General features: G+C 43.0%; 3 protein-coding genes and 1 long non-coding RNA gene across 8 annotated transcripts; 3 read left to right on the forward strand and 1 right to left on the reverse strand.

The window, feature by feature from the left end:
• Positions 1-20,678: 20,678 nt before the first annotated feature.
• DLX5 (distal-less homeobox 5) lies at positions 20,679-25,078 on the forward strand. 2 transcript variants are annotated; one of them, XM_082692189.1, is made up of 3 exons: positions 20,679-21,242; positions 23,108-23,292; positions 24,394-25,078. In XM_082692189.1, the coding sequence occupies exons 1-3, from the start codon at positions 20,888-20,890 to the stop codon at positions 24,721-24,723; spliced, it is 870 nt and encodes a 289-aa protein (XP_082548315.1). In that variant the 5' UTR covers positions 20,679-20,887; the 3' UTR covers positions 24,724-25,078. The 2 variants fall into 2 exon arrangements, with proteins under 2 accessions (XP_082548315.1, XP_082548316.1); XM_082692190.1 differs by having other exon boundaries at positions 20,688-21,242; positions 23,190-23,292.
• An 8,418-nt stretch (positions 25,079-33,496) lies between these two features.
• LOC309845516 lies at positions 33,497-84,262 on the forward strand. Of its 2 annotated transcripts, none has more exons than XR_014301319.1 (4): positions 33,497-33,701; positions 75,079-75,151; positions 75,474-79,920; positions 80,136-84,262. It is a non-coding gene; the product is annotated as an uncharacterized lncRNA (long non-coding RNA). The 2 variants fall into 2 exon arrangements; XR_014301320.1 differs by lacking the exon at positions 33,497-33,701 and adding an exon at positions 41,099-41,401.
• On the reverse strand, positions 34,493-39,961 carry DLX6 (distal-less homeobox 6). Of its 3 annotated transcripts, none has more exons than XM_082693597.1 (4): positions 39,151-39,961; positions 37,680-37,873; positions 35,558-35,805; positions 34,493-35,112 (listed from the first exon to the last, which is right to left on the reverse strand). In XM_082693597.1, the coding sequence occupies exons 1-4, from the start codon at positions 39,572-39,574 to the stop codon at positions 34,983-34,985; spliced, it is 996 nt and encodes a 331-aa protein (XP_082549723.1). In that variant the 5' UTR covers positions 39,575-39,961; the 3' UTR covers positions 34,493-34,982. The 3 variants fall into 3 exon arrangements, with proteins under 3 accessions (XP_082549723.1, XP_082549724.1, XP_082549725.1); XM_082693599.1 differs by lacking the exon at positions 34,493-35,112 and adding an exon at positions 36,569-36,691 and having other exon boundaries at positions 35,788-35,805; XM_082693598.1 differs by having other exon boundaries at positions 34,493-35,805.
• Positions 39,111-40,786, forward strand: LOC309845515 (uncharacterized protein). Its single transcript, XM_082693600.1, has 2 exons — positions 39,111-39,205; positions 39,969-40,786. The coding sequence occupies exon 2, from the start codon at positions 39,974-39,976 to the stop codon at positions 40,445-40,447; it is 474 nt and encodes a 157-aa protein (XP_082549726.1). The 5' UTR covers positions 39,111-39,205; positions 39,969-39,973; the 3' UTR covers positions 40,448-40,786.
• Positions 84,263-144,179: the final 59,917 nt, after the last annotated feature.

Here is a 144,179-nt window from a genome sequence, read left to right on the forward strand (position 1 = left end):
CAGGCAGAGAGAGAGAGGAGGAAGCAGGCTCCCTGCTGAGCAGAGCAGGGCTCGATCCTAGGACCCTGGGATCATGACCTGAGCCGAAGACAGCGGCTTAACCACTGAGCCACCCAGGCGCCCCGCATTTAAAATATATTTTAAATAGATTAATTTCTATACTCACATCTGTTTATCCTGTCAGGTGTTACTGCTTGAGGCCATGCAGTTAGCTCTCTCCATAAAGACGCCCAGACCAGGGAGCCCAGGGGAGAGACAGCTGCGCGCTGGCCAGAGCTGCGGGACTGAAGGAAGGGCTCCTCGCTCTCATTCACACAAAGGTGCAACAGGGCTCGAGGCTTTCTAATTGGTCTCACTCACTTTAAGAGAAGAGGGAAACCTTGTATGTTTCCTTGTGTTAACAGCTCATTTCCCTTGAAAGTAAGTGAATTAGTTAATAACTGAACAATAGTGAGATTTAGAGAAATTGGTTCATTCCACAGAGAGATTTTCAGGCTCTGTCCTCACCTGGGAATGCAAGAGACTAGCACCAAGGTACTCACGGGGGTGGGGGGATGGGGAGAACTGAGCTTTTTAGGAACTCCGGGGCTGGAGTAGAAGAACTTCTCCATGATGCTGTGCTTAGAATAATCCGAAATACCTGATCAGCCATCCACACCGACTGGCTGCAGACCATCGAGAGATCACACCCTCTTTGGACTAAGGCATACATTCTCCATGGTAGGATCACTCCCAAGCAGGAGAAGAAAGTCTTACTCTTTATGTATGGATACACAGATGTTGCAGAAAAGGATATACTGATTTATCTGTGGTGTTAAAATTTCAGGGGGCAAGGAGATTAGGAAAACATGTTTATAACGGCTCCTAGAGGGAAGAAGGTGTCATGGTGAAAAACAAGTTGAGAAACACTGGATTCGGATATTTTCCTCAAAAAAGCTGTGTCATGATTGTGTTAACAGGAACACCACCAAATCAATGACTGGCCTACAATTACTGAGTAAGAATATACACAGCGTTCTATGTTAGCTATTACAAGAGAACCAAAGAGATACAAAATCTGATTCTTTTTTTTTTTTTTAAGTGTGTACAAATTAGTTGAATGAGACTCTAGCACAGGATAAACAGATGGTGATGTGGACAGAGTTGAACATGTCAAGAACTAGTTAGAACGCTTTTCATAATGAGAAACAGTTTGTGGAAAGGGCTAAGTAACTACAAACAACAAGGTCAAAAAGAGCTCCAAGGGAGATCAGGGAGGATTTCATACAGCAAATGGGATTTTAACTAGACCCCAGGATGGGAGGGGTTTGACTCAACAGAGTAGAGATGGGAAAGGGCCCAAACAAGAAAGTGGCTTTGGGGCTGAGGACTTGCATCTGAGCACAGTAAGACTTTCAAACCCAGAAGGAAAATGAAGTCTCAAGGGATCTAGAAAGAGTTTAGAGACTACGCCAAGTTTAGGCCAGTTTGCAAGTTGTGGTGGGACTTCTAGTGCATGTATAGTGATATCTCATTGTGTGTTTTTTATTTGGTAAAATAGATGAGTCAAAAAATTTGCCATTTTAACCATTTTCAAGTGGACCGTTAAGCGGTATCCACGTGGTCATGCAACCATCACGCTCTCTACCTCCAGAACTTTTCCCCCGCCATGCCGGAACTCTCTACCCATTAGACAATCACTGGCCACCCTCCTCTTTTCCTGACCCTTGAGAACCACTGTTCCCCATTCCATCGTTATGTATCTGATTGTTCTGGGTACCTTCTGTAAGTGGAATTGTACCATCTTTGTTCTTCTGTGTCTGGCTTATTTCATTCAGTATAAAATCTTCAAGGTTCAACCATGTTGTAGCCAGTATCAGAATTTCATTCTTTTTTAAAGCTGAATAATGGTCCACTGTATCCAGTGGTTCCTTCTTGTTCCACCTTTTCTGACAACTGAAGCTGAAAAACGAAAAGTGTAGGCATCCTTTTGAAGGCATTCGAGTACTAGCCATGGGGAGGGCAGATTATTCCAGGTTGAGCTGTCATCACCGAAAGACTCTCCAACCAACAGTGGATAGAAACACTATCAGGAAAACTCCCCTCCAGAGTCGGGACTGGGGGCAGTGATACAGAGCAGAGCACACAGAGGGTGCCGCCCCAGTGACCTGCATCCCTGGCCTCAGCTGGGGCAGCTGCTCCCAGAAGAGCTGCGGGGTGGCAATGACCACAGTGACCCAGGAAGGCTAAGAAGTAATGGGGGCTGTGGTAAGGGGAGGGAATTTTACCCTGAAAATAAAATCAGGGAGGGATTTGGTGTCAAATACTATTGTGATTTTGATCCTCAGGACTTCAGGGTAAAGAAAGAGGCATGCAGGGGCACCTGGGTGGCTCAGTGGGTTAAGCCTCTGCCTTCAACTCAGGTCGTGGTCTCAGGGTCCTGGGATTGAGCCCCACATCCAGCTCTCTGCTCAGCAGGGAGTCTGCTTCCCCCTCTCTCTCTCTGCCTGCCTCTCGGCCTACTTGTGATCTCTCTGTCAAATAAATAAAATCTTAAAAAAAAAATAGAAAGAAAGAAAAAGAGGCATGCAGAGGTTTGATCCAGTTTAGAGGTACAAGATGGTTAGAGAAGGAAAGAGTTGAACAGTATGGCAATAAGGTTATTGTGGCACAGTACCAGAAAGAAAAGAGGCAGGAGGGCATCTTATTTTTCCTCTAGGTGTATCAGTTAGCTACTGCTGCATAACAAATCACTCCAAAATTTAGTGGCTTAAAACAACTGTATTATTTCTTGCAAATCGTTGAGTGGGCTGGAAGATTCTCCTCAGCTGGGACAGGCATGAGTTATTTGTTCTGTCGGCTGGGGCTGGCTGATCTAGGTTGACATCTGAGATTACCTGAGTCTTCCTGTGGTTTTCTTCTCCATAAAGCTAGCCAGGGTTTGTTGTCGTGGTGAAAGCAGAGGTCCAGGAGAGCAAGCAGAAGCTTGAGGCCTAGACTTGAAACCAGCAGGTCATGATTTCTACCATGTTCTTTTGGACAGAGAAAGTTTTAAGCCCAGAATCAAAAAGTATACTCTACTTCTTTTTTTTTTTTTTATTTTAAAGATTTTATTTATTTATTTGACAGACAGAGATCACAAGCAGGCAGACAGGCAGGCAGAGAGAGGGATAGGAGGAAGCAGGCTTCCTGCAGAGCAGAGAGCCCGATACGGGACTCGATCCCAGGACCCTGAGATCATGACCTGAGCCGAAGGCAGTGGCCTAACCCACTGAGCCACCCAGGCACCCTATACTCTACTTCTTATTGGGAGCAGCTCCAGGTTCATGTTGCAAAGGGGGCAGATACAGAGAGGGATAGAGAATTTGAGTGATTTTTGGAAGGTGTCTTTTCACAAGAGATATGTAGCAGAGCTTCATAGTTACAAAGCATGAGAAAAAAAGCAAGAAAAAAATCGTGCTTCTTTATTCTCTATAACCAATCTTATTTTTCTCATGAGACCTCACTGCCATAAGTATGAATCTAAGATCAAGAAAATTTACACTTCAAGTGTCTTGGTCTCCCTACTTTCAGTCACTTTGCAGAAACACAGCCTTTTTTTTTTTTTTAATTATTTATATATTCATTAGGTAATCTCTACCCCCAGTGTGGGGCTCAAACTCACAATTCCAAGATTAAAAGTCACACGTTCTTCAAACTGAGGCAACAGGTGCTCCTGTTTTTGAAAGCTGCTTAATCTTTCAGATTTTTTCTCCCTGTTCCTCCCAAGATGCATCTCAGTGTTAGGAAGAGTCACGTACCATCATGGCAATGAGGGAGAAAAGACTTGGGAGTCAAGATGCGAAAACAACCTAAATGTCCATTGACAGATGAATGGATAAAGACAATATAGTATATATACAGTGGAAGCTTATTTGGTCTTAAAGAAGCATTTTCCTCTTTTTCTCAGTTCAAACTCTTCTGTCACATCTCTTCTACCCCGGGGGGCAGAATTTCACAGCTTACCCAGCCCAGGAGAAAGGTAAATCTTCCTTATACTATGACAAAACCTCTAGGGGTATAAGTTGGCTTAAGCTGGATGTGAAAACTGGGGGATAACAGGAATTGGGATTTGCCAAGAATAAAATTCACCAACTTGATATCCTGCCCCCAGAAATATCATCTCTGTTAAAGATATAAGAAAGAAAGAGTAATCAAGGTTGTTACAAAGTTTTCTACCCTTGGTGACTGGGAGAATTTTGGACTCACTGAAGAAAGAGGAAAATCAGAAGAGCGATGATTAAGTCCATCCTGCCTGAGTTTCAGGTAATTATGGAATCAGTTGAAGTGTCGACTTGCAGATGTATCACTGGAATTCAGAAGAGAGATTTGAAAAAGGGGAAGTAGAATCAAGGCTCATGTGCTGAAAATCTCAGCACCAAATGAGTTATCCCAGGACACTGACAGGCTCCACGTGTGGACAGAAAGATGGATGATTTTTAAAAAAGGGGGAAAAAAGGCAGCAATCAGAAGAGTTAAAGAAGAGATGCCTAGGTGACTCAAGTCAGTTAAGTGTTTGACTCTTGATTTTGGCTCAGGTCTTGATCTCAGGGTCATGAGTTCAAGCTCTGTGTTGGGCTTCAGCTGGGCATGGGGGGTGGGGGGAGGGGAAGAAGAAGGTGGAGGAGGAGGAGAAGGAGAAGATGAAGGAAGAGGAAAGGGAAGAGAAAGAAGAAGAAAAAGAAGAACAACAACAACACCAGCAAGAACCACCACCAGATACTTGAGGGCAGGGGCCATGCCTTTGTCATCTCTGTATCACTAATACGTGTAAGTTCCTACCACTGAAGGAGATGCTCAGTAGTGTATTAAGAAGAAAGACTAAAAGAAAAAAAAGAGGGCAGGCAAGAAACACAGAGGGAAGAGTGGATTAGAATGAGGTAACATCATGGAAGCCACGTGTGACAGACAGAATAACGGCCACCCAAAGGTGACCTTGTCTGACTTAGTCCCTGAAACCTGTAACTATGTTACCTTACATGGCAAAAGGGACTTTGCGGATGTAATTAAGTTTCCAACCCAGAAATGGGACGATTATCCTGGATCATCTGAATATGACCAATCCAATCACACGAGCCTTTTAAAGCAAAAGAGTGGGTCAGAGAGAAGCGGCATGAGGACTCCATTCACTGATGTTGGCTTTGCAGACAAAGCTGAGGAGTGAGCCAAAGAGCCCAGCAGCCTCTAGAAAATGGAATAGCTTTCCACTGATGGCCAGCAAGAAAACTGGGATCTCAGCCCTGCCACTACAAGGAGCTGAGACTGACCAACACCCCTGGAAGCAGAACATGGATTCTCCCCCAGAGCCTCCAGAAAGGAGCACAGTCTGCATATACCTTAATTATAGTCTGGCGAAATGTGTGCCAGACTTCTAACCTACAGAACAGTAAGATAATACATTGTGTTACTTCATGCCACTAGGTTTGTGCTAGTTTGTTATGGCAGCAATAGAAAATGAATACAGCAGGCAAAGGCAAGTAAGGAAAAGTCAATAAGACACAGATTGTGGGAAGCAGGGGCACACAAAGCTCTCAGTTTTAGGTTAATAGCACTATAGAGGTAACGAGTGTGCTGATTAATGAAAAAGCTCTTGAGTATAGGGCAATTCACCGGGGAGGAAACCTTAAGTATCCATAAGACAGTCCCAAGAAGCCAAGGTAAAGAAAAAAACCAGCACTTCAAAACAGGTGTTAAGTTAGATAAATTTCACCTATTTTGCAAATTTTTTTTTTCCTCAAGGATAAACATTGCAAAACAGATCAGTAGCCTCCAATCTTATCCTGGGTACTATTTCTGCTATTTGTGATTACTTCGTGGCAGACAAAACATAGCAAAAAGGGAAAAGACCCAGTAACTAAGGTTATACTTTAAAAGGATAGGGGCACCTGGATGGCTCAGTGGGTTAAAGACTCTGCCTTCCGCTCAGGTCATGATCTCAGGGTCCTGGGATCAAGCCCTGCATTGGGCTCTCTGCTCAGCAGGATGCCTGCTTCCCCCTCTGTCTCTGCCTGCTTCTCTGCCTAGTGATCTCTGTCTGTCAAATAAATAAATAAAATATTTAAAAAACTTTTTAAAGCATAAAAATTGGGAGATGTGATTCATTTATAATTCCACCTTGAAGTGCAATGTTTAATGATCAGATAAAATTCTGTAATTTACCTGTATACTCTTAGAAACTCACTGAATTTCTCTGGGCCTTAGTTCAGTCATTTTTAAACCCAGATAAAATACTTTTTCTACTTACAGACAAAGAGCTTTCCCAGGTTATTTTTTTGAAGCCCTTTCCAGATCAAAAAAATCTATGATTCAGGGACTCCTTACCTCTCCCAACATATCCGCAGTTAACTTCCTACAGGCCATTGTACTGTGAGATTGGGGAACCATCAAGTCAGAATTACAATCCAATAAAATCAAAAGCTGTCCAGATGCCTGCGGCAGAGACACCAAGGATAGCCAACAAGGTTCATCTGAAGCATCATGGTCTATCAGTTGATTGTAGCCGACTTGAGTACTCGGATAAGAAGGACTCCGAGGCCAATGCCAGGCTGAGTAAATCTTGTGCTTTAATCTCACCGTTTAAGTGGGATAACCACCATAGGTGTAAGCAGGCAGGATGTGGCTGTGTGAACCACATATTTACCATTTCTGCAGAGTGCATTAAAGATAATTAGGAAGTGTAAAGGTCTACCAATGACACTGCTTTTTCCAAGAGAAGGAGACCTTTGAGCTAAGCCATGAGATGGGTCAATTTGGGTAGACAAGGAAGAAGGCAGACCCTGGTGGTAGGCCACGTACCTACATGTACATCATCGCCCTAGATACAGGAGGGGGAGCAAGCACAGGTGCAAAAACCATGGCCTGGCTCTCTCAACCTCCATTCACCTTCTTTCTAGTTGCTGTCATGCACACCAGGATTTCTTGCAACTAGGATTCTGGCTACAGTGATAGGCCCTGTGTTACCTGTAGAAACCAGCAGTGAAGGACAGGCCATTTTCATACCACTTCAAGCTCTCTACTGCTAGCCACAGGATGTGAAACGGAGTTTGAGATTTTCTTCCCCCTCTTCCACATGTGAGTGTTTTGTTTTGTTTTTCCCTCAGCTTCTTTGGTTGAGAGGTAATTACAGTGATGGCTGCAGCTTCTGATCGCAGCATCCCTGCCATGTGTTGGCGAATGAACTCTGTCTGGTAGCTGCCTCTGCGGTGCTCCAGGAGTCATCCCTGGACGCCGGGCCAAGACTCTCCCTCCAGCCCTTCGACACTTTTGCAAGCACCCAGCTGCCTCTCTGCGGTCCCTTGCTGCCTGAAACATCTAAAATGACTTCTGCTTTCCACCCTGAGCCTCAACCTAGGGTAGAACGGTCAAAGATGTAGAGGCGAAAAGGTTTATGGTATAACAGGGCATGAGGAGGAAATCAGCTGGACTGAAGAAATGGGATTGTTTTGGGAGCTCGAGGAGGTGGAGGTACATGGGCACAATGGGGTGTGAGCTAGACTCGAGGATTTCATGCCACAATGTGGGGTTCAGACTAGACCTTATAGGAAATGGCTATTATTGGGGAAGCAGAATGGGGTTGGGGGTTGATGGAATAGAACACAGAGAGGGTGTAAGTAGGAAGACCCACCGGAGGCTATTGCCATAGGAGGGTCTAAGATGAGGAGGGCCCAGAATAAAATTAGAGAGCCTGGAGTGAAGAGGGAAAAGTACACTCAAAGGTACAAGGAAAGACTGAGGTTGTGGATAAGACATAAAAGAAGCAAAATTCCTGACCTCAGAAGTACATTTGATTAAAAATACGAATGTGCCACAAAACAGATTTAACTGTAAATAGATCGGCATACATGGACATACATGTATCATCCCAGGAGTTAGGACTTTATTCGATTAAGGTGAAAATATATATTCTTCTCCTTTGGTTTCTTCCTTTTATAGGCGGGTAGAGACAGATTTGGTAAAACAGTATTAGCCAAAGTCAGACAAACTGGTTCTGATCCATCTCCAGGCTCCACTGCTGACATTGCTCCCTTTCACTGCTGAATCACTGCGGAGAGTGTCCAAGGAAAATAATAATCCCTGAGATTCTGGAATGTTGCCCTATCCTGGCAGCGCAAACCTAGCAAGAGAAAGGCCAAGAGTGAAGAAATGTCCCCTGAGAAGTCCTGCTCCCAAGCCACCGAAGTTTCTGCCCTAGTTCCCAGGCTAGTCAAGGTCTCTCAAGTTAGAGCAATTGTTCTTCTTTACTGAGAGCCTACTATGCCCAAGCACGGAGCCAGGAGGTTTATATCTGGCATCTCCTTTCTTTTTAAGATTTTACTTATTCATTTGAGACAGAGAGTGCACGAACAGGGGGAGAGACAGAAGGAGAGGGAGAAGCAGGCTCCCCGCTGAGCAGAAAGCATGACGTGGGGCTTGATCCCAGGACCCCAAGATCATGACCTGAGCTGAAGGCAGAGGCTTAACCATCTCAGTGATCCAGACGCCCCTGACATCTCATTATATCATCACGACAATCTTTTTACATTAATCACTTTCTTCATAACTTCACAAATGAGAAAATGAGGCTCAGAAAGTATATAAAATTTTTGACTAATTCATATAACCAATGTACACCACCACCTTAAAACTGCAAATGAGGGTGAATTATGGAACTTGGGAAAAGATAACTGGCCCAACGTCTCCTACCCAGATAACATATAAACTCTGATATCTGGGATGTCACTGGTAAGGCATTATCATTATTAGATATTTTTATTAAAAAAAATATGAAGGAACTATTGATAATTTTCCATTATCAAGATTTCTATGGCCCTAAAGTTGTTTCTATCACATATAAGAAAAATCACTTAATTTTTAATCACATGATATCCTGATTAGTGATGAAAACCTAAGTGATTTTTCTCAGACCAAATCAATGCCATCTTGTTAAATGAAACTTTTAAATAAGCCCAGATTATATATTGACCAATATTCACCAAAACCTAGAAGAGCTGATGCTCATTAATTGCCATGACCATCATGTAAATGAAAGAGAGGAAAAGTGTAATTCCTAAATGAAATGAAATTTTCTTACATGCCTAGCTTTTCAGACAGTGACTAATTACCAGATATCTTTATGTCCCACTTTTTTACACTTAAAAAAGCCAAAGAAGTTGAGAAAAGTTCAGCCACTGCCTGGTCCTGTATAAACTGACGAATGAAAGTCAGGTTCTTTCATTATCCTACTTGGTTAAAAAAAAAAAAAAAAAAAAAAGAATAGTAAGTTTCATTGGATCCCAGGAGCGTTGGGCAGACTAATTAATAGCTATAAAATGCTTTCAAATGCAGAATACTATATCTGTATTGCTAACTTTTTTTTTTTTCAGCGATCATGTTAATACCCTATTCATTTCACTGGTAATTGTATAGTGCCCTCACCATAATGTAATGATGTGCGCCAGGCAAAAGTCAGGTGAGATGATCTAATGATGTCAAGATGAAATGCTGTCAGTGTAAGTCTCTAAAGATACTGTAACACTGTCAAAAATGAAAGGAAATCATGGCATTGTAAGTTCTACTACCATTAAAAGATGTTAGAAGGAAAGGGTTCCACAATCTGGGGCAATGTCTGTTATGACAGATGTGCTCAAGCAACTTAAAAGACAAACTGGCATTCCTCATCTAATTTTCTTTATCCAAAGAGTTTTTATTAAAATTCTCTGTTAATTTCCTACATGAATATCTTCAAGCCTAGAATAGGACTCTGATTCTCAAAAGCAATTTGTGACTGAAACATCCATTGTTCTTTGGGGCTATGGTCCAACATTAATTGCACCAGATCATCCTATCTTTTGCAAGGGCAGGGAGTACATTTTAAAAGTTTTGTGGAAGGTAACCGTTCTCCAAGTTTCACTTTTTGGAGAGACCTTGGCAGTGAGAGTAATGTCTTTGTTATACATGGCACAACTCACAGAAGAAAAGGAGTACGGCCCCTGGATAAACGGTCAGTTGAGGTACGGCATTTATCCTCTCTATAGACCAGATTTTGAAAAGCCTGAGGAAGGTCCAAGCTGAAAAGAAAACAAAACCTTTCAGTATACTTTTGTGCTTTGGGGAGCCTTGGGTTTCAGTTCTCTGAAGTTTTCTATTATGTGAGGGATTCAGATTAAGTGAATTTAAAAATATAGAGGCGTGACTTCTGCCAAGGCTTTTAAACAGATAATAATCAAAATGCAATAAGGGATTTAGCGTCAACATGTAGGAAAAGTTAGACAAAGGACTGAACTCTGTTGTACTCAGGGATTCCACCAGTCTATGGAGTGAGTTAGAGTCTAGTGAGTTTGTGTGAATTAGAAACAAATGCACTGGGCCCCTGGGTGGCTCAGTGGGTTAACTTGCTGCCTTCGGCTCGGGTCATGATCTCAGGGTCCTGGGATCAAGCCCTGCATCTGGCACTCTACTCAGCAGGGAGCCTGCTTCCTCCTCTCTCTCTGCCTACTTGTGATCTCTGTCTGTCAAATAAATAAATAAAACCCTTTAAAAAAATAATAAATAAGAAATTGAAAATTTTGCCAGAATCATCTATAGGTGGATGTGTGAGATATCTATGTGAATGTGGGGTGGGAGAAAGTAATGAACAGAGACAAATGGTGGAATTGGATCTCTGGCTCAGTTTTATGTGGGTTTGTCATTAGTTAGCTCCAGTCACCAATTGCTCACTGACATTTAACATCAATTATGGAATTAAGCTTTCTACTAGAGCAACTAAACCTGAATTTTCTGGCTCCAGTGTTAAAAATTCCCCCTCAGCCCCAGATATGCCTCATATCTCAATTCGATTTCCTAAGTTACAGATGCTAATATCCAGCAACTGGATCCTAAAGAAAAGTCTGATCCATTAAAGGAAAGGAAATTGTTGACATAAACAAACCATTATGACTAAAAGACTCATTGCCTGTGTCTTTAGAGAAAGAATACAAAGGAAAGTAGAACAGCAACAGAAATGGTATTCTACTAGCTAAAGTCATGATTGCTTGTTTTTATTTTCCATAGAGTGAAGGATTTCTGGTTTTGGAGATTTCCCCATGCAATAAATTTATTAACCGTAGGAACATAAATAAAGGGAGGATAAATTTCTTACCCTCTCTGTCTTACATTCTTCAATACAAATGGGTTAACGATGGTTGTTGTAGAGATGAAATAAAATAATACACGCAAAGCAGTTAGTACAGACGTAATGTCTCATGGTTGTTATTTTTTATATTAAATTAGTAGCAAATTTGCTTCAGACTATGACCACCTGTGCGTGTGTGTGTGTGTGTGTGTGTGTGTGTATACAGATAGCATTTTAAGCATGAGAAATTTTGGCTAGTCTTAGGTAATAGGGCAGTCTTATGTGGTATATGCCAAACACGAAATTAGGAAGTCAGATTCCTCCCGGCCTTACTTTCCTCTCAAGCCTACTATGCAGGTAAATATTAAATTATATGAGAACCCTCTAGTTGTTGTTGTTGTTGTTTTTAAGTTTAAAACTCAAAGCAAATTCAAGTATTATTATTATGAAAGTGGACTCTCTGGGCTTCAGTTTATTAATTTGTCAAATAGATAGTCAAGGAGTACCTTTCATTCAAAATCCATGGATTAATGCAGTGCCTGGGTGGCTCAGTGGGTTAAAACCTCTGCCTTCGGCTCAGGTCACGATCCTAGGATCCTGGGATCAAGCCCCGTGTGTGTCAGGCTCTCTGCTCAGTGGGGAGCCTGTCCCCGGCAACCCACCCCCACCCCGCCTCCTTGTGATCTCTCTCTGTCAAACAAATAAATAAAATCTTAAAACAAAGCAAAACAAAATCCATGGATTCAATAGTGGTTATCTATTCCTAAAGAGAAAACAAATATAACGTCCCTAACCATAGTTCCTGCTGGCGCTCTCTCCCTTTGGCCCAACCACCTGGAGCACAGACAGGTGACAGCTTGTCTTCCACAGGCATGGGAGGTGCCCGTGTTCTGTAGGCCACAGGGACCTACAGAAACTTAGGCAAACTCAATGCCCACAGAAAAAGTAAGGCTTGCAAGGATGGTGGTAAGAGGAAACAGGCCAGGCAGGGAGGGATGGCAGTCCCGCCCGTGCTAGTAATTTGATGCCTGGGTATTCCTAGGCATGGAGTGGCATGAAGGGGACACTCGCTTGGCAGCGTTCACACCAGCCCTCAAAGGCTAGGTCCTTAACTCCCAACAGTAGTGGCTCGCAGGCAGTGCTACCACCTCGTGGCTCACAACTGCCAATGAAGGGGGGTGGGGTAGGGGTGCCAACATTGAATATGAGCACGCTCAAGTTAAATGAAAGGCAAATATATAAAAGTTGAGGACCACCCATAAGAACCTGACAGAACCACTTCTTTAGGCTACTGTGAAATTAAAGTGAATTACATATGACATCCTTTCGGAAAAAAATCATTTAAAGGTCCATCAAATTCACAAGACAAGCCAAATGTTCACCGCCATTAGCACTATGAAGGAGAATGGAGCCCAGCAGTATATTGGAAAAACTTAGAGAACTTTTTTTTCCCTAAAGTGTGGCATTTAGGGCCACATAGGATTTTAATGATCTTACTAAAAGAAAGTCAAAAGAAAAGAATAGTCATTAGCACCTTCTATCTCATATATTCCAATTTCTCTGGGAAGTATTTCCCAAAAGACAAACCCTGGGTGGACACGTGCTTTCTCCTAAATGCCACCCCAGCAATGATTCTATTTCAGAGAGAACAAGGCGCCCAGCTGTTTTGATCTTTTTGCTTTCCATTCTCCCACCTATTTCCCTGCCAATCTTTTACATTGCTCTTATAAGTTAGAGAAATTATACCATCTGATTTTAGTTCCTGAATACTTTTTTCCTCCAGTTTCATGCCTAACTCGTGGGCTTCTGATAAAGATACTCTCACAGAGGGCACCCGGCTGGCTCAGACAGTTAGGCATCTGATGGCTGATTTCGGCTCAGGTGAGGATCTCAGGGTCCTGAAATGGATGCTTCTCTCCCTCCCTCTCTCTCTCTCTCTCCTTCCTTCTGCCCCTCTTATACTCTCTCTCTAACAAATAAATAAAAATCTCTAAAAAAATACTATCACTGTACAAAGATGATTGGTTCACTTCTTTTTGTCAATGCTAAAACTTTCTCTCTATCCTCTCCAAGTTTACTATGTAGGTTACACACCAGAGACCTAGCACAGTGATTCAATGACACAACCCTGAAAGTGTCTGCAACTCTTAAAAGGCAAGTGTGAAAAAGCTGTAAGACAGGACACCCCCGAAGCCAAGAGAGACTCAAATAACAAAGAGGAGAGAGAGAATCGTATATCCACAGGATATCCTCATTTTTCCTACATACGAATGCAGCTACATTCACCTGTATCTGTCCTTTGCTTATTTAATTTGTTGATTTCCATCTTCTCTTGGTTTCCCTAGGAGAGGATTTAATATTCTGTGCACGGCTAGCTGGAGTCCAGAGTTTCATAAACAGAATGATCTTTGCCCTCTACAGTTCCAGGGATTCCTGGAACTTATAAGAAAAAAATCCAGCTATCTCTAAACCCCATTTATTTTATTTTTCCTGTTGAGGTATAATTGCCATACAACACTACATTAGTTTCAAGTGTACAACATAATGAACGGATATTTATATATATTGTGAAATTATCACAGTAAGTCTAGTTGACATCTGTCCTCATATATAGTTATAAAAGTTTCCTTCTTCTTTTTTTTTTTTTTAAAGATTTCATTTATTTATTTGACAGAGATCACAAGTAGGCAGAGAGGCAGGCAGAGAGAGGAAGGAAAGCAGGCTCCCTGCTGAGCAGAGAGCCGGATGTGAGGCTCGATCCCAGGACTCTGGGATCATGACCTGAGCCGAAGGCAGAGGCTTTAACCCACTGAGCCACCCACGTGCCCCGGTTTCCTTCTTTTCATGAGAAGGTAGATCTTAAACCTTCTCATGACATGACATGACATGACATGACATGACATGACATGAAGGTGGCTAAGACCTTCTTAGCGAACTTCAGATATGCAATACAACATGATTAACCACAGCCACCCTGCTAAATATCACATCCCCATGACTTACATATTTTATAACTGTAAGCTTGTACCTTTTGATCCCCTTCACCCATTTGGGCTGCCCCCATCCCATTTTAGACTAACCATAGTGTGTGCAGACACATAGTATGTTGCCCGTAAAAAGTTACCACAGCAACAAGAGTGTTTCCTGACTTCCTAAGGAACCAACTGAAATGCACACATCCGTCGGGGTTAAAACTGTGAGCGTGCACTCAAACCATGGGTGCACACAAAACTAAGCCAAGACGGAGCAATAAATTATCTGATTGTACATGATCATATAATACTTAGCTAAATGCACCATCGGAGAGCCTGCTGAGACCGTGTTGAAACAGTGAAATAAAACTGAAGACTTAGGGTTGTGAAAGCAAAATTTGACTTCAATGCCCATGGGCTAAATAGGTTGACCATAACTGAGGTTCTAGATGGCACAGTAATGTCTCTTTCCTGCCCACAGTTTTAAAAGTGACTCCATTGCTGTGTCAGCTACACTTCCTTTGGAAAGCTATTGACTTTTCCTTTCTGTTGCCTCAATTTTCTTCTGCAGGAGCACAGAGGGATGCAAGTCCAGGTGGGCACCATGCTTTCAACTGATTACCCCGTGAAACACAGCAGGAAAACCTCTTATCTCAGGTTGGAGCTGCCTGTTTAAGAATCTTTTTCTTTATAAAAGGTATAAGGTAGTAAACACAGCTGTAGATAAAGATTTTTGCATTTTCTTGCTGTTTGTTTTAATCTATTGAAATAATATAATTAAGAGAGCACAAAAACGTCTGTAAAATTATACTATCTGCCCATGTGTGTGTATGTTATGCGCCGAGTTTTACCCAGCTCTTGGTGTTTGAATAATCTGAATGGATTTGACTTTAGAAGTGGTTTTTTACATCTTTGCCTACAGTGTTGTCAGATCATAAAAATACAGTGGCTTAGGATCAATGAACTTTAAAATTCTAAATTAATCTTGGAATTAGGATGTTATTAAAGATGACTTAATCTTCACTCTGGCTATTTCCTTGCCAGAGTTGGATCATTGCGCTGAATTCCTGTCTGCCGATTGCTTTTCTTTTAACTCCACGAGGGGTATTTTTTTTAATTGGAATATTTATATATCTTTAAGAAGAATAAAGGTTTTGTAAATAGTATCACAGCCAAACCTTCCTTTCAAGAAGATGAAATCTGAGTTTAGGATGAAGAATATGACTCAATTCAGTTTGCAAAGACATATAATAATATAATCCCATTTACTTCCTACTTAGATGAATTTGAAGTGTTTTCAGCTGTGGTATATTAAATTCGTCTCACAGAGAATAGATTTGAGTGGATACTTAAGGCCTTTTCCGAGCCAGTTATGTTTAAGTTAAATGAATAAACATATTTTTAATGTCTTAATTATAAAAATAAAATGTGCAGAAGTCTATGATCTGCACTATCATTTGGAAATAAACTGGAGAAATCCTATTAGGATGGAATTAAGTGGAGAATAGTTTCCCCCTGTGGGGACTTTTAATTTATTCAGAATATTTCTCTAAGTGTTTGCTAGTGAATCCTTTGAGATTACTTTGGAAGAGACACTCTTGAACTCCAAACACATTTTGCTTGAGGACAAAGGGGTGCTGTAATTAATTTCAGCATGGGAGGAATCTGGCTTTCTACTTATCCTTTCCACCAACTCCCTTCCTGGAAGAGTTCACTGTCAATTTATAAGGGCTTCAGGGATGCCTGGGTGGCTCATTGGGTTAAAGCCTCTGCCTTCCGCTCAGGTCATGATCTCAGGTTCCTGGGACTGAGCCCCACATCAAGCTCTCTGCTCGGCGGGGAGCCTGCTTCCTCCTCTCTCTCTGCCTGCCTCTCTGCCTACTTGTGATCTCTCTCTGTGTCAAATAAATAAATAAAAATATTTTATAAGGGCTTCAGAGCATTTTAGCTTGGGCCTGGTTAGTTCAGCCTCATGAATATATGGGAAGAACTTTAAACTTAAACTTTAAACTTGAAGTTTAAACCGAAGTTCTTTATTTAAAGTTCTTTAATTCCCAGTTAGTTTTGCTAACTCAGATGATGAACTGCTTATGAATGTCTGTCCCAAGCCAGTGTGCCCAGCTCTCTGTTGGGAGACACAAAGGCCATTCAGCTGAGTTGCCAAAACCAATGACCAACAACTTGTGATATTTTTGAAAGCCTTCGCCACTTTTGAAACAATCATTCCTCTCTTTTCACCTCATCCCAGTTCGTAGAAATGTATCTCTTCTAAACAAACATCAAACCGAGTATTTCAGGGCTGTTACCTTAAGTTATGAGATGGACTTAGAGCCCTACCTCAGAGAAAGCTCTGAAGCTCCATTGTAAATAAAGTTAGTCAGATCCATCTCCATGAAATGTATGACATAACTAGCTTCATTTGTGTTTGAGATTCCTGGGATTGGAAAGTACTCTAGATGGATCATGATCAATAAAGACATAATAACAGTGAACTGCTCTGGGAGCATTTTTCACTGGGCAGATAAAGAAAAGTAATGAATAAAGCACTGCAAATACAAAGTAAAATAAACCTCAGCCTAATGGGACTTTTAAAAGACAGGGAGTCTGATAAAAATTCCCTAAAGTCAAAAAGCACTGTCTGATTCAAGTTTGCATGTATCGTGCTGGTATCATATTATGGGGTCCTTTATCTACCTAAATTATGTGCATCTGATTGGTGTGCACCACATTTTAAATAAATGAAAAGATAGTTGCCACGTTAAAAAGACCGAAGTACACAAATTAAAACTTTTTGGATGCAATGACTTGTCTGAGCTTGAGCCCAAATGAAAGGATGTTCTGCTTTTCACATGCCTACGAGTAAACAAATTTCCAGATGGGCTAGGGGGAGAGAACTGAGTTTAATGCGGCTATTAAAATTATCTTTCCCACTCATTTCCAAGGCACTCCTCCCGCAAACTCAGTGGCACTATCTTTCCAGTTCAGTGAGTTGTGAGTGACTCTCCTGCCACCTCTCCAGCCACTCATCTAGTTGGAGGGAGGCTTGCTTCTTCAGAACCGTCCTGGAAATAAGGGTCCCCCTTGACTACTCCCAGTCACTCCAGGTCAGCAGATTGAACACAGCCAGTTACTCCCGCCAAATCTCCAGATTTTCATCCTGAATCCCCGGGAAAATGGTGACCCGGTGAGAGGAGGGGAGAAGAGTATGAATAGAGAAGGAGTCAAAGAAAGGAGAAAAAAGGGCGTAGGGTGGAAAGGAAGATCTGCTGGAAGCAGACAGAAGGACAGCCACGTAGTCCTGTACTCGTGGACTCGAACCCCAAAGACCAGACGCTGTGCAGCCCGTGACTGCGAGCTTCGGAGACGTTTGCTGTTAGCGCGCCTTTCCTTGCGGACACTGGGTGGCGCTCCTGGTAAAGACTTGCGCTTCTCCTGGGGTCCTGCCCGCTCCCCCCCTCTCCCCGCACCCGCCACGCCCGCCCCTTCTCGCCCGGTGCAAATTTCGGCTACCGGGAGATGAAATTACTCACATTCTTCCTACGTGTCGCAGTGGGGAGAGCACTTCTGCATAATTTTGATGCCGTGGGGCTGTTTCTCCACGACTGGGCCTGTCGGTGGGGTTTAAAAGAGGCAACAGCATCCGGCCTGCTGGCCTGAAAATAAAGTTCCAGGCCTTGGTGATAAAACTACCCACAGTAAGGCAAATGTTGCTACCGACCGAGAGCCGAGATTCCCAGAGCGTGCGCACCCAGAATGTGGATCCGAAGCGGGGTGGGGTGGGGGGGGGGCAGGCCCAGATGCCGTGTTCGCTTCGCGCCTAGAGCCACGATGACTATAGGACTGTGAGGGTAAAAGAAATGGGACTAGATTGGGCTCGGACTCCTTTCAACCTAGAGCTCCCGCTCCCTCCCGCTGCCTATAAGGAAAGGGTAGGGGGAAATGGGGTCCAGCTGGAAAAGAGGCAGAACAAAATCAAGAAAGTTGAGGCTTTGGGCCTTCAGAGGCACCCCCAGATCTGAAGATCTCACATACCAGCAGCCTTTCTTTACACAAGTGGCTTTAGTCTGGCCCGAGGACCAACACTTTAGGAACTGAAACAAAGACCTTAAACCCTTCCCTACCACCCCACTCCTTCTTGTCTTGGATAAAATAGAATTTTTTTTTTCAAGGAAAAAGTGAAATTGAACAAAGTCTAAACTAACTTAACATTGTAATACTGAGTTCACAACCAGATCCCTAACTTCTAAACTCTGTCCACATTCGGCCGTTTCCAACCTCACACTCACTGAAATCTGCCTTCCCCACAAGGTCTAAGGACATAACCGCTGTGAGCACAGCTGTATTGACCTTATTTCCCTTCCCGTAGTAACTTTTAAATCTATAACAAATAAAAAGCGGGGCATCGCGGGACCAGCTAAGGCAGCCCTGCTCCCTGTACCACTTGCCTTTGCTAGGAGGTGCTCTGAACCGTCCCTGGCATTGCTCTAAAGAAGCCGTTCCTGTAATTAAATAGCAGGATGTGCGTAAGGTGACTCGATGGGCGCCAAAAACTTCTCCAGAGCAGAGACTGGAAGCCCGATGGGGTTGGCACTGCTTTCCCAACACCCTGTAGTTTTTCACAAATTAAATCTTGGTGGTGAACAGTGGTGTCCAAATCGACAGCATGAGGCGAGGGTGAGTGGACATCCAAGGCTCTGTTTACCTGGGTGACTATCTCAGAGAAGGTCAGGGCTGTGCAGGCCTAAAGCAGGAGTCTTGGGCTGGGATGGGGATGGGGGTGGAAGGAGAAGATGGGGGGGGGGCACTGGGTGGCGGGAGCCTCGCCACACACACCTCCCCTTCCCTGTGCACTCCTGCCCTGAAATTGTCCCCAAAGGGCAGTGCAACAACAGCTGTGGTTTTCCCTGCACCCAGCCCAAAGGGGCAGGCAGTTGGTGGACGGGTGGTACTCCGATTTCCAGTTCTGAGGCTAGGAAGGAACCCTGCTTCGAGTTCCAGATCCCTAGCTCTCCCTCCCAGCCTGTTTTGGGCAGAGTAGCCAAGGTAAGGCTAAACTAGCGCTAGACGTAACTAACATAGATACTTTTCTTTGTTGAGAGTGGGTGCGTGAAGGAATGAGAGGCCGGACCAGCCCACCCTAGTTGTTGGTTGGAAATCCCAGGTTCTGGGGCTCAGATTCCCTGGAGGTAGATGCTGGGAGTGTTCAAATCAGTACTCAGCTCCTGCAGTTGCCTATTTGAGGGGAATGGGGGGGGGTAGTTTGACTTAAGTTAAATTTCTAACGTCCGAGCTGGATCACCACTATAGCAAGAGTGACGTGTCATGAAAAGGAAACCCTGAACCTCAAGTTCCAAGTGTTTGATTATTGAGTCTTTATTCCCTTTGCATATGAGCTAAGGTGTGTTTGCTGCAGGGAAAAAAGGGAAGGAGAATTCAGAAACAGGGACTTGAAAAGTGGAAAGGCAGGCCTTCAGGTGCCACATCCATGGAAGCTAGGAGGGGGCGATTCATGAGCTTCATGCAACTTCCCCAAAGAGTTTTTGTCCCTGTCTACTATCTAGTCTTCTTAGGGTTTCTCCATTCCCACCTGGAGCAATGACAGATCGTAAGTGACCCCTTCACTTCTGCAGGAGTATCTGGCCACTGAACACAGTTATGGACCCTGGAGTCCAAGAGCATCCACACAGCCAAAAATCCTGAACAAAATATGGAGCTGCCTGCTCTTCTTGGGGACCAGCAATTTGGGCACCGTTAAGTTATTTGTGCTGGTGACAATGATATTTTTAAGTGATTGTAGAGGTTTAGGCTTGCAGGAGCTCTCTGCCATTAAAAGCTGGACAGGCAACGTGAATTCTTGAGCATCCTTATCCAGCCCTTGTCTGAGAAGTACTCATCTCCTGCTAAAGAAGTGCTTGCTGAGAATTTGTGTCATTCCCCAAATCACAAATTTTCAATACGGGTAAGTTACAACTTGGCTCCCAGCACCCCACTAAGAATATTGTTCTCAGTTCCTTCTCGCTTTGGGTCCTACACCCCTGCTCCCTCCTCTTACTCCCTGATTTGATTCCTCATTTCAATATCAAATATTCAGCTCCACACACACAATCCCCCCCCACCAACCCCCCACCCCTACCCCCACCCCCGCAAGCCCCTGGGGTGGGAAGGTGCAGAACAAGGAAGACCCACGCCCACCTCACCCCCAAATATGTACTTTCCAAAGCTGCTGATTGGAACACACTGTCTCCAGATATTACTGAGCTGGGTATTGGGGCTTCTGCGTTGTCTTTGGTATTCACTGAAAACAGATTGCCTGAGACCCCCTCCCCCACCAGGCAACAACTACACACATGCGTGCGCGCGCAGAGGCGCGCGCGCGCACACACACACACACACACACACACTCGCCCCCCCTCCTTTTTTTTTTTTTTTTTTTTTTCTTTCTCTCTCTCTCTTTTTTAAGCAATGCTTTGTTGTGCTAAAACTAGTTGGACGAGTTAGGGTGTTGCTGCTGCTCCCGAGGCCCTGGCCAATGGAACCCGATCCACCCCGCTGTGCGTAAGCGCGCAATTAAGGATTTAACCAAGGCTGTGCTGCGCCTCAGCCATCAGTCAGCCTGCCGGAGACAGAGCCTCCACGACTCCCAGCCTCCTCCTCGCCGCCGCCGCCGCCTCCTCCTTCTCTCCTCCTCCTCCTCTTCCTCCTCCTCCCTCGCTCCCACAGCCATGTCTGCTTAGACCAGAACAGCCCCACAGCCAACTCGGGCAGCAGCCGCCGCCACAGCAGCAAGGACAGCCGCCGCCGGTGAGCGATGACAGGAGTGTTTGACAGAAGGGTCCCCAGCATCCGATCCGGCGACTTCCAAGCTCCGTTCCAGACGTCCGCAGCCATGCACCATCCGTCTCAGGAATCGCCAACTTTGCCCGAGTCGTCGGCCACCGATTCCGACTACTACAGTCCCACGGGGGGAGCCCCACACGGCTACTGCTCTCCTACCTCGGCTTCCTATGGCAAAGCGCTCAACCCCTACCAGTACCAGTACCATGGCGTGAATGGCTCGGCCGGCAGCTACCCCGCCAAAGCTTACGCCGACTACAGCTACGCCAGCCCCTACCACCAGTACGGCGGCGCCTACAACCGCGTCCCGAGCGCCGCCAGCCAGCCAGGTAAGGCGGGGGGCGGGGGCCAGATGCAGGGGGAGCCCGGATTCTGGAGGGGCGAGGTGGGGTGGGAGATTGGGGACCCGCGCCAGCCACTACAGTGGGGGCGCACCCGGCAGAAGGGAGGGGGGCCTGGACTCTGCAACCGAGAGACGTTCTCTACGGCCAGCATTTTAGAGACTCTTGGAAGAATTCTCCCCTCGGGCACCTGGGGGGTGGGGGGCTCTCGAGTCTCTGGATTCCCTAGTTGCCTGGTCTGAAAGGCAACTAATCTGAAATGGGGGTAGGGATGGAAAGACTCAGGCAGTCTGAGTGGCGTTTGCGTAATAAAGGGGAGGTTAGTTGCTGGAATTTTTCGTGAGCGTGCTCCGCTGGTGCGAGTAGGAGTGGAAGGCTGCCTCAAAGACGCTGTCGGGATTAGTCTAAGAGCAGCCACGAGCCAGGGTGGTGTTCCTGTCCCGGGAGCCTGAGGCGGGGATGGAGGGCTGGGGGGCTGGAGCCCACCAGAGAAAGAAGCCTCGAAGAGCCTTGTGGTTTATCCAGGGCATTTCCAGAAACAAACAGCCATTTAAGGGTGCAGGAGGGCTGCCGAGGGGTGCCCAAAATTTGTCTTCTTCTTCTCCACCTCCTCTCTTTTCGCCCTCCTTGAAACTTAGTTGGAGAGTTTAAGAGTAGGCTAGTGAGCTTGGGCGGTAAGAGAGCGGCATGAGGTCTCCTTGGAGAGGTTTTGCTGGTCAGGTTTGATCTCTTCCCACTAGCACATTAATAATCCTGCTAATATTAGCATCCCCTTCTTTGGCAGAATAGAGACCACAGCCCTCGTTCTCCACCCTTCCTCTCCCAGGAGCTCGCCACACGCGAGCGCGTGTGCACACACACACACACACACCACTCTACCCCTTCCAGAGATGGGTAGTTTTGATAAGGTGGTACTTTACTGAAAGGGGACTTATGGCTCCAGGGTATGTTTGTAAAGCCAGTGTTCAGAAAGTTCTTTTCCTTGTCTATATTCACAACTTGGAGAAATTCGTCCTGATCTGCCGCCCCTTTCCTACGAAAACACCCTACCAATGAATCCTTTTCAATGTGTGACTCTTGCTAAATTTTAAAAAGAGAACCTAGGGGGTGGTATGTCTTCATTCCTTTCAGTGTCTCTGTATTTCGTGCGTAAGTCAAAGATTTTTTTTTTTCTTTTGGCCAAGAACTTATTAAGTCTATTTGTAAAAGAAACCAGACACATCTGTGCCCTCGCAGATCTGCAGGGAGATTATGGGGGCTGCATAATCGGCCCTCTGTCTGCCGCGGCCTGGACCTCTTGCTGCTGAATTGAAGGAACATAGTTTGCTTGTGGGTCTTTGAACTTTGGAGACCTCGGTTAGCGTCTTCCCTGCCCCAGCGTCTGGTCTCTGCGGGCGCCCGAACAGACACCGACAGTGGGGGCTGGAGGGGGTTGTCACGGCCCAGAGTCACCCCCATTGAAGACCTAGGAGGGGCTGGCCAAGCTCGCCCCAGAAACGGGGGTGAGCGCAGGGTGGGCGTAAAAACAAGTCAGGGTGAAGCAGAAACCGCTCCTTGCAAGGGCTAAATCCCAGACGCCCAGAAGGGAGCCGTGCTGTACAAAGAACCTTGCACAAACCTCCAAGAACCTGAATGAACTGAGCAGGGAATTAATCAAACTACCTGGCTTTTCCATGACTTGGGGGAGGGGCGTATTTCTCTGGGTCTTGCTAAGCCAAGGAGGTGATATGGGGGAAGAGACTGAAGACTGTGTGGTAAAACAAAACAAAGCAAAACTCAAGGACTGTATTTGAGGGTTCTGCAAAAGAAACATCTGCGGACAAACTCTAACCGGGTCTATTTTGATTATTTAGAGAAAGAAGTGGCCGAGCCCGAGGTGAGGATGGTGAATGGCAAACCAAAGAAAGTTCGTAAACCCAGGACTATTTATTCCAGCTTTCAGCTGGCCGCGTTGCAGAGAAGGTTTCAGAAGACTCAGTACCTCGCCCTGCCCGAACGCGCCGAACTAGCCGCCTCGCTGGGACTGACGCAAACACAGGTAAATCCCGCAGCGGTGGGGCCCGAGCCCCGCCTCGGCTGCAAGGCTGGCTGGGCCGCGGGGTTCCGTCCCGACCCGCGGCAACTCACAGACAGAAAGCCGCGGACCTCGCGCCCTTACCTCCATGACTCCATGAGTCAGGCTGGGTGTTGCCGCCTTGTGACGGTGGGGTTAAGGGATGGAGACGCCGTTTATCCTCCCGCTTCGGGCCTCCAGGGGCGAGGGGCCAATTTCCTAGATTGGAAACAAGGGGAGGGCCATTTCGAGGACACTCTCGAAGCCTGGAGAAGTTGGTTCTCTGAACAATGCAGAGCCTTTCGGGGAGAGCAGGGCCTGGCGGCCTCGCGGTGGTCTCGGGCGCGAAGGTCGCCTCCGGCTGGAAGGTTGAAGGGTCACGCCCTGCTCCAGCGGAGCTCTAGGCCGTGGCAACCTGAGGGTCGCAAAGTGGGGGGCGCTGTTGTGCGGGGAAATCATCCTGGGTCATCCCATTCCCTTCACTCCCTCTTCAGACCTGCTGGGGCCCATTTAAAACAAAAAACAAAAAACAAAAACAAAAAACAAAAACAAAAAAACAAAAACAAAAAAAACACCACAATAATAATGTTCGAATCTCCACCCAGAGCTGCAGGCGCCTTCTGACCTTTGGAAGCTGAGGAGGGAGTGGGGGGAGTTGGGCGGGGGATTGGGACACCGCTCCTTTCCCCCACACTGGCGTGAGCACAGCCAGCCCCAAGCCCTCGCGCGCGGCTCTCGGGCCATTGTTTTGGGGACGCTTGCTGCGCCGCGTTGAGTGCGCGCTGCGCAGGCTCACACGTGGGCGCACGCCGACCGGGACACTTGCGGCCCCCTCCCCCAGCCCAAACAGAAACTAAAGCCTCGGAGTCCTGCCCTCACAGGGAACGGTGAGCATCTGGCCGGTCAGGTTGTCCTCCGGGATCCCAGATCCAGGCTTGGCCTCAGGCCGGGCCCGCTGACCTTAGGCCGCAAGCTGCGGGGAGAGGCCAGGTCCGCGCCACCTGGGGGCCCAAGATGCTTCCACCAGGCAAGGCGCGGGCGGCCTCTGAGTGACCCGGTAACGTGTGCCTTTGTTCCCCCACCCAGGTGAAAATCTGGTTTCAGAACAAAAGATCCAAGATCAAGAAGATCATGAAAAACGGGGAGATGCCCCCGGAGCACAGTCCCAGCTCCAGCGACCCTATGGCGTGTAACTCGCCGCAGTCTCCGGCGGTGTGGGAGCCCCAGGGCTCGTCCCGCTCGCTCAGCCACCACCCACATGCCCACCCTCCGACCTCCAACCAGTCCCCCGCGTCCAGCTACCTGGAGAACTCGGCTTCCTGGTACCCGAGCGCAGCCAGCTCAATCAATTCCCACCTGCCGCCGCCTGGCTCCTTACAGCACCCGCTGGCGCTGGCCTCCGGGACACTCTATTAGACAGGCGGCTTTCTCTTGCTCTCTTTTTTGGGACTGCTGTGTTTTGCTGTTCTAGAAAATCATAAAGAAAGGAATTCATTTGGGGAAGTTTGGAAAACGGAAACAAAAAAGATTCATGTGTAAAGCTTTTTTTTTTTGCATGTAAGTTATTGCATTTCAGAGGACCCTCGTTCCCCCTTTTTTTACAGACGAACTTTTTTTGCGCAACTGTGGACACTATCAATGGTGCCTTGAAATCTATGACCTCAACTTTTCAAAAGACTTTTTTTCAATGTTATTTTAACCATGTAAATAAGTGTAGATAGAGGAATTAAACTGTATATTCTGGATAAATAAAATTATTTCGACCATGAAAGCCAAATGTTTCTTAAAAATACTCCTTTTGCCCTCCTTATAATGGGCTAGTGACGTTTTATGCAGGCAATTAAAGGAAGACATGCTCTGCAGAGATCCAATAAGGCAAAAAGGAAAACAGAAATTGGGGCTGCATGGAGGCAAAACTGTACCCGTGTGTCAGATGCTGTACTTTATGTGTCTATATACATATGTGGCCTGTTTATAGTACTGCCATAAAATATATATAGGGTTTTTTTTTCCCCTAACCACAAAAACATTTAGATAATTTTAAGTTTAACCCCGAGATTGTTTCAGGTAGAAAGTAATGCTTGAATCTAAAGCTGGTCCTCCCACCCCGTGTGAGAGTAAAAAAGCTGCAGAAATCCATCAATAACCACTCAAAATTCTGAGCTCAAAGCAATTATCATGCACAACCCCCCCCCCCCAACAACAACCTCTGTGTATTGGCAGAGCAATTAGACAAATTACACTCCCTTCAAATGGGCGCTTCCAGAGATGAGGAAAAGAAGAGGAAGAAGAGGAAGAAGAAGAAAATTTTCCTTCCTATTACATTTTTTAAAAAACCTGAAATGTTTGCAGCATGGCAAATGGTAGTGTCTCAGACTCCTTGGTAAAGGATTATAAATTTTATTTGGGCTCTTTTCTGAGAAAGGGAAGGATCACAGGACCTGAGAAGGATGATAAACATAAATCAGTAGGGCAAGCAGAGCATGATGGGTAGGGGGCATTCCTTCTCCTGCCAAGAGAAGGAATTGTGGGGTGAAAGACAGGAATGACAGCGTCTGGGCTCGGTTTTTATTTCATCTTGTGTGAGATAATATTGTATATTTTTCCCCCCTCCATCCTCTTTACCACTGCGGTTTTTTCAGGAAGGAGGTCATTCTGCATTGCTTTTACCTAAAACAGTGGCATAGTGGTCCCAAAGGATGGGAAATTGAATATTTGTAGGGATTTCTCCTTTGTGAAGCAGTCTTTGGGGCAGAGAGGAAGGACTTGCGGCAACCTTGGCCTATGTCTCATCCTTCTTGGGCCTCTGTACATAGATATCAACACTGTGACCACGGCTACAGCCTGGTCAGGGCTTGCTCTCTGGCCTGGCTTGTGGGCATCTCTTGTTTAGTGTGCCTGACTTTGTTTCCTTGGGACACCAAGGGAAATCCTATGTTGGAAATTACAAGATGCGTGAGATATATTTTACAGCTAGGAAGTCGGCAGCAATAAATGTGACAAGTGTCTTTTTAAGTGTGGGGGGGGGGGTTAGAGATTAGCACATAAAAAATTACATCCTGTCATCTGAGGATTTCTGAGAAGGTTCTTCCAGGGTTGGGAAACTAGACCTGAAAAGGCACGCTGCGTGCCCGGAGGGGAATTTACCACTGTGTTCGCTCTTTCCCCCCTCTCTCTTACCCTCCTCCCCATTTCCCCAATTCCCTCCCTTTCTAGCCTGCCGTTTCGATAAGGGCTAGGGCCTAGGGGTAGGAGTTCTCTGGTCCCAGGCTCCCCCGGCCAGGCCCCGGGGCAGCACGCGGCAGGACCTGGGCTGTGGACTCCTTCTCCTCCCCCACCCCAAAGCCCAAGCGGCCGCTTCTCTGGTAGCAGCTTTCCTCCTGTCGGTTCTCCTCCAGCTCCTCCTTTCTCCCAAGAAATTCCGGAGGGCGACTCGCTCCGGTACAGGCCGTGCGAACCCCCACTTTGTTTTCCGCACTGGCAGAGAATGGGAGGACCGCAGGGAAGAAGTGGAGGGATCTACTTTCTGCTTTTTTCTTCGCTTGTAAAGATTTGGGGAGTTTCCTTTACACCGAAGCGAGCGCTTCATATCCGGGGAATCCAGCTTTGAGAAAGCCTGCGCGGGCGGTTTGGGAGCTCCACCTTTCCCGTGCGCCCCCGGGTGCGCGTTTGGAGAGGCCGGCGGGGGGCACACCCACTGCACACCTCTAACATTTCCCATCCACTGGCCGCCTGAGAGTGGCAGGAATGTGCTTGGAACATGCTCTTTACCTTTCTGCACAGGAAGAGGGCAGATATTTTTTCCAGCCGTCCTTCTCATCTCCGCCCTCCCTTCCTGGCTTATGAAAAGGGGACCCCTTCTCTGCCATCCCCAGTCACCGAACTCGGCCCAAGCTGAAGGACGGGCGACTTCGAATTGTTTGTGGGGAAAGAATGGAAACTCTTCATTCCTGACCACCCTTCCTGATCACCCAGCCTTGACGCTGCCTGGTGTTAAGGACACTAGTCTTGCAACGCCGGCGGGCATCACGCCGCGCAGACAGACTCGGTTTCAGGATTCCTTTGCTTGTGCTAACCTCACTTCTTCCACTCGCAATGGTCTCTTCTCTCGCGGGTTTTTTTTTTTTTTTTTAAGTTGGTCTGAGAGCCATGGACAAAAATATTCTGGCAAACCATTCTGCAGCGGGTTTTCCCTGGCACCATGGGGATTCTCCCAGGAGAATTTAACTCCCTGCAGTCCTGCGCCCAAGGATGTAAAAATAACAGATCTCCAGCGAAGTCTAAAAATATCTGTGTGATGTTTCTCTCCCTTGCCCTTCCTCCCACCTTCCCTCTTTCTCTCCATTGTTTATTCTTGTATCTAATAGAAACGTACTATTCCCCTAGCATAGCTGCAGTCTGTCTGACACCACTCTCCTGGGGTCTCCGTGTATCCTTTCCGGTCCCGACTTGCCTAGCTTTCAATCTAGGTCTCCCAAGATGTTAAGCTCAACCCAAAATTTAATTTTCTTTACCGTGGGCCTCTTCACCATCCCCACCATACTCCCAAGCCTCTACCCCTATTTTCAGACCTCCTCACAAAGCCCAGGAGGTCCGGGGCTTGCCGGCAGGGCCAACGTGATTCCTTGGTGCCCTGCCCGCCTCCTGGGCCCTCCGGTAAAAGATCTGATAAATTGGTCTTTGTTTGAAGCTCGTGTTGGGTTAGGCGGATTTCTGCCCCCCCCCCCTTTTCCTGGCGGCCACCTCCTTGTGGAATAGGGGGCGGCCTGGGGAGCCGAGAGAAGCCGCATTCCTGTGGGTGCCAGGCGGCTCCAGTGCTGAGCCACAGGGCCTGAGACACACACACAGAGGAACCCGCAGACCTCGCTGTCCTTGATCTCTCGCTCTCACTCTCTCCCTCTTTCTCTCCCTCCCGTTGGGGAACCCACCGGGAGGCTGTCAACCCACACACAGATCCACCCAGGTCTCGGCCTCGGGCAGGAGCGTGTTGACCCGCACAGCAAACATACGCACACACCCCCTCCTGGGGACATCGGCCAGGCCAGGATCTCCCCGCCCATGCCAATCCTTTCTCTCCCGCCCCTTATCCCACAATCCCAGACGCGCCGGCTGGCCTCCTTTGGCTCCTTTGATCCCACCGGACGCCCCACGGCTCGCGGCGTCCTGGCCGCGCCAGCCCGGGAGTCGCCCACAGCGCGCCAAGGCCTGGCGGTGCTCGCCTCCTCCCGGCGCGCCCAACTGCTTACTCCGGCCTGACACCACTGGGTCTCCAGAGCTCCCCCGCCCAGAGCGCAAGGGATGCCTCCTGGAGCACTGCCCCCTGACCCCCCGCCCTCCGTCAGCGCTTCCTTTTATTCGAGGAGAGGACCTTTAGGGCTACCCAACCACCACCCTCCCCGCCTTATCCCCGCAAGCCCTTGGATCGCGCGCCTCCCACTGGTCGCTGGGATCTCGCCAACCCCGAGCGCTCCAGCCCTCTCCAGAGGCACGCCCTGAGGACAGAGGCCCTCCGGCACCTCTGGGAAGCGCGCCACGACGGCGGATCCGCCTGCGGTCACCCCTCTCCTCCACCCTCCAGCGCCCCCTCCCACAGAGGCTGGGTGGAGGCTTCCGCCTCGCGTGAGGTTGGGGAGGGGGCGCTGCGGCTCGCTCCCGCCCTCCGCTCGCGTTCCCAGGTGGCCTGCGGTCCTTGCATATTGTACTCGGTTTTTTCGGAGTCACAGCGAAACTCTGGGCCTCGAAAACAGCCCAAATAGCGGTAGCACGTGTGGGATTGGCTAAATATTTTTCTACGTAGCCTTGCCGCCCCCCCCCCGCCCCATCCGCGTTTTCTTTTGCATCTGACCAGCTTTCGGTTCCCCTGTTGTACAGGGCAGAAAGTATACATCGCATCTACTGCGGAGGGGCGGGAGGCGGGGGGAGCCTTCCCCTTCAATCATCCAAGGCTGCCAGCGGAAATGCAATAACCTGTTTTATAGGTCGAGCTCTAACAGTGAAGATAGGAACCAGGGGAATTTACGTGCATCTGTCTTTAAAGGGGATGAGAGTCTTGTTTTGCAGCAATTAATGTTTCTGTTCTTTTGTTCGTTGGGACTTCGTATTTACTTCTGATTTATGGGGGTCTGTAGGAGTCTTTGCCAAAAGTGCATGAATTATTAAGTCTGTCCCACATCCTTAAACCAAGATTTATATAAAACCGTGAAATACCACACGTTACGACCTTTCCCACAGGAAGGGAAAAAATGGCTTCATAACACCATTCTACACACGCGCGCGCGCGCACACACACGCACACACACACACACACACACACACACACCTCCTCCAAGTTTCAGTAGTGATTCTATCTCCACCATACACAGTCTAGTGTGTGTGTGTTGTTGTTGTTGTTGTTTGAAGAAGTGGGTGGGGGTGAAGGGCGATAAACAGTTCCCAAGCTATGATTTAAAAAAAAAAAAAAAAAAACTTTTTTTTTTTTTTTCTTGCAAAGGTGAGAAGACAGAAATCTGCCACTGGAAACTTATTGTCATCCAAGGACTATTTCTGCCACTTACCACTTGCAAGGTGGGATATAGTGTTAGGGGAGGAGGCAGGATATGGACTCAACTTTCATCTATAAGTAGGGGTCACTAAACAGGGAACATTTCATTATTGCCTTTAAATTCATAGGACCCAGGAAGCCTGCTTGTCACCTTGGGGGCTGGCCCTGGTTGGGCAGCTCCCAGGTCTGTGAGGTGTTGGGAGGAGGAAGAATAATCACGTATGTTCCAGAGCCTGGCAAAGATGAACAGGAAATTCTCTGTAGTCAAGGTGGAAAATTGAGGTCCTAGTGATATAAGGACATCCTCCCCATCCCCACCCCCCAACCAGGAACAAGAACTAGGCTCCAGAAGTTTCAGCCAGGGCAGGGCTTAGCCTCTTTGTAAGCAACAGCTAGAACCCAGGGTTCACCTCAGTCTGGGACAGCCAGAGTACCCTAGTCTCCCTCCAGACACTCTTGCTCTAACTCTGACTCCCTCTCTCTAGGGTCCCTCCTGTTTTAAGAGACTGATCTTGCTTTTTTACAACCATGTCTGGGAGCAGGAACAATCCTTTATCAAAAATATTCGACTTTCTGGAATCTAGAAAAAACCACATCAGTGACTTAGAGCAATAGAAGCTAGTTTATATGCGGGGTGTTAATTAATAAAAGTTAATGATAGGATTAAAACCAATAGTCAGCCTAGCCAAGTGGAGGAGACAGCTTCCCAGCCGGCTTTATTTAATTAGCAGCAATTAATACGTTTTCTGCTAATATCCTTTAGGACTCTCAATGACTTGTTCTCTGTGAAAGAGAATGGAGATGGAGCTCAGGAACACTTACAAGCACACAAGGCATTTTGCTCTGATGACAAGAGAGATTGCAAATTCATTTAAGCAAATGTTCATAAACAAGTGACAGGCACACTCTGAGGCAGCCTTGGTGGAAACAATCGTGAAACTGACAAATGTTCTTTGCTTGGGGGAAGGGCTTTTTTCTTTTTTAAGCAAGGAAATGCTTTAGCAGAGAGGGAAAACAAAGACAGGAGGCAGAGAAAGGTAAGAAAGAAAGGAAAAAAGAAAGAGAAAAATTATTCCAGACTCCAGGCAGAAGCACATGCAGCAGCCCTTGCAAACACATATTGAAGATTTGTACAAGTAATGCTTCAGACCACTGATTTGCTATTTTCTTAATTCCCGCTCTTCTTTTTCCATATGAATCAAACAGTCTTTTGTCCTTCAGGGTTTGATTTGATCGCTACCGTTCACATTTCACTTTTGTATTTTCCTCTTCCTATACCATTACTCATTGAGTGCCCTGTGAAATTACAATCGTACATTTTCAACTCAGCAACCCATTTGCAGTGCAAAAATAGGGTCTAAATAATGGCTGAATTAGCCCTACTGGACAGTTTCAGATGTAACACTCTGTAATAATTATATTGCAGGCTGGATTAGGATGCTATTATCATAATCTGGACGTTTACAATTATCTGTAATTTGCAAAGATGCGCCAGGTCTTGATTACAGCAGTTTTTTTTTTTTTTTTTTTGTATCACGCTAACCATCACTAAACAGTGACAGTAATAACAGCTAATTTTGCTGGCAATATAAGAGGTGCTGGGGTGTGCAAACAATTTCACACCTGGATGTGCTCACTCAACCAAGAATATAGAGAAAGAGCTTCTGCCCTGAGACTCAGACAAATATTCTCCTCTGCTTCTGTTCAGTATAGATTTCTAGACCCTGATCATTGCTTAAGAGATTTTCACTGGTGGTAAGTTTTTATTTCTTCCATACTTGAAGGCACCGTTCATGTTTCTCGTCTCACACTTTCCAAGCTCTATGTGTTGCTGTTGTGATTTATTATAGACTGCAACTTTGCTTTATGGATTTTTCAGTTCTGACCTTTTACCCCCCTTTAACAGTGAAAGGGTTGCTCTGGTGTGGAAAAGGGTTCGGGTGAGATTGGGATCCTTAAGAACTCAGTATGTCTTTTTTGCTTTCTGTGCTATTTATTGATGTATGTGGTGCAGCTTGTGCCTGGAGACTGCGAAAAAGACCAGGTTTCTGTAAGGTGTGAAGGGAGCCCGCTGGAGATTCCAAGCTAAAATCTATTTGGAAATTGTTACTCAAAGCTAGCCCTAGGCGAATTTAAGATCTTTACCTGTGCCGGTGATTTTAAGTTTGGGGGCATCGAGAGAGCCAACGGCGCTCGCCACAATGCTCCTTCAGTATCACAGGTACGCGGACTTTTGCAAAGGCAGGTGTCGTCTGCGTCTCTCGACCGCAGAGCCCCTTCGACATTTCCCTCCACTTGGGAGAAAGTTTCCGGAATAACTGGCCCCTGAAACCCTTCAGGGCTCTTTTGCAAGGCCTGTGCCTCCAGCCGATGAAGGTGGGGGGGGGGGGGCGGGGGAGGGGCGGGATACGGTTCGTACAGCTATAGCCCGCGGGGCCCTAACGCTGCGACCTTGGGGTTGGAGGGGAATGATTGGCTGAGACACAGAACCGAGCTGTGGAGCCCAGGAACCAGTCGGATGTAGGAACGCACCGAGGAAGACTCTCGCAAGAAGCGGTGCTGTTCTATCTATAGATGACGCTGTTTCCTGACCCTGTAGACACTGGAAGCAGCTAGAGATGTTAAGTGCAGGATCCTGAGAAGTCTTTGGCTCCCTCACCCCTGTATAGAAAGGCCTTTCTCTGGCAGCGGGAATCTTTGGACTAAATTGTGTCAAAAGATAATGAGATGCTTACTGGCGCCGAGAAGAAATTTCCCCCCTTCCCCTCACCCCCGCAGCCATTGTTCTCTCGTTCTTTTTTTACCTGGAAAATATGGTCAGAACGAGGCTCTAGAACGCCAACTCCGGGGAAGTTCGAACGTGGGGAGGCGTTGTAGGCACCGCAACTGGGCGATGCCTTTTACCCACGCCCCTCCTACCGGTCTGGTCTCTGTCCTCTCTCGATTTCTCTCTCTCTCTCTCTCATCAGTTTACTATGGGGTCAATACTTTCTAAAGAGCAAAAGTATTAACCCTTTACGTTCAGAGGACCCGGAGGAAGCCCAGTCCCAAGGATAGTTCTTGGGAGGACTCCTCGCAGAATTTCTTAATTAAACTCAAGTTGAGAGATAGATCGTTACAGGCGTATCATGACAGCACCTCCAATGTGTTAAAATGCATTTGCTGGGTTTCAGAATTCCATGCACTCACAGTGGTTTGGCATACGTCTGGTAGATTTTTTTTTTTTTTTAAGAAAAATTAGTGTTGGTTTCGATGTATGGTAGCTTTTTCTCTAACGTAATTTGAATAATTCAGCAAAGCCCCACTACCAGCTGTACTTCTGCAGCCTCTTCCATTCTTTTCAGCATTATAATTTTGGTTAATTTTCAATTTTAGGTCCTACGTCTCTGCAATTTGTGTATGAATAACAGAATAATTTCCCTCTTTTGTTTCGCCTTTCCTGTTCCTGAATCTAAATAAAGATGGCTTTTTAGTATTAAAAGTGGAAGAAAATTACAGGTAATTATCTTTGACGGTAAAAACGCTGTAATCAGCGGGCTACATGAAAAATTACTCTAATTATGGCTGCATTTAAGAGAATGGAAAAAAACCTTCTTGTGGATAAAAACCTTAAATTGTCCCCAATGTCTGCTTCAAATTGGATGGCACTGCAGCTGGAGGCTTTGTTCAGAATTGATCCTGGGGAGCTACGAACCCAAAGTTTCACAGTAGGAAGGGGGAAAAAAGAAAAGAAAACATTTTTCCTAATGTAACAATGCGAATGCTAGAAAATGACAAGACTGATCGGTTTTAAACCATTCTGAGACTGACTGAGCGTGGAAGTTGCTCAACAAAAAAAGGAACGGGTATATTGGTAAGTAGTCTTTGCTTTGTGTCTAATTATAGTGACTGTCCTTTTGCACGACTGTATGTCGCTGTCATTATATGGAGCACTCTGAGTATCTCTATTGACTTCTGATAAATGGCTCAGTGGTTTCAAGGTTCATAATTTGAAGGATGCCCAGGTCTGTAGCCATTAATTCTCGCAGTATGGGGCTTCCTGCTTGTATGACGAAAGGGCTTTTCATTTTCATTATTTCTGTGCTTTCCACAAGATCGGAAGGATGTATTTCATCCAGGATCATGCATTTTCCTACCTAGCTAGCTTGCAAAGGGTGTAAACATGAAGTAGTTATAATTGTGCGTTTACTTTTTTTTTCTTGTATTCTTTGCTCTTGTTTAAAAAAAAAAAAAACTGCTTCCAAACAAAGACAAGTACAGCTATATTATTTTGGCCAAGGGAAGGAAAAGGAGAGTATTCGGTTTCTGTACTGGGAACTACTGGATGTCTAGAAGTTAACCTGGGAGAGATCATTCCAGTATTGTTGTTGTTGTTGTTTTTAAATAAATAAATGTGTAGAAATTACAATAAAAATATAATATATAGAGGAAGCTGAGAAAACATCCACGTTTAATGTTAAAGTACTTAAGGCAAAGGCTAGTGCTGCAAACTGACATCTTTGCAGGCACTTGATGTTTATATATAGGGCTTCCCATATTAGGAAATAGGAATTCTTTTAAGAGTGATAGAAAATATACGGGGAGGGTAGGAGGAGGGGGTGGTGAGATAGAGACACACAGAGAGAAATATACAGGACACTCCCAGCGTTTTGTGGCTTTTACTCCATATATGAAAGAAGACAAAACCATACAAAGTATATGTACAACTAAAATTCAACAATATATACAGAAATGTTTCTCAATATAAACGTCCCTATTAGCTTAGTGAATGCCACCAATTCATCTAGTAAAGGTATCAAAGCAATAGAATGGTGATTTTGGTTGTTTCTTCTGTCTTTCCTGATTCCAGTTCAGGGTTGGGGGGGGTGGGGAAAGAGTGGTTCTGTTTTGTTGTTGCTCTTGTTTTTCAACATCATCATTCTTGCTCATTGCATTCTGATAAAACATGCAGCGTTTCCTTTGTGGCAATGTTCTAATCTTACAGCTGATTTTTCCTTTTTCTTTAGAGAAGGGCTGTTATGTGAGGGTTTTTTCTTTTGCTTGCTTTCTCTTTTCTTTTTCTTGTTTTTTTTTTCTTTTCCTTCCTTCCTTCCTTCCTTCTTTTCTTTCTTTCTTTTTTTTTTTTTTTTTTTTGTCAGTCTGGGATTGGTAAATAAAAATGCAGGAGCCTGAAATGCTTCTTTTTCATCATGTAATGTCTTAAGCTCATTAAACAAGTAAAAACGCTGCCATGTTTGCGCAGATTCTTCTGGTGGGGGAAATGTCTGTAAAAAAAAAGTCGTTTTGATGGATACTCCCAAAGAGAAGAGGAGGCTCAGAGCCTGGATCCCAAAGGGTAAGGGAAAATGTCCTTGCAGTGAAGGATTTCAGGAGCACTGGCATAGAAACCAGTCTCTCCCCCTCTCTCTCTCTCCCTCTCTCTCCCTAAAATGCAAGATCAGTTACTGAGGCTGCTCAAAGGAAAAAGCAGGTGAGGAAAGGAAAGGGAAAAAAAAAGAAAAGAAAAGAAAGAGAGGAGAGAAGAGAAACAGAGAGAAGAGAGAAAGAGAGAGCAAGAGAGCAAGCAAGCGCCCAAACTGTCTTGCTACACAGAAGAGTTCTCCCGAGCCTGCTCCTTTGGCTGGGTTTGGCAGATGCAAGCAGGTCCTGGATCCTCCTTGCCTTGTTCAGACGTTTCCCTAGGGTATCAATTTCCCTCAGACAACTCACATCATCTGTGGTCTCTGCATCGTGTCCTGGTGTGGAGAGGAGTACCAGTGCGAGTAGCCGGGCATGTAGCTGTTGGCGGGCATACTGACGCCCTTGGCTGAGGCAGAAACGTCCCACACCGGAGGCAGCGCCGGCGAGCGCGGCGACAGGGCCGCTGAGCCTGGGAGAGGGTCGCTCTCATGCGGGTTACTGCCCTGCTTCAGCAGTTTCTTAAACTTGGAGCGTTTGTTCTGAAACCATATCTTCACCTGGAACGAAATGCGGTAGTGATCATTAGGCACGGAAAAACATCAAACCGGTGCCTCCATTCAAGGCTTTGGAAGCAATATCCAAAAAACAAAACAAACAAAACCGCAAATGCCAAGTCCCCGCCTTCCTCCACCTCTTTCTAGCCGTCTCTCCCCCATCCCGCCCCAATTTACCAGGTATCTTGTCTGGATACCTAAAGTCATTGTAACTCTTTCTTCAGCTGGATGCAAGCCCAGGTTTAAAACAGCAGCATAAATAAGAACGAAGGTGAATAAGATAGTCAGGTTTAAAGTCTAAAGGTGGCTTTTTAAATGGAGAACTCTTCAGATGAAAGCCAGTTGAACACACTTCCTCTGGTAGTCTGTTTTTGAATTTACTAACCTCCCAAACCTGGCATCTCCATGCATGGACAGTGAGCAAATGACTGAACAGAGAAATGCCTGTACATTTATAACCAAATGCCTCGAATATACCCTGCATACACTGCACATGACATGCATGGAGCAGCTTTCTCCTGAAGTAAATATATCCTCATAATCCTGTAGGGAATAGGGATGGTACCTCCCTAGTTCCCTACTTTGTATGTTGCTCAGTCAGCTTGTGGTCAATAATCATGACATGATTTTCAGTGCAGTCGCTAAAAGTCAAAGGCCCCCTGCAAACTAAATGTGAATCAGGACTCTGGGATGGTAGCATATCTAAGCCAACACCCCAGATCTACTTTATTTGAAGAAGGAAATTCTCTGGGGCTGCTTATTTTACCTTTAAAATTCCTTAGCCACAGGAATCGGCTTTTCCAAGAAGAATACAAGTTACTGAGTAGCAGGAATCCGTCCACATCAAACCCCAAATATTTCCAGTGGCAATATGGCAAGAGAAAGCAGGCTGAATTGAAAAGAAAAGCTTAAGGGGCATCAGTTCTGAGACACCACACACAATCACTTACCAGCCAGAGTCCCATAAACCCTGGAGTCCCCATGCTGAAGATCGCCCACCTCACATGAGGCCTACCAATCCATGCAGCTAAGTTAATTGACAAGGACAAAAACCACAGGTGATTGCAGCCTGGCTTTATGACCAGGGTCCTAATATACCTACTTAAGCCCCTTCCTGTGAAGTCTAAAATGCCCCATATGTCTTTCAAATTAGTAGGACAGGAGAACTTCAGCAACTGTACTTAAGTGGGGCTTCACCTGCTGTAATTTGGTGAGCATTCCTCTTTGATCTCCAACTCTGCCATTGCTCCCAAGTCCTGTGCTCCAGGGAGGTACCCCAGCCTGCACCAGCCAGTCACCCAGGGTGATTTAAAACTCTGAGCTCAGGGCAATCTTCAGAAAAACCCACCTCACCTATCCTCTGATGGATAGTTTGTGCCTTGGTCCTTTCACTAAGTCTTCTTGGAGCCTATACCCATCTGGTCCCCTACCCCCTGCCAGTTTCATTTCATCATTCTATGTCCATGAGTTGAAATCCTTATTAAGTCCCAGGACCCACAAATGGATCCTTAAGAAACATAGGTCTTATTCTTCCTCCTGGCCTGAACATCTTTTCCTCCTACATGTTCGTTCTCTTTCTTGTTGTTCTGCTCTGGAATAGGCCTCAATTAATTTATATGTTTGGTCACCAAAGGACACTAGGCTGGGGTGGGGTCGCCGAGGGTTGGGAGGACGTGCAAATCCAATCCAGCATTGAATACCAGGTCATTTATTCCAAACTGTGTTGTCCCGGAAAGTGCGTAATGGAGCAAAGGCATTTGTCATTAAGCTCCTTCCATCCTTAGTTGACTAGGCCCAGAATTCCTCCTGATGCGCTCCCTGCCCGATCTGTAAGCAGGGTCAGCACTTCAGGGACACCTGGGCTTCTCGGGAATTACCTGTGTTTGTGTCAGTCCTAAGGAAGCTGCCAGTTCAGCTCTCTCGGGCAGGGCCAGGTACTGAGTTTGCTGAAAGCGATGGTTTAAAGCCTGGAGCTGCAGGCTGGAATAAATGGTCCGAGGCTTCCGAATCTTTTTCCCTTTTCCATTGAACCGGATTTCCCCGTTTTCAATCACTGTGGTTTTTTGTTGATCTGCAAGCAAAAAATACAGAGGAGCGATCACCCGTGAGGCCACGGCTACAGCCTCCCTGAGCTTGGCCCGGCCTGGCCTGTGCCAGGTCTCCCCAAAGCCCAGAAAGGATTTCTTCAAAGCGTCCCCACGCCACCCTAACCTCTCGGGGTTCGCAGTGCCCAGGGGCTTCCTGAGGGTGCGAAAGCTTCTTCCCGACCCTAACTCCGGCCCTAATAATGTGCGTGGACTGGACCGCGGGAGCGCCCTCGACCCTGGGGCAAAGAGCCTCGCTCTGCCGCAGCGGAGGCGGCGCCGGCAGTTCTCGGTGGAGTGCGACGCCGCAGGGCGGCTGCTCTCGCCACGGAACAGGGGGCCCCCCCCGGCCTGGCATTACTGGAGCCACCCTGATGTTTTTGCGGCCAGTTAACTTTATGTCACTAGCTCCAAGCCCGGTGCATCAAGACCCTCGGCGTGTTCGAAACGATGCTGCTGAGAGGGACCGAAACCCCGAACAAAACTCAACCAGCCGCTCAGACCAGCTCCGGAACCGGCTGAGCATTGCCCGGCAACTTTGAACCCCTCGGGGCCTGAGAACCGTCCGCCCGAGGCCCTCTGCTTAGCCTCTCGGAACAAAGGCGCAGCCAACATTGTATCGAAAACCCAGAGGGAGGGGGGCCTGGGCAGGCGTTGGCGGGGGGGAGAGTGGGGGGACATCTAAAAGCCCGCAGCAAAGAGCCCAGTTGTCGCCAGCTTAACCAGAGCTAGAGGCAACGTCAGCTTCCCTTCGGGTCACCGAAGCGCACCGGGCGCCACCCGCAAAGTAGGCCACTGACTGCCCAAATTGCATTCGGGAGCAAAACACGCTCCTCAGTTCCGGCCCAGAAATGTCCCCAGTCCTGCCAAACGCCGGTCACAGCCCGGAGGGGAGGAGGGAGGCAAAGGGCGCACAGACCCAGCGAGCTGGAGCGCGCCGCGCGGACCAACTCGTAGAGCGAAGCCAGCGCGGAGTCGGAGGCGCGCGGCTCGAGCCGCGCGCGGGAGACCAGGGAGCAAGGCGGGCGGCGCCGCGAGAAAGCGGAGGGTCCGCGGCGGCGAGCAGGGGCCCGGCTGGGCGGAGGCCGGCAGGCAGGCGCCAGGCGAGCGGGCGCGCACGAGGCCTGGCCGGGGGCGCGCCGGGCCGCCTGGGGGAGGGGGCCGGCGGAGGCCCGGGCGTTGAGGAAGTGAGCGGGGCGGGCGGGGTGGGGGGCAGCCGGGAGGCGGGAGGCGGGAGAAGCGAGCTGCCCCGGCGGCCTCTCACCTGTGTCGTCCCCTCGCGTCTGGGCGGCCGCGCTGCTGTTGTGGTAGGACTGGAGGTAAGGGCTGTGCTGCGAGTGGCTCATGTAGGGGTAGGCGGCGAGCGAGCGGTGGTTGTAGGAGTTGCCGCCGCCCGACGCGTAGGGCGAGCCGTGGTGGTGGTGCTGGTGGTGGTGGTGGTGCGAGCCGGCCGCCGCCGCCGCCGCCGCCGCCGAGTGCAGGCAGTGCAGAGGGTAATGCGCGCCTGCCATGGCCGGGGAGCTCTGCTGCGAGTGCGGCTGTGGCGGCGGCGGCGGCGGCGGCGGCTGTTGCTGCTGCTGCTGCTGCTGCTGCTGTTGCTGCTGCTGTTGCTGCCCGAACTCCATGAAGGCGGATTTGGACGAGTCCTGGCCTTCCAAGCCGTCAGCCATCGTAGTCATGGTCATCATCAAAACTTTGGGGGCTGGAGAAAGCCTTCTCCCGGGTTTCCTCCACCCTCCCCCCACTTGGCTCTCGCCGCTCTCCCCTCTGCAGCCACCTTAGCTCTTGGGATTCTTGCAAAAAAAATAAAAAAATAAAAAAATTTAAAAAGAGGGGGTGGAGGTGGTTCTCCCTCTCCCTCGCTCTTCTCTAATATATATATATTTTAATATAAAGAGATATAGTGAGCAGGGCCTTGTTAACTCAAAGGGAGGAGGAAGGGGGAGGGATGGGAGAGGAGAGGGGGGAGGGGGGAATCTGCTCTCCCCCCCTTCTTTCCCCCCTTGGATTTTTTGGGGGCTGGTGCAGTTTAAGGCAGAGATTTTAAGGTGGATTCTGCGAAAGTTGCGCGTCTGCTTTCAGACTTGATGCAGACGCCACGAGTCGAATGGTTTGTCTCCAAAGGGCAGCGCCTCCCCATTGGTCAGTCGCCCCCTGACGTCACAGGCGCACAGCTTCTACTGGTGTCTGCGCCGCTCGCCGAGTTCTTCGCCTACCTTCGGCAACTCCAATCCCAGCCTGGAGCTGCAGCCGGGGGCCGCGCGGCTCCGCGCGCAGGGCTGCCGGGGAGGGAGGTACCTCCGCCCGGCGGGCCGCCGACGCCTCCCGCCGCAGCTTGCGCCCCCAAACCCGGAGCCTCAGTTCCCAGTACCGCAGCCCTGGAGCAGCCGGGCCGGAGGCCGCTCTCTCAGTCCCCTCGCACCCCAGCTGGCTGCCTGTTTTCAGAAGCAGTGCCCTCTGCATTTAAAGCGAGGCCCCCTCCCTTGACCTCCTCTCCACACACCACCCCCCAGTCCCACCGTAGTCCCGCGGGAGGGCCCTGTCACCATGTATTTCTCTAGACGTACTTTATTGAAACCACAGAGGGAAGAAGACCCCAACACCTGGGCCCCATCCCTTGGTTTGGGGGTGGTAGAAAAAAAGAAAAATCAGACCCTGTTTTGGCGAGGTTCCTGCCGTTTCAGGCCGTAGTTCCTATATATTGGACAAGAAAGGGGGAGAATATTTTTCCCCCAGAACGCAACAGCCTGTTCTGAAAGCGAATCGTTGGAGGAATGACAGTAATGCATTTTTTCCTATTGAAAACAGAAGCTACTGTAATGCTTTCAAATATATGCAAATGATACATGCGGTTAGTGGTTTGGCAAATCTTGATTACAATATAAACTACCCAAGTAAAAGTGCCTTCGTCCTAAATTTGTCTCTCGATTACAATTCCAATTGATTTTATTTTATTGTCAACATTGTTAATGATAAAAATAGAGTCGTTTTACAGTTATTTTTACTTTCTGGAAGGAGGCAATTAGAGTTCTAATCAGGAATACACAAAAATCTCCCATGATTAACTGCAGTACTTTGTTCAAATTGCTGCTATAAAATTCAGAACAATTTGCCTGTAATGATTATGGACTGGGTTTATTTTGGGAGGTGGAATAAAAGTGGATATAGCATAAATTATCCTCTAATTATACACCAGTGTCGCCTCAATTATCCTCTTATCAAAATGGTTGTCTAACTGCCGCATTTAGTTTCAATTCTCTCCTTTTTTTCTATAAAAAGAACTTCATACCTTGTTATTATTAATCCATTTATTATTTGCAAGGGGATTTATATCCGCACATCCAGGTGGTAGAACCACTTCTCTTTCAAAGATGGACTGGGGAAAGACATTAAGTTCAGAGCAGCCCCGGACTGCGGATCTAGCCTTTCTCCCTCTAGTCTCCAGACCCACTCAGCTCCAGGCAGCGGAGCAGAGACATTGGAGTCCCGGAGCGCCGCTCAGGCCGGGCCACCAGGTAGGAGAGCCGGACCAGGGACCAGGCGCTGAAGAGGGCAGGCCGGGGACGCGCCAGGATTCTGGTCCTGGGACTGCGGGGAGCAGCAGGAAGTCTGCACTGTCAGTGGGTCGGGACTGGGTGGGCACGACAAACAGACCCCCAGAGGCTCCGCGCCAGCGTTCAGTCCGCGACTAGACCCAAGCCGCGAGCCTTTGACCACACGGAGAAAGGTGTAATCTAACATCTCCAGGTCAACGTGTCTCGAGGTTCGAGGGACGAGTCTGTTCTTTCTTTGGGAAAACTACTGGGGCTTATATGCACCCTATACGCTTGGACTCCATAAGTTATGCGACCTAAGGAACCCGAGAAATTGACAATTTATTGATTCCGCTCGCCCTGTAACTCCAGGAAAGGTGGCTGCAGAAGTAGCAGCTTGGACCCTATTTACATACCGTGCGTAGCTCTGCAGCAGCGGCTTATGCTAATTGATTTACTCAGCTCCCAGCCCGGGGTCTCCAGGCGTCGCCAGGCTAGTTTGCCTTTTTCTTTTTCTTTCCTTTCTCCCTTCCTCCATTTTATCACATAACCTGAAGCTCGCTGCCCGTGGGTTTTCTCCAGGGTTCTCAGGGCAGCAGCGTTTACTCTCCTCTGCCCTCCCTTCCCAGCCAGCCGCGCTTAACTTCTTGAGCCTCGGGAGCCGGTTCAGTAACTCTGAATTCATTTTTAAGTGGCGTGCCTTGTTCCCCTTCTTTTAACAAGAGGTGCACTTTAACACGCGAACCAGTAACCCGATCCACGCGTTTACAAATCGTCAGTGAATTAAAACAACAACAAAAAAAGCTTCAAGGAAAATGAAAGGTGGGCTGGATAAGGGGGAGATATGTGTAGGGTATGTGTATGGGGGGCCGGGGGGGAGGTCAGAAAAAGAAAAGCCCCCCCTCCCCGTTCCCCGGCGGGCTCTCGGTGCACCCGGGCTTCGCGCGGAGCTTGTTTGTAATGTCCTCAAAGCTAGCAGGTAGATGTGGCAGTTTTATTGCTTTATACCCTGCAGCTTGCTGTTAACACGGTGAAGGCGTTTCTCTCCCCCCGCCCCCCAATCCCGTGCATGTCTCTGTTTCTCTCTTTATGCTCGCAGGTGCACCGCTTTCCTTGCTGGCTTCCCCAACTCTAGCCGCTCCCGGAGCGGGTCGAGTCATGGCGGGACTGAAGAAGGTCCCCGCACTGAACACCAGATCCAGGGCTCAGCAGCCCCTATTTGCAATGGGCTTTTTCTCCCCCTTGTTAATTCCCAAGGAAGCCTGAAGGGCTGAACTTGTCGGCGTTGTAGCTGCAGGACTGTCATCCCACTCCCGTTAGAGGATAGACCCCGGCACTGTGTTCCAGAGGAACAAGTGTGCAGCTACACCGAAGTAGCTGTTGTCGCCGATGGGAAAGGTCCTGCTGAGCACCAGATTGAGCTCAGTCAGTCGGACTGGGGAGCGGAACGGGTCAGGGGTCCTTCCCGCCTCGGCTGAGGTGAGGTCTCAGTGCAAGGGGCTGGATAGAATACCCCACTGCTTGAGCGTCCAGCTTTCCGGCCTGTCCCGGCAACAGCTGGCTAGAGAGCGAGTCCAACCCCTCACAGTGTGCCAAGGTGGCGCGCAGCTAGTGACTGCCACGTGTGGCCTCTGCCACCAGCGTCCGCTCGAGGAGTTCGGTGCACAGTGGCTGCAGGGGCCGCTCCCCTCACGCGTTTCTACCCTAGGGCACCCTGCATTTCGGCTGCCTAGTCCTTCGCCCCGTGTCGTGGGCAGCGGTCGTGAGCCAAGGCGAGTCACCCCTAGTCTTCTCTAGTCCAGCGCGCACCTCCGGCCCTTCGGAGAAACCAGAACTCTCGGATTCTTCAGGGCCTCTCAGCGAAGCGCTCGCTTCAGGGGCTCCAACCGCCTGCCGGGCCCTGGCTTCTACCTCTTTGTCTTTCCGGCTGGGGATTCCCGGCCAGCCCTTGGGGGGTGGGAGGAGGTGAGCGAGCGAGTCCTGCGAGGTCTTTATCATTCAAAAGAGAGGTAAAGCAGGCAATCTGGAAGAGTAGAAGGCCAAAGGCTCTTTTAGATCCTGTAATAGGTGAGGGTCCTATTCACTAAGAAGTTTTAAAGAAGGCAGTCTTTGAGGCCTAAGCTGCTTTTTGCTTTTAAGGGTGTCCAGGTCTGGGGGCTTGTATTCTAGGTGTCAGTGTTATTTAGAGAAAAATAACGACTGTCAATATAAGACCGCATGGGTCAAGGAGCCCAAGGCCACTGTGGGAGGGCTGGGATCTCTGTGCTGGAAATTTCCCTGCTGTTTTAGCTCTGGAGAGGTGTTAGCCCGCTCCCTTTGGCTAGGGAATGGATTGGGTGCTGCGGAGGGTTCGCAGCCTCTGCGCCCTGCAGAGGTGCATTCAACCCGGGCAGGGCCCGGTTGGGTTTGGTTGCTAAGTTGGGCTCAGTTATCACGTTAATTCTAAGGAAATTAGACCTCAATAAATAGCCTTTGAATTCAAAGAAATAACTCGGTATTGATTTACATAGCCATGCTAAGAACCCCCTTCTCAAGCGGAGACATTGGTGGAAAAAAATTCCTGCTAGTCTTTTCCCCATTCAATGTAAAATTCTGTTTGTGTACTTGTGTAGGGAAAGGGTGCTTGATATCCTGGAAACCCAGGCACTCTTTTCCCCTCCCCCACCGCACACACCTGGGAAAGCTTGGGAGTGGAACAAGAGAGCTGCCTCTTTCCCTTTCTTAGCCCAAGTCAGTGATGTTATGTTCAGGAATAGGTAAAAGTATCAGAGGGTGCAAGAAAGCACTAAGAGTGTGGCATTATTTTCTCCAGTTACAAAACATAATGCCCATATTAACACCCTCCCCTGCCAGGCTCCCCAAAATCCAGCTAAAAAGTGGGACCTGTTTACTCCACACCCAGAAAGAAGCTCATCAAAGTCTGGAAATAGCATCTCCCTCATCTCTCCAGTCCAGAGTCCCAAGAACAGGTAGCTCGGAGGCTCCAACATGGATGGCACTGGTCCACCAAGGTCAGTCAGTGATGCCCACTGGGAGCTTCACAGACTTTTTCTAGACTGTTCAATTTGGAGAATATTAATTAAGCGTGTCCTAGCCTAGAGGCTCCTGTTCCAGTTCTTTTCAAACCTGGGGTCCAGGGAAGTTATAAAAGCAAAGCCAACCAGGTCCTCCAATTCAGCACCTTTGCCTCTCCCTGACCCCGTTCCCAGATTGTGCTCTCATAATCCACATAGAGAGCTTTCGTAAGGGAGGGAGCCAATATGCTGGGCCTACAACATATTCAAGAGGGAAAACAACGTTTCTAGCACCCCCAGTTTGGGGATTGTATACAGAAGTCTCCCCACCATCCCTCTCTTTCCCCTCCCTTCTTTCCTCCCCTCCTTCCCTCCCCACTCTCTCCTCCTCCCTCTCTCTTTCTTTCTCTTTTATCAAGCATAGGACCCCACTCCCTAATACACAGATACACAGGGGAGGGGAAAAAAAAAAAAGAACTCAATAATGTTTAAACATTTAGATGAACACAAAAATAAGTAGTGTTATTTATCTTTTTAACCTGTTGGATAAACCAAGGCCGAGCCCCCCCCCCCCCCCATATTTGCCCTGCTGGGAAATGCAGCAGGGCAAAAGGGGAAGGGATAGGGTGTTAGAAGTCAGCTTTAATCAAGCCAGTCTTTGGAAACTAGGACCTCCTGACCATTGGAGGATCAGTGCAGCCCTGGAGCAGCAGGGAAGAGAAGCAACAGGAAATGGGAGACTATTTTTAGGATAATAAGGAGTTAATATAGCTGGCCAAGCCTCTTCCTAAATGCCTCGAAGCCTCTCTGTTTTAATTTCTTCATCCCTTCATCAGCAGTAACATAACAAAGTCACAGCAAACGCCTCAACATGAAGGGGGAGCCAGGCTTAAAACAGCTCTTGAGGAAAACCTGGGGTGGAAAACATCCTCTTGCTATCATGTGAACTCGTAGATGCTTCTCTTGTTACAACAGAAAAAAAATCAAAGCATTAGAGAGAGGGAGTTGTACCTGAACTACCCTTGTGATAGAAATGCTCTGGTGATTTTCATAGTCATGCCTATTTATAGCCCCTTTATTTCATAACATCCTAATAAAGGGAAAGGTAATTTATTAGATTTTTAGCAAAACTTTCCTTAGGGGACAACCTATTGCAAAGCTGAGAGGGTTGTTTGTTTGTTTGAACACATTCTCTTACCTGTGCCCTTTCTCTTTTCTTTTGTTCAGAGCAAATCCATTCTTAGACAACTCTAGGAGAAAGAAAGCCCCCTTTCCATCCTACCCAGGGGAGTGAAATAGTATTCTTCTTTAGGTTTCAGTACTTTTGTGCAGAGAGTCCCCCCTACCCCACAGAGCTGAAAGCCTTTGCTTCTTTAAATACTCACTGAGAGTTGGGTCCATTTGGGTACGTGTTTGGGTTCATAGCTGAGTGCCATTTTTCTTCCCACGTGCTTTGTGGAGGGGGACACAGAGAGAATAGAGAAGTAGGGAATCTACAAAGGGAGTTGAAGAGAGATACAAGAGAGTGAACAAGAGAGAATGAGTGTGAATCTGCTTCATTTGGAGAGTATCATTCTTGTCATCTTCTCCATCAGATTCTTTAGAGACCGCTGTCCCACAATGTTAGTTGCACAGCTAATAAACCCAAGTCTGACACAAGCAGCCTGCTTTGCTGTGGGGGCTGGGGGATAGCTAGACTCAAATCCCTAGTGCCCACCCTTAGTGTTCTCTGCCAGACTTTTCTCCCCATCTCCTCCCCACCCCTTAGCGTGCTTTTCCCTCAAACACCTAGCGCTTCCCGCTGCTCCCTCTAACAGCTGCAAAGTCGAGGGGGAGGACCCTTTAAAAATTACAAAGGAGGTCACCCTCCCGCGACAAATGAACCCTTTTAAGAACGAGCCTCTGGAGGCTCAAAGGTCTTGGGCCCAAGAGTTAAAAAGCAAGCGTAGTGTTTCAGGATTTCGGTGCAGCAGTCCCAAACAGACAGGCAGGCGTCCAGGGCTCTCTTTGGGGCTGGGGTGAAAGAAAGGACGGGGGAGGGCAGGAGCCGGGAGGGCGGGCAGAAACAGAGGGCGACAGGAACGCCTGCGTCCGCAGCTGGCTCCCACGCGCCTCTGTCTGCGGGGAATGGGGGGCCGGATAATGGAATTCAGGAGCAGAGATCCTCCAAGAGCCAGCCACTGTCTTGTACAGATTTGTAGAGAAACCCTCACTGTAATTAAAACCGTACAGTCAGATTAATTCAATGTGTTGCTCGGGAGCGTTTTTAATAGTAAAAATCCGCTTTAAAATTGAATTAGGGTCGAAGAAAATTTCTGCGAGACTCGCTGGATTTGCCAGCTTTCATTGAAGCCAGCCGGAGCTGGACTTTGGCGGGGGCTGCACAGTGTCGCCCCCTCCCCCTTCCGAAGCCCGAGATTGGGGTGGGATGGGGGCGGGGAGGTGGAGGGGGGCGGGGGGGGCGCTGATCAACAAGGGGTACCAGTTTGGACTGGATTCCGGGAGGCCCGAGCCAGGCCCAGACGGAGCTCAGGGCCTGCAGTTATTTCTCTGAGGCTCCGCAGACTTTTTGACACCCAGGACTCCTCCCCACCCTTTCGCTATGTTCGGGGCTCAGATAGGGTCCCGGGAAAGAAGAGAGCCCTGCTGTATCTTGAAACAATTTCCCACTGTGGGTTCCCGCGTGTGGCAGAGGTTGGAGCCCTCCCTGTTTGGATGCTGGAGTGACAGGAGAAAGTTGTGGTTCTTTCCACTCACCCCCATCCCCCTTTCACTTCTTGAAAGTCTTCCAAAAATTAAGAGTAATATTTCAAGCGCGCTGTCAAAATGTCTCCCAAGCTTTGATAGGGCTTGCCGCCCCCCCCTTTTCTCCCCTCCCACCCCTTATCCTTTGCGTCTGGGTGGTTGTGAAATGCACATTAGTATTATTAAGCTTTTCCCCTTTAAGGTTAGACACCTCAGAGTTGAAAACTTGCTCCAAAGTTCCTAGAAGAGGTGGCGGCGGAGTGCTAATCGAAAGGCTCTCACGTCAGACCTGCTGCAGTGCGGGTGGGGGGATGGGGAGGTGGGAGGGTGGAGGTGGAAGGGCGGAGGGGGCTGGACCCCGCACTTTCCCGGGAACAACCCCGTTTTTAGGGGCGCAGAAATGGTCCCAGTTTCCTCCTTCCCTCAAGGACTTGCCATAGCGCGCGCGCGCGCGCGCGTGTACACACACACACACACACACACACACACAACCTGGGACAAAAATTCCCTAACGAGTTCGTCACATCATCAGGCCTGAGAAAACAAAAACCGCTGTGGGTCCCTGCTCCTCCGGCAGCATGCGCAGACGCTTTAATTGCCGCAAATTGTCACTCTGTCCCCTTTTCATTTTCTCGCTCCTTCGTTTATTTTTAGTACACTTCAAATGCCTACACACATCGCTAGTAAGGAGAGAGCGGAGCAATTATTGCCTTTGCCTTCGGGGCCTGCTTTGCCAATCATTGAATGGGGATGGAGTAAACAGGGCGAAAAGCGAGGCGCGTTATTGGTCTTGCTTATTTCAGGTGGAGGGCGGTAAATAACTCTCGCAACCGCGCCACCCCCTCCTCGTTTCTTGGGTCCCAATTATCTAGAAGAAAGGAGATGCGGCTCCCTCCCTCCTCCTCCCCATTACACCCCACCCCATGTGAGCCAACTTTTACTAGAATCCTGCAAATCCCGCCAGAATTGGCGGGTTCCTCGGAGAGCAGTTAGGGAAAGAGAATTCCGCAGGGACGTAGCTCTTAATTCTGTATTGAATAGAAAGACGCAGCGTGCGCAGGCACCCCCCCCCCCCCCACACACACACACACGCACTCCATGCAGGGAAACAGGGTCCTTTTTTCTCTGATGGCTACGCCAGTGATAGATGTCCCCAGGTAGGTTATAGAGAACCCTCTGGGGGTCCTTCCCAACTAGAGAGGCTTTGAGGTTGGGTTGGAGCAGTTTTGGACAGTCTGTTAGGGTGGCTATCGATCGACATTGCTGTTGTTCTAAATATTAGCCAGGAATTCTTAGAGATGAACTTTAAATTTAGAGATGAAGTGTCGGTGTTGAACGCTGGTAAGGCCACTCTACACCCAGAACCTCTTCACTGTCTTTCCCAGGACCGGCATAGCGGCCCGGGGTGGGGAGGGAGGCAGGTGTCTGTAGCAGCAGCCGAAGGGGGGGTTATCTGGCGTCCTGCAGAGGGATCCGAAACAAATCAGTGCGGGATTAACTCGTCTGTCTGCTGAATTGTCTCCAACTGCAAAAGCTGCGCGGGCCGCGCCTGCCCGGGCGGGTTCGGGTTACTTGCCCGTCAGGGGCGCGCTGTCTCCTCGGTGTCCCGGCCGGGGCTGGCAAGCCGTCCGGGGACCTGTCGGGCGCCTGGCCGGCTTGGCAGGACGTTTTAAAAGAACGCAGCGAGTATGATCTTCTCCATTCTCACACACACCCCCTTCCTATTTCTTTTTTATGAAAACATTTACAAGAAATCTAATTTCAGATTGTGGAAGTAAATTTCATGCTAGGATATATTTTACAAAACATGTAATCTTTCGGGCCGAAGACGTTTAATTAAAACCATACTTTGACAAGTTGAGTTTCAAAGCGAATTCACGCTAGCGCAGAAGGCTAATTCATATTCAAGATGCAACCTGTAATCCTGTTGTTTGAAAACGCCAGCCAGGGCAACACGCGCTGGATCTGCTCGCTACCTGCCCAAGGGCCCCCAGGACTCGAGAGTCCCGCGCTTGGTCTGAAGCCTCCCACGCTAAGACGCTCTCCTGCGGACCGACTTGGTCTGGCTGCCAGGTCTTGAGGAGAGAGAGGAAAGCTTCCTGGGGGCACTTTTAGTGTCCTTAAAATAACTCCTGCGGGATGGTGGGGGTGGAGGTTGTGGGGTGGGAGTGGTCGGAGACCCCGCACACTAATCCGAAAGAAGGCAGGGAAGACCTGGAATCCGGGCACCGCAAGAAGTCTCAGTGGGATTGAGAGTTGCAAGCCCCCAGGCTCCTTCTTGCTCCCTGACTGACCTGCTAGAGAAAAGGGATCCAACCCCCTTCCAAAACAGCCAAATCTCCATTTCTGGTGACCCAAAAAGGGTGGGTTTTCCTGCTCCAGCTGACCTATGGGACATCTCAAGACCCTCAGAGTTCTCGTGGAAGAGGTAGTGTTGGCTCCTGAAGTATTCACAGTGTCAGTTGTATTTTTGTAGTTTCAATAATCTTCCTCCTTACCCTCCTTTGCCATTTCCCTATAAATTGACCTGCCCCAGCTTAATTAAGAGTGGTACTGCCCCACATGGGAAGGACATGCTCCCAGTTCAGCTGGTTTACCAGCAAGCCCTACTGGCTAACAGCCAACTATATCTGTTGGGAGGGTGGTAGCCAGTAGGTACCCTAAGGTGCACACTGATGGGAGAGAAAGTTGCTATAAGATAGTCTGGGTTAGAGTTGAGGATGCCTGTAAACTGCAACTCCAGAGGCTGAAGCTGTGGCCCAGGCAGGGTTCCAGGTCATTATCTTGGGTCTACAACTCCGTGTTCCCCTCCTGACTTCCAGCCTGCTGGTCTTTTCTTCTGTTAGAGGTAACTGTGAGTTGTCATTAAAGTTAGACTCATGGCTGATCTGAAACCTGCCTCAAAAAAGAAGCTGAGACATGAATTTGAGACTTATGTTGGTTCAATTTTACTCAACATGTTCAAAAGAAAAACCTTTTATAGCAGCCACTCCCAAGGCAGGGAAGGAGGATTTTGCTTCAACTGGGGACAGTGAAAATTATTGATTGGCTGATGGACTTTCTTTTAGGCCTATAGTTCCTTTCAGATGCACCCTTATTTTCCATAAAGCACAAAGATAAGTCAATTATAAGAAAAAGCCTAAAATCTGATGCTCAAGATGGACTTGAAACTAAACATGGCTATCCCGTCTTGAAACTTCTTTGTTTTATGGGGTCAGCTTAGGAGAAAGCTTCATTTTTGCAAAGACAACCCCCACACACAATTGTGGTAAAGTTTTTTTTTTGTTTTTTTTTTGTTTTTTTTTTTTTTTGCTTTTTACAGAGACTGCCAACTGGCATTTCTGATTTCAGTGAGTACCTCAGAAAATAGACATGGATGCTGGCAGCTAAATGCTTAACAGTATGCTAATTTAATACTTACTGGTCAAATAATATTGATCTTAGGTGAACAAGTAAGACCTTGAAGTCACTCTAGTGCCTTGCATTTGGGAGTGTTGGCTGGGGTGGGACTCTGGTTCACACTCTTAAAAAAAAAAAAAAAAAAAAAGTTATGTGATGATTGTAGGCCTGGATGGTGAGAAAGAAAGACCTAAGAGACAAACAGAGGCACTGCTGGAATGGTTTTATCATTGTTTGAGCTGAGCACTAAAAAGTATGTATCTGACCAAGTGCATTTGAAGCCTAATCCCATGTTGGAGACTTGTGAATTACACAAAAGGGGAGAGGAACTGCACATAATAATCCCCACCTGTTTTATTTCAGTGATAGGAACAAGCAGTTTTCCTGTCACAGAAAGGAGCGCTCTCAGGGGTGTTGGAGGCCCATTTGTGGGCAGTAATTCTGGCAGGGATATAAGGTGGGAAGACTACGGTGTGGTTGGTAACTGTCAGGAAGGTGCTGCAAAGAGGGCAGGCAGCAGTGTTGGTGTGCAGAAGGGGCAAGATAGGTAATATTTCCCAGCTGGCCCACCCCTTCTGCAGCCCCAGAGAATCAACCTCAGCATTTCCAGCCTCAGAGCTTGGGTAGAGGTGAAAGAGGCCCATACAGGCAGGAGATTCATGTCACTTCTTTACCTTTCTAGTTCCTTCTGCCCTTCTATAATTAGCCCCACTTCGTAGATGTGCTAGCTAACACATGGACCTCAGGGCGTAGACCCCTTTGGTGTCTGGGAAAGGGAGAAGGATGGAATATAGGTGTTCTAGCTTCCCATCTCCCAGACAACTGTGGGGGCTGGTCATGGGAGTGGAGAAAGAGTTGGGTTTGGGGTTGTTTTCCCAAGCCAGGCTTGTACAGGGTAATGTCTCTATTTCTGAGGCTCCTTTGGTCAATGAAGTAGGTGGGATTTTCATGTGACTTGAGAAGGTTTGAGAGATTCAACATTGGGCAAAATCTCAGGACTCTGAAGGCAGCAGTCCCAGGATTTCTTCACTTCCTGCCCCTGTTCTTTGAACAGACTCCTTTCTCCTGTCTTCTTTCTCTTAAATTCTGAATACGTTAACCCTTGCTTGTAGTAAATGTATTTGTACTTCTAAAATGTGTCTTTTTCCCACAGAAATCTAGCGTGCCAAGGCGAGAATCGATACCAAAATACCCTTTTTATTTTTAAAGTGGGTGTTAAAGGCCTATTGTGGGGGAACCAAGATGTCAATGTGACCCGGAGACGCAGTTGAGATCGGGATTCTATTGGCTGCCACGGCAGGGCCCAGGCTCTGCACAGTTGGCTCACGTGTGAGCCTCATCATGCAAAGCCAAAGGCTGAGGCATGCGCACTGCGTGGGGGTGGTGGTGGCCGGGAGTACCGCCTTCTTCTCTTAGGACCAAGACTTCCAGATGCGCAATAATTAGGTTTCCTCATTAAACAAAGGTTTCCCCACCATTCCCCTCCTCCCACCGTTCTCTGCCGGGAGAGCTCCTTACAAACCAAGTTGGTTATCCACCCCCCACGCACCCCCCCCACCCCGCCCCGCCCGCCCCAATCTCTGATATCCAGACTACAGCTTTTACTTCTTAGGGTCTCCCCGCATTTTAGGGTCCTTTACATACCTCTCTATTATTCTTTTTCTTTGCCAAGGCCAACTTTAAAGGATATTAAGATGTGATTCTCTCTTCATTTGAGGTCCCTTCCTTCATCTCTCCCTCTCAACGAGATAAAAAAATTCCCTAGCGGTTGGTCTGACAGGAAGAGTGTCAACATCGCTGCTCCCCGTTCCTTTCCGCTTCCACCGCCTCCCCACCCTATCCCCGGACCCCCCCCCCCCAAGTGGGTTTCAGTCCAAAGTGCAGGAGCCTGGATGGACCAAGAACTTGATGGGCACTACAGCCAGGCACCAGTCAAGCTGGACCTCACACCCCCAGGTACCAGAGCCGGCGGCTAAGAAGCTCAAGGCCAGCACCTGCGAGCCGGCCTGAGCGCCTGTGGGCTGCTGCTCTGCGACTCGGAGCCCCCACCTCTCGCGAGAAGCGCGTGACTCGGGAAACGCCTGCAGCGGAGTCCTCTAAACCTCTCCAAGACCCCCTATGCGGACACGGGGACCCCAGGGATCCATCTCCTTGGAACAGAATGGCCTTTTCTGGAAAGGGATCTCAGTGGGCGAGAAATAGCCACCATTACGTTCAAAGCCTCCCGCGGGAAAGCCCCGTGTCTCTGCTCAGAGCTCTGGCAGACCCGCGTGCGGCGTCGCGTGGAGGACCGCGCCCACACGCGCTCCCGGAATCGCAGTCAGCTCATTCTCCCTGGCAGAAACCCGCATCGCTCCTCTGGCTTTCAATTACTCTTAGCTTACCTGCAGGGCGAACAGATTTGTATTTTTCCACCAAAAAAAAAAACCCTCTTGCCCTGGCTTCCCCCAGATTTCCCCTTCCCCCTCATCCGACCTCAGCCCAAAGAAGGGCGAGGTAGCAGTTTGATTCTTTGATATGACACAAATAATTGTTGCATCATGTAACTTCCTGCATCTTGGTTTTAATTTGCAGTGAACCAAACAAAGATATTTGCAATTTTAAAATAAGCACTCGATTTAATAAATGGGAACATTGTGCAGGGAAGACTATGCCCCCCCCCCCACCCCCTTCAGAAGACGTTATTAGCTCTGACAGCATGCCGCTCAGGTTTGCGGAGAGGATTTTGTAAAGGGATGACAGACAGGAAGGCCAGCAATCATGGGCTCCTTGGGCTGAAGCTTTTTTTCTTTCTTTCTTTCTTTCTTTTTTTTTTTTTTTTTTTATCAGAATGTTCTGTTCGATGCCATTTATCCTTGATGATAGAAAATTGCGCTGTTGCCAGGACGCTGCTGCTTGCCGCTGAAATAGAGGGCAGGAGCCACATTTCCATTTTCCGGCTTGAAAGCTATTCAAATGAATTTGTGGGGGGGGGGCGTCTAGCATAAACAAATGAGAATAAATCGAGTTCCCCTTTCCATTCTTTCCTTTAAATGGGTAGCTGTTCATTTCTGAGATAAAGATTTTTGTTCATCAGTGTTTGGGAATACCTGGGAGATAGTGTAAGCCAACGTACAATTTATTTTGATGTTCTTAAAGTGACTAACCACATAAACATTTAAAAAGAATCCATGTCTAAACATATATAAAGTATAAGAATTATATATACATAGATCCCGTACATACATACCTTCAGACAATTCCAAAATACAGTGGGAGATACACTCTTTCAGCAGAGTTTCAAGCGAATGTAATTTGCAAGCAATGCTGGCTGTTGGTAGTTTTGGCCTTCTTACTCGTGTAGATAAAGGAATTGTTAGATGGGTAATTTTTTAAAGCCATCCCCCATGTTATATATTTAAGACTGCTATACAGTGTAATTGCCCCTGTCGATCTTAACTGATTTAAACACCCTCCCCTCCCCCAAAAGTGATAAAAGTCACCCTTTGTTACCGGTTTCTTTCAAGTTAATTTTCCAAATTTACCTTTAAAGTTATCTAAGCAAATAGAAGTCAGAAGAGTGGGTGCACCGGACTTCTAACTGATGTGAAGAGGCTGGAGCCTGCACTTCTCTTCCTTAGAATTTTGATTTTCTGTTAGCTTAAAAAGATCACATATTAATAGGAACTTAAGGAATCATGTACAAAATATAAAATTCTTAAAATGAGAATTTAAAAAAATACAGTCCATGAGAATATGTATATTAACATTAGCAGTGTCTTGGCTGAAACTGTAAAACTTGTAGGGTTCCCACTGCATCTTAATAACTGGATAATAACTTTTACTGAATCTTAACTCCGTTTTGTTTCGAAGTCAGATACCAGCGGTTAGAAAATTTTCAGCAATATATAGTCTTGTACTTGGCCAGCTGGTATTTTAAGCTTGGGGGGGGTGAACCTAGCAATATTTTAAAACTTAAAGTTTTTAAAATGAATCCTGGGTCTCTAACTACTGTCCTTTTAGCTACAGGATGGTTTCCGAGTGCTAGACCACCGCTGTGCAAACCAGGGCTGCAGAGAGAGTAATACTGTAAAAACAGAGTGAGAGGCAGAGGGTGAGTTGATACTGATGTTCTGAACTTTTCCAATAGAATTTTCGGACAACTTCCTCAGCCAGCCAGGGTTCCTAGTTACCGATTCCTGAACAATCCTTACTCAACTGAAAATTTCCTTGATAACAAATAAGCATGATAATGAGAAACAATTATCAACGCCGTCAGATCTAGCTAAATAAAGCAAGGAAACGACCTAGGAAAGTCCAATTTGCTAGTGTTTGTTGTGATTAAAACAACTGGAGGTGAGTGTGGCGTGTTTAGGCACTGAAGAAGAGTCCTCCCCTTCCTTATCTTGGTCCTGGGAATTGTGTTCTGGACAAAAAGCTTCACCAGCAGGCTGCTTTTCCAGTTGAGGCAATTCACCAGGTTCCTCATTGAATTCCCACTCCAGGTAGGCGCTTGGGGGCGGGCAGCGGGAGTCCGGCGCCGCCAGGACGGAGAGGCGAAGGCTGGAGCGCTCGGGCGGGGCTACGGCAACTGCGGCAGAGGGGACCTCCCAGCCCCGCACCCCTGGCCCTGGAAGGAGCCTGACTTCAAGCCCCCCCACCGTGCGGCACCGCACGGGCGCGTAATGGATGTTACGCAAAAGGAGGTGGAACCTCGTTGGGTGTCAGCGCGGGGATACACACGCGGGAAGGACCCCCTTCCCCAGCGTCGGGTCCTACCTAGACCTTTATCCGGCTCTATTCTGCCGAATCTTCTTTTCCAACCAGTTCCTGGGCTTTGGCCACGTAGCGTGCCTGGGTTTGGAGGGTGAAAGGGAAGTGGTGAAAGGAAAAAAAAAAAAAAAAAAGTCTTCCGAGCGCTGACCTAATGGAACTTGGAAGAGCGAACAAGACTAAGGTGCGCTTAGGAAAAAGCAGGGCTCAGCTGGGTGAATGGGCGTCGGGATCGAGACTTCTTGTGTGGGTGTCTCTGTGTGGCTAGGCGTGCAGAGTTGCGGAAAGGGTGAGTTTGGGGTAGAATTGTGTAAACCAAGAGTGCAGACCGTGGGATCACAGACGGGGTGGAGAGAACGTCCGCCCCCCTCCCCCTCCCCCCCCCGCAGTTCGTTCTCCCTGGCAGTTCCGAGTCCCTAAAGCAGGTTGAGCTACACTCTGGCGCGCCCTCTTCTAGGTAATGTAGCCGAAATCACAGTCAAGTTTGGCGGAGGGGAGCTTTTTCTACCCCTCCAAGAGGTGTATACACTAAGCCTTAAAAATAGAAGTGATTTTTTCCATCACATTCTGAGATCCTAGGAATATACGACTTGCTTTTTTTCCTCAACAAAAGAACAAGCACCTCTGAGAGGCTGCAGAAACACTCACTCTTTAGGGGTTCCAGCATCCAGGAATGTCACACGCGGTGAAAATACAAAAGCTCAACATTTTGATATTTTAGAAGATTTTTTCTTCTTTTAAATCCTCCGCGTAAATGCCTGGTTGTAACGTGAAAGTGCTTTCGTGTAAAAACATGCTGCAGGGTTCCCCCCTTCCTTTTCTTTATGTGTATTAGCAGCTGCAAAACATTCCAAATGAGCTAGAAGGTCATTGTGGAGACTTATTAATATGGCATTCAGTGCCGGCCTCATCAACAGCCAAAAGCCTCACCCCAGAAAATTAGAAAAGAGAAAGCCAAGGTGCTTAAAAATACCAGGTACTTTAAATTCTGCATTGCCTCCCAAATCCCAAATAACTTTTCATAGTTAGCCTTTGAACTGTTAACCCATCACATTCATATTCCATTTCCCCTGTGTCCCAGGGCTGCATTTGTAGCTACTTCTTACATCTCCGGACCTTTGAGATGCGCAGTGCAAACAGTAAAGAATCACATTAATCCTGCTTTGATCTCCAAAGGGAGATCATAGCACAAATCAGGTCACCACACAGATAGATGCTGCTGTGAGAAGGAGCCACCTCCCCTTCTTTTCTTTCTTTCTTTTTCTTTTTTTTTTTTTTTTTTTTTTGCTTTTCTCTGTGTGTGTGTGTATGTGTATGTGTGTTTCTTCAAGATATCTTTCTTGGCTTCAGGATATTCGTTGCCAGTTGGCAAACTGGAAAATGTCGGTATGAACTATAACTTTTTATTTAAAAGCTGGAGGATGAAATATCTTAGATGAAGTCCCCCCCCCCCCTTTTTTTGGTCTTACAGATGTAGATACTGGGGCTTATGTCCTCATCTTTCTACCTGGTTATTTGCATAAATACATTGGAACATTTTCCAAATACATGCCCCAAACACAACCTCCACAGGAACTTAATTGCCTGGAGAAAAGTTTTATTTCCTCTGTCTTGCTTTACTCCTTCGTCCTGTAGGCATAGGATAATAGCAGTTAATCTGCTTAGATAATTTAAGACTTAAAGATTAGAAGGCCTATATTGACAATTTCAAAATTCAAGTCTGAGTGCTTTGGCTAAGCAAAGCTTAGGAGATGACAGATGTGATAAAAGAACTGCCAAAAACTAGACTTTATTAAAACTAAAAAGTGTGATGTTTTTGTGGTTTTGAAAGAAATGATTGTTATATGCTCACTCAATCCAAATGTGTCCCTAAACAAACAACTGTAGAGTATTTTATTTTATACTACCTGATATTTATACACACAATACAGTATTTCACTCTGCTTGCATACACACACACAGATTCTACAGTGCTTTTCAAGACACCCCCTATATACATAAATACAGTTAATCAGGTAGTGTAGTTAGTATAGTTGAGCTACAAACTACACACAAGTGATGTGTACATGATCATAAACATTTGCGCTATGTACACATCCTTCCCCTCATTTCTCAATTTTCTGCCAGTGCATCAACATTATATTGCAAGAAACTCCTTATGAAGCTGTAGCTGCTACCAGCTTGTTTCAGAACTTGTTGAATGGGAGGAATACAAGCAGATATCTGAATTTGTTTAAAAAAAAAAATGCTCTTCTGCTTCACTTCATCCCTATCAAAGTTGATTTTCATTTAATCTCAGTGGGCCAGCCTCCATGACAGCCCAATTCACACTGACACCGAGGCTACCCAAATGTTTCTACATGTTGGATAAAGTACATTAAGCTGCTTCGGACCAAACATATCCTTTTAAAGTGATTTTAGATGCATTTGGGAGCACAGCCTAGAAGGCAGACTACCATGGAAAGAGAGCATCAGGAAGGAAGGGAGCAAAGAGAGAAAGCAGGTGAAGGGAGAAAACCCTGTGTGTGAGAACTTAGGCAGAGAGATCTTTCGTGGCCATAGATCCTATCCTGTGAATCTCTGAAGTTATTTTCAGACTCAGTGTCTGTTCTTACCTTAGTGGTCTCCTTTTTCCCCGATCCATTCCTCTAAATATGCTACCATTAAAATCTTCTTCTGGAGACTTTATAGAGGAAGCTGCCAAAATATTTCTTTATAGGCTGTTGTGGATATTTTAATGGATTAAGATACATAAAGCATTGCATTAAGCCTCTTAGAAATGCCCGTTTTGGGGATATTTAACTGAAAAACGTTATTGTCACATCCATATGAGCTGATTTGTGTGTTGTCTTACTTGTGACTTAACCTGCTTCTACAGTTCATTTTATAAGCTGACTTTAAACTTATTTAAACTTATTGTAAAAAAAAAAAAATCTCTCTAGAAAAGCAACAAATGGGGGATCTGGGTGGCACAGCGGGTTAAAGCCTCTGCCTTCAGCTCAGGTCATGATCCCAGGGTCCTGGGATGGAGCCCCACATCAGGCACTCTGCTCAGTGGGGAGCCTGCTTCCCCACCCCGCACCTGCCTCTCTGCCTACTTGTGATCTCCTTCTGTCAAGTAAATAAATAAAATCTTTAAAAAGAAAAAAAGAAAAGCAACAAATGTTGGATACTTGTTGGTCCTTGACGATGGAAATAAGCATCACATCGTAATTAGCTTTAGAGTTTTGCTAAAAATTCTAATCTCTTCAATCTGCTCTTTTCCTTTTGCCAGGATCCCAAGAGCCTGGTATGTCGCATGTGTATAAGGAGAGAGAATAGGCGTCCTTGTCTTTTTAATTAAAGTTTATGCAGCCTGTAGAAAGTAGTAATTTTCTAGAAAATTAGATCATTTTAGATCACTATAGTTCCATTCTACTATCTTAACCATGGTTCTAAGCAAATCTTGCCCTTTCAAAACCATCAATTATAAAGCAAAGAATACCAAAAAAGTATTCTGAATTTAAAGTATTCAGATTTCACAATATGACTCTGTCTCCATGAGAGTAAGTATAAATGAAGGATTCTACCATATATGCATGGTGTGACAATCCACATTGGTTTCTTTATGGCTTATCAGAGTGACAGAAGTTCCTATCTCTGCTTGTCCTGATTCTAGGGGTTATGATTCACATGCTCAAAGGGGCTTCTTAAGTCACTGCTCTTTTTCTCAAGTTGGAAATCAAATTTAACCAGAAAATAATCAAGGTCTTGGTCCAAAGGATTAAAAAAAAAAAAAAAGTTAGCCTTTCTTTAAGGGGACTCACCTCTCAAGTTTTTAGAGGCTCTGCACTGCCTGTAGAACAAAGATAAGCTCCACAGTTTGGCATACCTGGGGAGGCTTAGAGCTTAGTGGGGAAGACCTTCGGTTCTCGAGTCAGACTGCTGCAGAATCTTGAACAAATTATTCTTCTTTTCTGTGTCTCAGTTGTCTTTTTGGACAACTGGAATGACGATCTGAAATGACCTATTTGGTAATGGTGACTTGAATGAGATAAATGCCTGTAAAAGGTTTATAGTAAGGAGTTTTGTGAAGAATAGTGTTGAAAAAATGCTAGCCAATGCTTGCCTATAACATTAATAGAATGCCTAACAAGGCCTTTTAGTTTCTTCTTCTGCATATGTGTCCTCTTATTCTAGAAAGCACTCCCTGGCTCATAGCCAGCCTGGCTAACTTCTTACCTCTCCAGCTCTGCTCAAGTAATACCACCTTGAGAAGTCTTCTCTGATGCTTGAAATTAGGTATCTGTCCTTATGATTCCACAGAACCCACTGTTTATTGCTTTTATGGTATTTTGTAGGTTTTTTTTTTTTCTTGTCATTGTTATCTGTCTCCCTACTTAAACAATAAACTGTCCTAAGTGACATGTAATATTTATTTTTATTTCTTGGAACTTACAAATACTCAATATATATATGCTAGATAGATAAATATTTGGTGTGTCTGTTTTATTTACACTTATAAATAAGTTGTAATTACATGGATTCTTCTACATTTAGTTTTCTCTACTTACTATGCCTCAAAGAGAGTACTCAAAGGTACCTATCCGCCCCATAAGCAATGCTATGAAGAGTTTTGATTGTGGGCTCTGTAAGGAATTGTTGGTATTTTCAGGACAAAATATCTTCAGTGAGTTTCCCAATTTAATTGAAGAATTCATGAACAAGGTTCATGATTTGACATGACAGGGTTACCTGTCAAATCTGTAGATATTTGGCCATACTATTCAACATATGGCTTATGCATATTCCTTGGATAGTGATTTAGATTATCTACACGAATGTTAATAGGTAGGTTTCAAGGACGCCTGGGTGGCTCAGTAGGTTAGATAGCTGCTTTCAGCTCGGGTCACAATCCCAGAGTCCTGGGATCGTGGATCCCCTGCATCGGGCTCCTTCCTCAGTGGGGAGCCTGCTTCTCCCTCTCCCTCTGCCTACCTCTCTGCCTCCTTGTTCTAGCTGTCTGTCAAATAAATAAATAAAATCTTTTTAAAAATTAGTTAGGTTTCAACTATTCCAGTGTGCTGGCCAGGTGGATTGCCAACTAATCCAATTGTGCCCCTGGTTTAAAGGACATATGTATATGAAAAAGTCATTAACAGAGATTGCATGGATCCCAAGTATCTTCAAGACCAGTTAGGCTTGTTTCACTGGCTTCTTGGATTCATACAACTCTGGAACAGAAATACAGGGAAACCTTCATAGGGCTGGCTAATTTGAGGGAAGAACAATATAAACCAAGATATGTCAGAATTATAGAATATTGTATGTAACCTGCCATATAGAAAATATTTACATAAACCAGGGACCAATACTCTGTGGCCAAGACCTCATAACAGGGTCTCCTTTAATGAGTAGACCAGGATGCTCTGCAATCGTTTCATTAATTGTCAGAAACAGTCATTACTGGAGTGTTTGAAAGCAGTTTGTTTTCTTAAGATTAATCACCCCCTGCAAAGCTCACTTAATTAGATTTGTAAACTCTCACTTCACTAAAGGAAAAGTTAAACCAGTTCTCCATTTTGGAATTATCAAATGTTTCAAAGGTACAAGGTCCAAATCAACTATATTTTCCTGGAACAACTTAATAAATATATGAGTTAAGGGATAATAACAATGATTCCTACTGCTCTGCTCCTGTAAACCATAACTGATTTTATAATCTTTTCTCTAGTCCCCTTGAAAATTAAACAGAGCTATACAAAATTAAAAAAAAATTCCACTTCATTGTGGGAACAATAGAATTTCCATTGATGATGGAGAAATACTATGTTCTTTGACCTAAAGAATGAAGTGAATATTTCGATTTGCTTGCAAGTCCAGAGAACGGGCCTCACAGAAGCTGCAGGACGATCTTGGGAAAGGTCACGCAGTCCCTTTTCTTGTACCTAGGCAGAGCACTTCCGTGCTATCACAGGATCGACATTATTCAAAGCTCAGTACAGCTCTAACCCAGCACTTACATGCTCCCGAGAAGCATTTCATTGCTCCACTAAGACAAAGGAGGTCAAGGAAAGGGAAGGAATGGAGAGATAGGAATTTGTATTTTGCAACTGGCATAAGACAATATGGAGTGAGTATGGGATCCAAAGATTAGGAAACGGTAAATATCTAGTAAGGGAAGTGGTAAAGTTTGCTGTGCAAATGGGTTTTTCCATTTCTGCCACTACTTTTGTGGCTCTTCCTATTCATGTACGCCCCACATCTTTCCATGAAGGCTTTGAAGTGGCATTAATATCGGACATGTAAAACAAAATGAATTCTTTTACTTCTCTTACTCTCACTCCAGACCCCAGCTATAGAATTGCTCACAGCAAGAAATTTCTGGCAGTGGAACTAATCTTTTACTAGTTTTAACACACATAAAAATCCCTTGCTTTCTTTTTCCTATGTAGATAATATTGGTCCAGAAAAAGACAGCCCTTTTTCCCTCTCTCCAAATATCAAAATCAGTTTTTGCCACATAAATACAGCCTAACTGATCTACCTATCAACCATATTTAAACGATATTCAAACATGAGTCTACAACTTCTCTTGGAAGCCTATTCCTTGTGGTTGCTGAAAGGATAGTGTGAAAACTTTTTATTGTTTTAGATCGGACCTCCCAAGCCTGACTGTGAATTTTTATGCCTAAGTACCTAAAATATTCCAAGAAAAACATAGCTCAAACCACCACATTTTGCTTGCTTTCAGGTTCAAACCCTATAAAACCACCACATTTTGTATGGTTTCCACCCCAAACCATAAGTTGGCATGGGATTCCACTAGATGCTCTGTTCAGGTCTAATTGAGATGTTTACCAACTTTGACAACATTTTTGGCTAACTTGTCACTAATTTGGAATGCAGGTGAAGCAAGCTGAGTTCTCAGCAATCATTTCTTCATATGGATCCCTTTCCTTGACAACCTCTCCTGCCCCCACCACCCAGCTGGGGGCCCAGAGCTATAGCATTGTCCTGGATCAGTCATTGTTACTTCCTCTGTGACGTTCTACTCATGTTTGCCTTGCCTCAGACCTTACTCTTCCCTTCAGAACTTATTTCTGTGTATTATTCCCTCAGGTTGTGCACTTCGCAGCTAATTGGCTAAATACATTTTTGCGAAGGTGTTCATAGATTGAAAAATTCTTAGGGAATGCATACAGCACTAGGTTGTAAGGTCCTTCTGGGCAGGCATGGTCTCTTGCTGACTGTTTAGAGTTGCCAGATCACATACAAGATTTTAATTTGCTAAATCTGGCAACCCTATGACTCTTGTATTTCCATCTTCTAGAAACCCCCACACAGCAGATGCTCAATAAATAATGGTTGACTGAATGACTGAATGAAAGTAGTTTGGGGTATATATCTTGGGATATTTTGATTTGCTCTAAATTATATCGCATAGGAAGTTGGCTTACCATGTAGGCCTGGAGCTGTTTTCTATGATCTCAGACCTCTGTGTTTTTGATGGGGATTGAGGTAGGCCAATTCTGCATTTTGTGTGACCATTTTCTTAGAAGGACATCCTTCTTTCTTGGAAGAGCTGGTGGGATATAAGGGGGTGAGGAGGGACACCTGGGTGGTCCAGATGGTTAAAGTGTCTGCCTTTGGCTCAGGTTATGATCTCCGAGGTCCTGGGATTGACCCAATGTCAGGCTCCCAGCTCAGTGGGGAGTCTGCTTCTTCCTCTCCCTCTGCCTCTCCCCATGCTTGTGCACTCTCCGTAATTCTCTCTCAAATGAATAAATCTTTTAAAGGGGGGTGGTGGTGAGGAAAAGAATACCTGCTGTTAGCTCCTAGTTCACTATGAAAGGGCAATCTCAAACAATTGAGTTGGAAAGCCTTGAGGGAGTGGGGAATCTTATTGCTGTCATTCTTTCCTTACCAGAAGTGGGATCTCCCTTGATAACCACAAATATACAAATAGGAGCCTCCTGGGAGTTCACAGGTACTGGGAGGAGAAGTAATAATAGCAGTTTGGACTGACTAGAATCTTTTATAAATAGTCGTAGGGCTCCCAGAATCATCATCATGAGAATTCTTAAGGGAAGGGGAAATACTATCTCAACATATTTATTTTATAATTATGTTAAATTATCAATTACATTTGTTGCTGAAACTACTGTAAAATCAAAAGGGTGCTCTTTAAGAGTGAGGGGTCACTGGATATAAAGGCAGTGTTGACATTTTTTCTTCCTTTATTACATCTACTCTTCCTTTAGGAAGTTTCTAGAACATTCCCAGCACTTTATTAAGCTTCTCCTTGTATTGGTCAGTCAGTATCTCTCTGAAAAATGTGGCTTGGAAGGTTAAGAAATTGTGAGTAAAGTGCTTGCTCTAAGGTTCCTGAATCCATCAGGTATTAGCAATGTTGCCTGTTAATATAGAGTTGTGACTAAAGCTCATGGCAGATGTGTCTTTCTGTATTAGCCGTTGCCAAAAGACAACGGAAATACTTTAACTTTGAGACAAATCAACTCTGAGCCAGACTGAGCCCAGAATTCACATTTCCACCCACATTTTCTTCTGTTTTGTGAGTGAATTATCTCTAATGCTCATTTATCTGATTTCTAGAATCTACTACTGTCCTCAGGCACATTGTCAGATAGAGGAAAACTATGTGCTGTCTGGCTACTGAAATCCGTTCCTCTAACAAAACAAGGTCAAAATGACTTAAAAGTCTCATCTAAGAAGAATGCTCTTAAAGGTGTAGAATTTTGGTTTTCTATGCCTGATGGTTAAAAATGTGGGTTTTGCAAATGAATAAACGAACAAACAGCAGCAGAAACAGACCCATAAATAACAGAGAACAAACTGGATAGGACAAAATGGGTGAAGGGGAGTGGGAGGTATAGACTTCCAGTTCCGGAGTAAGTCAGGGGGATAAAAGGCATAGGGAATATTAGGGTTGTATGGTGACAAATGGTAATTACACTGGTGGTAGGCATAGTATAGCGCCTAGAATTGTGGACTAACTATGTTTTGTACACCTGAAAGTAATGTAACATTATGTGTCAACTATAGTTCAACAACAACAACAAAAAGGAAAAACAAGGAAAAGAAAATGATGGGATGTTTTTTTAAATGTGGGCTTTGGAGTCCAAGCGACCTCAGATGGAATCCTGGATCTGTCTCTTCAGTAGCTTGAATCAAGTTGCTCTACTCTTCTAAATTCTCATTTCCTAGTATGGAAAAGGAAGATAATTATAGTATCTACTGCATAAGATGATTAGAATTAAATGATCTATTACACAGAGAGTTAGCCCGTACATAGTAAGCGCTCAACAAATGACAGCCATTATTATTCGAAGTCTGGAATAGAAGATTTTCTTTTTAAATAGACTCTCAGAATGTTGCTGTTCAACAAACACACCCATGTGGCCTGGATTCTGCTTGTGGGCCCTGATGGAAACTGTGGCAGTAATGTCCCCACACCTGGCCGGCCACATTCCTATCTCTTCCCCTGAATGTCCAGCTTCTGGTTTAACTGGAAGTTAGGACACAGGGTCAGGATATGCTTGCACCCTCTTTCATAGCCAAGACTAGAGCCCAGCAGAAGGGTGGGTGATCCCTGTTGCCAATCCCAGGCTTCTGAAATTCCTGGCTGCTTCTCTTTACCTGTCTTTCAGAGGGTGGGTGTTTTGGGGACAGTACATTCCCAGCACTGTAGAGGCAGTAGCTGAGCCCACTGCCTGGGGCTGTGCTGGGTTTCAGCCCTGCCCCCAAACTTCCAGTGCTCTTCTGGCTCACCCAGAAGTTCAGGTGTGGGGTGGCGGGTGGTGTGTGTTGGCCTGGGAGAGTGGGTGGGGTGCAGTGGAAAATACTTGAGCAATGAGTCTAGAGGCCCTGGGGAATTTTTTTTTTTCTTTTTTGGTTTTGTTTTTGGGTTTTGGTTTTTACATGGAATTTTACTTTATGCCATTTTTCCCTTCTACCTCTTCGGAGTTTCCCAAGGGTTCCATCCCACCAGGCTTGTGAAGGTCCCCGCAGGGGACTTGTGAAGAGATTAGAAGAAGGGAGAAGTTGAGATGAGTCAGTCCTCCCTTCAGCAGCCTCTCTTCTAGCATCTCTCTGATGTTCTCTCTCTTCCTAGTATTTTTGCCCTTTTGACTCTTTTCATTTCTAGCTATCTACAGAAACAGAACCTGAGGTTAAAAAGCTGAGGGAACCTCAAAATTCTTGTGTTTTTTTTTTTAATCTCTGTTCACGCTTCTAGTCCTGTCTTCCATTCTCTATGCTATTCTTCTTTTTTAGAACATAGGACAAGGGATTTTTTCAGAAGACGATCAGAAAAAACAGAGGGAAATCAGGCAGTAAAGTAAGGAATATAGAGAGGAGAAGGAAGGGGGCGGTGAGTCCCTCGATCCCAAGTTAACAGGAAATGGTCCTGAGTTAATATGGAGCTGGCAGTTATTTAAACTAGAGAAAGGAATTTGCTGAAATTTGATAAAATTGGAAAGAAAAATCCAAGAGGGGACCTCCCCACACAAGACTGGTGTTGATATTAAACCACTCAGCATGTTGAGGAAGTCTGGCCATATGGCTGCAGATGACCTATCCAGATGGACTCAAGGGATTAAAATTATCTCCTGATATTGGTGTGTGTGTGTGTGTGGTGAGAGCTATGTGTATTTTATATATAAGGTAGGAAATATGAAAAAGCCAACCTTAATCATAATGAGTATGGGGGAAATACAGAAAGGTAATAAAAGGGTATAAACGTCCAGCAATAAGACTAGTAGGTTCTGAGGATTTAATGTATAACATGGCGACTACAGTTGATAACACTGTGTTGTATAATTAAACCTAAATTCTGAGCAAAAAAAAAAAAAAAAAAGATGAATATGTGAGGTGATGGATGTGTTAGTTAAGTAGACGGGGATCCTTTCATCATGTACATGTATAGCAAATCACCGTGGTGTACACTTTAACTGTCTTACAATTTTATTTTGTAAATTATACCTCAATATATTATTGAGCTAAAAAAATTATTAAGAAGAATAAATGTGGGACACCAGGGTGGATCAGTGGGTTCAACCTCTGCCTTCAGCTGAGGTCATATCAGGGTCTTGGAATCAAGCTCCACATCGGGCGCTCTGCTCAGCGGGGAGCCTTCTTCCCCCTCTCTCTTTGTCTGCCTCTTGGCCTACTTGTGATCTCTCTCTCCCTGTCAAATAAATAAAATCTTTAAAATAGAAGAGTAAATGTTTTCTTTTCACAGGATTGATTCTATATATATATACATATATATATATGAAAGATTTTATTTATTTATTTATTTGACGGAGAGAGGGAGAGAGAACAAGCAGGGGGAGCGGCAGGCAGAGGGAGAGGGAGAAGCAGGCTTCCCACTGAGCAGGGAGCCCATGTGGAGCTCAATCCCAGGACCCTGAATCATGACCTGAGTCATGCAGATGCTTAACTGACTGAGCCACCCAGACATCCCTGAAGGGGAAGTTCTAAGGAAAAGTTATTTGCTTATTTTAGCATCCTTATTGTCTTGGTGGCGATCTGATTTAGAAATCCACTCCCACTTTTCTCTTGAAACTAAACTCCCAGAATATTCTAATTAAGACGATTCTTTTGGTCCCCATTTACTGAGCACTTCTGGTCAGGCTTTTAGCTATGCCGGGGCTCAGTACTTGTCACAGGTGATACCACTTAATGCTTACACAGCCCAGAGACGTGGGACCCTGACTGTTGTGTACAGCAGCCTGCGCATTGCCAGGACTCGTACATCTTCAACAACAGCAGCAACAGCTGCGAGAGGAATCCAAGGACCAATTTGTTGGAATAAAGCAGAACAGGGCTGTCCCATATGGCAGATAGATCTCAGATGGCTTTATTAGATGTAGGATGATTTTTCTTGTAGCCTAAGGGCTTTCTGGAGAGAATCTGAAATCTTTTCACTATGCCCACATCATTGCCAGATGTGGATCCTAGGGAAATAGAACTTCTCCGTGTGTGTGTGTGTGTGTGTGTATGTGCACATGCGTGCACATGTGTGTGTAAAAGTGGCAAATCCTGGTTCCCATAACAAGTTTCAGTTCATGTCACTTTCACTTTCTTAGGAAAAAATTTCTTCTTGAGCCTTTCAAGTATGTTATGGGTCAGATCATGTTCACCAAAATGTAAAACCAGTGGCAGTAAAATAATGATAAAACATGGTAATTTCATAAAGGGCCTGTTAGTCTTGTGTTCTAATAGTAGGATGTAATGGAGTGCTCCACCGAAACTTAAAAATTCATAATGATTACTGATACCATTAATCAGAATGCCATGCGAACAGCTCAGGGATCTGTTGTATTAAGCTGTCATGTGGTTGCAATCATACCTTTTTAACCGCCATCAGAGGTAACTGTCAGCAACACCATGTCTTCTCCGCAGTCTATTGCAGCGTCAGGTCCCCAGGGTTCCATCCTGAGTCCAAGGTGATTTGTACGGTACGCTAATGACCTGCTGATTGTCTGCACAAAAGCGTACTCGTACACTGTTCAGGCAACACTGTGATTCCACACAAAAGCAAAGGACTGTCTGGTGTCAAAATAGTACCATAGTCTAACTTTGATAAAGGTTTTTTAACTGACTACAAGGCACTATTTGGTGCTAACGCATGTGGCAGAAATAATGTTTATTCAAATAACTAACAAGTTGGCAGCAGGGGAAATTTCAGGAATGTGTGTGTGTGTGTGTGTGTGTGAAAAGGATGCTATTTGATAGCTGTTTCTGGCTCAACTTTTGGTTCTAATTTTGAAAGGCATAGAAACTAGCAAATATCTTTGTTTCAGTTAGATATTTATTCATGTTGGTAATTACTAATGCACATTTTAAGTAATGTCACTGAAGGATTTTCTTCCTAGGGAGCGAAAATATGTGGTGAATATTATATTGATCTATTTTCCTATTATCTTTTGACCTACCTCTCCGGGCTGTTTCAGGGAGCAAGTTTGGGGCTGTAGAGAGCCAGGCGCAGCCATCTCAATACCCTTTCATGGGCCTAACTCTCCCAGGGTATCTCCCCTCTAAACCTGAGGACAGAGAAGAGAAGTGATGGAACAGAGTCCAGGGACGGAAAAATGGAAAACCACTGAAAGTCATAGCCTGCTCCTCTCTTTGCCTGCTCCCCTGCTCTGCTGGCTGCAGTCTGGCCAATACATGTGGCTTGCTCCTTCCTATGGGGACTTGTCACCAAGTCATTTATCTGTTTAGTGATGGAGGAGAATTCCTGCTGAGACTTTGACCCGAATTCCAAAGCTAGATTCCAAGACTTGACTTGTTTGTTTGTTTCTTCATTAATTTGTTTCTGCTTTCACCCATTTAGTGACTGTTTTAAACCTGTCGTTATATACCAGGCACTATGCTAACCATCAGGATGATAATGATGAGTAAGATTTGGCTTCAGCTCTCACGCCCCTTGTCCTGTAGGAGTCAACTGGCCATAACCAAATGCTAAGAGACTGTCAAGGAGCCCTTGTCAGCTCTGTTCTGAGAGAGATTAAAGAGAATGTGAGTTGCAAGTGTTGACAAAATGAAAGCTCTTCCACTAGACTGTAAGCTTGTTTAGGGCAAGAAGCAAGTCTCGTCCTTGGAATTATTTATAGCTCTGAGTTCAGGAAGGACACAGAGCCTATGTTCTATAAAACGTTGTTGAACTTTTTGGAATTTTGGAATTGGAATTGAATTTTGGAATCTGGAAAAGAATCTTCAGCAATGGACAGTAAGTTGCAGATGCCAAGAGTAGAGGCTTTGGGGTCAGCTAGGTGTTTGGTTTCTACTCAGTAACCAGTAATGGCTCTCACTCCATCGAATTTATTTGTCCATTTCAAAACATATGTGTTTAACCCCTGCGATGTGTCAGTGCAGATGCTCGGTGTTGTGGATTCAAGAGTGAAGAAAACAGAAATAGGATCTTTCCTCATATAGCTCGTGGTAGAAGGGATATGGGGATCTCAGAACAGATAAAAGAGATTTCCAATAAGGCATGTTAATTTTTGTGAGAAAGGAGTCCTACTGTTGCCCAGGAGTCATTCTTGGTGACTGCCAAGGGTAGGGGTTCGATGGTCAGGGAGATGAGTGCTCAAGCCCATATGGATAGTGTGTCAAGCCCTGGAGATGAAAATGATCATGGCGCATTCCAAGGACTTAACTATATATTCAGTCATTGAATTGTCACCTACAAAGAGAGGAGCTTGAGATGAAGCTGGGGAGGTGAGTGGGTCCAGACCCTGAATAGCCTTGTGGTCTGGATGCCACTGAAGACTAAAGGGAATTTATTGAAGGGATTGAAACGGGCAGTGCCACAATGAAATTTGCATTTTGGATCTACTTCTTGGGCTACGTAGCAGCTGGAGGATGGTGGAGGTGAGAGACGTGCTAGTTAGGAAGACTTCTGCAGAAATCCAGGTGGAAGATGGTCCATAGTGACTTAGGTATTATGGAAAATGCTTAAGCTTGAGAATCCAGTAAGACTTGGCTCTAAAATTTAACTATCTTTGTGACTATTTACTAAGTAATTATTTTACATAAGTCCCACACTTTCTTCTGCAAAATGGAATAATTTTGCCTATCTGTTGAGGAACTTAAGTGGGATACTGTAACTAAGTTGCCAGATATTCCATGACACACACTTCTTGTCCTGTAATAGTCCTCCTTCCTCTTCACTTGTATTTCTTCTCCTTAATGTCCAACTGGGTGCTTTTATTTTTTTAATTTTTTCAAGATTTTATTTTTAAGAACTCTCTACGCCCAATGTGGGGCTTGAACTCACAATCCCCAAGATCAAGCATTGCAAGCGCCACTGACTGACCCAGCCAGGCTCTCCCAACTTTGTCCTTTTAAATAGGATCTTTTGTTGCTGTTTTTGGTCCTTTTTGTTCCTGGACCATGTGTATGGAGAAAGGCACTCCCTTTCCTTCTGCCTTTGTGAATATTGTAGTTCTCCCAGAGTGTTCTGGGCCATCACAAGGTTACCTCTGAAGTTGCTTCTGTGGAACACTTCATTCTGGTCTGTGTGTTGTTACAACCAATGAAAACCAAGCTTGGTAAAGATGAAAATCTTTGCTCCCTTCCCTTCTGGAACTTTATGGTAACTGCATTTTCCTCCTCATACCCTCGGAATGCAGCTTTGGTATTATCTTTGGCTGTCCTCGGGGCTGCTTCTTAAGCACTTGTGGAGAGAAAACTTTGTATTTTTTTCACAGAATAGACCTTATTTTCACTTGGAGGATATTCCAAAATCCTGTCATATTTTCCCTTCTGACATCTCTAAAACTCATCTTTTCCCACTGGTCTCCAGTAGCTAAAATCCTTTCCCATATTTTGGACCTCTTTTTCTTCTTCTCCTTATAAATACCTCCATTGTGGTCTCTATTCTTAAGTTCTGTCTCTGTTAAAGCAATCTCTTTGGTGCCTTCATTACAACGTCTTTTTAAAATGCTCTTTTCAGTTTCTCTCATCTGCATTAAATCTGGACTTTAGGGAAGCGCACTGCTCTTCCTTGCCTGATTTTTCCCCTTCCTGGTTTTTATATTTCTTCTTAATTTCTTTCTTTCTTTTAAAATATTATTTATTTATTTATTTATTTGACAGACAGAGATCACAAGTAGGCAGAGAGGCAGGAAGAGAGAGAGAGAGAGAGAGAGAGAGAGAGGAGGAAGAAGGCTCCCCGCTGAGCAGAGAGCCCGATGTGGGGCTCCATCCCAGGACCCTGGGATCATGATCTGAGCCAAAGGCAGAGGCTTTAACCCACTGAGCCACCCAGGTGTCCCTCTTCTTAATTTCTTAATACCTGACCTCCTTATATGTGTTTTATTTTTCTCATTCACTTTTTTGTTTTCTTAGGCAGCTTTCAAGGTGTGTCCTCCCTAGCCAAGGACATTTTCTTTTCCTTTTTACATGCCAAACCCAGCCTCAAACAAGTTGTATCCCCAAACTCCTCTCTTGTTCTTTTCATAGATTTCTTCCTCATTTGTTAATGTCTCCCCCTTCATGATGTTGGCCTTTTCTTTATCAAGTGATGTCATTGCTACATAATTGAGTATATATATGCTCTTTTCATATAAGCAGATCTATCACTTTCTAAGGACAGTCTATGCTATTAATTGACTTAGGTCTATTCTCTCACTTCTAATGCGACTACCTTGAAGTTGACAGCTACCTGCCATTTTGTCTCACCGCCTCAGCTCACTCTCCCAGCTATTCTGCCCTTAACATCATTCTCAGGATGTCTTTCTGATCCGATGTCTTTCTTTTCTTAAACAAAACAGAACAAAACAACAAAGCTCCTGGCTTTCCCTGGCCTGCAGAATGAGATTTACTTTCCTTAGGTGTGCATCAAGAATCTTCATACCTTGGTCCCTCCTCACCATTCCACATTCTGCCAGTCACTTTTTGCCCCAAATCCTAAATTCCAGTCACATGGAACAACTTGAGGAAGCAATTTACTATATACATAGGTTGAGCATGAACTGTGACAGACCAAATTCAGATTCAGAATTCTTTCCGATTTTTAAAAAAAAATAATCGAGTGGGACTAATAATAGCTACCTTTAAAAAAAATTCTCCTTTTTTCTCTCAAAGAATTTATTTATTCATTTATTTGAAAGAGAGAGAGAGAGAGAGAATGCATGGCGGTGGGGGGAGGGGCAACGGGAGAGGGAGAAGCAGACAATTCCAAGCAGCCTCTGAGCGCAGTTAAACATGGGACCTGATCCTGAGACCACGACCCTGAACTGAAAACAAGAGTCAGACACCCAACTGACTAAGTCACCCAGGTGCCCCATTTTGCCTTTTTTTTTTTTTCTTTTTACACCAAAAGATTTCATGTAAAAATCTTTCTTTCTGGTTTCTTTCAGAAACTATGGCAATACTGCATCATATTCCCACTTGGCAGCAGAGGGTTGGAGTTGAATGGTGGCTGCCCTTTTAGATGAAAAAAGGCTTTTCTCTAATTTGCGAGTTTCTGTCACTCTGTTTTGTGTCAACATTGAGGCAAAGTGTCATTTATCATTGCTCTTGTGTTTTGTTTGCCTTATAGTATTACGAGAGAATTGTACCACATCTCTACAGATAAGTAAGAGATGGGCAGATGCTATTTTGTATTTCAAGAAACACATGGGGCCTACTTTACTCTTTCGTCCTCCTGGTCCCAGCAGACAATCTGAATTTGGCTCTCTATCAAACTGGCTTAGCTGTAGGGCCTGTGTTCAAATCCTCGTTCCATTGCTTGTTAGCTGTGTGGCTTTGGACATGTTACATAAGCATTCTCTGCCTAACCTTCCACCACGGTCATATGTACCTCACAGAGTTTTTGTGAAGATTATGTGAGATAATCTATGTAGAGAGTTTAGCAGAAAAATTAGAACATGGAAAGAATAAGTCTTAGCTATGTTTTTATTATGTCATTATTATTATTATTCTGTTTTCCCAAAATCTAATAATGGGACTACCAGAATCATGAAGGACTGATAATTTGATTTGGGGTAGATTCTTTTGGTGCCTACTTGGCCATGTCTTTCTAGCTATTACTTTTGTCACTTACTGGCTATGGGCCTGGTCAAGTTGTTTAACCTCACTATAGCTCCATTTTGTCATCTGTAAAATGTTAACAAGAACAGTGTGATAATGGTATCCACATCATTGGTTATGATGTATCATTTGAGATAAACATGTGCTGTGTATGGCAGGCGTCTGCCACATAAGAAGTATGCAGCAAATGGTAGCCATTATTGTCATTGGCTTCCCTGGCCACATTTTGCCTCTGTTGCCCAAGGGAAGTGGTCTGGTAGTGGTGAGGACGCAGGGAGCCTGGTGATCCACCTGCGTGTGATATGTGGTACCCACACATCTATATGGGCTGCTCAAGAATTGAAGTAGAATTTGCATATCATAAAATTCACTCTCTTAGGGGCACCTGGGTGGCTCAGTGGGTTAAGCCGCTGCCTTTGGCTCAGGTCATGATCTCAGAGTCCTGGGATCGAGCCCCGCATCAGGCTGTCTGCTCAGCAGGGAGTCTGCTTCCTCCTCTCTCTGCCTGCCTCTCTGCCTGCTTGTGATCTCCGTCTGTCAAATAAATAAATAAAATCTTAAAAAAAAAATTCACTCTCTTAAAATGCATAATCAAGGTTGCTTTAGGTTGTATAATCATCACAACTAATTCCAGAATGTTTTCATCAACCCGATAACCATTAGCTATCATCCCTCAAGCCTTGCCCCTAGCCCTTGGCAATCACTAAAACACTTTCTGTTTCCATGGATTTGCTGGTGTCTGTCTTCAGGATTCTGACTTGCGCCCTAATTGTCAAGAGCCCTTTGATATCTGAGCTTGCAAGCATGTCCTAAGAGCAGCCTTTCAGGGGGACCTTCCAGCAGGTTCCATGGTGCTAATATTCAGAGGGGTGATAAACACAGCAGAGGGGTGGTTCCAGCCCCCAACAAAGCAGGCTCCCCCGGGGAACCACTTAACATTCCTGTGCCTCCCTTGGACTTACTGAGCCAGACTTTTCCCCAGGAAGGGGAAATTACTACTCAGGTATTTCCCAAATACTTCTTTAGAGTTTGAAGAACACAATACTCCTGTCTAGAACAAAGACAATGTGTTGTGCTAACAAAGCTTTACTTGGGCTGGGCTGCGAACTGGGACTTAAGCTCAGTCTCATCCCTGCCTTCAGTCAGTCTCTTAGTGACACTAGTAAGCCACTCATCTTTTAGTTTGCTTCTTTGTCAAGTGAGGGGTTTGGAGGAGGGCAGATACCTGGAATGCAGACATGATCATTGGTATCTGGAAGAGGTTTCTCTATAGGCATAAACATCAGTTCTGAAGAATCCTCTTCATGTGTTCTGAGTAAAACCGCTTACTCATTCTGGGCTTAGCAGCTGTCCACCGCGTTTGGCAAGGAGGCGAAGTTGCTGAAGCCCACTGTTTGGAGTTTTGGTGGTCAGTGTGCAGTCGTGTTGAGATTAAACCAGAAGTATGGGAAGCCCCTCCTCTTTCCTTGCTCACCTTCCCTTCTCTCTTCTTCCCATATTCCAGTAATTAAGATTGCAAGTATTTTTAAATTGCAAACAGCCCATGGGAATGTTAAAGCCACCAGGTATTCATACTCTGGTATGAAATACTCAGATCTAACAATTGAAGACCTTAGGTTTAAGCTAGTCTCTGTCATATTAAGGACATTTGGGTTCCTGGAGCCTGAGGAAGGGGACAGAGTGGTACATCAAAGGAGAATGTTAGTCGGGGCGCGTGGGTGGCTCAGTGGGTTAAAACCTCTGCCTTCAGCTCAGGTCATAATCCCAGGGTCCTGGGATTGAGCCCCCTGTCGGGCTCTCTGCTCAGCAGGGAGCCTGCTTCCCTGCCTCTCTCTCTCTGCCTACCTCTCTGCCTACTTGTGATCTCTGTCTGTCAAATTTAAAAAAAAAAAAAAAAAAAACTTTAAAAAGGAGAATGTTAGTCAAAGACAATTCCTGATGTGAGTTTTTCTCAGTACCTGGGCAGTGGCACTCTAATACATCTCCTGTGATGCTTTTAGTGGAGATGCCCTAAGTTAGTGCTGCTTCATCTAGACTGTCTTTGTGTTAGGTTCTTATCATTCTGTCTTATTTTGTTAATGACTCAGAATCAGTCATTTTGGATGCCAGGAACTGAGTAAAGCTTGGGTGACTGTACTTCTAATTTTTCATAGGGTCTTAAATCTTTTGTCACCAAATATCATTTATTCATCTCTCTCTTAGGTCACAGAATCACAACTCCATTCAGGTCAGCTCCGCGAAGTGCTGTGAAGAAGCAGCAGCGTTCTTGGATTCTGTGAGCTCTCTTTCCTTTTTCCCTCATATGTCCCTCCCAAGCCCACTCATTCTACATGCTTTCTGCAAGCAGATTCACTCGTATTTAACTGCAATTACATTTTTTCCCACCTTCTTTGTTAAAGCAAAATAAATGAAGAAATAGAGACTCCTTAGGCATACTTTGTGTGTCCCTGTAGTCTCTGCCTCATTGTTTGGAAAACCACAGACTTCATCTAGATGCCAATGCATCCGTCATCGGGGTTTGGTTAAGTGGTGTATTTGCCAAGATCTTCACTTGAGCAGTGGCTTAACTTTTTAATCTTTGATTTATAATTTTACAGTTGCTGAGACAGAAGGAAACGCATTTCTTTGGAGGAGCATGACATTTTCTACGTCGCTTCCTATCCCTGTCACTGAACTTCCTGAGTCCTGGCCCCAGACACCATCAAGAGGACCTTCTGGATAGCCTACCTATCCCCTGAGAGAGGAGGAACATCAACTGTGGTTTCTAACTAGACTGCCTTCTTCATTTCAAGTAATGGCTGCCATCAGGGTCAGATTAAAGACAGACCAGTTGGACCACTGCTTGGAGGACTAACCTATAAGGGCACCAAAATGACCACAGAGTGCTAAAACGTCCACAGAAATATACAGAGAGGAAAACAATACTAGCACTTATTTTAGGGAGAATTCTGTGTGGAATTGGAAGGAATGGTTTGATAAATTCCTTAGGGGTAGAAAGTAAGGCATAATCAAATATAGAGGAGCATGGGGTTGTTTTACTACAGGGCTTCTATTTGTCCTATTCAGATATATAATTTGGGTGCCCCATCTGGATTGTTTGTGACCATGGAGGGTAGGCAGACACCCTCACTGGTCCTCTGGCTTGGTTCTTCCCCACGCAGAGCTCAGCTTGTCCTTGAATAAAGATTTGGCAAGTAGTGGTTTTAAGGAAACACCAATTTATTTATTAGCCTACATGTCTCGACATTCTAGGGCTTGAAAATAAAAACATAATCAGACTATCTTCCAGTTCTAGGATGTTAGCCCTTAGTATGTCTTCATTCATTTGAGGGCAAAGATGAACCAACACAGTAGATCAAGTCAAATGGAGCCTGAATTCCCTGCGTATGGGCTGGGTGATCAGCCTCTGTGTCAAGTTAATTTGATCAGTGGAGACACTAGATAGAGCTGAGATCTTTAAAAATATTTGGCTGAAGGGTGATATTATTGATTATTTGTAGATGAAGATATCAAGGAACATTCATAGAATCATGAAATATGGAACTGTGGGTCACATTAAAAAATTCAACAAGTAGTTAAGTATCTACTGGACACTGGTAAGATAGATATGGTTCCAGGGCATCTGGGTGGCTCAGTTGGTTTAGCATCCAACTCTTGATTTTGGCTCAGGTCATGATCTCAAGATTGTGAAATTGAACCCCGCATCGGGCTGCACTGAGCTTGGAGCCTGCTTGGGATTCTCTCTCTTCCTCTCCCTCTGCCCCTACGTGGCTCTCTAAATGAATGAATGAATGAATGAATGAGATAAACATGTTTCTTACATCCTAGCTTTCTCTTGGATGTGAAGAGCAGTGGCCACAGCAAACAAATGGACACAATGATATTCCCGAGTCAAGGATTACAGTTGTTATAGCAATTCTTATTGCCTTAATCCAGCCTAGTGAGCACCCATTTGTAAGACCTGTAAGTCTGCATTCTGTAATTGCTCTGTGAACCTGCCTAGACTGTTTCTCTAGCAAGCTGTATAAAATCCCATGGTACCAGAGGAAGGGGCTAGGTTTAGTTAGGGCTTCTGGGGGAGAGAGCTATCAAGTGATATGGGTCAGAAAATATGAAGGGATAGAATTTGGGAAGCAGCTATTGCTTCTGTCTGATGTGGAGAAATTGCATGATGAAAAATGTTAGGCTGGGAACTCTGAGACCCAGATCTTTATTTTAATACTAATGAGCCATGTGACTGTGGGCAAGTCATATCTAATTCCATTTGGAGGCCTCTTAGGTGATCCAAGACCCCTTCCAGCTCTAAAAATGCTAACATCAGGTCCCAGTCTACTGGACAACTGCCCAGTTTCTAACTCAACTTTTCTTAAGTTGATAGGTCAAGTAAATCTGCAATACTCACTTGACTGAGTTTTTGTTTTTGTTTTTGTTTTTTGGAGGAGTATTTATCAACCTTATAGAATACAATGAATCTGGGGCACCTGGGTGGCTCAGATGGCTGGGTGGCTCATCTACCTTTGGCTCAGGTCATGATCTCCGGGTCCTGGGATAGAGCCCCACATCTGGCTCCCTGCTCCCAGGGGCCTGCTTCCCACCTCCACCTCTCCCCCTGCTTGAACTCTCTGTCCCTCTCTCTCTCTCTCTCAGATGAGTATATAAAATCTTAAAAAAAAGAAAAATGAATCCAATGGGTCTGCTTAGGAGTTGAGTAGGTCCTAGAAACATTCCCTGTAGAGCTCACAGAGGATTTACCCTCCTCTACTCTTTCTCCCATCTGTGCCTTTCTCCCTCTCTTTTCCTTGATCACACTTCCACTGAGCATATACCATGTGGAACATACCAGGTGTGTGCTAGGTTTGGAGATACAAGCTAACCCTGACAGTTTCCCCCACTCCAGAAGTGTTCATAGGAGAGGGTACAAAACCCTCCTTCCTTTCATCTGCTGGCTTTTCTTTTGGTGAGGATCACCCATGTCTTAAGGGACTGGAAGTCCCACCAGGGTAACCAGTTACAGGCAGATGACCCATGCTTCTCAGGCAATTCTGAGGTGCCTTGACATCCACCTCTATGTAATCACTTAGGCCCAGGGTTACCATGAAAAGATCTATGTTCAGACATAAGGAAGAGACAATCATTTACTTCTTGGAATAAATCTGTAGAGGGACAGCCCTCCATACGGTGATGGCCACTGTCTGCAACCATCTCTGCTCAGATGGGGAGAATCCAGGTGACTATGTACTAAACGTTAAAAAAACTTCTTTCAATAAATAGACATCTTTCATGTATACTGTGCTTCATATATTCATTATAGCTGGTGACCTCTTTAAATACATATAGTTTCTCTCTTTCAAGATCAGAGGGCTGATAGGACTTTGAAGAGGAACAAAGGGCTCGGTAACCCACATAAGTGGAAAGTTGACCCTGCAATAATTGACAGCATATTCAAATATTTCAGTGAGCGTTACTCCCATTAAGCAAAAGCAGTATCAGTAAATTTACATGACTCTAAACATTCTAATGAAAAAGGCACATTCTTTTTCTTCCTTATGTGCTAAAGAAACTGTAGTAGAAAAGGAAATATTCTGTGGGCCATCTCAGATTTCTAAATATGTGGTTACTGGTCCTTATGAAGGACAAAAACTACATATGATGGGATGGTCTTTCCAACTCCGATTTGCATAACCTGAAGTCTTATAGCTCCAGGCACTGAACTCAAAGCCATTTGTTTTCTTTATCCCTTTGGAAGAAAATAAAAATCTTATTTTTCCAAGCAATTAAAACCCTTCTGCTTCAGCTAGGATGAAAGAATTAGGAGTTCTGTCTCCTTGTACATAATTGCATGTTTCATCTTTGTTGTTTAATGATTGACAGAAAACTGATAAACTGAGACATCTCTGAATCAGGGTTGAATGTACTGTCTTGGTGAGCTCCATTGCTAATTTGTTTGACTATTTTTTAGCATTTCTTACTGTGTAATAGAAAGGTTTATTAAATATGAGGGGTGCAAAGCTTTCTGAATACTAATGAACTTATTTGCCAAAACTTAAGTGTTCCTTCTTTTCAGTGAATGCCTGTCTCATTTAACAGGATCCAAATTGAATAATGAAGAAAATTAAACTATACTGTACCCTCCAGAGACACTGTGTGTGAACTGTGAATGAATAGTGAGGGAAGAAAGAGGTCATATTTAGAAAAAAAAAAAAAAAAGAGTAGATGATTTGGATCCTCTAAGAAAGGATTAACTCAGAGAAATCCACTTGTTTTCAAAGAAATATACTCATAGTAATTTAATGAGCAGGATTTCCCACTGCACAAGTGGGTACCTTGTTCCTTACCTTTGTCGAACTTAAAATGAGAGTGAAGTCATAATCATATGGCAATGCATGCTAGGTTTCAATGGTTACAATTTACTAACTTTATCCCAGTGTAAGGCACCCCATACCTGTGATGGAATGAACACAGATCTCTAGAGGAGTATAATAGGGAGATGGAGTTTGAGAAATTGCCCCAATGCTTCCTTTTAGAGCAATGCAATGAGGCTATCCCTTGATTGATATCTTTACTTCCATTGCCTTTGTGTTATTAATAAAGTTGATCAGGATCCCCTTCTCTTGCCAGCATGTGAAGGGCACTGCAGGAGCAAGATGGCTGCCCTCTAGGCAAGGGACACAGGCTGGGAGAACTTCAGCAGCCACACAAACGGTTAAATATGGTCAGGAACAGACTGTATGGATAAATTAAAGTGATCGAGGGAAAGTGAACGAGAATATGAAGATGAGACTGTGGAAAACCAGGAATTCATTCCTGTCAGAATTTGAATAGGAAGATATCCACTGGAAAAGAAGGAGGTAAGGAGGGACCCTAAGGTAGAGAAAATAAAGAGGAGAATGGATGTTTCCAGAGCTTGTTAAAATTAATTATCCTGAGGTTTCAGGAGGAAGAAAGGAAGATCAAGGAAAAGAGAAGTCTCTGAAGCCTGTGAAGTTTCAAAAACAAAACACATTTTTTTTTTTTAACTAAAATCATACTCTTCTTAGAAAAGAGGCTGAGCAGGGGTGCCTGGGTGGCTCAGTGGATTAAGCCACTGCCTTCGGCTCAGGTCATGATCTCAGTGTCCTGGGATTGAGCCCCACATCGGGCTCTCTGCTCAGCAGGGAGCCTGTTTCCCCCTCTGTCTCTGCCTGCCTCTCTGCCTACTTGTGATCTCTCTCTCTGTCAAATAAAATAAATAAAATCTTAAAAAAAAAAAAAGAAAAGAGGCTGAGCATTAACAGAAAGTTTGATGACAGTGGGTTTGTAGTTAGGAATTTACTTTTAATCTCCAAGAGAAGTGTTATGTGACAAAGATTCAAAAGACAATGTGTTTTTTTGGCTATCATTCAGGGCATCAGTAGAAAGGGGAAAAAAGAATGGTCAATGCATCTCAGATAAATACCAACAAACTGTGCAATATTTCATTTGAGATTTGTATTATCCCCAATTAAGTTTGGAAAAAAGAGAGAGAGAGAGAGGAGGGGAGGGGGCAGAGAGACGTAGTGTATTTGATTGCCTCTGTGGGAAGACTTGAGAATTACAAACTTGAATGTTTGTAATTCAACATTCCTTACTCCCTTGAAGTGAAAATTCGCTATTAAAAATTAAGTAAATAGAGAGTCTGGGGACATTAAGATTCTTCGCCATCATTTCAAATCATGATCTGCTCCCTCGGAAAAAAAAGAAGCTGGGACTCGGAAAGTAGGGAGGCGAGGGGAAAGGGACTGATGCAGGAAGGGGAATGAATACTGCAAACCCAGTAAGACTATACAGTTCGTGGGAAAATGAAATGAACAACAGAGTTTGAAGGATAAGCAGATAATGAGGAATGTGAGATAAGACGACATTTATAGGTTTACTTATTTATTTGAGAAAGAGAGAGCGAGCGAGCTCGAGCGGGACAGGTGGGCAGAGGGGAAGGGAGGGAGAGAATCCCAAGCAGACTCTTGCTGAGTGCAGAGCCTGAGGTGGGGGCAGGGGCTGCTCCATGCGGGTTCCATGCCAGGATCCATCCCACAACCCCAAGATCATGACCTGAGCCGAAATCAAGAGGTGGGTGCTTAACTATCTGAGCCACCCAGGTGCCCCAAGAGATAAAAAGACATTTCAACATTGGGAAATTACTAAGGAAAGTGAGAAAGAATGAGGAATTAATGTGGAAATATGAGGAAAGGAGGAAGTAACTGGAATGAGAAACAAAATGTGACTAATGGCTGTAAAGGACAAGTTTGGACTCTCAATGGCATGTTCCTTAACCTTTGGAGAGCACACACGACCTAGAAATAAAAGAGGAAAAGATGGAAAGAGTTCACGGTTAACACGAAATCATGAGGACAATAAAGGAAGCAATGTGCATCATCAATCCTCAAGAACAAAAGCATTTCTAGACTGTATGAGTCTATGTTCTCCGTTCTTCTATGAGCGCAATCCTGTTCATCTTTTACAAAAGGTTGATTTATGAAATGAGTGCTATTAAAGAAAATAAAAGATAAGCTTTATTAGGAGAAGTTGAAGAAAAGATTGCACCTAAAACAACTGAAGTGGGGACTCAGCAAGCAAAAAAATGTGAAATGTGGCCACTCCAGGAGAGAACTGAAGATAACGGATTCAAATAGCAATGCGGGCAGCGACAAGGAAGGAAGTTGTAACTGTTGTAAATATTTTAGAATATATTTTTCCACAACAGTTTTTTTTTCTTCTTAGAATGACTGAGATTAAGCTAAAAGCTTCTGGGTATTGCTTTAAACACTGGATGAGAGGATTTATAGCAATTCAAGTATTCCCAATAGTAGAAATAACATTAATTTTTCAAGACGACTAATATCTGGAACAGATCTAAATGCCTGTGATTATCCTTTGCTTTCTTGTGTTTGTGCAGGGGATTCCTTTCAGCCAGACAGTACCAGACCCCCTTCGGAGGGAAGCTGATAAAGTAATTTAGGTGGAAAGGCCTAATGAGATAATGATGCTAAGGCCAGTTAACACCTAATAAGAACATAACCACCAGGGATGATATTGTTGCTTATTAATTATAATGATGATGTGGAGGAAAGAGACAAGGTGGCACTCATTTAGCAGAGAGCACTCAGGAGTAAAGCTGTTTTCCCAAAGGGCAAGATGCAGTCAGTTAGAGTTAGAAGTAGGGCAACATTTAGCAGAGTTGGAAATTTATGGCCATTGGGTTATCCTGGTGACCGCAGAACTGGAGGCCAAGTAGGAGGCAACAGACGCCTTCCTGAGGTGACCCTGGGCCGGAGTGGAGATTGCTGTGGTTGGGGGTCAGGCCAGGCACGGAGGCAGAGACTCCAGGCTGATTTTTGGGGGCAGTCTGCTTGCCTTAGATTCCACAGTGGTCATTCGTGGGCAGACGGGCTGGTGTCCAGAACTAGACTGGGCGGCCTTTCCCTTTCCACTCCGCTCAGACCTGTGAATCAGACCCCATGATGCAACTCTTCAGTCAGGGCTGGAGCCTTGTACTATCGGGAGAGTCCAGAAGATCCTCTGGTCCTGTATCTAGAGGCGCAGATCTAATTTAAGGTTGCTTGGTGTTCATCTGCCTCTGCTCTGTTTCCTAAATTCTCTGTGGGTCTGGGCACCTGTGTGTTCACCCAGGACAGGGGAATTGTAGGATCAGTTCACTGCAGATATACCATCTGTATTAATCACATGGCAGGAGTCAAGAATGTGAGGAAGAAACGGCCATGTGAAAAAACATGGAGCTTTTGGAAATCTTGTGAGTCCTTAAGGGAGGCGAAGAAACTGGAAATTCAGGACCAGGTGGGGGGGAGCAGATTTGCGACCCAGGAACGACCCTGAACCTCCCCTTCCTATTCACATCTTTCCCCTCACCACCTGGGTCTTGATCTGGATCTGGATCCTACACCCTATGCCATCATCACTCACTTCTCTCTGGGTCTGGGGACACCACATCTGCAATGATGGGGGTGGTTTTCCACACCTTTCTTTATTAGCTGCACGAATGCCATTTCACAGGATTTTACTTGTTCTGTCATAGAAAGGAAATAACATTCTCATCATTAATTTGTTAAAGCAAGTATATTTAATTTTTATTAAATGTGTGGTTTGTGAATGGCAAGAAGTGAAAAGAGATGAACTGGAAGACAGAAAGTGTACCTCTAGTCCTGGCCCTTATCCATATCAGCCCTGTAACCCTGGGTAAATCTCTTGCTTTTATGAGCTTCAGCTTCCTTGTACATAAAGCGAAGGGTTGGTAAGGGTAATCTTTAGGGTTTTACAGCCATTTCCAGCCTTCAAATTCTATACTTATGTATGTATGTTCATAAGAATCCTTCTATTGTATCTTTATGAGAAAAGCAATTGGTAAACTCCTAGGGTGATAAATATTGCCTTAAATCTGTAATTCAGAGTGAACAATAAAGGTTGAGGTTACCAATGAGCGGCAGAACTATTTTTTGAGCACTAACTATGTGGCAGCCACATGCCAACCTTAAAGGCAGGTAAGTAAGGCTTTACAGGTGAGCAAACAAAGGCTTCAGTAATTGAAATAGGATCATTCAAGATCATTTAGTTAATAAGGGGGTGGAGCCAACATTCCAACCCAGGTTTCCCTGAAATGGAAACCTTTGACCTGGATCCTCACTGTGTGTATCCTCCTCAATTTAGAACCCAATACTGGGTTGTCCCATACCTGATGGCACCGAAGTTTTCTTCAGTCACAGTTGTTCTTAATAGTGGATGGAAGGAAGAGCAAGGTAGGGAACGGTCTGAAAAATGTCCCCAGTTGATTCTCATACGCACATCTTTGTGCCTCCGCATGCCCTTTGAGACCTCACCCAGGCAGAGTCATACCAACATAATTACAGAAACGATGCCTTCCTGGGAAACCTGCTGCCCCGTGCAGTTCTCATTTCTATTTCTCTCAACATGGCTTTGAGGTAGGCAAGGGAATCGGACACAATTATTTCTCCTGTCTTCCACGTGGGAAACTGAAAAAAAGAGGATTGATCAATGCAACTTCATGCACCCAGTGGTCACAGAACTGACATGAGGGCTCACACCTTAAACTCCAGCCACCGCAAGACACTGTCTTTTAGCCAATTCTATTAATAATGTATTTTACATAAAGGAAATATGTCATTTTGTTCCCCCTTGGAGTTTCCAAGTAGATGTATCATTCTGGTGACATTGTTTTATTTGGAATATCTGTGAAATCAGCGAGCATCTCTGAATAGCACCAGCTGAAGAGCCATTGACAAAAACCAAATGGAGGAGAAGGGTTTCTTAGCCAGGAATTTCTATGAACAAAAAAGTGACTTTCTAAACTTTTGCTGACTGGTCCCAGAAAAGTGCCTCATCAAGGTCATTAAGAATGTCTAGGGGGGTGCCTGGGTGGCTCAGTGGGTTAAAGCCTCTGCCTTTGGCTCAGGTCATGATCCCAGGGTCCTGGGATCGAGCCCCACATCAGGCTCTCTGCTAGGCGGGGAGCCTGCTTCCCTTCCTCTCTCTCTCTCTCTCTGCCTGCCTCTCTGCCTACTTGTGATCTCTGTCTGTCAAATAAATAAATAAAATCTTAAAAAAAAAAAAAAAAGAATGTCTAGGTACCCAGAATAGAGAGAGGCTCTTCATTGTTCATATTCTTTTAAAGTAATACAACAAATTTGTTGTTGTTGTTGTAAATAAGAATTGCTGGCATCTAGAATTCTAATTGCTTTTCAAGAATTTATTTTAAAGATTTATTTATTTATTTATTTATTTGACACAGAGAGAGAGAGAGAGAGAGAGATCACAAGTAGGCAGAGAGGCAGGCAGAGAGAGAGGAAGGGAAGCAGGCTCCCTGCTGAGCAGAGAGCCCGATGTGGGATTCGATCCCAGGACCCTGAGATCATGACCTGAGCCGAAGGCAGCGGCTCAACCCACTGAGCCACCCAGGAGCCCCTCAAGAATTTATTTTAATGCCACACACACAAGCCCTAGGCTTAGTCTTAATTCACGATTCTTTACAATTTAAAATGCATTTGGTCTTCTTTCTTTCTTTGGCTTCTTTTTACTTTTGCTAAATAAATTCTAAATTCTTGCTCCATATGGTTGCATTTAGCTACTTGTGAAAAATTAGAAATATACAGCTATAGGATTTGATTAAATAAAGATACAATAGAATATAACATTATCAGAAGAATCAGACAGCCCTATATGAAATGATTTCTAAGATATATAGTTAAAATTTAAAAAGGAAGATATAGAACAGCATGTATGGTAAGCTTCCATCTATATAAATACAAATGTATCTGTTTATATACATTCCTTAGCTGTGGAAGGACATTTAAGGAACTGGTAATAGTAGTTGCCTCTGGGGAGAAAGTGACTGCTGGGAGAATGGAAGGAGATTCTATATATATGCTGTTGTCCCTTTTACATAGTATAGCATGTTCATTACTACCTATTCATTTTTTTTTATAAAGAAGGAGGTAGAGCTATTTTTACTTAGATGGAAAAATACAAAAGACATATTGTTAGGTACAAAAAGCAAGTTGCAGAATAGTATGAATAGTATATGATTTTATTTTTATAAAGTAATTGTACATATATATGTGTGTATACACATACACACATACACATCTGTAAGGATTTGCACCAAACTGTTAACAGTGCTTCCCCCTGGGGAGTAAATATGAGAACAGTGTGTGTGTACATGTGCATGAATTTTTAATATCCTTTGTACTCTTACATTGTCTGATTTTTTTAATGAAAAGCACACACTAATTCACAATAAATTAACTCATAAAACCCAAACTCAACCAAAGGATTGCACTTGACTTCAACACACCTATAAACAAAATTTCCCAGATCAGCTTTTCTGGTCAGCCATGTTTTGTATTTTATATCCCACATATTCACTTCACATATCCTTAACCTCTTTTCTGAAGCTTCCTGAACTTTCTGTTCATTTGTCTTTGCTCTCCTGCAACCCCCTTTATCATAAGGCCCAGCCAAGATCATGACCAAGGAATCATGGTAATCCTATTGATAGTTCCACACTCAACTTCTTTCCCTTCAATCAATCCAGAATTATGCAACTAAAATCCTCATTCCTACTTTAGAGACTTCAGCCAGGGTTAAATCTGTCTACCTCTTTCAATACAATTTCTATTTTTTCCGGATCATTCTTATCAGCATAGTTCCAATCTGGTTTGTTAAGTTTAGTGGTGAAAACTCCACCCAACCACTCTGAACTCCACATCCCTCCAAATAACACCCCACTTCTCTGAACTTTACAGCAATTTTCCTCAAGAAAGTTGGCCTTTCTTTTGTAAAGACACTTCCTCTTCCCTCCCCCATTCATTTCTTCGAAATTTGAGAGAGTGAGCATGAGCTGGGGGGAGGAGCAGAGGGATTCCATTCTGAGTGGGGAGCCTGACATGGGGCTCGATCTCAGGACCCTGAGATCATGACTTGAGCTGAAGGCACATGCAACCGACTGAGCCTCCCAGGCACCCCATCCCCCATTCATTTTGAAAACCACTTCTCTTTCAGCCCTACCACTTTCTGCCTTATTAAGATGACTTAGGGTATTTACTTGCCCAATCCAGTGGTAATTTTCAGTCTTCATCTTCTTTACCTCTTAACTCATTTGTTGCAGCTGACCTCTTTCTCTGTCTTGAAACTCTCAGCCTTCTGGACACCACTCTTTAAGATCTCCTTCTACCTCAAAATCTACTTCTTAGTTTCTTCTATATCCTCTTCACTTTGAAATATCAGCACTGTTCAATGCTTAGTTCTTGAGCCACCTGCCTTCTCTATTTAAATTCCTTCCCCGAGCAATTTCATCTAGCCCCTTGATTTTGAATCCCATTTCCATGCTGATGTCTTTCAAGTTCACGTCCAAACCCTAACCTGGCCCTAAATTACAAACCCCTTGTCTTCTTGACACCACTATTTAGCTTTTAATCAGGCATCTTAAATGTAGCGTATATGAAATAGATAGACCTAACATCCCCCACCATTCTTTCCATATCAGTAAATGGCAACTCAATTGAAACCCTACTTTCAAGATAAGTCCTGAATCTGACTCCTTTCGCTACTGCCATCATTAAAGCCCCAGTCCAAGCCTCAGTATCACTCACTTGTATTAGCTCAATAATGTTTTGGATGATTATGTGTCAATGTAGGTTCTTCAGCTGTAACAAATGTACCACTTTGGTGAGGGATATTGATAATGGGTGAGGCTGTGCATGTGCAGTGTGGGCAGAGGGTAAATGAAAAACTTCCATAACTTCCCCTTTTCTGTGAACCTAAAGCTTCTCTAAAAAGAAAGAAAGAAAGAAAACATTTTAAAAACCTTAAAAAATATATAAATGAGATTACGTCATTGCTCAAAACCCTACAATGGCTCTCATCTCACTCTTAGTGAAATCCAAAATCTTTACCATGGACTTCAAGGCCAATGAAGTTCTCTGTACTAACTCTACGTCTCTGGTTTCATCCTCTATCACTGTCCCTTCACTGTTCTCATGCTAGATTGAACTCCTTTCTGTTTTTATTAACATACCAAGAATGCTCCCACCTTAGGGACTTTGCATTTGCTGTATGTAGTATCTGTCTGGAATGTTCTTTTCTCCTTATATCCACATGGCTCAGTTCTCTCCCTTCAATCTGTCCAAATGTCACCTTATCAGAGAGCTTCTCTTGAACACCTTTAGAACAGCATTTTTCTCAGTTATTCTTATTTCTTCTGAGGAATTACCATCATCTGAAGCATTGTGTATCTACTGACCCTTATTTTCTTATTATATATAATAAGCACTGGGGATTTAAGCTCCATTAGAACAGGAACTTTGGGGAACCCTCCTACACTGTTGGTGGGAATGCAAGGTGGTGCAACCACTCTGGAAACAGCATGGAGTTTCCTCAAAAAGTTGAAAATAGAGCTACCCTATGACCCAGGAATTGCACTACTGGGTATTTACTCTAAAGATACAAACATAGTGATCCGAAGGGGCACGTGCACCTGAATGTTTATAGCAGCAAGGTCTACAATAGTCAAACTATGGAAAGAACCTACATGTCCATCAACAGATGAATGGATAAAGAAGATGTGGTATATATATAAATATATATATAATGGAATACTATGCAGCCATCAAAAGAAATGAAATCTTGCCCTTTGTGACCACGTGGATGGAACTAGAGGGTATTATGCTTAGCGAAATAAGTCAATCAGAGAAAGACAACTATCATATGGTCTCCCTGATATGAGGAAGTAGAGATGCAACGTGGGGGGTTTGAGGGTAGGAAAAGAATAAATGAAACAAGATGGGATAGGGAGGAGACAAACCATAAGAGACTCTTAATCTCACAAAACAAACTGAGGGTTGCTGGGGGGAGGGGAGTTGGGAGAGGCGGGTGGGGTTATGGACATTAGGGAGAGTATGTGCTACGGTGAGTGCTGTGAAGTGTGTAAACCTGGCGATTCACAGACCTGTACCCCTGGGGATAAAAATACGTTATATGTTTATAAAAAAATAAAATAAAATAAAATAAAAATATTTAAAAAAGAACAGGAACTTTGTCTTGTTAACCACAACCTCCTCAACACTTAGAAGAATTAGTGTTATGGAGAAGAACGATCAAAAAACATTCACTGAAAAGAATGTTGAGAGGTTCACTATACATCCTCTAGCATATTCAAATTACATGGAATGTGTCTTAAGATATTTATTTCTCCATCTCAACTTTCTCATTTCTTTTTCCGTTCAAAAATTTGCTTTATTTTGAAATAATTATAGGCATAAGTATTTGCAAGTACAGTACACAGAAATTCCATATATTCCTTATCCACCCTCCTCCAAAGATTACATTTTACAAAACTATCCTTTTATAAAAAAAGTATTCCTTTTGTTTCCTTTACTCAAGTTTCTCTTACTTTCTTCCATAAATCTTTCTAAACAGGCCTTCAGAACTTTTCCATCCCTTATTTCATAGTCAAGCCATTGATAAACTTTAACACTAACATCAAATCCCTTCTCAAAGATGACTCTCTCTCAAGGGAGAGAGAAAATACTTCAATTAAGTGGGGAAAATGTTTTATCTTATTTTTAAAAGATTAAGTATTTATTAGAGAGAGAGAGAGAGAGAAAACACAAGCAGGGGGAGGGAGCAAAGGAAGGGGAGAAGCTGACTCCTTGTTGAACAGGGAGCCTGATCTCAGGACCTGGAGATCATGACCTGTGCTGAAAACAGATGCTTAGCTGGCTGAGCCACACAGGCTCCCTGTTTTATTTTTAAAACTAATAATCCAGAAGAGAAAAGCCTTTTCATATCTCAAGTTTGCAGGTCCTATGGAAAGATGCTGTCTCTCCTGTAAGTTCTGAATGGCAACTTGTTTGCTGTGATTTCTAAAGATAAGTGAAATGATAATTTGTTGACTCTGTGTGTACTCATTTACCTCTTGTATGCAACTGTTTAGGAAGAGTTGAATAAAAAAAAAACTATGTGATTTCCTATATATGTTCATATTTTTAAAGAAATTTTTCTGCAGAGAACCTGTCATTCATTTATTCAACAAATATTTATTGCATACCTACTATGTGCCAAAGCTCCATGCCAACAATGGTATTTTATCTCTCAAGATGATCTAGGAGGAACATCACCTTTAAGACACTAAAAGTACTACAAGATAGATTGAAAACTCCTCCTGTCTTCCAGATAAATAGGTTACTCTCCACAGAACGGGCATGCATATTCAGGAGACAAGGGCATTCAATGTTTACAGCAGCAATGTCCACACAAGCCAAACTGTGGAAAGAGCCCAGATGTCCATTGACAGATGAACTGGTCAAGAAGATGTGGTGTGTGTGTGTGTATACACACACATACACATATATGTATATATATATGTATGTATATATACACACACACACACATACATATATGGACACAATGGAGTATTATTCAACCATCAGAAAGGATGAATACATACCATTTACCATTTACATCGACGTGGATGGAACTGGAGGGTATTATGATGAGTGAAATAAGTCAATCAGAGAAAGAAAATTATCGTATGGTTTCACTCATATGTGGAATATAAGAAACAGCGCAGAGGATCATAGGGGAAGGGAGGGAAAAATAAATTGAACGTAATCAGAGAGGGAGACAAACCATGAGAGACTCTTAACTATAGGAAACAAACTGAGGGCTGCTGGAGGGCAGGGGAGTGGAGGGATGGGGTAATTGGGTGATAGGCATTACAGAGGGCATGTGACGTGATGAACACTGGGTGTTATATACAACTGATGTATTAGTGAACTCTACACTTGAAACTAATAATGTTGGCTAATTGAATATAAATTTAAAAAGGAGACAAGGACATTATTATGCTTTAATAATTGGTTTCCAGAGTTAAAAAAAAATCAGTGTCACTTTCAATATGCTTGAAATATATAAAATAACCTACCAATTGAGAAGGTAAGATGCACTGATTTAGTGATCAGTAAAAAGAGGACATAACTGGGATATCACTATGCTCTATGGTTAAAATGAGCATGTACTAAATACCTTATAAACGCCCTCTTCAAGTTGAGTATTAATTAGAAACCTTCTCCACATCAGTCTTCTTCCATAATCAAATCTCCCTCCCAGTATTAGCAGGGTGATCATTCACCTTGTTTGTCTGAAATGTCCTAGTTCACACCTGTTGTTCCAGCATAATTGCACCTCCTTTCACTCTGTAAAGAATCTTGGTTTGGACGATAAATTACATGGTCAGTCTAAGCATTAGGGTCTCTGGGATAAATGATCAAGGCGCCATTCCTATTTATTGGTATTACCTTGTCACAAGCTGTAAAAACAGTTTTCTTTTTGATTGTTTCTTCCTGAGTTGTCACAAAGACCTTCACATAAAATCACTCTGTCCCATTAAAGCAATTATTGAAACCCCCTTCAGTAATGACCACTTGTTTTAGTTTTCCTCTTCAGATTCCAAAGACCAAACGCAGACATTGCCTTTCTGGGTCAGCATCATAATTGTTCAGAGGCATACCCTTGCACAGGGAAAATTTTGTCTATCTAATCAACAGGAATCTTAAAGATACATTTTCTTTGGTAACCTTATCTGGTAGAAAGAGTCTGTAAATGACTACCAATTTGAGCCCAGAGAATGGAAAGGCTGAAATACTTAATTTCAATGGAGCATATGTATTTCTGGACCAAGATACCTACCTAATGTCTCTAGAGTGCTACGAGGGAATAAGTAGTTGAAAGGTGAATTTGGGTGGCCTCCTTAGATATAATCTCTGTTAAAGCTATTTAATCTGGGTGGTTCACAAGGAAAAACTTTCTTGAGTTGAGGACTGGAATGAAATTTCTTCAATTACATGTTTCTACAATTATATTTTTGGCCAAATCTAGTAGCAGCACCTTCATTGATTCATTAATAGTAGAAAACCAATCGCTTGTTCTTCTCATCAAGGGCCATCCTCACCACACCGAAGCACCCAATCAATTCGAGGTTTTAAAAAGTCACTTCTAAAACTGTGGGATTATTAAAACAATAGTGAGAAAACTGAATTGTTTTCACCTAATTGTTTGGCTGTTTCTTAACCTGTCTGTAAATGGTGGCTCTGCTTTTTGCCCTCCTGATGATTGCTAGGAGAGTAAATGACATACTTAGTAAAACATTATGAATATTTGGGATAACAGACACAATGATTTTATCATTCATGTTTGTAGTTTGCTTGAAAAATTAAGTTGAATGAGACAAAGTGGCTGAAATGTATTTTTTCTTTCCTTTTTGTCCTTTTTATTTAAAATGAAAGCATATTTTAAAAAAATTACTGAGATAGTCAGCTTTATTGTAGGAAACTGATAGACCCTGAAATATCAACTACACTCCTCTGCTTTTTTTTAAATCCCAGGCTTTTATCAAAATTAAGAATTCTATCAGATTTTATCAAAATTAAAGATAACACAGGGCTCCTAAATTCCACCTTAATACAAGGGGCTAGATTGAAAGCCAAAGAAACATTTTCTTGATAATTATTCCTCTTCCTGTTTCAGGCATCAACTCTACCTCCTTCACCCTACCTCTTCTGTCCCTCTAGGAAACCAACTGCAAAACCTGGAGAGCCTCCTTTCTTAGGAGTCAAAGACAACTCTTTTCCCAGCAATTCCCTGGCCTGTTTGTAAAATGTGGCCTTGGCAATTGCTCCAAGAGTCCCTCAGTCTTGAGTAAATGGGGAAGTTCCATGATTGGGAAGTAGTGGCATCAGGTGGCTTGGAGGAGTTGGGGTGATAAACCAGGCTTTCTGTCTTCCAGATAATCAATTCCACTGGGATTATCTTAATAGGTCATAGTATATATTATAAAGGATAAAGGACCTGCAAAAAGAAGGTAAAGGGTTGATATGATAGGAAAAAATACATATTTAACATATATATTTTTCTGAATAATAATGACTTATTCCTAATTATGGGAAAGGAACTATCCAGAAAATACCATATCGTCTTTTGGCAAGGTTATGCTGAGGAGCCTGTACACATCTCTGCACTTCTCAAGATTTGCCTGCTATCTTTCAACCAACAGTATGACAAGAATTTACTGATGTGCCAAGATGAGAGCTTGGGTGTCAGAATTGGGAAATCTGAGACAGGATCATTTGGTTGAAGAACTCTTGAGTTCCCTGTACATTATTTTCCATGGGTGGTTCACAAAAAATCCTTAGATGTTACCATAGCAACTATAAGTTTCCTAAATGGGAAACTGGGGCAGGGGGGGCAGCACTGGGGTGGGGTATCTGTTTGTGGTGTAAGGGTGACACTTTTCACAATGTATTTTGCTGGAAGGTCTATACTTCAGCAGGACCAACTTTAGGAAATACTGGTAAGTGGTTCTTTAGCAATACTTGCTTATATTGGAACTACTCTTCCTCTCTACTTCCCCTGCCTAGAGGTGTAATTTTGCAATCTGGTTACCCGAGTTGCCCTCACTGTGGCCCTCACCTGAGCTGACATGTTCTGGACCTTGTCCGCTCATGTTGACCCAACTTCTATCAAATTCTATCTAATGTCCCACTCCCCCTGGATATTTATTTCTGCTTTCCAAGAGAGAAAGAGGGTTATCTGATAATCTAATTAGAATGAGAGTCAAAAGGGTAAAAGCCGTTTAATACGCTGTCCCTTGTATGATTGGAAGTAGCATGTTGGAGTTTATACATCCATGGGTAGAAGCAGTATTTTCACTTAAAGATACGAATTTTCAGCGCTGAAGTTTAAGAAGCTATGTTTTAAATGAGTGGGAGTAATATTCTGGGGACATGGACACACTTTTTAGCCCCCTTAAAATTGTATACAAACACCTACCCTGAGCATAAGGAAGGCCCGGTCAGCCCTTGAGCTTGTGAGAATCAGAGTATCTGTTTTTGGGGAGCCAGATTTCATCACTGTTGAGGGAGGAGGTGCTGGTAGGGAGTGAGGCCACCAAAGAACGTGTCTAACTGCTCTGTCAACAGGAAGACAAAGGTACATACCTTCCTGGGAGTGGGGGAGGGGCTGGTTGGCACGGAGAGAGGGTGCTTGGCACCCTTCCCATCAGCACATGCACCCTCACCCAGGCACTCCCGGCCTCACCCCGTGGTTTGCCTACAGGCTGATTCCTAAAAGATCAGAAAGACAAATGATTCAGAAGCGCCTGCAGCTGATTCCTACTTAGAATATGTAATCTCACAATCCGTGCCTGTTTTCTTTTGAATGCTTATACACCTCTGATCAAACCTTCACTTAGGCTCTAACTGTCCCTTTGAAAACACCAGCACTGCTTTATTTCTGATTACATAAACGATTTCAGCCAAATAACCTTTAAAAAAAAAATGCCCAGAGCAGTTTTTATTTGACACTGTTTATGTTTCATTTTTGCTCTCCTAATCCAAGATGTTCTGAGTATCTTCGTAGCTTAGCCAGGACACATTCGCTGAGTGACTGACTGGGCAGGGCTCTGATTTAAGCTCTTTAGAAAAACTTCCTATGTGACTTGGAGTGATTTGCAGTGGGAACCAAGAGCACCATTGTTGATTCCTAATAACTAAGGTTTCTATATGTAAAGGTAGGTGTTTCACACGCATAAATGCATCTAGGACATAGGATTTACAGCGCTGGCTCAAGTGCACACATGCCCATGCACACAAACACACAGGCACACATACACACATGCACACCATGAGTCTCTGCTCTTCATTTACCACCTGTTCTCTAAATTGAAGTAACTTTTCCACCACCAATCCTATCGCTATTAAATAATAACAATTTCAGAAAGATGCCTGAGCAAATCAACCTAAAGTTATAATTGTTCAGTTTTTAAAAAGAATGGCATTACAACTCAACATACACAGCTCAGTAGGGATTTTTCTGGGAAAGTGATGAGGTAAATATATTTTATTTTATTATTTATTTATTTTTAAAAATTTTATTTATTTCTTTAGAGAGAGAAAGCATGAGCAGGGGCAGGGACAGAGCGGGAGACTCCCAGGCAGACTACATGCCCAGCAGTCTGACACGGAGCTTGATCTCAGTATCCTGTGATTGTGACCTGAACTGAAATCAAGAGTCGGATGCTTAACCAACTGAGCCTCCCAGTCACCCTATTTATTATTTTTAAAAAGATTTTACTTCTACGTAAACTCTACACCCAACGTGGGGCTCAAACTCACAAACGGAGATCAAGAGCTGCACGCTCTACCAACTGAGCCAGCCAGGGGCCTCAAGGTAAATACATTTTAGAACTTATAATAAATAGCATCTGTTTTATTAGCAAAAGAATAAATAGGGAGTTTTATCATGGCGATAAAGCATGAAGAAGTGCGGTTCAGAAGGGTTTTCTTTCCAAATGCAATGCAGATCTGTGTGCATGAGCCCATGTCATTCTTGCTGTTTCATTCTATTAAAGCCATAATATTAAGTCTGTCAAGAGATTATTACAGTGATGTGCAAAGCTGCAATGAGGCCAAATTTATAGGGTTCTCAAAAAAACTGAGTGGTGGTGAGGACAGATAAGAGAAATAAACAAAAAGGACTGACATAATTTTAAATTATGTTCAAGGCTACCCCCTTCTAGAGAGGAAGCTATTGGTTATCATTATTGTACCATATTTTAAAAATTCCCACATCATGTAAGTTGCTAAATAATAACAGCACATAACAATTTCTGAGTATTGACTCTGTTCCATGAGCCACGCTTAGCACTTTACTTGCTCTGTTCTCATTTGAGCCTCACACTTTCCTCTGGATGAAACTATCGTTATGCCCACCTTAATAGACGTGTGTGCATTTTGGAGACATGTAGGTGAACAGCCCATACGCAGAACATGTGAACTTGAAATTCCCCCGAAGAGATCTAAGTGACTTACATGGGAGCTGTGTCGGGATAGGTAGAGAGGGTAATTTTTTTTTCTTCAAGTCACTCTTGATGTGCTCCATAACATCATGACATTTCCAAGCGTGTGCACATGTGCGGCACACATTTCAGTTTTTGTCACCACTTTTCCCCCCCTTTTCTATTCCCTTCAGTTTATGATGGGCAAATCTCACTTTGAAGTCTCTTGCTGTGGAATCACTTTTCCAGTAAAATTTCATGGTAGTTTATGTTTCTCAGGAAGTCACCTTTAGAACTTTCGGAGGGATATTAACTTTTAAAAACACAAACACACAAAAAGTGTTACACTCACCATGAGAGAAACGTTATGTCTCCTAGTGCCATCTTCCCAGTGACAGCCCAGGCCATGAAGGCTAATGTCATTGTAGCCAGGGCCCCACCCTGTTCCTTCTCGGTCTTTCTTGTGGCTTGGGGTCTCTCAGCTCTCGCATCTCTTTGCCTGGCTCAGAGATCAGACTCCCTGACACTGTACTTCTGTGCTGCTTGGAGAGGCAACTTAAAATATACAATCTCCAGACGGGAATGATTTAGCAAAATTAAAAACAGACAGGGGGCAGAGAAGGCGGGAGGTGTCAAATGTTCCCTCTACCCCACTATCAGTTTGATGTGGTGGCCTTGTTCCTACCTAGTCCCCCTCCATGCTGTCCACTGCCCACAGTTAAAAATGCCTGAAATGTTAACACAATACACATGGATAGAGATCTGTATACCCTTCCTTCTGCCTCCTTGCCCAACACACGGAGTTTTAATTGTGGCTTATTTCAACTTAATTTTGCTTCACCCTTAAGATGAAAGAGACTTGTTTCAATAAGTCTTAAAAGGTATTATAAAACATATAAGTACTTAAAAAATCTGCTTAGCTATCTCAAAAGAAAATCATCACTTTGGGTGGATACTGAGCATTTGCTTTTGGAGTGAGCTTCCCTCCTCTTTCCAAGCACAAACACGGTCATATTGATAAGTTGATATCAAAGTTACTGAATGTATAATCCACATTCTTATTCATTATTAATGCACATGAGTAAATAAAATCTCTGCTCTGCTTAGAAACAAGTGTAATAGAAAACAGGCAAAAGAGGTATGGATAGAGAAGCAATATCATGTAACACATCCTTTCCTCGGTCCCCCAGTCCCTGCCTGGGGCAAGATATGGAATCTGGCAGCTTAGTAGTGCTGGAGGTTTTATGACAAATGGAGAATTTTCCAGTTATCACAGATCTTAAAATACCCATGGTTCGATGTGATCCATTGAGGCATCACTGGGCTCAAGGGGAAGACACACACGAATATGGGATGGGCATCTCTGAATGCAGAAATAGTTATTAAGAAGCCCATGAGAACTACAGTTTTCTTCGTAGCACTGCTCCACTGTTTTCAGGTCTTATGTCCTCCCTTCCTCCCTTCCCTCCTTCCTTCTCTTTCTCCTTCCCTCCCTCACCGTTTCCTTCCTGTCTCCCTCCCTCTCTTTCTCTCACTCTTTCTTTTTTTTTTTTCCCGAAGCTCTACGCCCAATGTCGGGCTCAAACTCAGATCCCTGAGATCAAGAATTGCATGTTCTACCACCCCATAGATCTCATATTCATTTTAAAATCCATACCAGGCAAAAGATGGCTATGGGCGAGGCTGCATCTAGTCTCTAGCATGCCTCCTGCACAGAGCCATCGTACGTACTTCTACTCTCTAGTTGCATTAAGTTGTGCCCAACTTTCAAGTGGTTTTAAGCACAATTTCTGAGTTCTAGTGAGGATGAAAGCCCTTGTATCCTGCTCTTGGTTTTTGTTTTGTTTTGCTTTGTTAGTACCTTGCATGACTTTCTGTAAGATATGACCCATGGAATCCTGTGGCACAAAAACGATAAGATGTTCAGTATCTTTCATTTTCTGCAAATAGTCTGTATTTACAATACTACTCTAGTGGTTTCTGACTACCGCTCAGGGTGATTTTGCTTAGCCTAGCGGAATGTCCTGGAAACTACTGGCAGTGATTTAGCCTCCCAAATTGGAATGCATTAGTAGAGACAGAAAGCCTATGAACAAATAGTGGGCATGAGCCAGAGTAAATAAGTGTGGTTCATGAGCTGTGGTTAGAAATGTCTCTCTTTCAGTATGCAGGGCAAAACTTTTGCCAGAATTTGCCATAAAGTCATCACACAAAGCAGTTTTTCCTCTCAGTAAGACAGACTCAATGAAAGAGGGCTTCTAATCTCACAATCAACTGTCGGGGCTGCAGGCATGGGTCATGCCAAAGTAGACCTGAGCTGAGGGGTCCTTTTCTCCAGAGAGCCTTTCTTACCCTGCCTACTGCCAAGCCTCGGCGAAAAAGCATGAAATCCACAAGGGAGTGAGGAGGAGGTTGGATGGTTGGAAGAGGAAAGACTCTTTGTAACGCTGAAAGCTCCTCCCAGGATCTCCTAACAAACCACAGAGTCAGTTTGCTTCCTCTCTTCCAAATCCAAACTTGGCCGTTACTGTATAACTCCTTCGAAGCACTGGGTGAGGCGATCATTACTGGGTGAAGCATTAAGACACCCTCCTCTGAGGAGATCTGTCGGAGGCTCGGGCTGAAGGAGACAGACATACATGGTTTTCACTTTACGCTGCTTGCATTTCCCTTTAGAACTTAACTCCTTGACCACACATTACAGAAGGATTTAGTGCATTTGGATTGGAATAGCATAATTTCTGGTGCAGTGTGCAAGCGCACCCTCTGAGCTTGGAGTCTGGTTTCATGCAGTTTTCTTATTCCTGTGAGGACCGTGCAGTCTTAGCAACCGCTGAAACCCAAGAAGAAACTTTTTTTCTTTTTAAACTGAAGAAGCCATTAATCAATACTCCATAAGACTCACTCACTCTGGGGTTATTATTGTAGGGGCATGTAAGTTTACCTTTAAACAAGGAAGATGATGAGAGACGTCATTTTACAAAGCCTTCTTATGATCACCATTGTCATCATATCATAAAAGAGGAAAATATGGATAAATATTTTAGAAAAGCCCCAGGCACGACATCTTAAAAAAAATCTGAAATGTTATTTCTGCACTAATTAATAAATTTTCTAATTCATTCCAATAATTATGGATCCTATATTTAAATTCAACTAATATTCATTGGACACCAATGAATATGTGCCAGGTATTATGCTAGGTACCAAGAATACAAAGATGAGGAACAGAGAATCTATTCAGATGTTGACAACTGTCAGTTCTGAATGGTGGAACTTAATTTACACTCTGTTCAATTTAGAAAATTAAATGAAATGTCTTTTTCCCCAAAAAGAAGGAAAGAAAAAGGACAGTCTCTCCAAGAGCTCACAGTTGATGGATATGGAAATGAGTGATCCAATGATTTAAATACCGAGTGATAAGCAGAATAGTAGTGGGATGCTCAGAGAAGGCACAGCTTCCTTAGAGCAGCAATGCTCTGAGTAGGATATGAATCCAGTATTTCACCCTGGAGGTAGAACTGGTTTAGATGAGAACTGGTTTAAGAGAAAAGTCAAGCTCAGGGCGCTTGGGTGGCTCAGTGGGTTAAGCCGCTGCCTTCGGCTCAGGTCATGATCTCAGGGTCCTGAGATCGAGCACTTCATCAGGCTCTCTGCTCAGCAGGGAGCCTGCTTCCTCCTCTCTCTCTGCCTGTCTCTCTGCCTACTTGTGATCTCTCTCTGTCAAATAAATAAATAAAATCTTTAAGAAAAAAAAAAGGAGAGAGAAAAGTCAAGCTCTGTTTTAGACTCCGGTGTCTTGCTTATGCACATGATTATAAACTGCTTAATCTCTCTAACTTATAGCTTCTTCCCCTGTTACAGGGGAAAATACTCTTTGTCCTACTTGGTTTTAGAATCGTTGAAAGGATTAAATGTGAAAATATATATTAAGGGGCCAAAAGAGGCACCCGAGTGGCTCAGTCAGTTAAGTGCCTTTGGTTCAGCTCTTGATCTCAGAGTCCTGGATTTGAGCCCAGCATCAGGCTCCCTGCTCAGTGGGGAGTCTGCTTCTCCCTCTCCCTCTATCCCTGCCCCCTCCCCTCTATGCTTGCGCACATGCTCTCTCTCTCTAATAAATAAAATCTTTTTTTTTAAAAGGCCAAAAGAACTGTGCACATAATATAAATATAGGATGTTATTTTTATATTGGTCTCAGAGCCTTAAGCCTTACTTGCTGAAAAACCTGCATAGCCAACAGTACTTTGTCATATATATCAAATACATATTTGACTATAGAAAGTTATGCTTCATTTTTCCTTCATCTGAATACCTCCAAACCTTTTCCCCAAAGTCCCATAGCCATTGACTTTAGAGATGAAACAACTGGGCTCACCTTGAATAGGTTCAGTCAGTTGAATCAATAGGCTTTTGCCTCAGGTGAAGTTCGAAGGCAGAATAAACTCTTGGAATCAACATGGGCTTTGGAATAAATGGACCTGTGGTATCTTAACATCACTGCTTCTCAAGTTTTTCTTCCTCAAGGTTTTGTGAGGATTAAATACCTACCTCAAGGTTTTGTGAGGATTAAATAACTATATGAAATAGTTGGAACACAGTAGCCACTCAATAAATGCAGCCCTTTCTGAAAAACTAGTTACACTGATCCATGGTGATCTCAAATTTTATTTCACAGTGCTCAAGTCCTCTTCTTACAAGAACTGATGCTAAGAAGTAAAACAACCCAAGTAGATTTTTTTAAAAAAGATTTTATCTATTTATTTGATAGACAGAGATCACAAGTAGGCAGAGAGGCAGGCAGAGGGAGAGGGAGAAGCAGGCTCCCTGCTGGCAGAGAGCCTAATGCGTGACTCAATCCTAGGACCCTAAGATCATGACCTGAGCCGAAGGCAGAGGCTTTAACCCACTGAGCCACCCAGGTACCCCCCTAGTAGACATTTTGATATGAAAACTGAAGTAGCAATGAATGTGAAAGGAAGAATAGAAAAAGGAAAATGGAAGGAAATTTGCATTCACCACATAAAGTTAACTGATGTGGGGGCTCTGGGTTTGCCTAAGTATAAGGGAATGGGCAGTAAGTGGGAACTTGCAGGAGGTGACAAGGGTTTGCTTAAACTTAAAAGGCAGTCCAATCTTGTTTTGGTGGTTGCCCTTTTTTTTTTTTTTTTAAGATTTTATTTATTTATTTGACACAGAGAGAGAGATCACAAGTAGGCAGAGAGGCAGGCAGAGAAAGAGAGGAGGAAGCAGGCTCCCTGCTGAGCTGAGAGCCCAATGTGGGGCTCAATCCCAGGACCCTGAGATCATGACCTGAGCCAAAGGCAGAGGCTTTAACCCACGGAGACACCCAGGTGCCCCATTTTGGTGGGTTTTTGTTTTGTTTTGTTTTTTGCTCCCAACTCATTCCCCCAAATTTCACTCCAACCAAAGGCAAAGATCATTCCTTTACAGTGTCCCAATCCCTTTAAAGTGTACACTTACGGTCCTTTTGTGCTGGCTCCAGCTGATGTAGTAATAATTTTGTTGGCCAAACTTCTACAAGGAGTCCTGAAGTCATATGGCTTCTTCACCTGCTTTCCCCCTGTCAGTCACAAAAAAAACCCAGGATAACATTTATTCAAAATGCACAGGTAAAACAAACAAACAAATTAACAACCAATTACTGAAGGGACAAAAAGGTTTCCTGGTGTATGTGTCATTTCTATCCAAGGTTCTGAAAATTCTGCTACATTGTCATTGCTCTATTGCCCCCTAAGGCACCATCCTCCCCAGCTGGGGATGACAACCTAGTTTAAGAATGGAAAGATGCATTCCACATGACAAATACTCAATTCTCTTCAAAGTGGTTTACATTTTAAAAATCTTACTCAAGTTAGTGATTTTTTAAAAAGATTTTATTTATTTATTTGACAGACAGAGATTACAAGTAGGCAGAGAGACAGGCGGAGAGAGAGGAGGAAGCAGGCTCCCTATTGAGCAGAGAGCCCAATGCGGGGCTCGATCCCAGGACCCTGAGATCATGACCTGAGCCGAAGGCAGAGGCTTTAACCCACTGAGCCACCCTGGCACCCCAGTGATTGATATTTTTTTTACCAGTAGAAATACTTTTTTCTCATCCCACCAACTGTTTTCTAAGAATTTCACTTCAGATTACGCATTAGTTAAGAACTGTAAGATCTGATGAAGCATGGCAGAATCAAAACCTAGCCATCATTACTTTGAAAATCTCACCTATATCGTATGAGCACATTTAAAAAATAGATTTGATGAGTCTTTACATCCTTTAAGATCCCCTAATGGTATTGGGGGTGGGGGGAAGATGGCGATATAGAACCTGGTAAAAACAGAGCACCAGATTAAATTAGAACAGGCTAAATAACAGGCTGCTGGTTTGGTCAAACTGGAGTAAGCAAATAAGATGGTTTTGGCAAAGGAGAATTCACACACACACTCACACACACATCTACAGACTAAGTCTCTTTACCTGTATTTATTTCCTCTATCTCTCCTGTCCTTGCCTGACCCTGCATACTTCCAGCATTTAGAATATCTGACTCTCTATTTATTTTGGTAAAAAACTATTAGGTTATTTCAAAGGCACAAGAGAAACACAATTGAGAAATGGTGTAAATCAAACGGATCCACCTTTCTGACTTGCAATGTGGGCAGGGTGTCTGGACACTGTCAGAGCATTGTAACCCATATCTCAAAGTGACTTTGCTATATGAAAGGAGTTAAATTTTTTTCCTCTTTGTAACCTTGTGAAATTTCCACATTAAAAAGTAATCACATCTTTCAAACTGGAAGTGATTGTGTTTGGCACTACGGCCTCTGGTGTAATGGGTTGAGCTTTTTTTCACTAAAATGAAATCAGCTTTGAAAATAAATCATCTGTAACAACATTCTACTCCCCAAATTCATATAATCCTATTAACAAAGGAGTTTTTTTGTTGTTGTTGTCTGTTTATGTTTTTGTTTTTCATTGTCATTGGACTGACAAGACTGACCAAGTTTCAACCCAGAGATACAGAAAGCTTTGGATGATCTGGCCAACACAAGGAGCGCTACCCAGCTCTTGCCTTGCCAGGGCTTAACGAGCCTTTGAATATAATCGCCTCTGTTTCACCCCCACCTAACGTGTTTCATGGGCAACCCAGTTATCTGGTCACTCAGCAATTCAAGCCACTCAACAAACAGTCCAGTTGGGACAACCAAAGGACAGTGGCTTACCATGGCTATTCCACTGAATAAGACCTTTATCAAAATGACATAAAACAGTGCCAGTGTGCTGAATGAAAATGTATCCCAAGTGGCTGCTTTGCCAAAAGTGTAAATTATGTGGCAGTATCTAAAAGAGCATGTTATAATTTCAGATTTCTCAGGAAAGAATATTTTTCTTTGGGGGTACAAAAAAGAAAAAGAAACATCTTATAATAACCAGTAGATTTGTTTTCTTCTGCCAGCAGGAAGAAAGAACTAGAAAATGTTTAGGGAATTCCCAGACAAAACGCACTGTTCAGTTTGGTCTTTGCATTTACTCTTGCAAACAGTATGAGACAACATTTGCATTTGGGTTTTTCAGTCAGGGAACTGACAGTCTGTGAGCAAATGCTCTTATTAAAATAACCTAGCTGAAGCAGCTGGAAGCTGTGGTCAATTTATAACTTTCCACGGTAAGTGACAGATTTCCAATGTTATTAGCCCCAACCAGGTTCTATCCTGGATAGGCTACTCCATTTTGGGCTGAAATTTGCACACAGTATTATTTCTCTGGCGAATTCCCCTTCAAGTCAGTTCTTGGGGAAAGCTTTTTCTGCAAGCCAATATCTTCTGGTACAACATTTACAAGGTTTCAGAGTAATTCTGTTCTTCAGGGTAAATGCAAACTTGGTGATGGTGTGATCTCGTCTTTCAGAAAACTTTCCCCAGGACAGAGGCTCACTCACACGAGACTCCTGGGTTTTCAGCTTCTTTCTCTATTGCAGAATGGCTGACTCTGACTCTAGAATCAGTCCTGGGTTTGGATTCTGCCTCAGCTGCTTGTTAGCCTAATAAACTTGGCCAAGGCACTGAACCTTGTTAAGTCTCAGCTTTACATCTATTAAAAAGATATAATAATATTGCCTGGCTTAAAGAATTATTGTGGGGATCAAATACTAACTGAAAATTACCTACTCCTTAGAAAAATTGAGACCACTTTGCATAAAATTAATTCACTACATGAATGAACAACAGCAAATAGTGGAAATAAACAATTTTATAATTTCAAGTCTCTGAAAGCATTTTTATCAAACTTTTATTATAATAAAAAGGGCAATTAGATGCAAATGGAGGGTTCTAGATGTTCATCATTTGCCTCCTGTGAATTCCCTAGAGATAGAGTGGTTTTCTTACATTACAGATTAAACAGTAAGAGTTGATTGATTTCCTAGACCACAAAAAAGAAAAAAAAAAAAAAGAAAAAGAAAAAAGCAGTTTTCTATGGGAAGTTGCTTTTAGGTCTGAACTAGTTTTAGATAAACTGGCAAGGATCACAGACATTGAATGAATGATAATTGGCTTTTCTAAGGTCTCCCACTGTTTAAAATTTTATGGTCATTATTTTAAACCAGTGAAAATGGAAGTTACATTAGAGAGAGAAGGTTATTTCTCTTTTGGCAAAAAGTTTAGGAGTGATGCTGAAGTGGCTGACATTTTTTCCCCTCCATGTAAGTAAGGCCTCTAGCTGTAAGGAAAATGGGTCACACAGCTTATGGAGATTTTAATTAAAAAAAAATTATCTTCCAATAAGGGAAATGTAATTTTATCAGAATATAAGCAATCATATTTAAAGGGATGGTTGAAACATTCTTTCTATCATCATTTGTGAAGTTATTCTTATTTTCATTCTTTTCCAATGACTGAAATACTTGTCTCTATGCAGTCTACATCTAAAACATATTTTGATTTTTAAAAGCATTCTTCATGTATTTGGAGATATGAGCAAACAAATATTTAGTTTGATTTAGAAATGGTTAATTGTACATAAACAGATCAGATTTTGACAATTTCTTTGAAGATTTTTATTTGTTTATTTGACAAAGATCGCAAGTAGACAGAGGCAGGCTGAGGGGCGGGAGTAGCGAGCCTGATTCGGGGCTCGATCCCAGGACCCTGAGATCATAACCTGAGCTGAAGGCAGAGGCTTAACCCATTGAGCCACCCAGGCGCCCCTAGATTTTGACAATTTCTCATAGAAAAACTGGAGTTCTCAGGGACCACATTCATGGCGTATTTTTCATGAAAAAATACGGGCATAAAGTTAATTCAAACTAGTTGTCAAAAGATCTGAAATATCTGAAAATATTAGGTTGCTTGTTTAATTATCGTTTATTTAATAATATTTGCTGTTCATTATAAGCATAATTATAAGCGTTTATTGGGACATATTTTACATACTGTAAAATTCTCCTCTTGTAAGTGTACAATTATATACTCTTAGAGTAAGGTTACAGAGAGTCATGCAACCATCATAACAATCCAATTTTATATTGGATTGACCAATTACTGATCCTGCATTTTAGATTGTTTAGACAGAACCTCAAGAGTGTGCAGTCAAAATGGAAAGGTCCTCAAATGAGTTCACTATTCTAGGCTTGCATTACTAACTTTTTACATAGAGTGATGAAATCATTTGTATACATGTTTCTGCCCCTGAGCAGCCTGTGAGCTTCCAGGATGACAATCTGATCTGGCACAAAGATATACTTTAATGCATCTCCTTAGGATATCAGAATTTGGAAATGTAATCTCTGTGGATGGTAGATTCGGTACCAATGACAGCCATAGTGTCTGAGGCACAAAGATCCAGCCTCAGGCCCCCTCTCCTGCTTCCTCAGCTTCTCTAACTTTGCGTTTACTTTTCTTCAGTGTGAGCATACCTAATACTGAAAGTGTTTGTGCTGAGTGTAAAATAGGTGAAGACCTCCCACAACTTTGGGATGATGACTTGGGTTTTTAAACTACAGTGAACAAGAAGTTTGTTTCACCAGCAAACAACAAGGCAGTGATCTGAGAAGATGGACACGGGCCATTTCTAAATCCCAGGGCAGAGAGCAATCTGTTGGTGCACCTGCTTCTCTAGAGCTGCTTCTGTCAAGGACTTATCCTGGAGCTCCACTGTTATCTTAGTCAGTATATTCACAGAGCAAAGGATATATAAATATCAACAAAAGTCATAGTTGAACACTGTTACTTGCACACAATAATCATTTTGCTCTCAAGCTACCAGATGCTGACTATGGCACTGTAGCCACCGAAGCTGGCATCCTACACTCTGACAACAATAGCATTCAACGGGGGACAGACAGTCTGACCTTCTCCTTCAGGCAATCAGTTCGCTGCCTTGATACCTGCTGGATTCCCTCTCATGTCCACCCCATAGATGAGGCTCATTTGTCTAGCTTTTCTTACAGAATTGGCAGTCATTGTGGCAGCTTGTTAGGAGAGCCTCAGTGAAAAATACTGTGGAGCACTTGCTGGCCTCATGCTGCAGTGGTCCCAGGTAAAGCAGAGTTACAGCAGGACAGGTGTTCTCAGAACACAGGGCCTGACAGATTTCTCTAAACAAAGTAAAAAAAAAAGGCTGTCCTCAAAGATTCTTACCTCTATGGGTCTCTTTTCAGAGGGGTGTCTTAGAAAGGGGAATGTTTGCAGACTACTGAAAAGAGGGATAAATACTCCATTAAATGTCAAATCCTCCAGGTCCCTGCAGAACATTAAATTCTGACTCTTACAGACAAAAGACAGAACCTATACTCAAGAGTTTACAAAGTTAATTTAGCTCTGAGCTGGAGTAAGCAAGGCCATTACCCCATTAACCTTGGACAGACAACTGGGCTTATATCATGGTTTGGAATATTGCCCTTAAAATCCACAATTGCTATATATTACATGATCTCTTGCCTGCTAACAATTACTCCATGTGATTGAATGGCATTCCATCCCCCATCATAATAGTATGCCAATTTCCCTGGAGCACAGGTGTCATCCAAAGAAGGTCCTATCTTCTACAAATTCTCTAAATAATTACCCTTAAGTTTTTCTGGCCCAAGTATGAATATATAAAAGAAAAACATTGGACTCTTAATACTGTGGTACAGTGACTGGATCAAGGTCAGAAATCATATAATTAAGACCTCGCATTTACAAGAACAACATGCATTTTTGGAGAATTCAAGATGGCAGCCTCTTAATTTGAGCATCTAAAATTTCCAAATCATAAGAAAGATCCACAGTGTTATGCTTGCTGGCCATGTTCAAATAAAACAAAGGCAATCTTAAAAGTCTCAGGCTAAATTTGCAGCATAGATGGCAAACACAGAACATTTCTCCTTAGCTCCTATCCCATAATGGCAAGATTTCATGGGGTTTTTTGATGGCTGCATAGTATTCCATTATGTATATCTTCTTTATCTATTCTTCTGTTGATGGACATCTAGGTTCTTTCCATAGTTTAGCTATTGTGAACATTGCTTCTATAAACATTTGGGTACACGTGCCCCTTTGGATCACTACATTTGTATCTTTAGAGTAAATACCCAGTGAGATTGCTGGGTTGTAAGGTAGCTCTACTTTCAGTTTTTTGAGGAACCTTCATACTGTTCTCCAGAGTGGCTGCACCAGCTTGCATCCCCACCAACAATGTAGGAGCATTCCCCTTTCTCCACATCCTCGCCAACACTATCGTTTCCTGACTTGTTAATTTTAGTTATTCTGATTGGTGTGAGGTGATATCTCACTGTGGTTTTGATTTGTATTTCCCTGATGCCGAGTGATGTTGAGCACTTTTTCATGTGTCTGTTGGCCATTTGGGTGTCTTCTTTGCAGAAATGTCTGTTCATGTCTTCTGCCCATTTCTTGATTGGATTATTTGTTCTTCGGGTGTTGAGTTTGAGAAGTTCTTTATAGATTTTGGATACTAGCCCTTAATCTGATATGTCCTTTGCAAGTGTCTTCTTCTATTCTGTTGGTTGTCTTTTGGTTTATCGACTGTTTCCTTTGCTGTGCAAAAGCTTTTGATCTTGATGAAATCCCAATAGTTCATTTTTGCTCTTGCTTCCCTTGCCTTTGGCAATATTAAGGTAACTGAATTTTATGTTACATGACTTCCCCTGGATTTGTGTTTAATAGGTACATTAAAAGCCTGATTGTGTTTATTTTGTATGTTACTATACTTTTTATCTTGAGGAGCTCAGAGAGGTATGTCAGGTATCATTTTATTCATCTTCACTACATTTCAATAGAGTGGCAATAGTCTGATGCTGATTGTGGATTTTATGAATTAAAGGCAAAGAGGAATTAGATTATTTGTCATAGGTCAACACAGGCAAGGCATTCTTTCATTCAAAATTCAATAAGTATTCTTGAAACATGCCCAATCAGACTAGAAAGAGAAAACAGAAAAAGTGATTAATTCCTGTGCTGTCTTCTCTGTAGTAATACTCATGTGCCAAATATTTATGGCTTGTACTAGTTAGAATAATCCTAGCAGTAATAACCAGCAGGTGCTAGAATTTGTAAGGGCTCATATACAATAGAAGTTTATTTCTTGCCCAGAAAATGTCCCACATTATTTAAGGCAAATGGGGAGTGGGGAGGAGGGACTGTTCCCAGTCATTCAGGGACCCAGGTTAATGGAGGATCTTCAGTTTTCAGCATTTAGCTTCCAAGGTCATTGTGGTGGTTTTCTGCATCCTGGGGCTGGAAAAGAATAGTACCATGGGGAAAGTTTGGGAAGTTTTACCAGTGGACCCTGGAAATGGCACATGTCACCTCCTTTCATGCCCCATCAGCCAGAATTCAGGCATATGGCATGTTAAGATGCAAAGCAGGCTTAGAAATTACATTGCTGACTGCACAACCTATTTTGCCTCAACCCCGCACTGTGAAGGGGAAATGCACGTTTAGGGGAACAGTTAACTGTCACTGTCACATGATATAAGTCATTGATGGGTTTTTCTAACCTTCTCCTTTAAAGGTTTTCACCAGTCTGTCTTCTCCCACCAGGTCACCAGTGTGATAATTTCATGTCTGGGCGGTGTGTGCTCTGATAAACAACAGCAGCCATACTAAGGGTCATGGTTTGCCTGTGTTTGCTACTTGACCAATTTCTGTTATCTAAGCCTGGGGTTTCTCAGGCCTTTGGCTGGTGCTAATTTAATGCCTGGTTCTATGTAATCAGGATTGCACTTCACTTTAGTGACTTTGTGTGATGTTTCCTAAAGGCATCCCATCAACTTCAGACTGACTTGCACCCCTGTTTGTGCTGTGCTGGTGAACCCAATGATGTTTGTTGTGCGTCGTTTAAGCTCTTTTATAAATAGCTGGCTAGTATGCAAATCATCTCCTACTTTTTGCTGTTTATTGTTGGCAAGTCTCTTGGGAGCCAGAAAATAACAGTTCTTCATTTTGAAAAAAAAAAATGATTTTTTTTTCTATTTCTTGCTCTGTTTTCTTCCCCCTTCATATTATATCATCTGAGGGCTTGAAGGTACCTTGAATGTGTCTACAGGGTCTGTTTTGATTATACCCATGAACCCAAAAAGAAGGAGTTTGCCTGGATGCTGAATGGCTAAATAAGTAAATTGTGAAAGAAAAACCAACCTGACTCAAACATCACTATGCCTAACATTTACTGAACCTGTATTACTCTCCAGACCAATGCTGAGCTCCCTATAAACATCATTCCACTTACTTTTCATAATGACTTCTGGAAGTAGATATATATATTTTTTCATTTTACACACACTGAAAATGAGGTAGAGAAGGTCACACTAGTATTGAGTGGCAATCTCTAAATGGAGACAAATTTGTGTAAAGCCAAGTCTGAGTTTATCACCATTCTGATGTTCTATGAATATATTGCATTCCCAAAGTTCCTATTTTCCATGGGTCCCCCATATAAAAAAACTACATATCCTGCTAATGTTCTTGGAAAATAAATGGCACACCAATTAAAAATAGATAGATATTTCAAGACATTTTTCTTGATTGTCTTATTCTTCCCATTAAATTATATGCACTAAGGAAGGAACAGCCTTCTTAGAATCCAGAACACATTTCCCACCAGGATGAGTCAAGATTTGCAGCTCTAACTGTGGTACTTGACAGCGCCGCTTAATAAAAAGACTTAAATCCACCTACCATTTTATGCTCAATAACAGATCACGGCATCTCCTAAAGGCAAAACAGTGTGAGAAAAATGATAATGTAACTGTTCCCTGGTGGGTATTGATTAAATGTGAGCATTATGAGCTCATTACATTGGTTAATTTAGACTGAGTTATTAACTTAAGTTCAACTTGGTAGTACTGACAAAAATCCCGGAATGTAAACAGAAGGAATACATGACACATAGAAGCCATTATAAAGTCCACTTTAAGCCTTGATTTATCAGAAATATATTTATTTTCATTTACTTATTCTAGTATCTATCTGGAGTCAGAAAGTTCTGACACTATGTATGACTTTGGGTGGGGAAGTTATACAGCCTTTCTATGCCTCAGTTCACTCATAATCAGAGTGGGGATAATAACAGTGCCTACCCCACAGGGTTAGCATGAAGATTAGATGAAGTAAAGCATACAGAGCACTTGGTAGTCACCAAGCAAAATTAAGTGCAGTCTTAGAGTACCTGGGTAGCCCCATAGAATACCACAGACTGGGGGGCTTAAATAACAGAAATTAATTTTCTCACACTTCTATAGGCTACAAGTCTAAAATCAAGGCACTGTCAGGGGTGGATTTTGGGGAGACCTCTCTTCCTGTATCTTAGAGGGCCACCTGCTTGCTGAGTCTTCACTTGGCCTCTCCTCTGTGCATGAGTACAGAGAAGAGAATTGTCTGGTGTCCCTTCTCCTAAGAACACCAGTTCTTTTCTTTTTTTTTTTTTTTAAGATTTTATTTATTTATTTGACAGAGAGAGATCACAAGCAGGCAGAGAGGCAGGCGGAGAGAGAAGGGGGAAGCAGGCTCCCTGCTGAGCAGAGTCCAATGCAGGACTTGATCCCACGACCCTGAGATCATGACCTGAGCCAAAGGCAGTGGCTTAACCCACTGAGTCACCCAGGCGCTCTAGAACGCCAGTTCTTATAAAGAAACTAGTCTTAAGGCATTAAGGGCCAACCTTTAGGGCCTTACTTAACTTCAATAACCGCTTTTAGGCCCTAACTCCAAATACAGTCACACTAGCAGCTAGGGCTTCAACATATGAATTTGGGATACAAGTCAGTCTATAGCAGTGCTCGAAATAGTACAATTGTTATTTTCTTCATTATTTCATTTTTATTGTGTATCCACCTGGTACACGGGCTTATCTTATATGGATATGAGACCTGGCAAATGTTTTCAAAGTGAAGCCTGACTCTGATTCCTTGAGAGAATCGCCACAGCACTAGTAGTTCAGGAATTAATTGGAGTTACTGGTTGAGCGAGATACTACCTTGGCCCTGGGGGCCGTGTGGCAGTAGTGGTACGTGTGCATGTGCGTATGTGTGTGATGCTAGCTGGAGAGCACCTCACCAATAAAATCCTGAAAACATGGCTCACTAGAACTGAAATTTCAGGACACCTTGCATGATTTTCTGGTGGAAAACCGATGTTTCTTTCCTTTCCTTTCACCATTTTTCCTCTAGTTAAAATTGGGCCAGGACCATGAGCTCCCATTTTGTCTGAATTGGAAATCTGGAGCTGATGCTCAGCTAAATGATTTTTTTTTTCCTTTTTGCATTCTGTACACCGCTGTCTTCTTCCTGCCTCATCCCATTTCAAGCATTTGACAGGTGGTAAGACTCTGAATCTTGAAGAATCAAGCATATATTCTAAAGTTCAGTGCCTGAATTATTCATTTGGATTCTGACATTTGGGGGTCATTTTGTTGACCACTTAAGATTGACAACATAGAGCAAATGTTAGCAAGACGACAGGCTTTGGCTTCTTAGTCAAAGCAATTTTGAAAGCAAGTCCCAATCTTAAAAGAGCTCTTTCCAGGGCTTAGAAGTGACAGGCTGCCTGGGGGGAAATCTGCTCTGCTGGGCAGAGCCACCTGCATTTCCCTGCAGAATAATTTTAAAAGGATTTTTTTTTTCCTTCCTCTTTTGGCAGAACATTAGTCATCAAAATAAAGATCTGGTATTTACCAGATCCTTTTAAACAAATAATCTGGAAGCAACAGGAGGAAATCTGCAATAACTTACAATCAGCTCCTAATTTAGAATTGTTTAGATTTCTCACAGTACGCCTGAAATGAGCAATGTTTATACGAAGTTCAAGACTTCCACAAGCAAACCTCCTTTGCTGACGGTGACAGCTTGCTCCAGACACTCGGAAACTAAGGCCTGGGGTTTCATGTCATGTCCTTAGAGTAGTATCTGAGCAGCCGGTCTAAAGTTCTTGAGAGGTGTTAAGAGGGTCAGGGGCTGGGGAGACTCTTCTCCCCAGAGTTAACTTTTTTGTTACTTCAAGACAAGTGAATCCAGATCTGTGCTGGGGGTTTGGGAAAAGGGAAGAATAGGCAATCTTATCCCTGATCCCATTAGCGCATGAATGAGGTAAGATGGCAGGACTGTAGAACTATCAAGACCCTATAATGAAGTGCTGTACGATATAAACACAGAACACACTTTAAGAGCTTTACGGAGCCATAGGAAGGGAAGATCACTGTGGACTGAAGTGGAGAAGCCTTTTCATTCACTCAGCAAATATCTATGGAATACCTTCTATGATGTGCTGGTCAGTGAACTGAGTGGAGAATGGTGATAAAGAAGATAAGGCCCCTGGTCCAAAAGAACTTATATTCAAATAGGAGAGGGAGATCTTAAAGGCCTAGGAAAGAATTACAGGCCTAGGAAAGAATTAGAAAATAGATAATGAGAAAAATACACAGGGGACTTACAGAATAAAAAAGAGAGGATTAATACTTCCGACAGTGTGGTCAGGGAGGTTCTCTCTCGGAGGTGACATTTTAGCTCCTGTTGGATGATAGGAAAAAAGGAGCCATTAGAACATGCAGGGGAGGAGCACTGGATAGAAGACCACCCATCTGAAGTGTGAGGGTGATGACGCTGGGGATGCCTGGGCCTGACCAGGAGTTATGGGAGATAACGCAGAACTGCTGATGCTGGGTGTGGGAAGAGGGATGATTTTAAGGAAGAAATTGACTAGCTTAGAGTTCTACTTCATCCTTCCACCTGGGCCCCTTTCTGATATGCTTTCCCTGCAGAAGTATGCCAAAGAACATGTCCAGAAGTCCCTGAAGCACAACAAATACAGTGAAAACTGAAAGCTGACTATTCCATCAATTGATCATTCACAGACCACCTTCATATCTGGAAGACCCGGTCTCTAACTCTCCTGCGTTCCTTTTAGAGAGCCTTCGTCTTTCCCACTTCTGTGAGGAGAGGAGATGATGTAATGTTACAATATTTGCTTATCATAAAAATGTGAAATGTGTCTTCCTAAAGACAACGATGGGCATATATGTGCACACGTGTGCGCATGTGTGTAATAGCCTTGCATCTCTGAAGTCTGGCTTGGGGTGGGCCCCAGCTTCCTTCTCTTGCCTCCTGCCATTCACTCATGTGTTGGCTGAAATCTGCCAGAGCCCCTCTCTAATGGGTCCCAGGGTTGTGCTCAGAGCCATAGAGTTAAGGCAGCCTTTTTCCATGGGGCTCATCATTGGCAGTCCTTTCTCTTGCAGCTCTGTGAAAGTATTTGTTTTAGTGTTTCTGGCCCCCATTCTTTGGAAACTATTGTGAAAGGCTTTCAACACAGTACTCAGCACTGGCCCACCCAACTTGGCATTGCATCAGCCGAAATTCTGTCCTTGAATCAAGGGTGTTGTATCATTTCAAATCGGTCATTAACCAAAAGACTCTGTAGTTCCCCTCACAGTGCTATCCTGAGCAGAATATCACCTTGATCTGTGTTCATCTGTAAACAGCGTCAGGTCCTAAGTACAAGAAAGTCTTGCATCCATTAGGTGTGCAATATTAGACCCACAAACCCTCCTGACTTGCCCTGGAAAGAGATTCGGTACATTTTTGTGCACAGACCACAGTCAGCTCTTGAACAAATTACTTCTCGGACTGCCTTCTTACAAATCAATGTGTGTCTCAGAAAAGAATCCATTGCTGAAAGAGAAGGAAGAAAACCAGGCATGCCAAATCTTTAGAAAAGGTAACCCCATCATGATAAAATCTTTAGAAATGAAGCTCTAAAGAGAAGAGGTGAATCACCTGGTCTATGCATACAAGGGCAGGGGGCTGGGGCATGCTAATGTTATTAGGTTACTAGATACAAATATAAACCTTCTCATTAATAATCAAAGGGATAAACACAAACACCAACTGTGGACAATCTAAACATAGAACAAACTTATGTATAGTCAATTTTTCAGGAAGTCAGATCTTTCCTGATTCTATGCTTAGGAACATAAGAAAATATTTTTAATGAAAATTAAGTTGACTCTATGATGTCTTTATTGTAAAGGATGCAACGAATCTGCCTATAATCATTTCTCCCAGTGCCTTTTTAAATTCTAAATTTGAAGCTCACAATATTAGTTTGACTATATCCATGTCCTTCCTCTGAGGAACTTTCTATATTTTGGGGGGTACTAGCTCATCCTGGGAGTGAGGACTAGATAGGGCATTCTATTTAGCTTTTCAGGTGAGATTCAGTGAGGTTTTTTGGACTCACCTCAGCAACATCTGGGTTACGAGCGGAATTCAACCTAGGAATGTTCAGTCCAGGGTATCAGCCATTGGTCAAAGAGGAGGTAGGCAGAAATCAGTGCAGCAAGCTCCAGGAGTAGGGACGGACAGGAAAGGTGACCGTCCTGTGATCATGCTGCCTCACTTAGATCTGTATTGTCAATTATGGCTTCCTGCTGAGCACGCGAGGCTGGAGGCAGCGTTGTCTAACTGCATCCAGTATTAATGGAGAATGCATGATTTGCTCATCACTGGGAGATTACCGGATTACCTGAGATAAAAAAAGGGAAGGTCATCGGATCAGCTGACATCAGGTCCAATTTAGGCTTTAAAACTATAACAACTTCTTGGCTTTTAAACAAGTGTATCAGCAACTTTTCTTTTTCAAGGCTAAAGCCACCTTTTTCAAGGGCTTCTCAGAATTGGGAGGCAATGAAATTACAAGTGTTCCAAATTTCAGTTTCCTCGTCTGTATAGGCAGAATAATAATAATATTTACCTTTTAGGGCTGCTAAAGGATACAACCAGACAAATTAAGTAAAACTCATGGTGCTGCCTGGAACAGAGTGAACTCTCAATAAAAGTGAATGAATATTGTGTCTTAGGAATCTGGTGCTTTTTTTTTTTTTAAACATATATTTTTATCCCCAGGGGTACAGGTCTGTGAATCACCAGGTTTACACACTTCACAGCACTCACCAAAGCACATACCCTCCCCAATGTCCATAACCCCACCCCCTTCTCTCAAACCCCCTCCCCCCAGCAACCCTCAGTTTGTTTTGTCAGATTAAGAGTCACTTATGGTTTGTCAGGAATCTGGTGCTTTTTATACATTATTTCCTTTTTCTGCAAATATAAGTGTTGAGTTTTTTTTTTTTAAGAAACAGAACTTGTTTCTATTTCATTTACTTTGTGCTATAAGCAAATACACATATTCATCCACTTATCTATCCATTCATGCATGCAGGCAACAAATATTTATTGAGTCCCTATTATGTTTATTCTGTGCCAGGCACAGTTCCAGGTGCTGGAACTACAGCAGCAAAAAAAGACAGACAAGGTCCCTGTTCCCAGAGAATAGTTCCCAGAGAACTCCTCCGGAGGAGACAGACTAAACAATAACAAAGATCCATACTACGTGAAATATCAGGTAATAGTCAATAGCAGGAGGAAAAAGTGAGGGAACAGTTAATGACTGTCAGAGATGGGGGTTATCTTTGATAGAGTGGTCAGGGAAAGCCTCTGAGGAGGTGACATTGAAGTGAAGACAGGAATAAAAGGAGCGAAGGAGGCAATGGATGATCTGGGAAAACAGTGTTCAAGACTAAGGGGCTGGGAAGGGCAAAGGTCATGAAGTAGGAAGAAGCCTGGAGTTCTCAAGGATGACCCAGTGAGCCTCCAGTTCTGCTCATTTCTTGTGCTACGACCGCATCCTGGCGGCTCTCCTTGCTTCAGCTCTTAGTCCAGTTAACTCTCTAAGCAGCAACCAAGAAGTTTTTTTGCTTTTAAGACTTAAAGAGATCATGTTATTTCCCAGATCACAACTCTATAGTGGCTTCCCATCTCACCCAGAAAAAAAAAAAAAAAATTCCAGCCTCCTCATGTGGCTTTCAAGGGTCACCCAAGATCAACTGGCCCGATGTTTTCTAGCAGCACGCTCAGCTGGCTTCCTTCTCTCCAGGAGGGAGTGAGGACAGCATGGGAAGATACCAGTTAGGAGCTGTTGTAGTCAAGATGATTACTGAAGGCTTGACTGGTAGTGCTGGGGTTAGGCAAAGCAGTTAGACTGGGGATAAATTGAGAGAAATGCTGACAGGACTTGCTGAAGGATTGGCTGTGGGCTCTGGCTCTCTAGCTCCTTGGTTTCTCCAAGTTGTCAAGTGCTGTTAATGGCTGCTCCTAGCCTGGGCCTCCTGTTTCCCTGGAGGCGTTATTTCTCTGTAGCAAACGAAAAGCTACATATGTAAAACCCGATTTTTTAAATGAACAAACTTTCCCCCATGAAATTTCATCTCTGTGTGGCCTCAGAATTGAAGCCAATTCTCCATAACTGTAATGAAACATCAACAATACGGGTGGACATTCTACGGGGAATTATTCAGGGCCTTGCAGGAGGGGTAGAAAGGGAAAACAGATGAAAACTAAATCATATTTATTAGCATTATTTACACATCACTGTTCTGATACAAATTTTTCACAGAAATAGACTTGATAATGTTGGCTAAAAAAGAGTTTTGAATGGTCTGCGAATCTCTATTATTTTGATTATGGAATTTATTTTTACAAGGATGGGAATATTAAATGTATGAGAAGGTATTTTGCAAACAACAAACCTTTCGGGCCTGGCAAAGTTATCTGGTCCCATTCCTTCTTCCACTCTGCTCCATCCATATTCTTCTCGTTGCCATTCCTAGAACACGCCTCCTTTAGGTTTATACAAGCCATTCCTTTTGCCTGGAAAGCTCTTCTCCCAGCTACCAAAATGCTAACTCACTCACCTGGTTCTAGTCTTGATCAAATGTCACCCTCTCGATGAGCCGTACTCTGACCATTCTATTTAAAATGCACCCAGCTCCCCACTCTGTTCCCACCTGCTCTCTCTTATCCAGTTCTATACTTTCTATGGCACATATTCTAACCTACTATATAATTTAGTTCTGCATTTTGTTTTGTTTATTATTTCTCACTAGGATCAAATTCCATGAGGGTAAAGATTTTTTTTACCCATGTTGTTCATGGACGTAGCTGAAGCATCAGGAGCAGCACCTGAAACATATGAGGTACTCAGTGAATATGTGTTGAAGGTATGAATGAATAGATGGGTGGGTGAAGTGTTATTTTTGTTGTGACACGGTGAGGTAAGAAGCAGAATGAAAGAAATCTCAGGATGAGGGCGTAAGCAATATGCCTACCATAAATTCTGACATAACTTCCCATGAGTGAGTGGTAGTCCTAGAGATCTAAAAAGCCTCATGGGGAGCAGAAATGGGGGGACGGAACTACAAAGCTCATCCTCAGCCTCTTGGCCTTAAATCTTTGGGGGGTAAGGATCACCCTCAAGGCTTCAACTTGTGTGCTAAATGAGGAAGTAACACATCCTGGGGAGAAATTTCTAAAACAAGGGCATCAAAGGAAGTTGGCACCTTCACTGTCTCTGGGGCCTCCCTCTTTGGACCAAGGCCAGAGTCCTCAAGAGATGAGACTGGAAAAAGAGTGGGGCTAATAAAAAGCTAAGTATAAAGCAGCACTGTTTTGTGGCCTAATAGCAGGGTGTGATGGCTGTGGGGAGAGGATATTTTCTCACACACCCACTTCAGTTTGGGAACTACTAGCGTAAGGAGAAATGGCCTCATAGGACAGTAGTAGCAGAGAAGTTGCTCCAAGAACTTCATGCATGTCTTCTGGTCTTAGGAGGGTCTTATGGAGGAATGCAATTGCACAGTGGTTTTCCCTTGGGACTATAGTGTGGGAGGGCAGATGGATTGTTGGAAGTGAAGGGATTTAGAAGGAACTGTTCCTTGGCTACCTAAGTAGGGTGAAGGAAAGCCCCCAAACTGGTATATTATTTTGTTGTTGTTGGGGCTCTGCTATACCAAGATTGTGCTTCGAAGAAATTTCCATTTGGCCATGCGTATTGTTAGTGGTCACTCTCAGAATGAGGAGAAGACAAAAGTCTTTGAATGACTTAAAATAGAGGATTTCCAAGCCAAGGAATGTCTTTCTAGGCTCCATACCATGGACCCAGACCTTGTTTCTCTATTCCTATGCAGCAATAGAGGAAATGGGTTCCTGCACTGAGGGGTATGGCTAAAATTCCTGGTCACCCTACAAAAAAAATTAATCCAAAATTGCTTGGGAATTTAGAGAAGGAGTTAGGGACAAGAGCCAGGATCATAGTGGTGCTGGCAGATTTCCAAATCAGTGTCATCTGCTCTGGGTTTGAGGTCTCATGGTGGAGACCTTCCTACTGAATATGGAAATCACACTTGCAAAATGAAGTTGGTAGCACCAAAAAGAAGCAAAAGAGCTAGGAAGCCTAGTTCTCTGAACTTCTCAACTTTTCCTTTTCTAGGCTGCCTGAAATATTTCAGAAGGCAACTCTCTTTCTAGAACTTTGAGATTTTTGTCCCCCCTGGAGAAAATGAAAAAGAAAACACTGAAGTAGCAGGTGAAATTGTTTGGGATTTCCCAGAGCCATACTCCTGAAGCACAACTGCACTTTTCCTTCAATCTCTTAAGGATGCTAAAAGGGAAATAAAATGGAAATAAAATGAAAAATAAAAAAATTATGGAATTTTAACTTTTTCTTGAGTGCTCATGCAACAAATATGAGATGATTTCTAGACCACAGATGGGCTAAACTCTAAATTGGTTTAGTTTTTTAAAAAATAAATACTCATTTATTTAGCACCGCTATAATGTCAAAAAGGAGAACCAGACACTGAGTGTAATGGATATTATAAAAAGCCCCTGCTAGCCTCTATTAGTTCCAGTACTTTCCTTTCTTCTTGCTACAATACTTTTGCCTGACTAGTATTATATCAGTATAAGTGGTGTCACAGAAATGCAAAGTGACAGCATAAGATATTGCTGAGTTCCCTCAGCAGCATCATGGTCCCAAAGTTGTACAACTTTGTGAAGAGTATTAGGAAAGGAAGATGTGATATCTCAGAAGGACCCTTTTCAAAGTCACAGGGGAAAGAATCCTTCACTTCACATGAGGAAGGACTGGTTATCTGATGGATATAGACTTTATGAGGTTCCATGAATTCCCATTTATTGATAGAGAACTACGGTCTCAGGGCTCTCTAAATTGTATTGGAACAACACAAAGTATAAGCAAACACATGAATAAAAATACACACTTCATTTTTGTTTCCTTTCTTGGTAGCAGCAGCATGCCTGGCTTACTGCTGAGTAGGGGGCAAGAGGGTTTCCTTTTAAACTTTGAGACTGTAAGTTTGACCTGTGGGTGGGCAACAGTTCTCAACCCTAGCAGATCTTCTGAATTACTCTGGGGAGAACTTTTGAAAATTATAATCATTGGGTTCTACCCCAGACTTGCTGTGTGTGTGGTAGGAAATGGACATCAGGATTTTAATAAGCTCCTTGAGTGAATTTTAAGGTATCCAAGGGTCCAATGGCTAAAGGTTCCATGGAGGGGCAGATTAGTTTAAGGAATCTCTCCGAGATGCTGGGGAGGACTCTGTGGGATGTGTGTGTGTGTGACTCTGTGTCTGTGTGTTTAGAGAGATGGGATGGAGGGGTAAAATGTAGGCAGTTATATCCTGGGATATATAGGAGGGTAAAACTTTACTTTGCTACAATACTTTTGCCTTGTTCTTGCAGAATAATTGGCATTCCAGAAATCCCTTGATTCTGGACCTTATCTGAGAAAGAAGAAAAAGAAACCATGCTGGCCCTCACTGAACGCCTGCTATGCATTTTAACACTGCGCTAAGTGTATGAATTCATTTATTCATTCACAATCATGAAGTACATCCCACATGCCAAGCACTGGGCCAGGTCAGGACTACAAAGACAAAAAAGACAATCTTTATTTTTAAGGAGCCCACAGATAATCACTAATTGGAGAAACTGCTATGATTAAGGGAGCATGGGTGTACTTTGGAAGACTTTGGAAGGGGCTCTCAATTCAGACTGGGTGTGGTGAGAGGGTGAGTCAGGGAGGGTCTCCAAGAAGGAATGGCACTTAAACTAAATCTTAGATAATTTTAATTCTAATATTAACTACTATACATAGCCAGTATGGTTGGAGCAGAGATTTGAGAGAGGGACGGGAAGGAGAAGGAAAAAGAGGTTTATTGGAGTCAGGTGATGAGTTGCCTTGACTTTATCCCAAGTGCAGCAGGGGACACTGGAGGACTCAAAGCAGGCAATGACAGGATCACATTGTGGTTGAGGAAGTACAATATGGTGGCAGCGCAGTGAGTGCAGAGAGAGTGCAGGGAGGGTTAGATGAGATGTGAGCCTGATGCCTGAGAGGAAGCAGTGGGAGTGGGAGTGGAGAGGAAGGGACTGACAGGATGGGAGAGAGAGGGACACGTCAAGGATGGTGCTTGTTTCTTTTCTGGCAGCTGAACGGACCACGGTTGTCACTCACCATTCACTATTTGCTTTAACAAAGCCCTTCAGTTTGCCTTCAGAATAACCTGATGTCATTTTTAATAGACAAAGATAGGAAAACTCGGAGAGATCAAACAAAAAAATGGAGGAAAGTTCAAGGTCTCCAGCTTATAAGCTGGGAGGTGGGATCCAAATTCAGGCTGGTCTGAGACCATGCTTCCAATGTCCCAGGCGGATGCAAAACTTAATATAGCTAAAAAAAGAAGAAAATGGCTTTCACTAGACTACATTTACAATAGAAACAACATGAGCTAAGATCTGAAAAGCAGAATCCCAGTACCTGAAATTTATTCTTGGCTGCAGTTAGCATGGTGAGATATGACCTCCTTTTTGACAAGGTTGTCAATGGTCTCTCTCCTATGCTGTGCCGGTTTTTTATATTTCACTGATGGCAAATAGAATTGAATCAAGATTTTAAAGAAGGAAAATTTTACTGTTAAAAATGTTCTTATAAAAAAAGTGAAATGACACAGCTTAACCTTTGTCTCACAGATTTTGCCACCTCCAAAAGAAATTTGTTTAAAAACAGTTATCTTGCTGGAGGAGTTTAATAAAAATTTGAAAGTTTTTTTGATGGAAAAATAGATCTCTACCCAGAATCTTGTATGGTAGCAATGTGACACAATACTTTAAGGAGAGTACATTGAGTATCTAGGCTCTCTGAGCCAAAGGGTTGTACAGAAGTCCTCATGATGTCAGGCCATTGACAGAGATGCCACCATTCAAACCTATCGGGGCCATGTTTAGGTTATCCCCGCAGCCATTAGGTCCACATCTGGCTGTTTCAGGGTGTGGTCTGACCTTGAGCTTCTGCTGTTTCTTTGTCTGTAATTGAACATATTCTGTGTGTCTGATATCTTTGAAATTATTTTTGTCTCTCAGTTTTGATGAAAGCAGCTTCTTTATTAGGGGACTAGGAAACTGTCCTATGTAGGAATATTTTTACTATTTCTAGAACCCAATTTCCCATGCATTGAGTTGGCTGCATATTAAAGATGGGTTTGATTTCAAATTTCCTCCTATATTTCCCCCCAATGGTTACCTAACATCTCTCCCTAAATATACTTCTCTTCTCCCATTCAAAAACAAACATAACCCCTGTCAGGAGTTAAATTTATTGTTCTGAACAGTCTGTTGGTTTGTCACTCCCTTTGCTGGGCTTCAACTTGCTGATACCTGCATCGGGGCTCCTGACGCTTTAGCTTCCCCATCTGTTGGATTGCCTTCACTCACCTTAAGAGGTCACTGTGAGGCATAGCTCATAAATGTCATCATAAACTGCTCTGCAAAATTGTGTCTCAACATCTGTGATGCCAGATTCAAAAGAACTTACTTGTGTGTATCTGGTCCAAAGAAAAATGAGGTGGCCTTTTGATGCTGGACAGCAGTGAAGAGCTGGCAATCTTCACATTTCCTATGGCAGCCTAGACTGCATTTTCTTCGGCTGTCCTTGCTAGCAGTGGTGGTCTAGCCTTGTTTCCAGTTAATAGCAGCAAGCGGCCTTGCAGGTCAGTTCTTCACTCTCTGTTCCTTTACTGATTGGGAAGGACCTCCTTTCCTTAGTTTTTAAGAGCAGAGCTTTTGAGACAGTAACCCCATCCTTCCATAGCAGGTCATTGTAAATGCCTAGACACCCCCCGCCCCCCACGGGCAGTTGGCCCATTTATGCAAGAGAACAATAAGGAGGTGGTTGCTTTGCTTCTGATTCCTTGGCAATGTAGGAGGAGGAGGTGGCTAAAGCCAGACACGTTGGCTCCATGCACATGCCTGAGCTTTTTTGTCTCACCCTATTGAGCAACAAGAAGGCAACTATATCCATGTTAACATCACCAATGATGATGTTATAACTGGATTGGCTAGGTTTTTTTTTTTCTTTTTACTGAAACCTTAGCTTAATGGGTGTGTCTCTGTGTCTATAAAACATAAATGGCAAAGAACCAAAAGGGAAGAGAGACAAAAGTGAAATCACTCCTTTTTTGGCAAGGAAAAAAAGATTCCATTTTAGAATAAAGGCAATTACCACTATAGCTGAACAAAGAGCTAGCTTGAGACACCAATCAATCACTTAAATATAGCGGTCTTTAGGTATGTGAAACTCCGTCACATAAAACTGAACATCTAGTAACTTAATTTATCATTCAGGCCAAATGTGCTTCCTACCTCATTTTCAAGTCCTTCTGCTGAGCTAGAATTTTGCCACATCTGCTATTACACTTTTCTGCTGTCTTGCCTTTATGTTCTTTCTTCTTGAAATGCTTTTCTAGTCTTTTTACACCTGGGGAATGCATATTCACTTTCTAAATTCCATCTCAAAAATCATTCCTACCTTTCTTGTGCCCCTACGCAGAACAGGTTGCTTCTGAGGGGCTCTGTTAAAGTTTAAGCTAGCATTGGCAACTTTAATCACCCCGCAGCATTGTGACTTCCTTGAGTTTAGAGGATGTTTCTTGTTCATTTCTGTGTCCTTGGTGCTTTGTACAGTTCTATACATTAGTAAGTGTAGAACTCACTTTGCTCTAACCATAGGGTGGAAACCTTTTAATTGTCCAGAGTTTAGTTAAAGATGATTATTTTAAAAAGGGATCTGATTTCTAATACATGCTCTGGATTTGGGGTTTCATACAGCTTTTCCTGTTTTCATACAATCTGATGATGAATGTGGGGAATGTATATTGTTTTCAAAAAAGTTGTATTCCAAGTCAGCAATATCTTCCATTTGAGTAGAATATAAGACTGGCATTGTGCCAAGTAGGTGAAGGGAGAGGTTCAGACATGGCTGAGAAAGCCAGTGTAAGCTGAATAAAAAGAAGAATGGGATCAAAAAGGCAAACTGTTGTCTTTAGTACAAAATGATGTTTCTTAAAATTGGGTGTGTCGACTAAAGTGGCCTTCAGGCAGATTTTACTTATGTAACCTGCATATATTCAGAATCTAGAGTTTTAACTTACCGTAGCCTCAAAGGCAGATGTTTCAATGTGAATAAACTCTTTTATCCATTTCTTAGATCAAACATCAGTTTTCTTAAGAATTGAGGCACATTTTAAGAATTGAGGTACATTTATCTCTCTGCATTCTGTTAAATGTAGAAGAAAAACAGAGCTCTAAATTAATCTTGTTCCTCTCAGTACTTTGCATTTTTTAAAGCACTCCCCTAAAATTAAAAATAAATCCATGTAATTTGTATAAAATTTTAAAGTGTAAATCAGCAAAACACATAGTATCACCCATAACACTGATATCTGGAGATAACCACTATTAACAAATTTGTTGGCTCATGTATTCAACACATAAGCAAACTTATTTCCAGACACTATTGTTGCATTTATACATCCACATCCACACATTTTTATTCACAGAAACGGGATCATAATATCCATTGTGCCATCAGTACTTAATGTACGATTTGTACATTTCTCTTTCAGCTATTCTGTTGTATGAGTATTTAACCAGTTCATTATTGTTACCTGGGCTGTTTTTAAAGTTTTGTTATTATAAACAAGGCTTCAAGGTACATGCTGTAGGTACTTCTCTGTCTTCTTGTCCAATTGTTTCATTAAGAAAATTTTTAAATGAAAAATTCTGGCAGAAAAATAAAGGAATCTAATTTTCAAAGATTTTCGTGTATTTAGCGAATTTTTGTTCAGAAACATTGTGTCAGTTTTTAGAGTGGCTGTTTTTCCCATATCTTTATCAATATGGGGTATCATCAGTCTTTAAAACTTTTGCTATTTGGGCGCCTGGGTGGCTCAGTGGGTTAAATCCTCTGCCTTCGGCTCAGGTCATGATCCCAGAGTCCTGGGATTGAGCCTCGCATCAGGCTCTCTCCTCAGCAGGGAGCCCGCTTCCTCCTCTCTCTCTGCCTACTTTGTGATCTCTGTCTGTGAAATAAATAAATAAACTCTTAAAAAAAACCTTTTGCTATTTAAAAAAATAATACATTCTTACAGCTTTTATTGACTTGCTGGTTGAACATTTTTTTTATATTTGCTGTACATCCGGGCTTCTTTCTTCATGAATTGTCTGTATACTTCTTTGCCCAATTTTAAAATTGGAATTACTGTTATTTCTTATTGATTTGTAAAAATTCAATATATATTAAAGATATTAATCTCACTATGTAGTAAAGACATTCATAAGATATTAATGTTTTATTTATTATTTGTTTGCCTATTGCACTCTTATTGCTCATTAGAGAGCTTTCATGAAAAATAAAGGAGACGTTGGGGTACCTGGGTGGCTCAGTCAGTTAAGTGTCTGTCTTTGGTTCAGGTCAGGATCCCAGGGTCCTGGGATTGAGCCCACATCAGGCTCCCTGCTTAGTGGAGAGCCTGCTTCTCTCTCTCCTTCCTCTTCCCCATACTCTTTCTCTCAAATAAGCAATAAAATCTTTAAAAAATAAAGAAGAAGTCAAAATATTGCTCTTAATGTTGATGTTTTTTTTTCTGAAGGTTTCTGATTTGTTATTCCTTTCAAGGTACGTAAACTGAGGGCCAGATCCAACTGAAGATCTAGACAGGAAATCCAAAGAAGCAATATGCCTAAGCCCCCTTTCTAACTGAAGGGCTGTATCCTACTTTTGGTACTATGTGGCATCATGTGAACATATTTCTATAAAAGATATGTGTTTATATGCTAAGGGAATATTTGTACAGTTCCACAGTTTATTGGATTTTTAAGAAAGGAGCTGTGGTGATAAACAATATGTTTGGAAAGGATTTTCTATGCAGCTCTGGATAAGAAATAGGAACTCAGGTGTTATTATAACCCAGGCAGAAATATGAAACTAAACCTTCCAGCACCTAAGAAGAAAGAATACTCTGGGGTAAAACTTTTCTCTATCAGATCTTGAAATATGAATGGATTCTCATTCTTCCTCCTCTGACTCCCTCTTCCTTCCCCCCTTCCTATCCTTCTTCCTCCTTTCCTTCTTTCAATTAGGTTATGAGGAACACATTTTTCTGTATTACTTTTTCATCCAAATGAAATATTTCCGTCTCGTCTCATTTTTTTTTGTTCTTTTTTTTTTTTTTTAAAGATTTTATTTATTTATTTGACAGAGAGAAATCACAAGTAGATGGAGAGGCAGGCAGAGAGAGAGAGAGAGAGGGAAGCAGGCTCCCTGCTGAGCAGAGAGCCCGATGCGGGACTCGATCCCAGGACCCTGAGACCATGACCTGAGCCGAAGGCAGAGGCTTAACCCACTGAGCCACCCAGGCGCCCCCCTTTTTTTTTGTTCTTAATATGAATTTGCTTAAAGTAATAAATATTCTCCTCTATTCTAGTTCTTTGTTTTCTAGACTTGGATGGCTTTTCAGTCCAATGGAATTATTCAAATACTGAGTGTTATTTTAATAGGGATAGAACTATTAAATATATCTTGTTTGTTCTGACCTTTAAAGAAGTTACATTTTCCCATTGCTCACATTATGTGTGTTAGCAATACAGCTTGGGGAAGTCTCCCTCTGTCCGAGCACCATCTGAAGTCCTGAAAGAAATTACCAAGAAAAAGTTGTTTCTTTAACTGGTGGAAGAGCTGATATTCTATCCACGGCACCTTGAAAATAAAATCTCCAGAAAAATTGTCAAAAGAGGTAGCTATAGCAATGAACAGTGAGAGAACAATCATGGGATGGCTCAGAAGAAATGAAACTTAGCCAGCTATCTTTCTGCAGAGCATTTTATCTTTAGTGGACTAAGCTTTTTGTTCTTCCAAATATTATATACAAAATTTCAGAAAAGAAAGGTTATAGTTAGTGTAGTACAAAAAAGTCTTTTACTTTTTCCTCTTTGTGAGATTCCTAAAATAGAACAGTAATCCACGCTGGTTGGGACTGTGTCTTATCTACAACCCAAGACTTATGGTTCTAAATTCCCATCTGATCATAATTTTGGGGATTCAGGAATAAGAGATCAAAATTGTCAGAAATCCTCGGGAATTCCTGAAACCATAAGTTGCCTTTGTCCTTAAAGTACTTCTTTATATTTCTCACTCATTATTACAGACATCTAAAAAATTTAAAGAGTAAGAAATATTAAGTTTGGTAGTATTTATTATGAACTTTTTTGGGGGGGCACCTAGGTGGCTCAGTCGGTTAAAGCCTCTGCCTTCGGCTCAGGTCATGATCTCAGGGTGCTGGGATCAAGCCCCGCACTGGGCTCTCTACTCAGCAGGGAGCCTGCTTCCTCCTCTCTCTCTAGCTGCTTCTCTGCCTACTTGTGATCTCTGTCTGTCAAATAAATAAATAAAAAATCTTAAAAAAAAAAAACAACACCTTTTTTGGCCTATAGCAAATATTCAAATGTTGTAAAATACCTGCCAACAATATTGGGTAATATTCAAATGAAGTAACATTCAGATGTCTCAGTCATGCCTCAAAATTGCCAATTTAAAAATTGATATTGCTTCCCAAACTTGTTATTTCTTGGGATACCACTCACATATTTGTTTAAAGTATTCTATGTGTATAAATGTACTAATATTTATTTTATTTGCAAGAATGACTCACTGTTAGCATCAGCCAACATCATGAATGTTCACTTTTAATGTGGCAACAGCTATAAGCCAGACTGAACGATTAGATCTTGATCTCTTCTTCCCTCTGTTTTTCTGCCCTGTTTCATAGAAATGCTGGTTGACTTTAACCTTCAACTCTGTGTGTTCACATTTTCTGCTTCTGCTTTCAACCTGATGTCAGTGAAGTTTTCAAATCAGTAACAACTCCACAGTGATGGCCACATTTTAATTCTTGCAGAAGAATTAAAATAATTTTTCCAGTTTTCCCAACTTCTCAACAGATTTTTCTTTAGGACACACCAATCACCCAAGACCTACTAGGAAGGATTTCCCACATGTATGTGCTACCCAAGGCTTCCAGGGCTGACCAAGGCTAAAGACGCACAATGGAGGAGAAAGCAGTGAGACCTGACAGGGCCACAGGAGATGGGCTCAGGAGCCCTAGGTTTTAATCCTGGGTGCTCTACTAAAAACAGTTGTGTAGGCTGGAGGCAGTTTCCTAACTTCTCAGGGTCTCTACCTGCACATCTTTATAAAGAAGAACTTGTGTTAGTTTAAGAGAAGCTGAAAGTGCGTAGGAGAAAAAAATAACATTCTATTTCTGTGAGGCCTCAAGGTTGCGGAGAGGGGCAAAAGAACAAAGATCTGCCAGTAAAGTCTCCCTGGGTGTGAGAATGGGTTCTCACAAACCCCAAGGAAAGGCTGGTGGCTGGGGCTCCTTCTTTTGTATCTTCCTGGATGTGTTCCAGTCAGCTGTAGGGCTGGGAACTAGGGGCTATGGCCAGCAGCAGACCCCAGCAACTGGAGTAGTTAACCTGACTTGCCCTTCATTCAGACATTTTAGGGTTCTTTGTGCTAAATCCAGACCACAAAGAAATTTTATTGGGTAATATATCACAAAATGACAAAATAATAAAAATTTCTATCAACAAGGCTAAGTTTCTAAGCTAAAACCAGCAACAGCTATTATTACTTTGAATGTTTTTATAGCTTTGATGGGCTGGGGTGGTGTGGGAGAGCAGCATGTTTTTCCTCATAGAGATAAAGAGTTTGGTGGTATGTATATTTCAGTGAATATTAATTATAACTGTTAATTCGCTTGTGGGACCAACAAGTGTTCTTTAATGTAATTAGGACCTGCTGTTTGCTTATTCTAGGTTTATCAGGTTAACTTGTTTTGAGTAGGAGGAGCTCTGAGCGGTGTAGGGAGAGCTAGATTAAAAAAATATTTTGGGAAAGAGTTATCTAGTTATGTCACATTTGAATGTTTAAACTGCTATAAAATATTTACCATTCACAGAATTAAAACTTCATGATGGGATGCCTGGATGGTTCAGACAGTTAAGGGAGCGACTCTTGATTTCGGCTTAGGTCATGATCTCAGGATCTTGAGATCAACCCCCCATCAGGCTCTACGCTGGGTGTGCGGCCTGCTTAAGATTCTCTCTCTCTTTCTACCCCTCCCTGCTCATGTTCTCTCTCTCTCTCTCAAAACCCAAAACAAAACAACAAAACCCAAAAACAACAACAACAAAACTTACTGGTGAACAACCTCAATTTCACATAGACAACTAAACTAGGTTAAACACACACACTCACGTCACATTCCTCATTTAGTCTATCATTTCTTCTCCTTCTAAGGCCTGCTCAGCGCTCCCAGGTCTTCCTGCAACACTTTGTCCTTTGCCCATTAGAGCATGAAATCCCAAAAACATGTTCTCTGAGAGCAGAGGCCACATGGCTGGCTGTCCATTTCACAGTTGTACCCTCACCAGAATGCACAGAGATTAACATCAAGAATAAACTCAACACACATGTACCATGGGTCAGATGCTATTCCAGCTATATCACATACAAAATCTTATTCAGTCCTTTCAACAACTTTATAGGATAGGGATTATCATCCCAAATTTCCTGATGAAGAAACTGATGTCTTGAGAGAGTAAATAATTTATTGATAATAACAGGGATATAGCCATTCTTGAATATGGTCCACAGGCCATGAAACTGAATTTATTGCACTGATCCAAAGATATGAAGGACATATTCACTGACCTCAAAGATCTTACTCTTTAGTAAAATAATCTATGTATATATTCAGTCATAGTAATTCTTGGGAATAAAATACAACACCTGTTTTGTCCTAGAGAGGTTTTTAAAGGCAAACTCATTAGAAACATTTCACATAATAAAAATTTTCCCATAGGTTTTTTGTAGGTGAGGTAACTCTTGCTTTCGTAATTTTGTTACACCTTTTTTCAAGAGGATGCCACATATTTGAACTTGTCTCAAGTTCAAATTTATTGGCTGATTCTTTATAGCTCCTTGACATTTACTGGTCTTTTTTAAAAATTACTATCTTTAAATTTTGATTTTATCAAAACCTGCTCGAAGCAACTTAAGCTAAAAAACCTAGAATAATCAAATTATCTGGTTACACATTAGAAAACATGCTAATAATCACATTTGTCATTGACTATTTCATGATTACTTTCTGCAGCAGGTGCTGAAAGTAACTTTTAAGGTGATATAATAAATTTCAGAAGGATGAAATCAACAGCATTTTGGAAAAGATATTTTCTTAAGACCTAGTTTAGCAGGTGGGGAGGTTTATGGGCTCAGGAATCAAGAGTGAATGAAAGAGGATTTATAGACAACCCTATTTCTTGGGGGGAGAACAAAGTCAGGGAAAAGAGTTAAGAGGTCATTCTGAGATACAATTGGAGATTAAAAAAAAAAAAGGCACATCTGTATGCCTTTCAAAGGACTATCTTTTGAACTTGGGACAGATTTCTTCCCACCTTTGTAAACTCTCTTTCCTGACAAATGTTGTACCCACTGATTCACCAAGTCATGTTGTGGTCCTAGCTACTGTGCCTTGCTTCTTATAAATCCGTGGCTTTGGACTGAATTTCCTCATGAATTCACTCTGGAACTCTGATATTCCAGGCTGTTTGGAGTGAAGTGTAACTAATGTGACCTGACATGGTCCATTCAAGCTTCTTTCACTGGATGGACCATGTTTTAGCACCCCATGTCTGACCTTTAGAAGCTGATCCAAGACTTCTCCTGGGTCAGGTTTGGCTTTTCTTCTAATGTCTCATAGCAAATAGCTCTTAGGTATTTCATTCTACCTTGCTGACCACAATGGAACAGTGCATATCTGAGAAGGGATGTCAGCTTCTAGAATGGAAAGGAAAGGTTGGCATTAAGGAACATTTCAAATAAAAACTTAACAGGATATTATTGTACTAAGCAGATGTGGGTGGATGAAGCACTGGGTGTGGTGCATAAACAATGAATTTTGGAACACTGAAAAAAAATCAAATTAAATTAAGTTAAAAAAAAAAACAACAAAAAAAGATGTGGGTAGTGAGGAGAAGAATCTGCAAAAATGATTTTGAGCTTCAGGGACTGAGGAAATGCTGCTACCCATATGAGAGAAGAAGGAAGAAGGACTTGGTTTGGGGTCAAAGATATTGACCTTGATACATCAGTGGGTCTTCTCATCAAGTATGTATAGCAGGAATTTGTGGCTTTACAGTGGAAACATGAAAGAGCCAGTTCTGGGGATAGAGACCGGTCACTGCTGAAATTCTATGAGTGGAAGAGATTTCTTTTCTTTTCTTTTCTTTTTAAAGATTTTTATTTATTTATTTGACAGAGAGGCAGACAGAGAGAGGGAGAAGCAGGCTCCCTGCTGAGCAGAGAGCCCGATGCGGGGCTCTCTGCGGGGCTGGATCCCAGGACCCTGGGATCATGACCTGAGCTGAAGGCAGAGGCTTTAACCCACTGAGCGACCCAGCACCCCTAGAAGAGATTTCAAATAAAAGAGAAAAGAAGGTGGCTTAGAAGAAACCTTGAGGTATGTTCACACAATGGGTTGGCAGAAGGACAGGAGTCCTTGAAGGAGATTAAGCTAACTTTATGAAAAAGGAAAGAGAAGAAACAGGTGAGGGCTTTGTAAGAGAATGTGAAGGAAAAGACAGTGTCAAAAAGTAAATGATCGAATGTTAAGGATTGCAGAAAGCTTGAGTGGGAAGAAGACCAACCACTGTATCTACCGATGGGGAAAGTGCTGGTCAGCTAGGAAGAGTAGTATTAGGAGAGGGCCAGTCTAGTTTATCTTGATGCCCTGGAGGAAATGGCTTTTATAAAAGTACCGAGAAGACAAAAGCCTTAAAATGCTATCCTGGTATGAATGTGAAACCAGCACGCATGGTCATGGAGAGTGGGGTATCATGTGCGTCAACAGGGATAGTAATACATAACTAGCCTTGAGATAGAAAGCCCCCAGTTCTATAAAGTTAGTATTCCTTAACCACTAAGCAAAATAAAGAATATAACGGTTGGAAGCCAGAGAGATCATAATAGTCTTATAATATAAAGTTGACCACACGTAGTTATTGTTATAATTTAACCTATTTACTTTAATCCAACAAATCAGCACATTTCCAAGAGTAAGCAAAAGTTATACGGATTTGTATAAACTAAAGATCCAGGGCCAGAAAGACTAGGTCCAAAGATTTCAGTTGGAAAGAACAGTGAACACGAATGTTAATAAGTGAAACTGTGTGTTCTTAGCCAAAATGCATTCCTTGGCCTTCCCTGTACTAATAGTATCACAGTGTTCATACAACTGCCATTGACACTGAAGCAGCCACACACAGCAGCATTCAATTAGAAGTCAATATCACATGCGTGGCTGATGACAGGCACCAGATGAGCTGTGTTTATGACACAAGTGAGTGTGGGCAGGGAACTGACAGCTACAGAAAGAACACTACCTCTTCCTCTTCACTGGGTAAGTAGAGTGACATACTGTCACTTAACCTCTGGGTTTCATTTTACTCATCAGAAAAATGAGGGAGTTAGATGAGATTATCGGTATTCTCCTTCCAGAAGTAAAGTTCTGTAATTCTCTGACTCTAAGATTCATCTTCATATATCCATTAAAGAATTAAAAATTTGCAATAAGATGTTGGCTGAGCTCTTGATTAATTTAAGTTTGAGAATATGATGGACTACTGCAGGTTTTGTCAGCAAACATTTATGTAGAATGGTAGTTCTCAAAATTCTTGATTTTGCACCTCCATTGTTAAATTGTTTGAACATGAACTTCAATTATATGCATATTTATTTATAAATTACATACATATACTGCCAGATTTATAAAAACATTACAAAATGGATACCAAAAAATGAGAAAAGTATGGCATAACATAAAAATAAATTGAAAACAAACTTCCAGGGATTTCCCTCAACCCTACATCTTAAAGTATGATTTTGTACACTCCATGGGGCAAATACAACCCACTTTGGAGACTATTTTGAGATAGGTATTTGCTACTTTCTTAAACTAAAGACTGAATAGTGTGGGAAATAACTTTTCCATATTAGCAATTGTTTTATTTGATAAGAAAGTCCTTCTAAAACATAAATATATTGAATTATGAAATAAAGGAAGTTAATAAAACATGATAATTCTTTGTTTTTAAAAAAAGACAAATGTTTCCAGACAGTATATCTGATAATAATATTTGGAAGGTAAATCTGATTTTTGCCAAGCAAAGTTAGTGGAAGAATCTGATTTCACATGAGGAAAAACCATGATAATAACCCAAAAACCCCACAGCATTTGACTGAAAATAATCAAGTAAGGAAGTTGAGTCTTACCAAATCTGTGGTGTTACTACTATTATTAATCACCAAAAGGGTTATTTCTTTTAACAGGTCTACCTGCTTATTAGCCATTTATCTTTCCTTGTTACCTTCTGCCAACACTGAGATTGTCCTTGTGTTGTCAGCTATATCTCTGATATGAATATTTATATTTGAGATTTAAGATTATGTACAATAGATTCACATTTTACCCTATTACAGACAGGGACATTATTAGGGTCTAAGCTATCTAATTTATTAACAAATCTGATTTTTCTGACCAGTCAAGTATCAACTGTAAACGGTGGAAAAGAAGGGTAGATCTACAGGTTATAGCTTTAAGCAAATCTAAATAACTTGACTCAGATAAGAAGAAATGATTCACATCCACCATAACAAACAAAAGACACACACCTATACTATTGCAGGAATGGGTTTAAGGTGGCATTGAACCTGCTAGCCCTTTCTCTAGAAAACAGCCATTTTATATCAGCTCTGTTAAAAAAAAATTGCTCTTTTTAGCAAATATTAATCATTAAACAAATACGTAAATGCCATCTGTTCAAGTAATTGATCCTCTGTATTAGGATTTATCCCCAAAGCTCATAATAACTCTCATGCAGCAAAACAGAATTGACAAGACAGGCTGGAATAGGGTCTGTTCAGGGACCCTGCATCCTGGGCCAAAGAGATAAAAAGTTCAGGAACCACATTAATTCCCAAGGGTCAACCCTGATTCATTCTGACCTACCCCGATGCATTCTTACCCACTTGGTTCAACTTACTCATTCCCAGTTGAGAAAGAAGATGAGTGAACCTGGAGTAGCACAAATGTTTTCAACTGTAAGGATTGATTCAGGAACTGAAGAAGCCTGGTATATAGAAAGCACTTAACATTTTATGAGCAAAATAATATGTTCCATGTTCTGTGGCACAGAACTTGAAGGTCTCAGTCAAAGACATGTAAAGAGCAGAATAAAAGTTCTTTGTGGCATAATCTCTTTGAAAGAAATAAATCAAGCAGAGAGAGTCAATTATCATATGGTTTCACTTATTTGTGGAGCATAACAAATAGCATGGGGGACAAGGGAGTTAGAGAGGAGAAGGGAGTTGGGGGAAATTGGTAGGGGAGGTGAACCAAGAGAGACTATGGACTCTGAAAAACAATCTGAGGGTTTTGAAGCGGGGCGGGGTGGGGGGGATGTTGGGGGAACCAGGTGGTAGGTATTAGAGAGGGCACGGATTGCATGGAGCACTGGGTGTGGTGCAAAAATAATGAATACTGTTATGCTGAAAAAAAAAAAAAGTTCTTTGTGGGAGTGTACTTTTGCCAAAAATCCATTTATATCTTGCGCCATGTCCTCCTCCCCTATACTGAAGGGCTCGAGTGATAAAATCTGCATTTCTCAGGGCGCCTGGGTGGCTCAATGGGTTAAGCCTCTGCCTTCCGCTCAGGTCATGATCTCAGGGTCCTGGGATCGAGGCCCGCATCAGGCTCTCTGCCTGCTTCCACCTCTCTCTCTGCCTGCCACTTTGCCTATTGTGATCTCTGTCTGTCAAATAAATAAATAATCTTTTAAAAAAAATCTGCATTTCTCAGATTCCTTTGCAGCTAGGATTCTGGATGTATTATGACATGCAAGTCAAAGAAATTTAAAAAGTAAAAGTAAATTGAAGGTTATCTTCTTGCAGCAGTGGCAGTTGACAACCAAGCTCTGGACTCTACATTTCCTGGTCTAGTCATTACTGGGAGGGAGCCAAGTTTGTGTCAGCTGATATATTAGTAGTAGCAGTAATTTGCTAAAATCTGGTTCACAGCTGACCTCAAAACCAAAAGACTTGTGACTTAGGTTTTTTAATCCTTCTAATTATTGTTTAATCACCTGATTTCCTGTATGAAATCCTTTTTTGCTGGAAATACCTAGAGTGGTTTTCTGCAATCTGCATTGAATGCAGACAGAGACAGAGAGATGTTTGACCCTATCATAGATATCTACTAAGACCCTACTCATAGAAGGCCACGTCTATGGGTTGGGATGATTATATTTGGGCACAACTATGAGCCCATTGATTTTCAGAGCAAAATGTGTTTTGCCACATCAGGTCCTTGCTGGGAAGTTGAAATTCTGAATGCATGTTCTCCAGTACCTATTAAAACTCCACTTACAAAACATACATATGTTATGTTAACTCTTCCTTCCTCTATTTCTCTAAGCTCTATTCCTGCAGTAAAATTTCAAACAAAGTTATTGAAAGTTAAGTAAGAGACTTTCAAATGGCCCTTATAATAACAATTAGTTATTTTTCATTTTATTTATAAATAAGAATATTTATAAGTAAAAATAATTATTATTATCAGAAAAACACTTGTTTCTTTTGGTAATTTGATAAGAAGAATGATACGACCTGTTTTATTTTCCTTGATTTTGCTGAGTCTCAGAAGCTCAAAAGTCAAACGAAATTAACTGTAGTGCTCTTCCTGGAAAAGTAATTTTTATTCTATTTCCTCCTGGTTTCTGATCATTTATCTTTATTTTAACTATTATATAAATTAAGAAATGTATGTATGGGGGTGCCTGGGTGGCTCAGTGGGTTAAAGCCTCTGCCTTGGGCTCAGGTTATGATCCCAGGATCCTGGGATTGAGCCCCACATCGGGCTCTTTGCTCAGCAGGGAGCCTGCTTCCTCCTCTCTCTCTGCCTGCCTCTCTGCCTACTTGTGAGCTGTCAAATAAATAAATAAAATCTTTTTTTTTTTAAAGAAATGTATGTATGGAATTTAGTTAATAACTGCTATGAGTCTTGTTGCTGTTTTCTATGTAGTCTAACAATATCATTTTTATTTTTCCCAGATATTGATGCAAAACCCCCTTGGATGGCGTGCTGTATACATGAAATAAGAGCTCCAAGAAACTCTTTTGAAAAACAGTTATTTTCTCAATGCTTTACATGGCTTTAGTCCTAAACCTGGTTCACAAAAATGTGTGATTCAAAATGAAGCAAACAAGAGTATTAAAAACAACAAAGAGTTAACTTGAAAAGTTCGAGTAAAAACGAAACACGAAATCCCTCTCAGCTTTTTTTCTTTCTAATATTCTCCTCACACAATTTCCTGTTAGTCTCTCTGACTTTTCAGAGAGATATTATTTTCCTTTCCAGTACCAATTTCAGCAGAGATGGCCTAAAAGGTTCTGGTGCCCCAAGTGAGACTAGATTATAGGACTCCATATGGGGTCGAAGATAGGAGGGTTCTTAAGGATTTTTACCAACAAAATAAAAGCGGTGGGGTTTCACTTCACTTCAAAGTAAAGATACCAATACAAGCAAATTCTCCTCTTGTCATATTGATAAAGAAGCAGAAAGACCCCTCCCGTCACGCAGGTGGGATCACTGACGACTTGAGTGGGAAATTGAACTATAAACTGGGTGTTTTGTGAAATTCTCTGATGTATATACACCAAGTGGAAAGAACACACACACAGATGTTTGAGATTGAGAAAGAGGTTCTTATGTATTTAACAATACATGACTTTTAGTAGATGATTAGGAAGTGTAATATAGCACCAGAAACTTCTGGGAAAGTTCACCATCAAACTCAAGTTTACCCGCTGTTGTGACACAAAGAATTAAGTGATCATAAAAGGGAGGTCAGGAACAATGAGAAATACACTATCTCCTGCCCCTTTTTTCTTCTTGAAGGAGTTGTGTTTTCCGGGATTCCCAGCATCTTTCCTGAGGACTAGTAAGTAAAAGGGCACACAGACTTTCACTTTTGCCTTACTATCTACTGTCTCAATATGTGTAAGCTACTTCTTTTTTTTTTTTTAAGATTTTATTTATTTATCGGGGGGGGGTGGGGAGAGAGCACAGGCAGACAGAATAGCAGGCAGAGGCAGAGGGAGAAGCAGGCTCCCTGCCAAGCAAGGAGCCCGACGTGGGACTCGATCCCAGGACGCTGGGATCATGACCTGAGCCGAAGGCAGCTGCTTAACCAACTGAGCCACCCAGGCGTCCCGTGTAAGCTACTTCTAATGACTATTAGTAATCTTGTTCATTGGACAATGGTTACCTTGAAGGAGGGAGGAAATAAATAATCAGTCCTTTCAGGATACTGGAGTACTGTCACAGAGTGTTTGTATTCACTTTTCCAGCCTGATGTCCTAAAAGCCAAACACGAGTTTCATTAACAATTGTTCCCTTTCGTGTACCAATTCTCAATTCCATAATTGGTCGAATCAATACTAACTCAGAGAAGGCTTGCTTGTTCTAGAAAACCTCACTTCTTCAGGACCAGGACAAAATGATGCTAAGAGCTATAGCCAGAGGCTCTTTCTGGCTGTTTTGGGCTGGCACAGCACAGGTTTTGCAATATTCATGGTAGACTTTGATAGTGTTATGGCCACTTCACACCTCTAAACCTCAGTATCTTCATATGAGCCATAGGGACACTGACAGACTATCTCACATGGCTGTGGGAATTAAATAAAATGAGGCAGGTATAGTGTTTAAAGCCTGGCACATACTAAGACCTCATTAAAAATGAGCTTCTAAGGCAGTTTTAGGGACTCTCCTGCTGCCTCCAATCTCCTTCTTGTGGCATCTAATTCTCTCTGCACATCTATGCCTTGCTTTTCTCACTGCTGACTGGCCAACTTTATCCCCATATGTTTTACTTAAAATTTAGGAAGGCACTAATGTGATTGATTAAGCTAATTACTATCTTTTTACCGAGCAAAGTCCCTGCAAATCATCTGTCAGCTAAGGGTACTCACAAAGGGAAAATAATATGAGAACTCTTTTATTACATGATACTTTATTCCTGGACCATTAAGAAATATCAAGCAGTTATTACTAACATTTCCATAGTCTCCTCTATTAATTAGTCTTGCATATTCAAGACTGAAATTAGGATTATGACATGCACATTTGTGTTATTTTACTTATTTATTTTTTCAACTTTTATTTATTTTTAAGTTTTTTTAAAGGTTTATTTATTCAAGTAATCTACACCCAGTGTGGGGCTCAAACTCATAGCTCCAATATCAGGAGTCACATGCTCTTCCAACTGATCATGCCAGGCATTCTTTACTTTAAATTTTTGTTTTAATTTCAGCTAACATACAGCATTATATTAGTTTCAGGGGTACAACACAGTAATTTAACAGTTCCCTATACTCATCACAAGTGTATTACTTAATTCCTATCACTAATTTAACCCATCTCCCCCACCTACTTCCACTCTGGTAACCATCGGATTGTTCTCTATAATTAAGAATTTAGTTCTTGCTTTGATTCTCTCTCTCATTTTTCCACTTTGCTTTTTTGTTTTGTTTCTTAAATTCCCCATATGAGTGAAATCATATGGCATTTGTCTTTCTCTGTCTGACTTATATGCTCCCTAGATTCATCCATGTCATTGCAAATGGCAAGATTTCATTCTTTTTTATGGTTGAATAATATTCCACATATATATTAATCTTCTTTATCCATTCATCCATCAGTGGATACTTGGGTTGCTTCCATATTTGGCTATTGTAAATAATGTTGTATAAACATAGGAGTGCATGTATCCCTTTGAATTAGAGTTTTTGTATTTTTTGGATAAATACCCAGTAGTGCTATTGCTGGATTGAAAGGTAGTTCTATTTTTAATTTTTTGAGAAATGTCCACACTGTCTTCCCTAGTGGTTTTACCAGTTTGCATTCCCACCAACAGTGCATGAGGGTTCCTTTTTCTCTACATCCTCACCTACACATGTTGTTTCTTGTGTTGTTGGTGTTAGTTATTTTAATATGTGTGAGGTGATATCTCATTGTAGTTTTGATCTGCATTTCCCTGATGATAGTGATCGTGGGCATCTTTTCATGTGTCTGTTTGTCCATCTGTAATTCTTCTTTGGAGAAATGTCTGCTCATGTCTTCTGCCCATTTTTTTAAATTGGATTTAATGTTTCTTGAGTATTGAGTTATATAAGTTCCATATAAATTTTTCATACTAGCCCTTTATTGGATATATCATTTACAAATCTCTTCTCTCATGCCATAGTTTTGTTGATTATTTCATTGCTGTTAGCTTTTTATTTTGATGTAGTCCCAATAGTTTATTTTTCCTTTTGTTTCCCTCTCTACTTGTGTTATTTTAAAGCTAGGCTGAGAAAAATCCTCTTTCTACTGAGTTGTGTCTGATTTCAGGCTACAACTAGAATGCTCTTAGATATCGAGGCTAAAACAGTCCAACTGAAACCAAGGGCACCAACCTTTTCATGAACTGTAACATAGATTCATAGAAGGAGCAGAACCACTGAAGGGAAATCATGTCAGACTCTGCTTCCTCACTGTGTGCACTTCTAATTAACTGCAGAATTCTTTCCACTCCAAATGGCCCCAAGCACCCAAAGACAATAGTGATCCAAACTAGCTTTTAATTTTTTATAAGTCACGTTAGTGAAGTTCTTGTTATGTCATGTGAAATGCTATCCAGCTGTTTGCCAGAGATGTTTAAAGACAGCCCTGTTACTTTTTGGGTGGTTAATACCTGAGGCAAAATCGAGGAAAGAAACATGAAAGTTCTTGTACTACTTGAGATTAATTATCTGTGTGGTGAGGCTTAAGTATCAGTTTATATACAGTTCTGATCTGTTCATCTCTCCATCTACATGGGTGTAACTTGAACTGAAGGTATGTTATTTTTGGTGGAGTTGTGGGGACAAATTTCTATGAGTACTATGGATGAGCACAATTTTATTTACTTACTTATTTTAGACTGTATTTTTGTACAACAGGACAGCCAAGAAATAAACCAGGAGCCAGAGAAACTTCACATATGTGAGAAAATCTAAAGCATCTTCATATTAGGGTCAGGACGATTCCCCTTTCTCTGAAAGCAAAACACCTAAATCTCAATTGTCCTAATGTACCAAATGTCTTTATGGAGCATATTTAAAAGAATTATAGAAACAAATGACAGTTCGTTTACTTGCCATTAATTGCTCTTATTTTTTACATGAGATACACATTAATTTTTTTGTGGCATTATTAATTTTAAAGGTGAAATTGCTACATTTTAGCTTTATTATTGAGACAGGAGTTAATACAAAGCTGAGTAACTGTGCAATTAATAACTCAATTTGAGAGAATTTATTAGGTTGGAGGATAATTATGAAACCCATGGATATTTTCATAAAACACATAAAGATTACATGTAGTTTCCTATAGAAAACTGTAAATATTATTAGGAATGTTCTAAGTCAACTATAGAGAAAGTGTTAACCAAATAAGCACAGAAATGTCTAGTTGTTCTCTTCTTGAACTAAGAAATGTCTAGTTGTTCTCTTCTTGAACTAAACCAGAAGAGGAAGCTATGTGGGCACATATCGTCTCTACTTCCTCCCACCCCACAGATAACAATTTGTAGATAATAATATGATATGCAAATAGAAACTAATATGAGTGATAGTGATTATTTTCCATCTCTCGCTGAAACAGTCAATTTAGGGTAAAATGGCTCAAATATTGACTTTGTGAAGAAACAGTGATCACAGAACGGATGTTATTAGGATTATACTGAGTGTTGAGAGATTTTAAGGATTCTCCTCAGAGTATGTTGCTTTTATAGCAGTATGTATCATGCCATTTGAGTTGGATTTTAAACATACAGTTTAAATATTGAGAATTGTTTTTTGTCTAGATATGGGTCATAAGAATGTCTCTGATTTGAATGAGAGATGGATGAATGCCATAGATTAGGATGCCTATTTTAGAGTTGTTCATGCTATTTTTTATGTTTCTTTCAGGTGAACACAGTAACTTCCAATTTTCTAAAAAAAAAAAAAAAAAAAGATTTACTTATTCATTTTAGAGAGGGAGGGAGAAACTCAAGCTGACTGTGCTGAACATGGAGCCCGGGACACCACGGGCTCACAATCTGAGCGAAAACCAAGGAGTGAGATGCTTCACTGACTGCACCACCCAGGCACTCCAATAACTTCCAATACAAGTAAGTGGAGGGTCAGACATAATTTAGGTGAAATCCCACTGCTCATCTCTGTGGACCCTGGTATCACCAAAATATGAGTGTTCAGATGAAGTGGCTGGGGAAAATAAACGTGCCAAATAGCGCACAGGTCTCAGGAGGGACAGGGGCACATAATTAAATTTGTTCCTGTGGCCTCCAGAAATCTTAGTCAACTGATCTCTAGTGTTAACTTTTTGATTTTCTCTTTCAAGAACTCAAACCTCAGAAAAACTAAAGAGTCTCCCGTTAGTGCTGATTTCTTCAGTAAACTACATATGGTTTTCCATTGTAAAAGAGGCTGCCCAGCATGGAATTGGGTGGAGGGATAAGTAAAGGCAGGGACACTATTAGGTATGTCTTTCTGGTCCTTCCCGAGTGTTATGAAATAGTCATTTGGATAGAAATAGTGACAGGTGAGCCTAGCAGAAAAACTCAAAATAATACATACAAACACATAGTACCCAGAATCCATTATTTTTCTACTGTGCGTGAGAAAGATACAAAAGAAGTCTCATAGTCTCAAGACGTCTGTGTGACAGTTGGTTAAATGTCTGACTCTTGATTTCGGCTCAGGACATGATCTCAGGGGCGTGAGACTGAGATCTGTGTTGGGCTCTGTGCTCAGCATGGAATCCGCTGGAGATTTTCTCTCTCCCTCTCGGCCTCTCTCTATGCTTGCTTTCTCTCTCTCATTCTTTCTCTCTCATAAATAAATAAATAAATAAATAAAATCTTTTTTTTTTTTTTAAGATTTTATTTATTTGACAGAGATATCACAAGTAGACAGAGAGGCAAGCAGAAAGAGAGAGACAGAGAGAGAGAGAGAGAGGAGGAAGCAGGCTCCCTGCTGAGCAGAGAGCCCGACGTGGGACTCGATCCCAGAACCCTGAAGTCATGACCTGAGCCGAAGGCAGAGGCTTAACCCACTGAGCCAGCCAGGCGCCCCTAAATAAATAAAATCTTAAAAAAAAAAAAAAAGGAAGTCACAAGTTCTGTTTGAATTAAAAACAAAACAAGAAGCACAAATCCTATACCCCCAGGAACAAATAAAAAAATAAAGTACATGGGAAACACAGAAATTAGTAGAGATTTTCCTACATATGTGTCCCAGCTTCCAGGACAGTGAAGACTATCTAGTCCAAGAACCCTGCAGCTAAGCTTAAATGATGGTCTATATCACAAAAGGAAAGTCCCTCTAGGGTGGCTGCACACATATTTTAATTCTCTGAACAGAAAAGGTGCCAAGGACAGACAACTGCTTGACAATGCTAGATGTTATCACCTGATAATGTTTTTGAGCACCCTCTGTGTATGAAGCTCTACTAGGACTTTAGCAAAGGTCAGCTTTTAAGAGACTTTTGCAGGGCAAGGATTTACAGAATTTACATTCTAGAAAGTACACATTGACTAGGTAGTAATATACCTAACTTCTCCCTGCTCAACTCTCCTTCCCCTTCTTGCTTTTGCTGTCTCCAGCATGTCCCCCAACCAGCACATGGTTTTCCCCAGAGGATTCCAGTTCCCAAGCCAATCCTCACCAACGCAGGGCTTACAGAAGCGCTATGCAGTGGTAGAGGGAGGTTTTGCAAATACAAATTGCACTTCCAGACCTTGGATCTGAAGCCCAGACTGGAGCCTTAGTTACCAACAAACTCTCTGATATTCCCCGCCCCCAAACACACGCACGTACTCGTCTTCTTGAGCCTTCTTCTTGACCATTAGACCCAGCTGCTTATCTTCAAGCCCTGGGGCCTCACCTAAACTCTATCTCAGCTTGCAGTGCTACTGCTCAAGAGCCCATTTCCTGTTGAAACCTGTCTGGCTTCCCTACTCCTGACCACAGAGCACAGGGAACTTCCCCGTCTCTACATGACCAGGTGCTTGATCTTTACATTTTGGGTGGGATTTATCACATTTTACCTTATATCATAGCTACACAAATTTTAGAATGTCAGTTTCTTTTTTTTTTAAATTTTTTATTTTTTATAAACATATATTTTTAACCCCAGGGGTACAGGTCTGTGAATCGCCAGGTTTACACACTTCACAGCACTCACCAAAGCACATACCCTCCCCAATGTCCATAACCCCACCCCCCAACCCCCCTCCCCTAGCAACCCTCAGTTTGTTTTGTGAGATTAAGAGTCACTTATGGTTTGTCTCCCTCCCAATCCCATCTTGTTTCATTGATTCTTCTCCTACCCACTTAAGCCCCCATGTTGCATCACCACTTCCTCATATCAGGGAGATCATATGATAGTTGTCTTTCTCTGCTTGACTTATTTCGCTAAGCATGATACGCTCTAGTTCCATCCATGTTGTCGCAAATGGCAAGATTTCATTTCTTTTGATGGCTGCATAGTATTCCACTGTGTATATATACCACATTTCTTTATCCATTCATCTGTTGATGGACATCTAGGTTCTTTCCATAGTTTGGCTATTGTGGACATTGCTGCTATAAACATTCGGGTGCATGTGCCCCTTTGGATCACTACATTTGTATCTTTAGGGTAAATACCCAGTAGTGCAACTGCTGGGTCATAGGGCAGTTCTATTTTCAACATTTTGAGGAACCTCCATGCTATTTTCCAGAGTGGTTGCACCAGCGTGCATTCCCACCAACAGTGTAGGAGGGTTCCCCTTTCTCTGCATCCTTGCCAGCATCTGCCAGCATCTGTCATTTCCTGACTTGTTGATTTACCAGTCAGAATTTAGCCATTCTGACTGGTGTGAGGTGATATCTCATTGTGGTTTTGATTTGTATTTCCCTGATGCTGAGTGATATGGAGCACTTTTTCATGTGTCTGTTGGCCATCTGGATGTCTTCTTTGCAGAAATGTCTGTTGATGTCCTCTGCCCATTTCTTGATTGGATTATTTGTTCTTTGGGTGTTGAGTTTGCTAAGTTCTTTATAGATTCTGGACACTAGTCCTTTATCTGATATGTCGTTTGCAAATATCTTCTCCCATTCTTTCAGTTGTCTTTTGATTTTGTTAACTGTTTCCTATGCTGTGCAAAAGCTTTTGATCTTGATGAAATCCCAATAGTTCATTTTTGCCCTTGCTTCCCTTGCCTTTGGTGATGTTCTAGGAAGATGTTGCTGTGGCTGAGGTCGAAGAGGTTGCTGCCTGTGTTCTCCTCAAGGATTTTGATGGATTCCTTTCGCACATTGAGGTCCTTCATCCATTTTGAGTCTATTTTTGTGTGTGGTGTAAGGAAATGGTCCAATTTCATTTTTCTGCATGTGGCTGTCCAATTTTCCCAGCACCATTTATTGAAGAGGCTGTCTTTTTTCCATTGGACATTCTTTCCTGCTTTGTCGAAGATTAGTTGACTGTAGAGTTGAGGGTCTATTTCTGGGCTCTCTATTCTGTTCCATTGATCTATGTGTCTGTTTTTGTGCCAGTACCATGCTGTCTTGATGATGACAGCTTTGTAATAGAGCTTGAAGTCCGGAATTGTGATGCCACCAACTTTGGCTTTCTTTTTTCAATATCCCTTTGGCTATTCAAGGTCTTTTCTGGTTCCATATAAATTTTAGAATTATTTGTTCCATTTCTTTGAAAAAGATGGATGGTACTTTGATAGGAATTGCATTAAATGTGTAGATTGCTTTAGGTAGCATAGATATTTTCACAATATTTATTCTTCCAATCCAGGAGCATGGAACATTTTTCCATTTCTTTGTGTCTTCCTCAATTTCTTTCATGAGTACTTTATAGTTTTCTGAGTATAGATTCTGTGCCTCTTTGGTTAGGTTTATTCCTAGGTATCTTATGGTTTTGGGTGCGATTGTAAATGGGATCGACTCCTTAATTTCTCTTTCTTCTATCTTGTTG

This window comes from Mustela nivalis (genome assembly GCF_964662115.1).
Source record: "Mustela nivalis genome assembly, chromosome: 12".
NCBI lineage: Eukaryota > Metazoa > Chordata > Mammalia > Carnivora > Mustelidae > Mustela > Mustela nivalis.

Excerpts from the sequence above, each read along its gene's own strand:
- DLX6 (XM_082693597.1), bottom strand. The coding sequence starts at position 39,574 with ATGATGACCATGACTACGATGGCTGACGGCTTGGAAGGCCAGGACTCG. Across the intron at positions 35,806-37,679 it reads TAGGACTGACACAAACACAG|GTGAAGATATGGTTTCAGAA; the intron begins GTAATTCCCGAG and ends ATTTCGTTCCAG. Across the intron at positions 35,113-35,557 it reads ATGCAGAGACCACAGATGAT|ACATTTCCCCCACCAGAAGA; the intron begins GTGAGTTGTCTG and ends TTTTTTTTACAG.
- DLX5 (XM_082692189.1), top strand. The coding sequence starts at position 20,888 with ATGACAGGAGTGTTTGACAGAAGGGTCCCCAGCATCCGATCCGGCGAC. Across the intron at positions 21,243-23,107 it reads GAGCGCCGCCAGCCAGCCAG|AGAAAGAAGTGGCCGAGCCC; the intron begins GTAAGGCGGGGG and ends TTGATTATTTAG. Across the intron at positions 23,293-24,393 it reads TGGGACTGACGCAAACACAG|GTGAAAATCTGGTTTCAGAA; the intron begins GTAAATCCCGCA and ends TCCCCCACCCAG.
- LOC309845515 (XM_082693600.1), top strand. The coding sequence starts at position 39,974 with ATGCAGACGCCACGAGTCGAATGGTTTGTCTCCAAAGGGCAGCGCCTC.